At 31.4% G+C, this 126,150-nt stretch overlaps 13 protein-coding genes and 1 non-coding gene across 15 annotated transcripts; 4 read left to right on the plus strand and 10 right to left on the minus strand.

Moving 5' to 3' along the window:
* The first annotated feature begins 10,574 nt into the window (after positions 1–10,574).
* LOC115722815 (uncharacterized) lies at positions 10,575–12,869 on the plus strand. The gene has a single exon (XM_030652147.2). The coding sequence runs from the start codon at positions 10,961–10,963 to the stop codon at positions 12,440–12,442; it is 1,482 nt and encodes a 493-aa protein (XP_030508007.2). The 5' UTR covers positions 10,575–10,960; the 3' UTR covers positions 12,443–12,869.
* A 3,153-nt stretch (positions 12,870–16,022) lies between these two features.
* On the plus strand, positions 16,023–17,796 carry LOC133030752 (uncharacterized). Its single transcript, XM_061103590.1, has 2 exons — positions 16,023–16,432; positions 16,540–17,796. The coding sequence occupies exons 1-2, from the start codon at positions 16,196–16,198 to the stop codon at positions 16,621–16,623; spliced, it is 321 nt and encodes a 106-aa protein (XP_060959573.1). The 5' UTR covers positions 16,023–16,195; the 3' UTR covers positions 16,624–17,796.
* A 2,753-nt stretch (positions 17,797–20,549) lies between these two features.
* LOC133030780 (late embryogenesis abundant protein Lea5) lies at positions 20,550–21,276 on the minus strand. Its single transcript, XM_061103657.1, has 2 exons — positions 21,030–21,276; positions 20,550–20,945 (listed from the first exon to the last, which is right to left on the minus strand). Exons 1-2 carry the CDS (start codon positions 21,104–21,106, stop codon positions 20,702–20,704), a joined length of 321 nt encoding a protein of 106 aa, XP_060959640.1. The 5' UTR covers positions 21,107–21,276; the 3' UTR covers positions 20,550–20,701.
* A 13,976-nt stretch (positions 21,277–35,252) lies between these two features.
* LOC115723014 (uncharacterized) lies at positions 35,253–36,745 on the minus strand. Its single transcript, XM_030652411.2, has 2 exons — positions 36,424–36,745; positions 35,253–35,776 (listed from the first exon to the last, which is right to left on the minus strand). Exons 1-2 carry the CDS (start codon positions 36,605–36,607, stop codon positions 35,490–35,492), a joined length of 471 nt encoding a protein of 156 aa, XP_030508271.2. The 5' UTR covers positions 36,608–36,745; the 3' UTR covers positions 35,253–35,489.
* Positions 36,746–40,862: 4,117 nt separating this feature from the next.
* Positions 40,863–44,963, minus strand: LOC115722188 (eukaryotic translation initiation factor 2 subunit gamma). The gene is made up of 9 exons (XM_030651323.2): positions 44,804–44,963; positions 44,004–44,211; positions 43,805–43,866; positions 43,406–43,518; positions 43,220–43,322; positions 42,655–42,882; positions 42,346–42,564; positions 41,651–41,911; positions 40,863–41,505 (listed from the first exon to the last, which is right to left on the minus strand). The coding sequence occupies exons 2-9, from the start codon at positions 44,107–44,109 to the stop codon at positions 41,203–41,205; spliced, it is 1,395 nt and encodes a 464-aa protein (XP_030507183.2). The 5' UTR covers positions 44,110–44,211; positions 44,804–44,963; the 3' UTR covers positions 40,863–41,202.
* A 1,316-nt stretch (positions 44,964–46,279) lies between these two features.
* LOC115723485 (UDP-glucuronic acid decarboxylase 2) lies at positions 46,280–50,197 on the minus strand. The gene is made up of 7 exons (XM_061104523.1): positions 49,335–50,197; positions 49,082–49,228; positions 48,250–48,329; positions 48,014–48,097; positions 47,789–47,863; positions 46,754–46,846; positions 46,280–46,664 (listed from the first exon to the last, which is right to left on the minus strand). Exons 1-7 carry the CDS (start codon positions 49,954–49,956, stop codon positions 46,446–46,448), a joined length of 1,320 nt encoding a protein of 439 aa, XP_060960506.1. The 5' UTR covers positions 49,957–50,197; the 3' UTR covers positions 46,280–46,445.
* A 1,150-nt stretch (positions 50,198–51,347) lies between these two features.
* On the minus strand, positions 51,348–57,623 carry LOC115722706 (protein pleiotropic regulatory locus 1). Its single transcript, XM_030651985.2, has 17 exons — positions 57,244–57,623; positions 57,059–57,083; positions 56,833–56,935; positions 56,416–56,494; positions 55,566–55,628; positions 55,347–55,431; positions 54,835–54,927; positions 54,071–54,134; positions 53,452–53,537; positions 53,269–53,370; positions 53,050–53,133; positions 52,695–52,755; positions 52,544–52,610; positions 52,352–52,429; positions 52,125–52,189; positions 51,930–52,007; positions 51,348–51,828 (listed from the first exon to the last, which is right to left on the minus strand). The coding sequence occupies exons 1-17, from the start codon at positions 57,375–57,377 to the stop codon at positions 51,656–51,658; spliced, it is 1,440 nt and encodes a 479-aa protein (XP_030507845.1). The 5' UTR covers positions 57,378–57,623; the 3' UTR covers positions 51,348–51,655.
* Positions 57,624–64,433: 6,810 nt separating this feature from the next.
* LOC133031197 (uncharacterized) lies at positions 64,434–66,760 on the minus strand. The gene is made up of 5 exons (XM_061104637.1): positions 66,204–66,760; positions 65,611–66,156; positions 65,280–65,507; positions 64,627–65,119; positions 64,434–64,544 (listed from the first exon to the last, which is right to left on the minus strand). The coding sequence occupies exons 1-5, from the start codon at positions 66,758–66,760 to the stop codon at positions 64,434–64,436; spliced, it is 1,935 nt and encodes a 644-aa protein (XP_060960620.1).
* Positions 66,761–69,822: 3,062 nt separating this feature from the next.
* On the plus strand, positions 69,823–71,935 carry LOC115724078 (uncharacterized). The gene is made up of 2 exons (XM_030653533.2): positions 69,823–70,405; positions 71,796–71,935. The coding sequence occupies exon 1, from the start codon at positions 70,030–70,032 to the stop codon at positions 70,399–70,401; it is 372 nt and encodes a 123-aa protein (XP_030509393.1). The 5' UTR covers positions 69,823–70,029; the 3' UTR covers positions 70,402–70,405; positions 71,796–71,935.
* Positions 71,936–77,345: 5,410 nt separating this feature from the next.
* On the minus strand, positions 77,346–79,647 carry LOC115722633 (chaperone protein dnaJ 49). Of its 2 annotated transcripts, none has more exons than XM_030651892.2 (3): positions 79,514–79,647; positions 78,188–79,248; positions 77,346–77,761 (listed from the first exon to the last, which is right to left on the minus strand). In XM_030651892.2, exon 2 carries the CDS (start codon positions 79,233–79,235, stop codon positions 78,189–78,191), a length of 1,047 nt encoding a protein of 348 aa, XP_030507752.2. In that variant the 5' UTR covers positions 79,236–79,248; positions 79,514–79,647; the 3' UTR covers positions 77,346–77,761; position 78,188. The 2 variants fall into 2 exon arrangements, with proteins under 2 accessions (XP_030507752.2, XP_030507753.2); XM_030651893.2 differs by having other exon boundaries at positions 77,346–78,069.
* A 3,616-nt stretch (positions 79,648–83,263) lies between these two features.
* On the minus strand, positions 83,264–89,193 carry LOC115723187 (uncharacterized). Its single transcript, XM_030652622.2, has 9 exons — positions 87,611–89,193; positions 86,143–86,865; positions 85,538–86,029; positions 85,170–85,261; positions 84,961–85,048; positions 84,750–84,864; positions 84,507–84,633; positions 84,234–84,408; positions 83,264–84,123 (listed from the first exon to the last, which is right to left on the minus strand). Exons 1-9 carry the CDS (start codon positions 89,105–89,107, stop codon positions 83,434–83,436), a joined length of 3,999 nt encoding a protein of 1,332 aa, XP_030508482.2. The 5' UTR covers positions 89,108–89,193; the 3' UTR covers positions 83,264–83,433.
* An 8,740-nt stretch (positions 89,194–97,933) lies between these two features.
* Positions 97,934–99,960, plus strand: LOC115722265 (translationally-controlled tumor protein homolog). Its single transcript, XM_030651427.2, has 5 exons — positions 97,934–98,158; positions 98,865–98,938; positions 99,088–99,216; positions 99,320–99,477; positions 99,575–99,960. The coding sequence occupies exons 1-5, from the start codon at positions 98,131–98,133 to the stop codon at positions 99,690–99,692; spliced, it is 507 nt and encodes a 168-aa protein (XP_030507287.1). The 5' UTR covers positions 97,934–98,130; the 3' UTR covers positions 99,693–99,960.
* A 5,846-nt stretch (positions 99,961–105,806) lies between these two features.
* LOC115723149 (uncharacterized) lies at positions 105,807–108,575 on the minus strand. The gene is made up of 4 exons (XM_030652584.2): positions 107,744–108,575; positions 107,107–107,201; positions 106,642–106,763; positions 105,807–106,163 (listed from the first exon to the last, which is right to left on the minus strand). Exons 1-4 carry the CDS (start codon positions 107,922–107,924, stop codon positions 106,055–106,057), a joined length of 507 nt encoding a protein of 168 aa, XP_030508444.2. The 5' UTR covers positions 107,925–108,575; the 3' UTR covers positions 105,807–106,054.
* A 305-nt stretch (positions 108,576–108,880) lies between these two features.
* LOC115724236 (U2 spliceosomal RNA) lies at positions 108,881–109,075 on the minus strand. The gene has a single exon (XR_009684743.1). It is a non-coding gene; the product is annotated as a U2 spliceosomal RNA (small nuclear RNA).
* Positions 109,076–126,150: the final 17,075 nt, after the last annotated feature.

The following is a 126,150-nucleotide window of genomic DNA, read 5'->3' on the forward strand; positions in this document are numbered from 1 at the left end:
AATAAAAAATAAAAACTTAATTAAATTGCCATAAAAAATATTAAAATTTCCTTCATATTTATTTTTTAAAAAATAAAACAAATAAAACTATAGTGATCGTCGGAGTGTCACTCGTGCCGAAAAAGTCACCGAAAAAGTCGTCGGAGTAGCTTCCGGTGCCGGAAAAGTCGCCGGAGCCGAAAAAGTCGTCAGATTGTCGCTGGAAAAATCACAAAGAAACTGGTTTCTTGATCAAGAAACTAAAGAAACCAGTTTCTTGATGATTTTTCCGGTTATTTTACTGGTGACAATGTCAATTCTGACGACTATTCTGGAGTTTGATGTCGGTGCTGGAAAAGTCACTGGAGTCGTTGCCGATGTCGAAAAATTTGCCGGAGTTATTGTCGACGTCAGAATTGGCATTGTCGCCAGCAAAATCACTAGAAAAATCACCAAGAAAGTGGTTTTTTCATCAAGAAACCGGTTTCTTCACCAAGAAAGTGGTTTCTTCATCAAGAAACCAATTTTGTTACACAACAATAATAAAGATTATGAAAACAAAACAAAAATAATATACACTGAAAATAATTGAAACTAGTTTCATCAATCAGCCAAATAGAGAAAAAAAAACACAAAAAAAATTGCCAAGAAACTGGTTTCTTCATCAAGAAATTGGTTTCTTGATGAAGAAAAGAAACCAGTTTCTTGGTGATTTTTTCGGTAATTTTTCCGGCGACAATGCCAATTCCGACGAATTTCCCAGAGTTTACTGTCGGTACCGAAAAAGTCACCGAAGTAGCTACCGGTGTATTAGTCGTCAGAGTTGCTACCAACGCCAGAAAAATCATCAGAATTGCCATTGTCGTCAGAAAAACCACCGGAAAAATCACAAAGAAACTAGTTTTTTCATTAAGAAATTGGTTCCTTCATCAAGAAACTAGTTTATTGGTAATTTTTTCGGCGGCTATGCCAATTCTGATGACTTTTCCAAAGTTAGCTGTCGGTGTCGGAAAAGTCGCCGGAGTTGCTGCCAGCGTCTAAAAAGTCGTCAGAATTGGCATTGTAAACAGAAAAATAACCAAGAAAGTGGTTTCTTCATCAAGAAATCGGTTTCTTGAAGAAAACTTTTTCGACGAATTTTTCGACGCCGGTAGCAACTCCGACGAATTTTCCAGCACCGACTGCTACTCCAGCGACTTTTCCGACACCGGTAGCAAACTCCGATGACTTTTCCGGAAATAATGACAAATAAAACTTTCTAAACAAATAAATACATTAAATATGGGATTTGAAAACCTAATTATATATATGGCATATCAAATACCATAAAAAGACCTAAAAATAAAAAAAATACCATATAAATTGGTTAAACTTAAATGTGCCATATTGATCATAAAAATTTTTAAAATCTCATAGTAAGTGTAAATTCCTCTTTAAAAAATCCTTTAACAAAACAAAAAGACCTCAAATACATTTTTTTTTTTCAATGGGAATGGATGATATTATTAAATTAAATCCGCAATCACAATCGATTTGAGAGTACTAGGTAGAGTACTCTCCGAAAAACTACGATCAGACCAATAACAAGAGCCACGAGCCAAACAATGGGCAGCCTTGTTAGCAGATCGCTTAACATGAGAAATAGTTACATTAAATAAAGAAGACAATAAAACTTTGCAGTCTTTTACAACAATTCCAAACATTGAAGGCATATCAATTTGACTTTGCAAAGCTTGAACGGCAGTAAGGCAGTCCGTCTCGATCACCACATTCGACAGTTGTTAAAATATCATTTTTTAACTTTTACTATATATTATTTATTTAAGAAAATACTTAATTTAATTTTAAGATACTATATGTAATATTTTTATTGAGAAAAACGACTCAATTATATTTTTAAAATATTATATTCAAAACTTCTACCCCTATATATATATATATAAAAAAATATATATAAAACAAAACATATAGAAAACCTTAATTAAACTTGAGATAAGTTCATAAATACATTTTTTTTATCCATTAATCAAAAATATTATTATATTATATTTCATTAAAATGTACCCACTTTTGTCAGTGGGTTGTCCAATATATCATCACCATTCACTTAAGTCTAACAAATAATTTACATTAACCTAAGAGGTATAATGAGGACATCATCTATAAAAATTGATATATCTTAAAGAATATGAAAATAAAAGTAAAAAATTAAAACAAATAAAATAAAATAAGTATACAATATAATTTTCACATTAAACTTTTTGGCCCAAGGCCCCCAATTGGCTTGAGACAGGCCCGCTTCTATTAGTATAACAATTAATATTATCTTTTATATACTCATCATCATTAATCATAATTTCATGTATGTTTGTTTTGTTTTGTTTTTTTTTAAAAAGAAAAATAGAATTTTTATTAATTAATAAGTAAATCGGACATAATCCATTACATGCAGATATTGTCCATCAAGCAGGATCAACAAAAATAGACTAACCAAGCTGTTTACATCAAATAGGACAAATCCTACAACAACTTTAACTGAATGACACATAAGCCACCGATTGTGAAGCATTAAAATAATGTGAAGAATACTAGATTTTTATCCTGAATGAATATGTGACAAATCATACCTATCAATGACAGTCAGCCAAAGATCTTCTTACAAAAATTGGGTAAAAATAACCCAATTATTCAAACTAGAATAATGGAACATGACAAACTTGTTTAAAATTTTCCATTAAATATCGATGAACCATAAAACTATTATATATAATAATTAAGTATGCGTACATGATTAATCCATAGTAATTACTTTAATTCCATCTATAGCAATTACTTCAATTCCATCCATAGCAATTACTTCAATTTGATAGTGCAATACTATCAACTAAGTCTTTCTCTCTAGATCTCTAAATCAGAAGCAGTTTATTTATCTGATTATCAAAATGTATACAATTGTGATGAGACAATATGTATTTATAGAATTAGGCTACATAACCCTAGTTGGACTGGACTCATCAAAGGCTTCAGCTAACTAGAAAAGCCCACACTTCTATTTCACTTAAACTTTACACACAGATGTACTGAAGTTACGTGAGGTGGCTAACTAATAATTAGTAATATATATTGAATACCCTTTTATTTTATTTTATTTTATTTACACACTTTTTGGAAGCTAGATCAGAGCTATAAATAATAAATATATGCACAATTATGCTAACCATGTGCCTAACATAAAATTTTATAACAGCTAACAACTCTTTAATTTGTGGGGCTAGAGAGGGCTTTGTATTAAGAAAGTTGACAAAATTTATGTAAACAAAGCCTATATGAGACAAGGAAATGTCACTTTTTATTTATTAAAATAAATAATGATAATAAACAATTTTTCTAATGTCTATATATTATATTGATCCAGTCAAACTCGAGAAAGAGAGAGCTTTTGTATATACGTAGATCTAAACATATAAATATATATAATGTAATATATATATATATTTATATATAAATGCTTAATTAACTTGTTATGATATACTGATATACATTCATATATATATATAACACATACAGATAACTCTGGCACATAGTGTATGAAACATTCTTGCGACAATAAAAAAATCTAAAACCATTACTAGACGAAAAAACACGATGAAGCTAGAGGAACGAAAAAACAAAAAACCTAGAGTCAAATTAGTAGAAAAATATATACATATGTATTAAAGAAATTATATACAACTCATATATGTTATATTGAGAAGTACAAAGCCCTTGCTTAAGGTTAAAAAAAAGGCAAGGACTTGAACAAAATCTGCATCCAATAAGACTCTTGTACCAAATGAAGAGAACTCTCTATGTTGAAGCTATTCACAATACTCGATTTACTTTTATAATTTCCACACATCAATCTTTTTATACGACGTCGAATAGTTCAAAATTGTTCTTTGCGACTTCCCTTTCTTCTTCTTGACAATTCTTCACTAATTCAACCTTATAACAAGTAGGAATATCAATTGGAGCAAATACATTTAAACTCATTTTCTTACTCGCAAATGTTAATTCTCTTTTTTGTACATCTATTAACACTTTTTCCGTGGCCAAGAATAATCTTCCCAAAATGATGGGAATATTTTCATCTTTCTCTATGTTAAGAATTAAGAAACTAGCAAGAAAAATGAATTTACCAACCTTCACCAAAAATATCTTCAATCATATACTCCAAGGGTGAGCAATAGAGTGGTCTGCCATTTGTAGAGAAACTATTATAGGATGACCTGCTCCCAGTTTTAGCCTTTGAAAAATTGATAGAGGCATTAGATTAATACTCGCCCCTAAGTCACATAGGGCTTTTGTTTCCAACGAACCCCCAATTCAGCAAGAAATATTAAAACCACCAAGATCTTCAAGCTTGGATGGTAGTTTCTTCTACAAGATTGCACTGCACTACTCAGTAAGTGTCACTGTCTGATATTCCTCCAACTTTCTTTTCTTGGCTAAAATCTCCTTCATAAATTTAAAGTAAGTTGGAATATGCTCAAGTGTCCCTGCAAAGGAAACGTTAATGTGCAGTTTCTTGAATATTATTTCAAGGAATTTTGAAAATTACTTATCCAACTTGTTCTTTTGGAGTCTTTGTGGATAAGAAATTTTGATGTGGTGGTCTATGTTCACTGGTGGTGTCTTGTATTTTTTTGGCAGATCTTCAGTAAGCTGTTGCTCACCTTTAGCCTTCTTCTCCACTTGTGCCATTGCATGTGCCTATTGATCCTGATCCTCTTCAACCACTTTCTGTTCTACCCTTGGCCTACCGATATTGGAACACACTATTGTATTTCAAATCGTTTTTAATCTTTCTAAGTTATGCATAAAATAGTATTTATAAAGTAAGGCAAAATATTAGTGTATTACATCTTTTTTCGTGTGATCTTTTTCTCAAACGAGCAAATGGCAATTCAATATGGGATTTGCTGTAGTTTGCGATTGGATCTTAGTTATATTATAATTATTAAATCTAGTTCATTCATTTTTAATGTGTTCATAATTAATATTTGTAGCAAAGTACAGTTTCAAGGCGTGCATTTATATATAGATACATATGTATTGAAAAATTGTAATTAAAATAAAATTTTTGTTGTCTAAGGTTTTTATATGAGCCACATACCATGTCGACGTAGGAATGGAATCGATCAATGAGAAATTGAACATAAAATAGAATGATATGGAGATGAATTATTAAAGGTGTATGACAGAAATAGAATCATAATTAGGATGAAGATTTTTCTTCTTCTCTACTACTACTTTAAACAGAATTATATTATGTTGGAATTGAGCCATTTGGAGGAGTCAATCAATGCTTAAGATATTGGCCCCATTGCCTTCACTTCTGGTTTTTGTGGTCTTTGTGAAATTGACAAATCAACATATCAATGTCTAAATTGAATTGTAATTAGATAGATATTGAGTTGTACATATGGGTAGTCCGGCCCGACCCATATTTTAAAAAGTCTATTTCAAATATAGATTAAGGTCAGCCTGATCCGTATAATTATATGGTTCGTGTATATGTCGTGCTCATATTTTAAATGTAAGGTCTACTCGGCCATAAGCTCAAATTATCTGTGTTGTGCTTTGACATAGAGGTGCGTATTTGACTCAATCTAATATTTTTCTTCTAATAATCTAATCCAAATTAATTAGTAATTATTGTACACCCACTAAAAAAGGTGTTTCGGTACACTCATTATTATTTGTTTCGGTATGTAGGAGAACTTTTTTGTCCAAAATTTTATTTCATATTATATATATTGTAGTTACTTAGGATTATCTTTAAATTTTCAGAAAATTTTGAATACCTTATAGAATGCTGAAAAAATAAGGTTGAAATATTTATTGAATGACTATCTTTTATTTCATATGCGTGTAAATAACTGTTAAAATTTTATTTTCGGTATTATCAATTATTGAGAATTTTTTAAAATTATGTTTTAATGAATATATTAAAAAAAATATATAATAAGGTATTATTTTTATTTGGGTAAATGAGAATTTATTTTTGATATTTTGAGAAATTATATATACACTAAGATGATACCCACAATGATGTAATATTGTTTTTTTAAGCACTTGGTTTTATTATAATTATAGTAGCTATTTTATGAATGTTTTTTTTAAAAAAAATAAATAAGTAATTTACTATATTAAAAATATAGTTCAAACATTTAGCTATGCATATATATATATATTTTTATACTAAGTTTTTGTTATGTGCATTGTAAGTATATGTGGTGTAGTTTCTTTAAATAAAAATGTCTCCGAAAATTGTTCTTGGAAAGTTAGGGGTCTCTCGAATGTTGTTTCTGGACAGCTAACTTATCTATTTCAGAAGGAGTCTTGTGGAATGATTGTTGAGTTTGAAAGAGAGTTCTCGAATGACTATCATGTCCACTCTGAGTTCAGTCTTCAGAATAATTAGCCCTCCTCCAGAAAGGAGTTCCGGATAGCAAGTTATTCTTCCTGGAAAGTTGTTCTCCCTGGAAGGTAGTTCTGGATAGTAGATTCCAACTGGTTCTATCCTATATGAAAGCCTCTCCAGCAAGTGTCTTTGGTCCATAATCTCGGAAGCATGTATATGTTCTCGAATGCACTAAGACTGATGCTGATGTGGAGATCTCTCTCATAGGAGAGTTAGTTAAATTAGTTATTGTCTAACTAACTTAACAACTTCGATTCTTGCAGCCACCGACTTTATGATCTTGATCCTAAGTCTACAATTTGTTGTGACTAAATGTATATTTAGCCACAATACTTGTTGTGACTAAAACTAAATTAGTTAAAACTTGTAACTAAATAGTCACAACTTGTAACTAAATACTATGATTTAGTTACAAGTAACATTTTGTTGTGACTAAAAGTCACATTTAGTTACAAAAAATTATATTGTGATTAAAAAGTTATCACTAAAAGTATTAATTTTTTCGAGTGACCTTTATTTTATTTGTATTTAGTATAATAATAATAGTTTACTTGATTTGTTGTTCATACACTTAGAATGTTTGTTATACATTTTAAAAATTAAATATTAATATTGTTCATGGGAAGAAAATACCTATAGTAAAAAAAGTGTCAATACAATAGAGATAATTAAGGGAAAGAAATGAGAAAAGAGAAGAGAAGAGAGAAAATATTATTTAATTATTTTTTAAAAATAAATAAATATTTATTTATTTAATATTATTAAAAAAATATGATAAATAATCTATGCAACTCAAATATTAACTATTATATTACACTTGTTTATTTATTACCATTTGATCTATTATCTATGGCTATAAAAACATTCATACCATAGGAGTCATTATCATAGACATATCCTATAACTTTTATCCAAAGTAATTATACAAATTTTTATAGAGTTTTTTTTGGCTATTTAACCTTCTCAACTATATCATTTCACTTGTATTTGACCTTCTAAATTCAAATTTTGGTAATAAAACCCTCTAAATAATGTTAGTAAATTTTGGTATATAAGAATATACACATAAACAGTCTATGGTGGTTGTTAATCAGACGATACCTTAAATTTACTAACAGTTCAGTAATTTAAAAAGTCTTATCGCTAAAATTTAAACTTGGAAAATTAAACACAAATAAAATGATAATTTAGAGGATTTATCTACCAAAAACTCATATTTATAATAATTAAGTCCCTATAAAACTCATCTGAAAAAAAGTCCCTATAAAACAAAAATCTTCTCTCCCAAGCACCTATTTTTTTTTTCTTTTACCGTCGGAGAAGCCCTTGGAGTAAATGTCTCAATTCTTGATCAAATGGCTGAGGAATCTAATATATCACCGAAGCTTTTGTTCTTCCAATTCTTATAATATTGTAATATTTTTATTTTTTGCTTTCGTAATTTTTAAGTAATATAAAAAAATAAACAAATAAATATCAAAATCAATGAGCCAACAAGAGGCATTCCCGTACAATTTTAATATAGATTCTTTATAGTTTGCACAAACGGTCATGTCTTCGACTTCGAGTACACTTAGTTAGGCCTTGTTTGGCTGATTTAAATAATCAATTTTTTGGACTTTATTACATAAACACCCATGTGAATGAAGGTCAAATCGGTTTCACACTAAATATAAATATAGCTACAAGTTTAAATATAATTATTATTATTATTATTATTGTTGATTCACAATCACATGAATATATATCTCCAATTAAATGTCCTAATTAGTAGTGATGAATAATAATATATATTAGCAGTACTCTAAATAGTATCTTATTGTATATATAATAATTCATGTCAAGTTTGTTGGTGTTCAATTTAAGCGACATGAAACAATAATACCTGGTTATTGTGTCATAAAATAATATATATACTAACATGAAAAATAGATTGTTATGGACATTTTTCATAGGATGCCATTAATTGGAAAATGACTTAAGAAAAATGTTTTATATTCTTCACAACATTTTTCTTTTAGATTTTTGTTGAATGAAAAGGATTATATGAGGAGATAATTACAGCATGTTTTGAGACAGATTTTATTGGCCACTTGGCAACTTGTATATTATGTGTATATTTCTAAACTTACATACAGAATTAGATAAGCATAAAATTCCACCTCATCAAACTTAAACATTTTCATATCTTATAAGAAAAAAAAAATCATCCCAAATTATCATATCATTATTAATATAATTAAATATTAAATATTATACATTTTCATTTAATAAGTATTAGAAAAAATGTAACAATATTAAACATTACTCTACCTAATAACAAATAAAAAATCTATAAGAATATAATTTATGATCTATAATCTATTACATAGTCATATAAGCTATACATATATATATAGTGGGCAAAGCTAAGTTGTTTTAGCCCTTATTTAGAGGCTAAAGGCCACTGGCTCAACTCTTTCATGGAAATGAAATGACAGTTACATTTAAGTCTCATAAATATATTTGTACTATATATCATATTTCATTAACAAAAGCATTTATATATTTGCGAGTAAGTCTATAAGGATATTTTGACAACTACTTATCTGTTTGGCACATAAGAGACATTGAAATATTTTTCAATTTTTTTTTATAATTGAATAAATTGTAGTTATTTATTAAAATTATTTGTAAATTTTTAAAATTGTTTAAATAATTTATAGTACCAAAAATAAAGTTTAGACATTTATAAAATAAAATACATAGTACAACTTAAACATTATTTTTAACACTGTAAGTTGTAAAATATTTTACAAATTTTAAAAATTATAAATATTTTAAAATATTAATTAAAATTAAAAAAAAACCAAACAAAAAACAATGATTAAGAAATGGATTAGAATATACTGAAATACTATTTTTTTAGAAGTATATATATTATAGTTTTTCCTTATATTGATTTATAATTGCATCTTATATATATTGTAAGTGTTTGATTGGTGCAATGTTTTTATTAAAATAAAATAAAAGTATATACCCATTGATTAAAAAGTAATACAATATCAAATATCAAATATACATTTATATATAAAAAAATTATTTATATTAGCTTTAATTTTTTTGACTATTTGTATATTAAATTGAAATAAATAAAAGCTTTAATTTTATAAACATTTGAGGTTGTACTAATTATACAAACAGAATCAAAGATTTAAAATATATTTTTTTCTCATTTTATTTAGATATACATATATAAAAATGTGTTTTTTAATGAATCAATTTGCTGCACGACTTGCAATAAATTTTTTATCATAAATTAGAAAAAAAATTATTTTTTATTTGTTGTTCAATTTTTTTAACAAGTGAATAAATTTTGTTTAAAATAAGATCTAGATTTTATTAATGAAGGACTATTTAGTGAAATACAATTTTTGGTAAGCCAAATTAGTAAGGGAAATTTTATTTACACTTTAAATTTTTTTTAAAATACTTAATTTAAATAATTTTTATTTTATATAAAATTTATATCTTTAATTGTACTATTTTATCCAAATTTCTTATACTAAAATTAAATAAAAGTCCTTAATTCTAATAATTTTAATAGTTTAAAAAAATTTAACAAACTTAAAAGTTAAAAAAAAAACATAATTTTGTACATATTAAAATTTGAAGAACAAAAAAATCTTAATTAACCATATTAATTTGATTGTCCTTTAAAAAAAGATGAATGTTACCATCAACCTCCTGTTACAACTTCTAAGCCCGAAAATATATGTCGGAATATTTTTTTTCAATTTTTTTACGAGAGTGTTAGTTATACTTACAACATTATCCCTGTAAATTTTTAAAAATTTTCAAATAGTTTACAGTGTCGAAAATACGTTTAAAGTTTTTTAAACTCGCGAGATAAATTGAAATATAAAGAATTCTATTTTCCGGTATTGTAAATTATTCAAAATTTTTCAAAAATTTATAGTAATAATACTGTAACTATAACGAATATCGCTGTAAAAAAAAACTTAAAAAAAATATTTTGAAATATAATTTTTGATTGAAAAACCGTATTAAGAGATTATAATATGTTAATGCATAAGGGTTTGTCTTTATTGAAGTCACAGATTATAAAATATATAAGAAAAAGAAAGTCAGTATTCCACGTGCTCATGGGGACTCTCCACTCCAGGCCCCCTTTCTCTCTTCCCCCACGCCCTCCTCCTTCTTCTCCTTCCTTCCTTCAATTCCACCATTTTATTATTAATTAATTTATTTACTAATTTCTAATTTCATAAAATAAAAAATATTCATTTTCATTTTCTCTACTCAATTACACCCCCTCTGCATCTCTGACTCTCTCTGCTTCACCTCCTTTGTTCGCTTCTCATCAAACCACACAAACAAACCCATTTCCTTCTCTCTCTCATACCCAAAACCAGTACCATTACCATAAACCATTTTTAGCTCTAAAACATCATATGCACCCAAACTATATCTAACTAGCTTTTTACACTTGCTTTGCTCTGCTCTCCCACCCCCATGATGATGATGATGGAAGGAATCAAAGGTGTTAATAATGGCGGAAGAGTTGTGGGTGTTGGTCATATTGACGAAGACATGGCTGACGGTATGCAGTGTACTGACCATCCTTACCGGAACAACCCAGGTGGGATCTGTGCTTTCTGTCTACAAGAGAAGTTAGGCAAGCTCGTCTCATCTTCTTTCCCTGTACCCATTCGGGCTTCAACCTCTTCTTCTTCTTCACCTTCTTTCAGATCTGATATCGGAGTTATCGGTCCCTCTTCTTCTTCCACCTCCTCCACGGCTGCCGCTGTCGCTCTCTCGCTCTCCCTCCGACCTGGACCTTCGTCGTTGAACAACAAAGGTAACAATAGTAATAGTAGTAATGGAGGCAATGAGTGTCGTTTTGTTCATCGTGAGAACCAGGTCCAGGAGTACTATAGTAACCACCATAGACGGACCAGATTACCGTTTCTCTTGGCCAAGAAGAAGAAGAAGAAAGTGAATAACACTGTTGGGACAACTTTAATGGATAATAATCGCTCTGCTACTAATACTACTCCCGGAGATAATCATGTCGTTTTCAAGCGAAGCAAATCCACTACTACACCACGCAGAGGCCGCCATTGTAGTAACAGTAATAAGTTTTTGGACGACCATGATTTCATTCATAATAGCCCAAGAAAACACAGAGGGGGTTTTTGGTCTTTTCTCTACCTCTCTTCTTCTTCTTCTGCCCGTAAAATCGATAACGGTAACGGCGGTGGCTCTAAGACGGCGTCGTTTTCTTCCGTCACTTCAGCTGGTTTGGCTGGTAATAATAATAATAATATTAGTGTTAATAGTAATAAGCAGAAGGAGAGGTGTTTGGGGTCGTCAATTAATTCTGTCGTTGAGGAAGAAAACGACAGTAGCCCTAACAGCCAAACGACAGCTTCAGCTTCGTCGTTTGAGCGAAAGGTCTCGAGATCCAGATCTGTTGGCTGCGGAAGCCGGAGTTTCTCCGGCGATTTCTTCGAGAGAATCTCAACTGGGTTCGGTGACTGCACTCTACGACGAGTCGAATCCCAAAGAGAAGGCAAATCCAAAGTCTCAGCCGCCACTCAACGCGGCGGTTCCGGCACCGGAGACCACCAATGCATGAAGGAACGCGTTAGGTGCGGTGGCATTTTTGGTGGGTTCATATTGACTTCTTCGTCTTCTTCGTCGTCGTCTTCTTCGTATTGGGTTTCGTCTTCTGCTGAAGATATGAACGGAAAATCAGTAACTTCTGCCGGTGGTGGTGGTGGTGGGCCTGGCCCACTTGTGAATGGCCGCAGTAGGAGCTGGGGTTGGGCCTTTGCGAGCCCAATGAGAGCTTTCAGCAAGCCCACCAGCTCTAATGGCAAGAGGGATCATCATCATCATAATATAACGAGACAAGGTTCAGATAAGAACAGTACTACTGCAGCTACTCCCAACTTGGCAGCCATTCCTTCCTTGCTCACAGTGAGAAGCTAATAATAATAATATTAAATAATAATAATAATATTACTGTTATAATTACTATAATACACCATTTTAATTCATAGTTTTTATATTAATGTTCATCTGTGTATTACTACTACTACTATTATCTCTTGTTTATTTAAAATTTAGCTCTTTTTTTGTGTATTAATGGGTGTGAAATCTCTAGTCCATTACATATTAGTGGTGTAACAACATTTTCATGTTAAAAAAATTTGTCTCTAAATTATAGTTTTGTTTGGATCATAAAAGGAAGTTTAGCTGTAACTCTAGCTCTGTGAAGAAGCAAAAGATAATTTGTGACTTGGGTTTTGTTTTCTGAGTTGTTGTAGTTTGTATTATTAAATTAGTTAATATTATTGTAATTTTCTACACTGGGATCATATTATATTACAAGCAAAGTAATAAATTTATTTATTTATTTTTGTGGTGTTTCTGAACTGATCTGTTAACTTAATTTGGGGCACATGCACACACATGTTTGGCTGGTACTAGACAAAATTGGGTATCAATATCATCTATGTGTTACAACACTTGTGCAAAAATCACTGCTAGAAAAACCCCTACCTTTATTTTTTTTTTTTTAATTTATATAAATATGGGATAATCCAATTCATTTTAGTTATGGTGATCATGTGATTATATGAGCAAGTGAGGAGTCACTATGAGCCAGAGAGGCAGAGCCAGGCAGGACTTGGGTGAAATTTTCTTGATTTGTAATAATTTGTTGCTCTTGTTTGTAACGTTTTTCTTTCTATAATACTCTGCTATACTTGTTTGAAATATGGTATAGAGAAACCACTGCAAAATGCAGGAGAGATTATTAGAGAGAGAATTGGCTTGTAGTGTATAATTGTACTGTGGTTGGGAATGGTAGCTAAAAAAAGGAGATGATATGGGGTTGGGAGATGGAGAAGAAGTGAGTGAGTAATAGAAAGAAAAAAGAAAAAAAAAATTAATGTGTTATGATGGGGACACAACGCAGAAGGCAGAAGCTGGGTTTGGAGTGAAGTACAAATAGGTAAAAGACACAGAAAAAGCCTGTTGCATTGCATAGGAATAGGATGCCAGGATGGGATACTGTTACTACTACTATCTACTACTGTGCTTCACGATTCAGAATCAGAAGAAGATTAAATGTGTGCTTCCCCACCACACCAGTACCACCATTCATTCACTACTCTTATCTTAATTAATTTAATCAATTTTTCTCCTTTACATTATTTTACAGTGAATATTAATAATAATAATAAGTCAAGAGAAGGGTAGTTTTTTCTTTTGGTCTCCAATAGGATAGGATTAGTCACTCGTGTACATATGTTATAATATAGTACACTATGGAGTTTACATAAGCCACAAAATAGTTGTGAAGTTTTGATGAATTATTATTAATTTTGGGGAATGAGTTAAAGTTTGACTGAGAAGCTCAATGAATTGCCACTTGGTCCATGCAGCAATCAAATTGGCCCCATCATTTACGACCCCACCATATCCAATACAAGAGTTTCTTTCTTTTTTTTTTTTGAATTGGAAGACTTAATTCATACATATTTTGATGTATATTGTATAGAATGGAAAAGGGTTGCTTTAATTTCAAAAGTAGCTTTATGAAGATCTTTTCAAATCTCTCTCGTCTGCACTCTGCATGGGGTGACTGAGTGAGTGATAGCGATACTGATACCCATACCACCATACCCGTGAGAGAGTTTTTTTTTTTTTTTTTTTTTTTAAATTTTTTTTATTTTAATATTTATTAAAATTATTCTCTTTTGTGGGAATTTGTGATGAAGTCTAGGGTTTAAGCCTGAAATAATTAATTAGAAGAGTTAATTAGACTTAACAGCTTTTTATTTTGAGCACAGTCTCCCACTTTAAAGCCAGTTGTAGACTAGTAGTTGTACTACATTGCACGCTTTTAATAGATTCTGTTTTCAAGTCAAGAATTGATTAGTGTTGAGCTTTACGTTTTGTTTTTGGCTCTAAATTTGAGAAGAAAATACTTTATTTTTGTTTTAATAGAAGAAAATACCTTTAATTACAATTAATGAATATGGAACGGTGTACAAAAATGCTAAATAGAAGAAAATCCGGGAAGAACACCACCTTTGCAATATGATCTAAAGAAAGGGGTTCCGAAGAATAAATTTATTCATTAACGGGTTCTTTTGGTAGGCTGTATAAAAATTGTATTGTATTAAATAATAAATAACTCTATTTTGAATAAAGCAATGTATTGTATTAATTATTACGACCAAACTTTTTAATACAATGTATGTTGTATTATTTAATACATAACAAATGGTCCGTATTAGCTTGTATTATAATATTTATAAATGATTCGGGGTCAACACAAATCTACGACCCGAACTTGGACATGAGACTCGGACCGAGACCTAAGCATGGACCCAAACCCGGAACCCGGACCCAAACCTGGGACTCGAACCCGGACCCGGACCCAAACTCGAGACTTAGACCCCAAACTTGAATACCCGGACTCGAACTCGGACGCGGACCCAATACCCAAACTCGGGACTCAGACTTGGACCCGGACCCGTACTCGTAGTTAGTGTTGGGGTCGAGTGTACTAAAAATATATTATAACTTTACACAATCTATTAATATAAGTCAATACCAAATATAGTATTGTATTAAATAATACTAATACAATACAATACAACACAATCCAACACAATACAATACGACGTACCAAACAAGCCCTAATAGTCTTAGCCATAATCATGTGATTCATATTGTAATCAAGCCATCAAATAGAACTAAGAGACACTGGAATAGCATATTTAGCTAATGTATGAACTACTATATTAACACACCTATAATAATGAATAAAATGAGCTTCCTTAAAAAATACATAAATATTATATTTATTTAAAACTATTTTTATTATGATATAGTGTTTGGTTTACATGAATGGGTGTAGGAATATAATTGCTATTCCTAAAGAAAGATCTTTCAAGTGTTTGGTTTGTTTATTATTATTGGAAAACTCATTCCATAGGAATTGTAATTCATGTAAATTAAAGAATTACTTTTCCTAAATAAAATGACTTGAAAAGCCACTCCATACCAACCAAAAATTATTTTTTCTCATCTACCCTTCTCATAAATAAATGATTAAAATTATAATATTATTGGTAACATTTTTTATTTTAAAACATACATCTACAACATTTAATATTACAATAATATGTTTATTATATTTTTTTTTGTACAAAATTATAAGAAAGCAATATTATTATTATTATTATTATATGGATAAACGATGTGTGATGATTAAATTATATGAATAATATTTATGTTGATACTTAAATATTTAATATAAAATAGACTATATATTAAAGAGATTTTTACACTTGGTGTCCTTTTTTGTCCTTTTTTTACTTCTTTGTCAATGCTGGGTTATTTAAACTTTTATACAAGTTTTATTTTTCAATTTTACATTTTCAAAAGTTTCATAATTACAAATATACCTATCCCTATGCTTATGTCATGGTTTTCTCTCTTCTTACACTCCACCACTTCCATAACTCCTCCTTTCTTTTTTTTTATTCTTTTTTTTTTTATTTTCTGTTTCTCTTTCCTTGGTTCTTCATTACCACAACCCACGATCATCCCGTCCAAAGCCCTAACCCACGATTTTTCAACCTCTCATCTATGTCACTATCTCCATTATCTTCCATAAGCTCTGTAAGTTGTTCCTCCCACATATTGTCTTCTCTTCTTCTATAAATGGCCACCACTAAGTCGGGTTCGAAGTTACCTTCCCCAGCTAAAAAAATTTCTAAAATTTCTAAAAAACCTCCTACAAATTCATCTAAAGTTGATCCTAAGATGAGTTTGAAGCGCATTGCGAAGAAAGGAATGAGTGATGTTGCAGAGCCATCTGGTTCTAAGAAAAGACCTATTCCAAATAAAATTGAGTCTCGTAAGACAAAGAGAGCAAAATCTTCGAAATCTGCCAAGGATGTAAGTTGGGTTATGTTGTTTTTCAATTTTTGTTTAGTTTTTTTCTGGTTGTTGTGTTTTTTCATATGATGTTTTGTGTTTTAAATTTTTCCCCCTTCTTGTTTTAGGTTATATCTTATTTTGATTTTGAGGATGAAGTGCATGATGGGGAAGTGAAGCCTAAAGTTAAATCCAAGGTATTGTTACCTTGAATTTTCTCATTATCTTAAGTTTAAAATTTTTAATCACCCTTTGTTTTCTTTTTGTCAATGTTTTACCTGTTTATAATGACGATTTTATGTTTTGTCTCTTTTTTTTTTGTATTTCTTTTATGTCTTTTTTGTTGATGTTGTTTTTGTATTGTTCTTTAGTGTTTTTTGGTTTTTTTTTTTTTTTTGTGCTATTAAACTGTTTATAGCATTATTAGTTTTCCAGTAACTTATGGCCTTGTTATGAACATTTGTTTAACTGTTTGTTTTCAGTTATTTTTAGGTTGTTTAATTTAATTTCTTAGTTGACAATTACTATTTTAATTTTATTTTCTGCATATTGTTGTTAATATATTGCTTTGAAGTTGCTCATTTTTTAGGATGAGCATATTGGAGTTGTTTTTTAAATGTTATTTTTTAGTTTTTTCCTGGTTGCTTATTTTTTGTTTTGCATTTTAGTTGTTACTTGCAATGTATTTATTTAGTTGTTCAAATTTGTTGCTTATGTTTTTTTTTTTTTTCCCTCTTTCAGGTCCATGCTAAGAGCTGAGAAAAGTATGAAGACTTTGACTTACCCAAAAAAAAAATCCTTCTAAGGTGTCTTTTTTTGTGTTTTTTTATAGTACATTTATGTTTTTCCTTTTTCTATTGTTTCATGTCATTTGTCAGTGATGATAATCATTTTTGTGTTGTCGACTTCTTTTTCTTCATCCTGATTGTTTTCAAGCTGTTGTACCATTTCTGCAGCCACAAGCTTTGCGTAGTCAAAATATTCATTTACTCCTGTAGTTTTTTTTGTGTTATTTTTTGGTTGTTGGATGGTTGTCTCTGATGTCACAGTCCCTGTCTCTAGAAAAAATGTATCATCTTGAATTGTGTGTGCAAATAGTTGTTGCTTGGAAGTTGTTCCTGGGTTGTTTCCAGTAGGGGTGAAAATCGGTCGGTTATGGTCGGTTTTTAAAATTTTATAACCGACCGGACGGTTACGGTTTTTATTTTACGAAAACCGTAACCGACCGTTTAGAAATTATAACCGTATAAAACCGACCGTACGGTTTTTGGCGGTTTTCGGTTTGGCGGTTTTAGGCGGTTTTGGGCGGTTTTTGGCGGTTTTAGGCGGTTTTTGGCGGTTTTTGGCGGTTTTGACGGTTTTTTGGTTAAACTATTTTTTTATTTCAAGAAGCAAAGCCGTAGTGTCAGCAGAAACCGAAGCAGGCCGCCAAGTCGGTGATGACGTGGAACCGAAAATTCGGTTACGGTCTGGTCGGTTTGATGGTCGGTTTCGGTTTTTCGGTTTTTATGAACACCCCTAGTTTCCAGGTTGCAGCAAATCTTCCTGTGCTGAGTTGTTGTCATATGCTGCCATCATCATATTTTTATCTGTGAAATCAACTATTAAACAACTATTTTGAAGCATACGTTAGTTAATAAGGATAAATTCAACATTTCTTGTTTGGAGATCCCAAACTACAATTATTTTACTGGAAAACAACTTATAAACAACTGTTTACAGATTCAAATCCTGTAGCATCTAATTATATGCATTAATATTTTTTTTTGATGCAATTTGTTGTTGTTTTTTTGTTCAGGTTTATAAAATTTCCTGATTATTTCAATTTTTTCCTGTTTTCCTCAATTTATAACACATTCTCAATTATGTAGAATAAAAAAATAGGAAGAGGTTCATGAAGAAATTGTATTACCTTCAATTCTTTCTTTGATTTGATTATGGGTGAGTTTCAATGATTTCTCAATGTCCTTCTCTTCGATTCCTCTCCTTTGAACTCGTTGGGTTTTTGATTGTAGGTTGTTTTTTGCATTTTTTGTACAGCAATGGAGGTTGAATACTTTTTTTTTTTTCTCTTATATGGATTTTTCGGATTTTGATTGGTTTTTCGTTGAGATCTACATCTTGTTCAGATCTGATTTCCTTGGTTTTTGAAAAAAAAAATGGTGGAGATTTGGTTGTTTGGGGTTTCTTGGCTGGGTCACGAAGAAGGAGGTCTCTCCTCCGTTTTTTGTGGCTGGCTGGTATTTTTGTAAATAGAAAGTTTTGTTTTCTATTTATGTTTATTTTTCCTTTTTAGGTTATAAATGTAAATAGCTTCCCTTTTTTATTTATTATAGAAAAAATCTCTATATTAAATTAGATATTTATTTATATTTCATTACTTGATAATTAGATCTTAAAAAATATAATTTAAGAATAATACATAAATATATATTATATTTTTTATCTGTAGTATAATGTTAATTTTATAAAACAAAAATTATTTTAAAAAAGTAAAGGACATTTTGGTCAAAATAATAAAAATTTCATTTCATTCTATACTATACCAATCATCACAATTCTTATTCAGTTATTGATTCCATAGTCTTTACTAAACAAAAGAATAGAAATTCTATTCCATTCCTATTCATATTCTTATTACCATTCTCATTCCTATTACATTTTTATTTTGTAACCAAACGCCACCTAAAGATTGTTTATTGTTATTATTGTTGCATTTCATATTTTTTAATATTTTGATTTTATTATTTTACTAAAATTCTATTTAATTATAATTTCTGTATAATTTGCTTAAATCTATTTCCTAAAACTTTGAAATGCATCTTTAAAAAAAAAAAAAATACAGTATGCACTATTATATAAAAGAAAATTGGGATTACAATTAGAGTAGTCAATTTTAAGCATAAATTTTGAAAATAGAGAAATCACTAAGTGGAAGCAGTGGTAATGGGAAATGACATAAAGTCATAAAAATGATTTTGTTGTCGTTTCATGAAGCAAACGACAGTGCCTGCCTCTGCCTGCAGTGCCTTACATATCTGAAATTAAACAAATTTTGTCTGAAACATGTTGATCATAGTGTTGCAGGGTTTCGATGCTATATAGCCTATACTCATAAAAATAAACGACACGCAAAAGTATTGCCGTTTGTTTTAACATTATTACTTGTTTTTGTTGTCGTTTCTTATGAACAACACATGAAAGGCACCTTTGCTTAATTTTACCTTTCTATTTATATACTTGTACATTATAGGAGGGGTGAGCATCCGATCCAATCCAACATTTTCTTCCTCATCCGATCCAATTCAATTAGTAATTGGATTTGGAAAATCATCATCCAATCCAATCCAATTAGACCGCAAAATCCAATCCAATACAATTCAATTACTAATTGGATTGGATCGGTTTTTTAATTGGATATCCAATTACACAACTTAAGTTCAATATCAACTTAAAAATATGAAATTTTCAAAAAAAAAAAAAAAACTTAAAAATATGAAGAAAAGTACGTAAAAACTAAGTATTACCTTTTATTTAAGTTTAATACTTCATAAATATACTATTTTTGGAAGTGTAATGTAGCTAAAAGTTTAAATAATTAAAACAACAACATTTTTAAATAATAACATAAATCAGAACATCATAAAAATAAATAGACAAAACAATCAAGTGTTACAAATTCAATATACAAAAAAAAATCTAATAAAACATAATAAATATATATTATACTTTTCTATATTTTTTATTATATAAATAATTTTTTATATACATAAATGTAATTGGATTGGATCGGTTTTTAATTAGATTTTGAGATTGACATCCAATAACCGATCCAATCCAATTAGAGTCCAACTTTTAACATCCAATCCAATCCAATTGTAATTGGATATCCAACTTTTTGTAATTGGATTGAATTGGATCGGTTCGGTTCAATTAGATTAGATTGGATGATGCCCACCCTACATTATAGTATGCATTTCTGTTTTTTCCAACTATTGTAAAACTTTAAAAGTTCTTTTGTCTAGATGTAAAATTAAGTTAAAATTACCTTTAGGTTGTCGTAATATTAAGTTATTTAGACTGATTAGTAAATTACAGTAAATTTGTGATCAAGTCAATCATCAGAAACAAGATAATATAATGATAATTTGACCTTTATATATATTATTATTAGATTTTTGAAAATTAACAGCACAAAGATCATAAATCTTGAATCCTTTAGAGCTGTATTGTAGTAATAATATAGTATTAGGAAATATATATGTAAGTAAGAGTTAAATTATAATGTAATTAAAGGGGCCTGACTTTATTGTTTAAAAGCATTTGACGAAGCTCAACAGGATCGATCTCAACCGCACGATTAGCAGGCCTATAATAGCCAGTTAATGGATCTGGGGCCCATGCAGAGGCCGATTCCTCTTCTGTTGAGTACTTGTTAAGAGGTCTCTCTTCCACTTTCTTATTCTTTATCATACACCCTCCCTTACTTAATCCTAGCCCTACGGACCCTTCAGATGACGCCACGTACCCCATCCTGTGCGGTCCAGATCATTCGTTGCCAAAATCAAATTCTAATTAATTAAAAATAAATTTGAGCAAAGAAGAAAGAGAAACTAACCGAGAGATGATATTGGAGAGGGGAAGAGCCTGGTTGATTAGGAGCTTAGATTTTGAGAGAGAGCTAGCCATGGCCATTGGATCACAATTAGCTGTTTGATATGGTATGATCCAACGGCTGAGATCAACTCTATTATGTATTAATAGTGAAGGAGAAGAGAAAGAAAGAAGGGTTATTCTCTCTCCCTAGATATCTCCTTTAGGCGTGGAGGGACAGGTATTTTTTGGTGTTATAAATAGGGAGGTTAAAGTTGGAGATGAATACTGAATAGTAGTATTTAAAAAAAAGAATTAAGTGGTGAGTAATAATTATAATTAGTGCTTAATTACGCATGTGTAAACGTGTTTAAGTGGTCCTATGTTGTAAAGACACGTGGAACTCTATATTTTAGATTAGAGCCGTGTTGCTTTTGTACAATACAAGCATGCATGTGTCAAAAAATAAAAAATTAAAATGTTATAACCATAAATAAAGAGAAATTTGATACCTATAGAACTTTATAATTTTTTTCTTAAATGCATACTTATTAAAATTTGTAATGTATGACCATTTTACCAATTTTTCAAAACTACCTCTCCCATTTGTAAATGCTCAGCCGACTCTCACCCATGATCAACCCCAACCCGAACCACCCTCACCCACGATCAACCCCAACCCGAACCACCCTCACCCACGACGTCGACCACCCTCACCCACGATCAACCCCAACCCGAACCACCCTCACCCACGAAAACCCCAACCCGAACCACCCTCACCCATGTTCAACCCACGACACCCACGAATCTCAACCCCAACCCGAACGACGGTCGAAGCCCAGGTCACCGCCGGTCCCACGAATCCCAAGCCCCCTCATCACCGACGGTCGAAGCCCACGAATCCCAGGCCCCCTCTTCATCGCCGGTCCATCAAATCGAAAAAAAAAGAAAGAAAAAAAGCCCCAGGTCCGATGGGGTCCGACCAATCGGACCCATCAGACCCCCTCTCTCTTTGTGTCTCTCAAATCGAATGAACAAAAAAAAAAGCCCTAGGTCCGATGGTCGGACCATGGGGTCCGATTGGTCGACCCCATCGGACCCCATGGTCCGACCATCGGACCTGGGGTGTGGGATGCCGAGATAGAGAGAGAAAGAGAGATGCTGTGAGAGTTTGAGGGGTATTTTTGGGGTTTTGAGAAAAGTGTCATATTTTTGTTAGTTTAAAATGTATTGATTTAAGAATAAAATATTTTAGTTTTTTAAGTATAGAAAATCAAATTTTCCTAAATAAATATGTGGCTAAATATTATTTTGGATTTTGTATTTTGCAAAAGTTATCAATTAAACTTTTTATTTTGTTAAATGATAAAATAAACTTTGTATTTTACAAAATTGTAAAAATAGGATTCTGAACTGATTTTTTATCAAAATAAAATTTAATAATAATCCAATCTAAAGATGTTATGAGAAAACTACTTATATTTTCTTTATTCAGTATAAGAAATTATCTTAAAGTTGGTTATATTAAAATGTAAAATTGTTAAAAATTGAGTTCAGGATCATATTTTTATCATTTTGGAAAATATAAGATTTATTTTGTCATTTAATAAAAGTCCAACTAATAATTTTTGCAAAATATAAGATCCAAAATAATATATTTACCCTAAATATATTATACATTACTACATTTCATTAAATATATATTGTATCATTTTAGATCACAAATACCATACTATTTAATTCTTATACGAATAGGAAAATATATATATATATATATATATTTATATATATGGGTGACTATTCAATGGTTACATTTTTATTGTAACTATGATTACATTTTTCTTTGACCTGTAATAGCAGCTTACTAATAGGTAGACTTTCCTTTTTTAGAATTAATTAATTATAATTAACTATTTTCTTAAAATAATTAATTATAATTAACTATTTTCTTAAAATAATTAATTAAATAGTAGACATTCCTTTTTTAGAATTAACTAATTATAATTAACTATTTTCTTAAAATAATTAATTAAATATTCAACAAGACCTCTTTTAGCAATTAATATTTATATTTAAATCCTTACTTGAATTATTTTAATAATTAAGCCATAATTATAACATTTACAATAAAATTTATTTTTTTTACAAAAATTAAACTTCTTTTGACACAAATTAAAATTCTCTTCTTATAATAAATTTTTAAATAATTAATTATTTTTAAATGATATTTAATTATTTTGTTACAATTATATGAACTAAGTATGATGCTTCAAGCTAATCAATCGATAACAAGTGCAACCATTTTTTTTCTAAAAAATCCTTCAACTTATTTCGTTTTTTACTTTTTAAATATTTAAATAAAAAAATTAAATAATTAAGTGTAATAATTTAAAATTAAGATTACAAGTATAATAAAATTTAAATTATGAAATTATATGTGTATAATTTTAAATTATAAAAAGTTTTGCTATAAAATTTTAAATAATTTAAGTATAAAAAAATAAATTGCTAAAAGATCCTTATATAGTAATAAATTGCAAAAAAATAATTAATAATTATAATTAATTTAATTTTAAAATATAATTAATTTTAATTAAAGTTTTATAAGGAAATAAATGATTAGGTTACTTTCAGGTTACAAGTTATTTTTTATTTATTTTTATTTAATTTCCAAATTAATTCACAACCATTTAATAGTAATCCAATGGTTTAAAAAAATTAATGTAACCATGATGGTTACAATAAAAATGTAACCATTGAAACCTCTTCCTTATATATATATATTTATATATATACTAGTAAAAAGTTACGTGCAAGGCACGTATACTAAATTTTATTCTAGTTTTTTTACTATGTTATTTTAAAGTCATACAATTAAAAATTAAAGAAAAAATATTATTAGTTATTAGGTGAGATTATTATTATGTGTATAGGAAGAAATTATAAATTAATTAATCTTATAATTTTAACTTTAATCAAATAGGGTTCTAGATATATGAACAATAAATAATCACGTAAAAATCAAAAATAATTATTTGAATAAAGAATTCAATATACACAGTTATATATATGAATCCCATTAATCAAAAATAATTATTCAATATATGAACGATAATTTGTCAGGCTATATGTTTCCCAATAAAGAAATCCACATCCTCATAGTCAAAAATAAATAATACATGTAATACAGATCTTTGTAATAGAGTACCTAAAAGAAACAAAACTTCAGTTACCATAATCGGAAAAGGTTTAAGTAAACTAAATAATGACTAAGAAGATCTAAATTACAAAATGAAAATAACATGTCTATATGAGTATGATTTTTTTGCTATATGAGCATGATTGATCTAAGAGAAAATAGATAAACCTATAAACATATGAATATACTTAATATTAATTTTGACAAAGAAACAATTCTAAATATCAGCTTGACAATTTCAACACACTAATTACTCATTAAATAACCATAATGTATACATCATGACAGTTTTATTTTATTTGATATCAAATGATAGAGATTATTGAGGTTTTCAGCCATGGAAAACACACTACGATCAAAAAGTAATGCTCATTAATTGTATATTTCAAAGAAATCTAAATTTCCATGAATGTCCCTAATAAGATATAAACATTAAAGTTGTAAATTAAAAAAAAAAAAAGTAGCAAAATTTCAGTTAATATAAGAAATAGAACAAATTGAAAATTTATACAATACTGGAATTTGAATTCTTAGAGGCCATTAGCGAAGAGGCGAAACTCGTTAGATTCCCTAGTAGAACACTACCTTAATATGAATAAATTAGCATCATCAACAAAAAGAAAATTAAAGGGAAAAGACTTAATAATTATGTGACAAATAATTATTAATTGAATTAAAAAGTTAAGATTATAAGATTATAAGATTAATTCAAATTATTGTTCATATATTGATTAATCCCATTATTAAAAAATAATTCAATATATATGAACCCTATTTGATTAAAGTGATTTAATCATATAGGGTTCATATATTAAATTATTTCACTTTAATCAAATAAGGTTCGTATATTGAATTATTTTTTATTAATGGGATTAATCAATATATGAACAATAATTTAAATTAATCTTATAATGGGATTTATTTATTTTTTATTTTATTATATATAAATAAAAAGTGACCCATGAATTTCTCATAAATCATTTTATTTTTAATAATAAACCATTTTATTTTTAATATAAATAAAAAGTCACCCATATATTTCTCATAAACCAAGAATTCGCTTATATAGGCACACTTTATATAGAATAGATATATAAACTCTTCATGTAATTCTATACGTACGTATTGCATGCATTCGTAATTAAAAAATAATTTCCAAATGAGAAGTATATATACTGTGTATACATTGAAACCCCTCCACGTATGTATAATTTCCAATTAACACATTATCGTTATTATGGATTCGAAGAACAACTTAATTGTGAGAACTATTGTAATGGTATATCCTTGGCATATACCTGTTTTTTTTTTAAAAATAATTATATATATATATGTAATGGCATATTATGGGATATTACACGATTTATCATGTAAAACATTATTGAATTAATACGTTTTCGTAATCGTGATGCTTCAATGCTTGTGTATATATAGATAAGGATTTTTTTTCTTTTTCTTTCTTTTTTGGAGTGGTTATTCGTGACCGAAATGATTCATGATGTTTTGTTTTGATATAAAGTGTTGCCTGCCTTGGTGTGTGTTCAATATAAATTATAAGGTGTTTTTATAATGTATCCCACTAGTAATTTTACCCTTAATTCTTTCATCATACAAAATAAATTTTTAGTTTAATTTTTTTTTTTAGTCGTATATGTTATAATTATTTAAAACATCCTGTAAAATTTTAAGAAATTTAAAATAATTTATAATATAGAATTTAGTGTTCAAACCGTCTATTTCGTACACATATAAAATAAAAAAGTGACTCGTGCAACAGATTCTTTAAAACTTATTTTAAGCGTGTTAATTAAATTTTTTTAAATTTCTTAAAATTTGGTAGGATAACTTAATAAATAACAACAACGTACGTACATGGCCGTCTCAAATATTTTGGAGGTCCTGTTCTAATTTTAAAAATTAGGCCCTTTATAAAATAAATGGATTTCTACAAAAATATTGGATTTTGGGTAAAAGTTTATAATTTTATTGTCATACAATTTATTTTTTTCAAAAATATTGTCTTTTTATAAAACAACCGTAAAACAACACAACAGAACAATTAAAACAACAGTGAAACAACTAAAAAATAACCGTGAAAACTTAACACATTACACATTATAAAACTTACATATTATTTTGAAAAAAAATACAGTACATATTATAAAATAACAAGGTCGGCCCAAACAATATTTGAGAGCCTTGAGCGAAATAATAATTTCTTTCTAAAAAAAAGTTGATCACATTCTCACTACTAACTATCTAATTTGGCAATTAACGAATATTAGCTATACATATTTGTCATATACATATTTGTTTTTTTTATGATCAACTAATTGTTAGAACTTAATTAATTTATATTACTTAACTACATTTTTAATAGCTTTGTTTATTTTATATTCGGTGTTATTTAATTTAATATCTTAATGTAAGACGTACGAAACTGAAATAATTATAACCTAAATTGATGAATCTGATTTTTTTAAAAAAAAAAAAAAAATTAGGCCCTTTTTATCTTTGGGCCATGTGCAATTGAACAGCCTGCACACCATAAAAGCCGGTTGTGCGTACGTATACGATCATAAAAAAAATTAAACTATTTTTTTTTAAATACCAAAATAAATAAAGGTGTATTAAGTACACTCTTATTAAGGGTGCATTCTAGAATTTTCTTATATTATATATAAGTATTATTAGTACGGTAAAATTCACTTGTATGATTGTTATTTATATATACATATATACTTGCCACGAAATATATAGAATTTAGTATTTTTTAATAATAATAATAAAAACATATCTATATAATATTTACATATATTGTTTTCTTTTGGACAGTCCAACATTGTCAACCCCATGTTAGCTTGGCACCCTCTTTTTGGGCAATGCTTTCATTTTGCACACATTAATTAGTCGATCCATCTCTATCATATACAAATATATATAAATATATATATTTATATATCTTTTTATATAAATACATACATATATATATATAATTATTAATAAAGTGGGAAATCCATGGATTATGATGTATCAAAGGTGGGTTCTGTTCAGCGTTCATTTTCTTCATGTAATGATTTAATGGCTTGCCCCCCTCACACACCAAGAAGGTCCCAACAATATGCACACTTCATTTTTTTATATAGATGTGTATATATATTTATATATGCATGTACATTCAGTGGATCTATCACGATCTTATCTACAAAATTAAATAAAAATACAATACAAAACCTAAAAAAGCGATTCATGCATGTCTCAACATCTTCTATAGATCATGTCTATACGTACGATATAATGATCTTTATTCATAAATTTTGATTATCATATTAAAAACATAATATATAAGAAAGATACAAAATACCAACATATAACTTCACGCACATGTAGTTTTTCTTCTTCCAATGATTGAATCTTACGTACCAGCTGATATTACACCAAATTTATAAGGTTAGATCTAAAAAGAAATAATGAAATCATACATGGTTGTGATTACACGTACATAGGCATTTTGGAATTCAAAGCTTGCGTTATTTTCCAAGCCGTTGGGATTGTAATCATTGTAATTGTATAATTCTTCTCTTTTATTGTTAGAATATAATTCTTTCCTTTCCCATTCGGCAGTAATGAGCCACAAGGCTCCCATATTCTTTCTCCATAATTTGAGAATATTCAAAACAATTAATTTAATTTTTCTCTTGGTATCAGAGCCAATCATATCACTGGCAAGTAAAACCCTAGTACAGAAGAATCAAACTCTGTAGCCCCTCCTGTTGCTCCAGCAACTGTCTTAAATGTCACTGCTACAAGATCTAACAACTCTTAGCTCCAAAAACCTACCTCTCATCATTTCAACACCCTCAATCAGTCTTTCTCCTTAAAATTAGACAGAAATAATTAGAGTATGTGAAAGGCTATGGTCTCTACTATTGTAAGAGGTCATAGGCTAGATGATTTCCTAAATGGAACTAATGTTTGTCCACCTGAATTTTTCTTTGCAGGTATTAGCACTGGTGAATTCTCTCTTGGCTCGATTGGACTTGTCAATCTAGACTTTGAAAATTGGATCATCAATGACCAATTACTAATGGGGTGATTATATAGCTCAATGACAAAATCAATAGCTATAGAGGTGATGGGTTCGTCAATGGTTGTTGGTTTATGGAGTGCTTTGGAGCATTTTTATGGTGCTCATTTAAGAGCTAAAATAGTACTTGATGCCATAACTCGAAAAGGTAGTACTCCCTTAATTAAGTATTTAAAATAAAAGAAAAATAGGACTGATTCTTCAACTCTTACTCTTGCTAGAGAGCCATATTCAGAATATTAAGTTGTTTCTAATGTCCTTTCTAGAATCGATGTTAGCTATTTTCCTATTGAGTTTAAGATTGAGGCAACATGGCAAGACCTTATTGAACTGCTACTAAGCTTTGACAAAAAAACTTGAAAGACTTTAGGGTTTTGGACCATCAAGAAAAATATCTAGTGGAGTGTCAGATCCACAGGCTAATCTTGCTCACAGACCAAATTGAGGTAGTCGAGGCAGAGGATCGTACACATCTCAACACAGCAATGGTTGCAGACATGTAAATCAAGAAAGAGGCAGATTTCATGGTAGATGAAGTAACAATAGAAACATAAGGTCCACTTGTCAAGTTTGTAGGAAGTTTGGTGTAACGTCCTAAATAATTAGGCACGCTACCCAAAAAACTTATGAAACCCTAATCCCCTAATCGGGATTACTAATAAAATAAGCGCGGAAATTAAACTTTATTAATAAACGGAATCAAAATAACTTGTAATAATTTAAACCTTATAATTTAAAAGTTACAAAAGTTGGGATCCTTAAAATAATTACAAAACACTATTACAAGTTCCTTTCCTCTAGCCGACCTAAGCGGCAAAACAGAGTCTCAAAATACATCACTGGTAGACCCCAAACCCGCTTGGTCTAGTGTGGCCCGAACATGTACATTCCTCATCCAGCTCCTACACTCATGGCTGATCAAACACAGCTTTACCCTTTCCTGCACAGTAGAGCACCCGTGAGCCAAGCCCAGCAAGACAGTATAAAACATAACAATAATATGCCCATCATATAATATAAACAGTAATGCCATTTAAATCTGTATGTGTGTCACAGACCTACATGTTAGGCTCACATGCCTGTTTATGTTTGCGTGACATTAACCTACGTGTTACTCTCACACGTCTATTAATGTCTACGTGGCATAGACCTACGTGTTGCTCTCACACGTCTAAATACAATAAGGCCTTAGAATGGTTCATCTCGGTTATGGTTACTGAGTCCAACCCGATTATGCCTTGAATGCATAACCCTTAAATCTCAATATAATCATATACTTAGCATGGCATAGCATTTACTCAACTTATATCACTAGGGTTATAACCCTAGGCTATTAACCACTCATATTAGAGTAATAACCATAATCCGGGCTACAATTACTTACATATATCATATTCAACATAAGCGCCACCGCGCATACTCTACGTGCAAACTAATGTCTTACCTGATGTCCCGCAATAACAAAGATTCCAAACCCCTGGGTGCTCCTGATCAAGTGTCGGTAATCCTAGTCACACAACCCGGGATTTCACAAATAGGGTTAATCTCTAATTTCACTTTCACATAGTATAAACATGGCATTCAAAACACAGATAATCAAATAGAGCTCGGAACGAGCTTTCCAACGATATAAAGAACGTCCCAAGCAGAGTCCCGAGTCAAAAGTTATGGCCAAAACAAAATCAGGAAAAACATATTTTCTCACTGCCAAACCCAGTCGCGACGGCCAAAAATCCTGTCGCGGCGAGTAGGTTCAGAACACCCAAAAACTCCATTTTTAAGGCCTAAACATGCCAATTTTTCCATAAATTCGAACCTCAATCATACCATACCCAAAATTAACTTCTTACAGATAAAAATCATCACAATAGAGAGCTAACAACATCAATAACAACTCTCAAAATTGAAATTGCATAAATAACCCAAAATCATGCTTAACACACAACTCTTCAAGCTCAAAGACTTGAGCTTTAAATCCTTCAACCTCATAATTTTTCCAGCAGCATAACAGTACTTAAAACATCATTTCCAACCTAGAAAATACTCAAAACATCTCATCCAAACCCAACAATCTAACCCACAACAATAACTATCAATTTCACACCTAAATTCATCAAAACAACACCAATTCATTGAACATGCAAACTCAAGAACAATAAAACTAAAAACATACTTTTACCACAATTAAAATTCAACAAGAACTTCAATCAAACTCAGTAAAGGAAACTACCTCAATTCCAATCAAAGCAAAGCTCAAAAATCTTCGAATTCCAAGCTCCAAATCAAGCAACTTCCACCAAATCAAAAATTTAATATCAAAGAGAGAGAGAGAGAGAGAGAGAGAGAGAGAGAGAGAGAGAGAGAGAGAGAGAGAGAGAGAGAGAGAGAGAGAGAGAGAGAGAGAGTGGGGGTGTTCAAGTTGAAGGGGAACACACCAGAAAATCAATTTTCTTTCCTCAAAAATTCCTTCTTTTATCAAATATAAATCAATAGGTCAAAAGCTATTTTGCCCCTAAGGCTAAAAATCAAGCTCACATATACACAAGGGCAATTTAGTCATTCCATGCACAATTAAATCCAATTAAATTTTAGATTATCGCCATTAAATAAAAATGCCAATTATTTCAATCCAAATTACATTTCGGGCCCGAACCCGGTTCGACCCGAAATACCCGGTTGTGACTATACCGCGCCAACCTGTCAGAACACACCTGAAAAGACAACACATGCATACTATATAATAATATAGTTCTATTAAGCACGTAATTAAATTAATTTCATCATTTTACCCTTCTCGGATCATAATTACGAAAATGCCCCTGGCTCACCAACGGGGTCTTAATATATAATTAATCAAATAAATTCTCATATATTAAACTATATAATAATATAATTTCTCAATTATACATAATTATCTAATTAGGATTTTGCTAATCCATTTCTTAATTCTAGGGTATTACATTTGGTCACAGTGCTACTGTATGATACAATCGCTATGATGATAGCTATAAAGGATCTGATCCCAATGCAACAAGAAAAAACAAGCAAGCTCACACACCACTTGCAGCTACACCTAAGATCCTAAACAATGAAGCTTGGTATGCTGACAATGGTGCCAGCAACCACATCACCTCAAATCTTTCATTTATGAACCAACAAAAAGAATATGGTGGTAAGGAGAAAGTCACAATTGGTGATGTTAACAAGCTCTCTTTCTCTCATCTTGGTAATGTCATTTCAAAAACTGAAACTGAGAAAACTTTACTACTAAATAAAATGATGCTTGTATCAGATATCACTAAAAATTTATTGAGTATCTCTAAGCTCACCTCTAACAACAATGTATTAATAAAATTTCATTCTAACTATCGTTTGGTGAAAGGGATTAATTCTTAAAGATGGTCTTTATCAGCTCAAAACCTCACAACCAAAGTCAGCCTCTTGTTCTCTTGATTCATCCAAGTCTAAGAATGCTCTGTTGGAATTATTTTACCAGGATCTTAGATCTACTCACAAGTATGTTTATTAACATCCTAAATAAGAACTTTCTAAAACGATGAAATAAACACATATAAAGTTTAGGAAACCTTACATTGGGTGCAGCGGAATAATATGACTCCTTCCGTTCAGATATCTAGCCCTTGATTCCTTTCTGTAGCAGAGCATTATCAATATCTGAACCTGGATCTCTTTCTATGAATCTTTGATGCTGAATCTCCTTTGCTGATGATCTTTCTTCACGATCTTCCTCACTATGATTGAGGTATCACTTGATGTGTGTGGGCACTACTCTAATCACTAAGAGAGGTTCGAAATATTGAGGAAGAAAAGAGAGAGAGAGTGGCGGCTAGAGAAGAGAGTGGAGGCTCAGGTTTTTCTGATTCAGAAAGTGTAATTTTCCTGAAGCCTTCACTATCTATTTATAGCATTCCTCTAGGGCTTGATTTGAATTATATGGCATTAAAATAATGAAAAAATCATTTAAAAAAGATAACACAAGTGGCCGGCCCTATGCTAGGTGGACTGGGCCTTGATTTTTTTGCAATTTTGCAATTTTACCACTTTTGTATCTGATTTTCTCAAAAATGCCAATTTCCTAATTCAATCATTTAAATGCCAATTCTAACTATTTAATAACTATAAATAATTATTAAATAATATTGTCATTTATCATATTTATTAATTGAACCATACAAAGTATCATAATTAACAAATATGCCCCTATAAACTCTTTCTTTACAATTTCGCCCTTACTTAGTGAAAATTTCACAAATAGACATAGTCTAATTTGTGAATTATAATTGATTAATCAAAACCAATTACATGAGTCTTACAAGCAACATTATCTCAACTAGTGGGGGGACCATGGGTCTATATAACCGAGCTTCCAATAAGTAGATCAAGAATTTAACACTAAAATTCACTAACTTATTAATTCTTCGTTGAATCCACGCATAGAACTTAGAATTGCACTCTCGCATATAGAATGCTCTATATGTTCCACCATATAGACACATCATTAGTTATCCATTGTTATAATCCTAATGTGATCAATGATCCTCTATATGAATGATCTACACTGTAAAGGGATTAAATTACCGTTACACCCTACAATGTATTTATTCCTTAAAACACTTGACCCCGTATAAATGATATTTCAGCTTATGTGAAATGAGTACTCCACCATTTATGTTCGTTTGGTCAAGCTCGAAGGAGATCATCCTTTGCTTACTATTCGCCAGATAGAAGCTATAGATTCCATGTTTATGCTAGCGCTCCCACTCAATTGCACTACCGTGTTCCCAAAATGTACGTATCACCCTGACCTAAAAGTAGGCTTAACTAACAAATCAAAGAACACGAATAGCCTTTCAAGATTGAGCCTAATCATAACAGGATTAAGAACATTTGATCTAGGATCAACTAGGCGATATTGACTTGAATAGATATTACGGTAAGTTTAATAAATCTAAGTCAAAGTTCAATATCGGTCCCTTCCGATGCATACTCCATGCATCCAACCTGAGCTTTACTTTAACCAATGTTCTGGAAAGAACATAGTATTTCTCCAAATACAAGTAAACTCTTGTTGTAGATTATCATATCAGTAAAACCCTGTGTCTGATAAATCTAGGAAACTTTATTCACATAGTCATGTTTACTTTCCAATGTGTTGACGGCACAATAAACAGGATCAAGTATGTGAAAAGGGTTTCAGATGAATTTATACATTATGTACATATAATCAAGAAATAAATCATGTGAACCATGCAACATTAAATGTTATTTCTGATCTATATTAATAAGTAAATCTGATTATATTGAAATGAGTTTTATTTAGGGCATAAAACCCAACATGCTCACCCCACTGTATTTTTTGGTTTAGTTGTTGTGTCTAAATTCAATGTAAATCAGTTCAAAACTGATAAGTTTTTACATTCCACAATTGATGTTTGGCATAAGAGGTTAGGCCACCCATCATCAAGAGTCTTAAATCAAATTTTAAATTCATGTCATGCTAAAGTTTCAAAGAATGAAATGCATAATTTTTGTGATGCATGTCAATATGGCAAATCTCACTCTTTTCCTTTTAAATTTTCCAAAAACAAATCTAAAAAACCTCTTGGGTATATAGGTGTTTCGTGATGACAACAAAATGAAAAGTTTCATAGCAGAACTGAATTTAAAATTTTCTTTAAAAGATCTTAGTCCCTTACATTACTTCTTGGGCATATAGGTGTTTCGTGATGACACGGGCCTCTATCTTACACAAACAAAGTACTTTGAGGACCTTTTAAAGATAATAAAGTTCCAACACCTCAAACCTTGCCCCACATCAATCACTGTAGGAAAACCAATGTCCACAAGTGATGGAGAGCCTCTCAAAAATCCTACAAAGTACAGAAGTATTATATGAGGATTACAATATCTTTGCCATACGAGACCCGATATATCATATGTTGTTAATAAGCTCGGCTAGTTCTTAAACGCGCCAACCACAACACACTGGAGCGGTGCAAAACGTGTAATGAGATACTTGAAAGGCACCATGGACCAAGTTTTAGATATCAGTTGTGATGAAAGATTGAACATCACTGGATATTCAGATGCAGAATGGGCTTGTTGTCCAGACAATTGCAAATCTATAGCAGGGTATTATGTGTATCTTGGTAATACTCTAATGTCTTGATCGTTGAAAAAACAGGTTGTAGTATTGAGATCTATAGCGTAGAATCTGAATATCGAGCACTTACTCATGTGGTAGCTAAGATTTCATGGATAGAATCTCTTCTGAAAGAGTTTAATTTTCCTATTTTCACTGTAGTGACGTGGTGTGATAATCTTGATGCTAGTGCACTTGCATCAAACCCTATTTTTCATGCGCGTACAAAGCATGTAGAGGTTGATGTACATTTTATTAGGGACAAGATTTAAAGCAAGCAGCTTGAAGTAAGATATATAGCTTCTCATAACCAAATCGATGACTGTTTAACAAAAGGATTATCACATTCAAGATCTCAGTTCTTAATCAACAAACTTGGAGTGATGCCATCTCCCTTGCGTTTGAGAGGGAATGAAAAAAAATGAAATTATATAGCTAGGATTGTTATTACACACCAGCATTTTGGAATTCAAAGAAGTGGTCCTGCATCTTACTTTGTTGTCATCAGCTCATGCCTTATTCTCTAAACTCTTGGGATTGTAATATATTGTTGTATAATTCTTCCCTTTTATTGCTCAAATATTCCTTTCTTTTCCCATTCTGTTATGACTGTAATGAGCCAAAAGGCTCCCATCTTTTTCTATATAATTTTCTTATATAAAGCAATGCATTTACTCATGCCAAACTATAAGCTGAGAAAATTCAAAACAATTAGTCCCAAATTTTTTCTTCTCTAATGGCTAAAGAATCATTTTGGACATATATACTTAAAAGAAAAAAAAAATTCAAATCAATCATGTAATAAAAGGATTTTATTTCATTTATTTTTGCAGCTAGTTCAAATTCATGCTAGCTTAGCAAAAATAGTACAATCACAACATTAAAACAAACGAAGAAAACACAACACAAAATGAAACGACACACACATATATATATTGTCGTTTGACCACCTTATTTAAGTCTAAACGTAGTAGTAGCGTGATCAAATGATGTGACAATAATAATAAGACACACAGAATTACATATATAGTTTTATTTAATTGAGAGTCTGTATGAAATTGAAGCCAGTGGGAACAAAGTTGTTGATGTGGAGCAAGCCACTGACAATGGATCCAATGCTCTGAAGTGAGGATATGAGAGCCCCAACCGAAGGAAGAGTGGCGTTGCAGCTTGACAATGGTGTGTTCACCACTAATTTACACTCAGATTGTAGAGAAGACAATAAAAACTGAACTGGATCCAACACCATTGAAAACATTCCTCCATTGTTTGTTGTTGTGCTTGAAACCACATTTCCATTGCACTGAAGTTGTACAACAGCATCTACAAACCAACACAATCACCACCATTACACATTACTACGTAGTATTAGGGTTCTATCTCAAAATTAATTGGTATTACGAGTGAAGTTCTTGTGTTTGTTTTTGATTGAGACTGATGAAATGACCTATACTAATTCTATGTGACATTGTTTGTTTTACAAAAGTTACTAACTCGATCTTCTATTTTGTTAAATGATAAAATGGATCTTGTATTTTCTAAAATTGTACAAATAGGACCCTGAACTGATTCTTTGTCAAAACAAAACTTAATAATAATTTAATCTAAAGATGTTATAACAAAACTAGTTACATTTTCAATATCTGTTCGTGCTAGAAATTGTCTTAAAGTTAGTTATATTAAAAAATAAAATTGTTGAAAAATGAGTTCATAGTCTTATTTTCACTATTTTGAAAAATATAAAATCTATTTTGTCATATTTAACAAAACAGAAAGTTTAATTAATAACTTTCGCAAAAACATGGAATACAAAATAATATTTACCCGACTTTATATATATGGAAATATAGTCAATGTTATATTATTAGATTCAATCTATTTATTTGAGTAAATAATGAAAAGTGTTATATAAAAATTAACTAAACAAAGCTTGCATATACATATAAATGTTAAGAAATTTTGAAGCTTACTAGAGAAAACAGGGGTTGAAGTGCCATTGACTCTGCCATTAGCAGTGCAAAAGATAGTGCCTTGTACACGTATTAAACCCAAGAGTGGGCCCACGATCCCATTAAGAAGTTGGGCTTCTGCCACCATTGAAGCACCCAACATTAACACACACATCACAAACACAACTGACATTTTCAACCCCATTTTTTCTCTTTCTTTTGTTCTAATCACCAAATTAAACAAAACCCTTTTCTTGATGAAGTTCAATGTTTATAACACTTCTTGGCTTGGTGAAAATACTCTTCGTATAAACCCTTATTTATAGCAAGGCCAAACCCAAGTTGCATGCAGTTTTGTTTGACAAAAAATTATTTATTTATTCAACTTAAGTTGAGATAGAATAATAAGAACAAAACAAAAACAAGTAGGAAATTCAAGTTTTAAAATCTTTTCCATGCATGCGTGCTTAGTTTGTGGGCTTCACCCTAAAGAAATGGTAGTGATCTTCCCTTATTAGAATATTGAATGCCCTTTTTGTGAAGTTTAATTTGTTTCTTATTAGATTGGGGGCAAGTCAAATTGCCACTCCCACACACCTAGCTATAGCAAAATTTTGGTCTTTTTCCAAAAAAGTTTCTAGACCCAGGTCCAAACATATAAGTAGCTGTAGAATTATATATAGTATTAGGGAGTTTTCTTAGTTTAATTTGGTTGCAACTCTTGCAACTCGTGTTGCCGTGTCATTTTCGTATTCGTGTTTGTATTATACATGTTGAGATGTCTAAATTTTGATTTGTTGTATTTTTCGTGTTGAATTATTGTGTTCTCGACCATATACTTATCTTGCATTATATATTAATTACCATGATTAATATTGCATTATATATTTTTAATTATATCAATTTGTTTGAAACCATCAAAATAATACACTCAATTAAAAATATATAAAGTTATAAATAAATAAATTTAATTAATTAAATATTTTATAATAACTTATCAATACAGTGAACAAATTTTTTAATATCTAGTATAAATAAGATATCTTATATTCTTGTTAATAATTTATTTTCTACTATAGATTAATTTTTTATGAAATAAATAATAATTATAAATTAATAATTTTGAGGATTATTTTAAAAATATACGAAAACAATCAAAAAGTTACAAAAATATAGCTGTAAGAAATTTTATATATTTTTACAATTTTTAAAATTTTATTTACATAAAATACGGTTTTTGACGTTTTCTTATTGTTGTTGTATGTTTTGTTGTTGATTTTTTATTATGTTTACATTTTTTTTTTTTATATTGTTTGGAAGTTGTTTCCATGTTACTTTCACTTTCATGTGGTTTTTTTATGGGAAATTATAGTAAATGGCCTCAAATCATAGGAGTATGTTAGTTTATGTCCTCTTTTCAAAAAAATATAGCAAATGGCCTTAAATCATAAGACTATGTTAGTAAATGTCCTTATTTCAATTTTTTTTATTTTTTTAGAATTAGAAGCAAATTATTTAAACATTATGGTATATCTATATTAGTTTTGTTAAATCTTTTTTATTTTAAAGTTATGTCAATTTTTTTAATTTTTTATGAGTTGTTTTGGGTTGTTGGTATATAGATTTTTTTGTACGGTATGTTTCTATTTTGTTGTATGGTATATTATTATTCTTAGATGATATTTATTTTTTATTATGATATGTATAATAGTGGTATATAATTTTATTAGCATAATAAAAATATTTTAATGTATGTATATAATTTTATTGTCATGCTACATATATTTAATTATTATTTTTATATTTTTTGATTGTATGATTATTTATTTTAAATAATATTTAATTAGTTTTTATTTTATTATATACAATGGCCATGGTATATATATTTTAATTGTGGTATATAATTTGGTTAGTATAGTATACATACATATATATATATATGTATTAGTAATCTATATTTTTATTATTATTATTTTTTGTATATATATTTTGGTGTATGGTATATGTATTTTTTGTTATACGGTATATAATTTTTTTAAATAATATTTAAGTTTTACTTTCTAATGTACTTTTGTTGACATGATATATAATTTTATTAGCATCCTATATATTTTTATTTTTATTTGTTGTTATTATTATATATATTTTTATTGTAAGGTATATATTTTATGTTATATGGTATATAAGTTTTATTGTATAGTATATCATTTTATTTTAGATAATGCATGTTTAGTTTTTATTTTAGTATACATAAAGGTGATATATAATTTTTTTTAATATGATATATAATTTTTTTTAATAATATTATATTATTTTGTTTTATTTTTTATTGTAGGTATATACGTTTTATTGTATGGTATATAATTTTTGTTGTCTATAATATATTATTTATATTTAATATGATATTTAGTTTCTATTTTATTGTATATAAATTTTTTTGTATGTATTCATACTTTAATGGTGATATATATAATTTGTTAGCATGATATATATATTTTTTGAGTATTAATTTAGTATTGTTATAATTTCTTTGTGGTATATAATTTTATTACTACAGTACATTAATTTTCTGTACTACGATATATCTAATACTGCTGTATATATTTAAATGATCTAATATATTTATTTATTTTTGTTACAATATAATAATATGCAATACTAAAAAAAATATGTAACTTAATTTTGTCATTATATATATTTTTTTAAAAAAATATGTGATAAATTTATTTTTATAATTTTTATTAGCTAATTTATTAGATTTGGCCATTTTCTTAATTTTTTTAAAAAGTGAACATTTACTAACTTAGTTACCAAATTTAGGGTCATTTTGTATCTCAACCCTTTTTTTATTGTTTTTATAGAATATCATAAAAATATAAAAAAAAGAAATAAATAAATAAAAATGTAATCTAAAAAGTATAAAAAATTTACGAAAAATAATATTTTGTGTAAATCTTTTTAATTTTAATGATATAATAAAACGAGTCAATTTATGTCAATTTTGTATCATACGAGTTAACCAACACAAAACTTACAAAAATATTAGATTTGGGTTAACTTTTACAAAAATACTGTCACACAGAAATCTTTTCAAAAATATTGTGTTTTGTAAAACACCAGTAAAACACAAAACAGAACAACTCAAAACAACAGTAGAACAACTAAAAAACACCAGAGAACAACAGTGAAACATAGTATACTGCAGTATGAAACTTATAAAAGAAATACAGTAAAAATATAAAAAATACCGTCGGATAGTATTTTTGTAAAAAAATAACAAAAATTAGTATACCATGTAAATTTCCCAATTTAAGTTAGAACTAATTTTGATATACCTCTATTTTTTATTCATGATTATAATTCACAATAATTCGTTCATGTCTGTAACTTTTGATTTAAAGCACTGAAAAAATACTAAAGGAGATTGGCTCGATTGGATTGTGATATAGATTGAGTTATTTGTGATATTGATTTGGACACTTGCATGTACAATTGGCCACTAATAAATATTGAGTTGGGATTTCATATTTATATAATTTTATTCACTTGTGTATCCTAGGCCTAGTAGTCGTCAATCATATATTAACCATTATTAATAATGCTTAGAATCATACTTGAGCTTCAATAGTGAATACTCAAAGATAGTCTCGGAACAAACATTACAATGTGAGCACATCTTTCTTTCCCTAACTAACATTTCTGTTTCATACAATAATAAGAGTATCTAGCTATCACTTTCAGAGTATATACTAGAAATATACTATATTAGCTTGTCTTTATAATCTCACTTTTATTTAGAAGGAATTTATAATCTTATTGGGCATTAGCAATTTTCATTAATAATGAGCAAATGGCATCGCTACGAAGATGATAAGCACATAATTGCTTAAAGAGAAATGTTAAAGGGCACCAGTGGTGTCTAGCACCTTCCTACGTGTCAATATCGCTATTGGTCCAACTAAGTATCGGGTTCCATATAATTTAATATAATAATTTTTAAAGAATATCACTAGCCAATCGCAAAACACAATATGTCGAGAAGATGCTAGGCACCACTCGCTTAAATTATCACTAAACAAACACTCAATTGTCATCAATAACTAAAATGATATTGGGGAGCAATAAGAAATCAAATAAATGAGATTAGATTATTTTCTAAATCGCCTTCTAACAAGTTAATATGACAAGTCATTCTCTAGAGTACTGAAAAAGACTCATAAACAGATAACCCAGAAAAGGTAAGCTGTGTGATTTTCACTTTCAAATTGCACAACAAATGAGATGTATTTACACTTATAATTACAATTTGAGTGTCTCAATCATTACTTTTTTCTAAAATCAATTAGTGAAAAAGGGCATTTGGAAAGTAGACACTAAAAAGAGGGTGACTTTAACCATCCTATTTCCTTTTAACTTTCCACCAAAAGATGATGAGTGATAGAAAAAGCTAAAAATACCAATTGCTAATGAATCTTCTTCACTCACAAAAATGCAATATTATACTCTGGCATGGTTTTTAAGCAAACCACGCCCATAGTCATCGAGAAGAATGAAATCCAAAACTCTAAATTTCGAATCGGCACAAAGTATCCAATTAACCAACTCAAAATACACTAAACAGTAAACCAGAAAAATAAATTTGATAACGAGGTAAACAAAAACAACAGAGTATTGATCAAAATCAGGTTTTCTTCTCCATCTCGAAAAAATTGTTCCCAACAGTTCACGACCTTCCCACATCTTTCTTCCTTTTGCTCTTTAACCTTTCTTGTCTTTTCTGTCTATCTATGCAGATTCGGCTCAAATGGGGCACGGTGGAACATCAAGAGTGGTTCCAGCTTGAATCTGGCCCCAACCGATCAGCCGCCAGTGCTTTTCTACCCTTCGACTAAGTGCAATCTTCTCCCCTTTGCTGGTGCAAACTGGGGAGGTGAGTTGCAGTTTCGCCAAATCGTTCTTTACAGCAAGAACCCTGGCACCTGTTGACATGGATCCAATGTTCAACATCAGCATCTCTCCCTTGGTCAGCTTTGTGACCCTCCCCTGCTTCTCCGAGCCCTTTGTCTTCACACCCAATAGCCTACGCAGAAGAAAGAAGTTCACCTGCAAATTCACAAGAGTATGATTTCAACTCTCCACACAACAGGAGGAAAAAAAAATAGGCTTGTAGCAACCTAAGCCCCTACACGAGGAAAATCAATAATAATAATAATTAAATACAATTTAAAAACATTTGTGGATTCTTCACCTCAAGCTCGACAAAAACCTCGGGGAGCGATCCAACTTCACCAAGAACTTGTCCCACCAACCTATCAGCACGAGTCAAAGTAGGATCCATGGTTGTACCAACACCAATGAGACCCCCCGGCACTGCATATTGCAGCTCATTTTGCTCGGCATACAATGAAACAATTCTGGAATAAATTGGTGTGCATTTGGTGTTTCCGTTTTCATCTTTAACAACAATCCCAGGACGAACCTCAATAAATTGATTCACTTTCAGAACACCCTATTACAAAACATAATATATTAAAAAAAGTGTTAGCAGAGAATATACTTGAGCAAACATAAACTATTTCTTTACATATATATATACACACATATATATACTAACATGAGGATAACTCAGACGTCTCCCAAACACCCTAGCAAACATGAGTCAAAAAACCCATAATCTTTGGGAACCAGCTCATATGATTATATATAGGTGATTCATGAAGGTCAAATCAAGCAGCAGCAGGGGCAAACACACCCCTTCAGCCTGACCAAGAGGAATCGAACAAAACATGCGTGCCAATGATTTAACATATAGATGAAAGCATACCCATGGGTAAAACCAGTTCAGTAAACTATGAGTATACAAAATGTGTCAATTGCAGAAACATGCATGTGTAGTATATAAGGTTGTTCAATTGTGTGTAAATTTAGAAAGAAACGGCATACCCTAAGGATACTTCCACCAGCAACACCACCTTTTATATCATCGACCTCAAATCCAGGCTTGTTGACATCAAATGACCGAATTACAATCATATTAGGAGGCGAGATAAAATTCCTTTCTGGAATAGGGATCTTTTTGACGATGTACTCACATACAACATCAATATTATACTTCAACTGAGCAGAAATTGGTACTACTGGTGCCCCATCAGCAACAGTTCCCTGATAAATAAGCATTTTAGAAATATATTCAACAACAATCAAACTGTCACTTTAATTCAGTACCAATATTTTGAACTCCAATAAAATTACCTCAATGAATTTCTTAATTGCTTCATTCTGGTTGATGGCTACATTTTCTTGAATGAGATCAACCTTATTTTGAAGAATAATAATGTGTTGAAGACGCATAATTTCAACAGCAGCCAAGTGCTCAGATGTCTGTGGTTGGGGACAGCTCTCATTGGCAGCTATGAGAAGCAACGCTCCATCCATAATTGCGGCACCATTAAGCATGGTAGCCATAAGAATATCGTGACCCTAAAAAGCGGGGAATACAATAAGCAACTTCAAAAACACTACACTACTTCCATTATGCAGCCAGTGCCACCATATAATCAGCAATTGTAAAAACTGCCCGGCATAAACACAAACCACCAATAACAAATCTTGTATAATAAATATTTTAACCAAATGAATATTCATATGCCTAAGACGAATGACTTCCAACCGCTTGGGACTATACAGTAGAATTAAGCATTTAGAACTGACATTGTTCACATGAGCTTAAGTAAATTAATGTATATTAACAGAACAAACAGACTATCTATACAAGGAACACAAATAAAAATTTATATAATACACTTCAAAACCTTACCGGGCAGTCGACAAATGAAACGTGTCTCAGCAATTTCATCCTAGCATTCTCAAATCCTGGAACATCACAAAGAGGACTGTCTTCCTTTCCACTTCCATACGCCCTATGTACACAGTTTAAACGTGTCAATAAAATGAGAGAAAATTTAATCACCTATTTAGTTGTAATGTTTTCATGTGTACCCACTTGTAACACATAGGTCGAGGGCACCGCTCATCGTCACATTTGTATATCTTTGCATTTGCATATCCAAGCTTAATGGTAATGTTCCGCTCCAATTCATTCTTGAAACGAACAGTCTGCAACAGATAGGTGTTAAAATGAGTATGCCTTTCAAATTTAAGCAAATTATGTTCGTATTATAAAATATCACTGATTAAAATGTGAAGTAAAATTATATCCTAAAACTAATTTCAGAATTATTTTGTTTTGAACAAGATAGCTAGAAACATTAGTTAAAAGAAACTTCACCACAATGAAACATATCAACCTTGAAATACTAGGAAAAACATGAATACCGTAGTATTCTCACACAGACAACCAAGAGAGAAAGCACATTTAAAAGCAAAATAAAACAAGTATTACCTGAACACCAGATATGGCTTTTACAACTGTTGACTTGCCATGGGCCACATGGCCTATGGTGCCTGAGAACAAACATCAACAATCAAATCGTTAATTAAGAAAAAACGTATTTGCTACAATTGCCAACTGAGGCAGTTTAATCATTACATGCACAAACAATGTATGGTCAAGAAAATTCAAGCATATAAGATAAAATTACCAATATTGATGGTTGCCTGACGAGATATTACTTCAGGTGAAAGTGGATGCAACTTAGTTACATCCAATTTACCCAGGTCTTGCTCCATCAAACCTTTTCGTGACATTGTGCCTGTTCTAAAGTGATTCTCTTCTGCTTCAAGAAGTTGTTGGTGGCTTATATGACCACTCACGAAATTTGAAAAACGATTATTCGCAGTACTTAATCCCTGACGAATAAGGAAACGAAACCAAATTGAGAGGGGACAAAAACTTCAACATTTTCAGAATAACAGGAGAAATGACAATATCAGAATAAATGGATGCTAATAAGCAAAACTCAAAATCAATTATGAACTCTAACTCAAACAGTAGAACCCTTTAGTCCATTCTCAGAACAGAATTCTTCCCTTAAGAACTCATAAAAGATTAATTTTTCCTCAAGTTCTTTAGTTAATTCTCGACACAAAACCTTCTCCAAATGTATAAATAAAGCAACAGAAACACCTGAATAACAATTAATTCAACCAAATAAAACACAAATGAATGAGAACCCTAAAACACCAAGTGCACAAAAACATCATACACTCCTCATCATTTCCAGGACAGAGATCCAACAATGGCAGAATATATATACGAAAATCTAATAAACCCTGAAGTAAAATACACGTACTCCAAATCCTAAACGCTTAGGAATTAATTCCAGTAAACTTCTCAACCACCGAAAGAATTCATCCCCAAAAGCAGGGCAAGAGAGATAGAGAGACAGTAAAGTGAAAGGACATCCATGAATGAGTAGGTAGAGTAACTAAATTGACATACCTGGATGAAGTTCTTGGGCGAGGCGTCTGGAGCAGGAGCAGCAGAGGAAGAAGAAGAAAGATGATATGCAGAGAGGGGTTTCTCTGTTGTTTTCGGAATTAGGGTCGAGAAGAGAAAGATTCCACAAATGGCCTCTACCAATATATTTAGTGGGTTTGGGTTTCGTTGGCCCCGTTTCCTAATTAATCATTGGGCCTTAGCGGCCCAAATTTACATTTCTATGTGCAAACAAAAACATTGGATGATTTCATAAATACACAAAAAATTATAACAAAATTACAAAAATACAATTGTATGGAATTTTAAATATTTTTACAATTTTTATGATTTTATTTACAGAAAATATGGTCTTTTGATATATTTTTATGTTGTACTCTTGTTAATTTGTTGTTGATTTTTTGTTATTTTTTATTGTTGTTTTGATGTTATTTTTAGATTAATTTTATATAATTTTCTTTTTGTTTTTATAAAAAATCGTAAAAATATTAAAAAAAAAATTAGACGTAAAAATATAAAAAATAATGTATTATGTGATTATCCTCAAAAATATTGTATTTTCTCTTTTTGTTTTTATGCTTCATGTGACTTTTAAGTCACTTCATTATCTCAAATTATGTTATTTTCAAACATGTACCTAAAATGTTTCACAGTTTTTTTATTTTTTTTTCAGCATTGTTTTTCTCAGTTTTGTGGGAATTACAAGTACCACAAATTCTATGCTAATTCTCACATAAGTACCGACTCTAAACACATCAAGAAGGATCTCACCAAGTAACTATCCAGCTTCAATACTCATAAGTTTCAAGCAATGCGTAAACTTATTTTGAGTAAGTACTTTGGTGGCTGCATTAGCAAGATTTTCTTCTGTATGAACCTTCTCTAGCTCTAGCTCTAGCTCCTTTGTTCTTGTCTCTAATCCAAGATAGTTTTATGTCAATGTGATTGACCGTTCATGGTACACATAGATGAGGGATTATTTTTGTCAAAGATTGGCTCGCAAATTCTTTTGCGCTCCTTAATTTGGATTAGCATATTCTTTAGTTATTAATCTTTCATTTACCATTCAAAAAATAAAAAAAAAAAATGTATCATGAATTCTTTAAGATAGCGTTTAGTTGGAAAGAATGAAAATATATGAATAAAAATAAGAATGAAAATTAGAATAGGAATCAAATTTAAAATGTATAAAAAAATTATTGAATTTTTTCAAATTTTGTATTGAAATGGTTTTTCCTTCCATTTCAAAATAGTGGAATATCGAAATAGTATACTGGCCAATGATTTTAAATGCAACCAAACAAAGGAATAGAATGGATAATAAATTTATTATATTTCATTACCTCCAACCAAACCCAATTAGAATGTTATTACAATTAGTCAAACGGAAAAGAAATATGTAATGTGTAAGTTTGTATGTTAGAGCTGTGGCAAAGTAAAAAAATAAGAAGTCAAATGTAATACCAAAAAAACAAGGCATGTGTAAAATCAACTTTATTCCCATAGAAGGTGAAACATAAGAAGAATAGCAAAAAAATAGCTAGTTTATCAAAAATGGGCGCATATATATTTTTTCATTTTCTTATTATCATACCATTTTCTTAACATAACATAGTAATAATAGTATACGATATATGTATATAAACTATGCTGAAGAAGTAGGTTGAGAGTCCCTTTGGTCACCAAAAATACGTTGTCTGAAATCAGAAACCATTAGAGGAAGTCCTTTGCGGAGGGACACAACAGGCTCCCACCCAAGTAACTCCTTGGCTTTTGAAATGTCTGGCCTCCTCTTATGTGGGTCATCCTCTGTGTTTGCCTTAAACTCTATCTTTGCATTTGGGTCTATAACTTCTTGCACAACCTACAAATTATAATTTATATATTAATTATTAACCAATTAATTAATTATTTACAGTCCAAATTAATCTTATTTTATGTATGGGAAGTTACCTGAGCCAGCTCAAGCATGGTAAATTCACCAGGGTTGCCAAGATTGAAGGGGCCAACATGTTCACCCTCCATCAGCCGCATTAGACCTTCTACCTGTATTAAAACACTGTCACTTTCACCCTTGTATATTGTAAATCATTTGTTTCATATAGATATGTAGACGAGCTATGCTGCACCATTACCAGCCACAACATAATTTTCTTTGGTCAGCACCACATACAAATTTTTGTAGACTGTCCACCAATTAATGTAAATGAAAAATAATATTTCTTCAGAAAGTTATTGCAGGATTTGAAAGCACAAGTTCCTCTATTAAGTGAGATTAAGAAGATCTAGACAATTCTTTGTTGACAAAATTTACAGAATCATTCGTCAAAAGACAGGCAAATGACAAAGACAACAAGCATACACATATAAATAGTTACTATATTTCAAAACTGGCAATAATCTTCACTGTACATGTACAATTAGAAAAGGTTTTATTACTTTTCAATAAATATTTATTCTATCTAATTATAATATACTACCAACTACCATTTCTTATCCTCACAAAGAAGAAAAAATAAAATGAAGATTTAGAGACCCTATGAAGTTAAAGCACGAATCACTTTTAATAGTCAACCATATCGCTCAAGTATCAATTCATGAAACTTGAAAGCACTCATAATATTTCTTATCATCACATGTGTTAAAAACTCAAGCACCTAACATTTTGGAAGCTTGTAATTTGGGCTATGAAAGTACAATTTCCACGTGTCAACAAATTATACATTTCTACAAACAATAAAGCTCATTAATATATATATTATATATGAACATTCTTTAGTTACGATCATGCCTTACTGGTCCAACTTCTCATCGTCTAAAAAGACATGTCAAAGTGAATTAGGCAGGTTTAACTAATCAAAGTTGACATATTCATATCACATAACCAATCAATCTTGATCCTACATGTGTTTAGTTTCCATTAGATCAACTTATATAATTAAAAAGAGAGCAAATTAGGAAAATATATATATGTTTATAATACATTACCAGGTCAGAAACGTATTGGAAACTCCTTGTTTGCTTCCCATCACCATAAACAGTCAATGGTTCCTTTCTTAATGCCTGCAAAACGTGTAAAAATTTACGCTTGTTAAAATTTAACTAACCATGAACGTTATCATATATATATTATGAATATATATATACATAATATTTATATTTATATATATGAAAACAAAGCATAGAACAAATAGAGATTAAATATGTAATAACCTGAGCTACAAAATTGCTGACAACACGACCATCGTCGATGCACATGCGTGGCCCATAAGTGTTGAAAATTCTAGCAATTCTCACCTGTGGCGTTATTTAATAACACAAACACACAGTCAAGTTAATTAATCAATTGATTACTTCAAACTTCAAAGGCACGCATATGTTGTTGCATATATATATACATTGATTATATGTATATCACAGTAAAAAGTAAAGTGTATGTTTCTTACTACCTCAATGCCAAGGCCCCTATGATAGTCCATGCTCAAGGTTTCTGCCGTTCGTTTTCCCTCATCGTAACAGCTCCTCACACCTAAGGCAGCCACACCCACACACATATATATCAACATACTAACAAAATACATATCAACCAATATTGAAATGCGTGTTAGTTTTGATTAATGCTAAAGGGCACTTCTACGCTCAAAGACCCTCTTACGTGTCAATATCGCTATTAGTGCAATTCGATTAAGATTGGCCCCATATAGTTTAATATAATAATTTTTATAGAGTGGTTAAACAGATATATGTTATATTGATTAGCCATTGAGACACTCACAAATTGCACATATTAATTAATTAAGCTTTTTAAATCTATCATAAAGAAAAAAGTAAGCTTATAATAATGTGTAATCAGCCTCAACTATACAACTACATAAATAATATAATAAAAAAAATGATACGATCCATACTCAAAAATATTTGTACATAAAAGAAAATACTAAAGTGCATGATGTGCCCACTATTATAATAATACGTGCATATATAATTAAATTACACACAAAATACATATAGATTATTTAAAATTACTTGTCAGTGTTAATAGTTTATTATGTATGTAATTTGTGTGTGAACATATCATTACTTACTATGTACCTAATGTTAGTCTTTAATATTTGCACTACTATAAAAGGTAAGAACATGTACGTGTAACAGTAAAAAATAGGGCATACAGTGAGTATATAATACAATATATGAATAGGTTTATAAATAAAAACAGTTTTCATGCAAGGGTTTTAATTAAGTTATAATAAGGAGAAAAAGAGTGAGTATATATATACTGACCAATGGGGTTAACATTGCCCCAATAGGTTTCGACCTGAGGATGCTGCAAAGGGTCACCATACACCTCACTGGTGCTGGTTAACAAGAACCGAGCCCCAACCCTCTTAGCCAGTCCAAGCATGTTAAGTGTCCCCACCACATTCGTCTTGTGAACCCCACAGTAGTTAAGGTCCCAAACAAAAATTAATAATATATTATAAAGAAAGAAAAATGAGTCCCTTTTCTAAATTAATAATAATCATGAAAAAGGATATGATGGTTTTGACTGGATTGAACTTGTAATGAACAGGCGAAGCAGGACAAGCCAAATGGTAGATCTGATCCACTTCCAGCAATATTGGCTCAACCACGTCGTGTCGAATCAGCTCAAATCTCGGGTTACCAAATTGGTGAACCAAATTCTCTTTACGACCCGTGAAGAAATTATCAACCACGATTACGCTATCACCTCTAGCGATCAGACGGTCCACGAGGTGGCTCCCAACGAACCCGGCCCCACCCGTAACCACGATTCTCAACCTCTTCGCTTTCAACCCCAAAGGAACTTTCCCGCCTAATTTCATTGCCGTTTCAAACCCATCTCCTTTTGTACTCGTCTGGTAGAGAACCCGTCGGGTCGGGATGTCCGCGTTAACCGACCCGGAATCGATGATCGGGTCGGGCCAGCGTTGTTGTTGTGAGAGAGGGAAAGTGTTGAAGAATAAAGTGGCGATGGCGACGCCAATGAGGAGGAAGATGAGTCGTTGATCTCGAAATGAGAAGCGAGTGATCGTAGCCGTTGATCTTGATGAGTCATGTTGATCTTGGTTTTGTTGTTGTTGTTGAGCATTATTAGAGTTGTTGTTATTGCTACGGTGAATAAGCTCTGAATTCATTATTAATTGTTTGGTGTTTTCCAGTTTTTGGGAAATGATCAAAGAAATTTGTGGGGAAAATTGGAAATGGTAAGTAAGGATTTAATTTTGTATGATTGATTGAGTTAATAGAATGAAATAGTAAAGAGAGAGAGAGATTGAGTGTTGTGTTGTGTGTAGAAATAAGAAAAGTAAGGAGTTTGATGCATGAAATATGGCTATATAATCGCTTTAATTTGTTGTCACATCTTCTCTTTCAAATATTTATTTAAGGAATATTTTTATAAATTATTGACAAATATTAGTTAATATTTACTAGTTATATTTATATTATCTTTTTTGTGAGATTTGATTATATATTTTTAATTTTTTTTTTTTATTTTGGTAAACAATAAGTAATAATAAATAAGTTAAGATTTGGTTTTTAAAATTTATATAAAATGGAATAAACAAAAATGTTACAAAGTATTATATGGAGTTAAGTATATAATAAAATTAAAATTTGTCTAAACAACATAACAAATAAATTAAAGCAATGAGAATTGATAAGTTGGGTGAAATTTATTTTAATATTTGATTGCATCAGAAGAAACTCTTGCAGCAATGGCAAGGACTCTTGTAGTACTTGTCTATCTGGGCAACTAAAACCAGGGGAAGGTGTATCTTTCTTCACAATTATTCTTCTCAATAAAATTATAATGACAAGATTGTCCCAAGCAAAAAACACATATTTTAAAAAATACCCCTTTTATTAATCAATTAATCAAATTTACCTCTAAGTTTATATTTATTTGAAACATACCTCTTTTTATATGTATTGTACCCAAGATACCCTAATATAAGAAAGTCACATGGAGAGTATCTTGAAGTGACAGGAGCAAAATTGGTACAATGTTTAAAAAAATAGGTAAAAATAATAAACTTTAAAAAAGAGAGTAAAAATAAAAAAAGACAATATAAAAAGGGTATAGAGTGTAATTTCCTCAAAACATATTGTCATCGGCCCATAATAGTAACAATATTTGAAAATTGCCCCATCATGGGATATAATTAGGATTCGGGTTAGGTAAATGTAATTATCTCACTCAATAGAACCACAAAATTAATACTGGTTAAAAATATAGAAAATTTGACATGTATGAAATCAAAAAAAAAAAAAAATCTAGGACATGACTCGTAACATTACTCAATTGAAAATAAAAGTGAAAAGGGAAGAATTTTTTTTACACTACATGATCTACATCTCATTCAATTAAATTTTATTAGTGCATTTTTACACGAAAGAATTCTTCAACACTACTCTTAACAAAAATAACTATAGATTTTTATATTGAGTTTGAGAATACTCTTTTACACTTTACTTTGTATTCTACTTTTTTAAGAGTGTAAAAGAAACCGGGAAAAAGTGTTACTAACACAAAACTCTCATATAATTATATCAAGTTAAAAAGGTAAAGGCTACACCATTTTTTGGGGGGGAGTAGACTTCACTACACCATGTAGCATTGGAAGTAGAAAACCATGCATATTGCTCGACCAAGTCTCTTTAACCCATGTGTGACCATTATGTTCCCCCACCTTTTTTTTCCCTTTAATGATAATTAATCTTACATTAGCAGAAATCAACAAAACTATCTTCTTTTTGGGACTAACAACAGGGAGCTATTGTTATAAGTACAAAACATTCCAAAAATAAAACCAAAGAGCTAAAGGGAAAACCCTAGAATCGTCGGAGATCTTTTGGGGGCTTGAAGTTGAGAGGATGAGTCTCTGGGGTGGCATTTTCATCTTCTTTCCACATTTTGATTGTCTTGTCGGCTTCACAAGTAACAAGCCTTGTACCGGTAAGATCGTATTGAGCAGCATATATACCAGCTTCACTATCCAATGACCCTGTAGTAACATATTTTTCAAGGGTAAGCATTTTCACTAAATATTTATTCAAAATTTCAAACCCCCAAAACGAAGTTAAAGACAACAGTTTAAGCATTTACCGGGCTGTACAATTGTTTGGGCTTGCTGAAAATTGTGACCACTCTTCCAATCCCAGAACCATAAACTTCCATTGTCACCTTCGTAAAAAGAATTCGGTGTCAAGAAGTGAAAACAATTTAACATTTTGTATACCAAACAACTCCTCTGACCATATTATGAAATAAACAAAATACACAGTTGAGATAAATCCTTACCTCCTGTAGCCATGACACCATCATCATTGACTGCCATTGCGTTAATTATGGTCTTTTGCTGGGAGCTGCTCAACAAATTACAGCCCAGTTGTCACATTAGAAGGGAAAGGTGAAAAGAATTGCTTGAAAACCCAAATAAATTACAATATTATATATGCACAAATATCAGACCAACATAGGGTAAGTAAATAAGTATTTAATAAATAAATGGTTGTCAAGTTACTCACAGCATATTGTGTAAAAATTCCCCTCTAGGAAGGCTAAATTTCTTAATGTTGTCGGCCGATGCAGAAGCAAAACAATTCCTGAAAGAATACAACAAAAGAAAAGTGAAACCAAAACCTTTCATATTGAAACTACACTTTCTTTACTCTAAGCTCTATTTTAAAAAGACAGGTATGACAAAGTTAGGCGCCTACTCTTTAGGATGCTGTGCCATTGCTCGGACCGACTTCTTGTGGTGTGTGAGTGTTGAAATGGTTTTCCCTGCAACAAAGGAAATAAAATATTATGGAAGGGAATGTATGTGTACTGAAAACTACAATGTTCTAGTCTCATAGCACAAATTACCATTTCTAAGGTCCCAGAACTTAATCGTTGAGTCATGAGACCCCGTAACAACTTGAGGATCCTGGAGAATGAGACAAATTTAAGATTAACATATAAAGCAATGTGAACAAAGATTTACTGGAACTCCCAAAGAAGAGCAACCTTATAGTTTTCATTTCATAAACAACAAAGACAGATCTAGCTAACAAATCCATCTCAAAACCTAAAAATGTATTTACAAACATAAAAGCAATACAAAACAGACTTGATATGAATCACCCAATTTTCTCGATATTGCCCCAAAAAAAAGGAAAATGGTAAAATAGAATGTAAAGAAACAGCAAATAAACAGAATAAAAGATGAATATATACTTACCGTAGGCCTAGTGAAAACTGAGCACACTGTGTTGTCATGTCCAGTGAGTGCATAAATCTGCATCTTGCTACGAATATCCCAGACCTGAAAATGTCACTGAATTATTATATGTGCAATCAAATCCAACATGCAGAAATAGCTATAGCAGTAATAGGTATGGTAAAAATCTGATATAAGCTCTGTAACTTTAGTTATGGGAAAAGGAAAAAATTCACTTACTCGACAGACAGAATCACGTCCCCCAGTAAGGAGAATGTCAATGGTGGGATGAAGAGCCAAGCAGTACACACCACTTAGATGCCCATGATACGATCGAATAACCTAAGCAGCAAAATTGTGGTACATAGCACACTTAGAGACAAAACATACACAAACTACATCTCTCGAAGAGTTGGTTCTCACCTTGTTCTGTTCAAGGTCCCAGCATTTTACTTGTTTGTCATCACCAGCAGAAAACATATATGTATGTTTGCTGCTGACAGCAAGGCCTGAAGGAAAGAGGAGTGGGGGATCATTAAATAACTCAGATACAAGTATTAAGTGCAATCATAAGTCATTTTCTCAGAGCATCTACAACCATGCTCTCTAAACACACTCCTTAGCTAAAATAGGGAGTGTGACTTGAAAAAATGAGCTCCAACCATACCAAAAATAGCTCTCTATAATAGAGAATGGATGGGGAGCTCCCTACTCTTTTGCTAAACATTTTTAATAATATTTTAATCAAAAGCACTATTATTTTTTCATTATTTTATAAAATTAATTTATATTTGACAAATTCAAATTAGTAAAAACTATTAAAATAATCAAATACTAATTAAAGTAGGGAGTATGATTGGAGCAACAACACTAAAAATGGTTCTCTATTTTAGCTTTTTAGCTATTTTAGCTAAAAAAAATAGAGTACCATAAGTACTCCTTCTCCATCTGTACAAGCAGCTGTTAGTATCTGATATCGTTCTCTCGGGCATAATAAACAACAGTAGTCCATACCACCAGCGATAAAGTATAAAGAACTAACCTCGTACTTGTTCAATATGTCCTGTCAGTGTAAGCTTTAGCTTTCCACTTCCTACATCCCATATCTGATAAACCAAGAATCAGAAAAACAAATTAGCACTTAGATGATTGCAATTTTTTTTGCACTTAGATGATTGCAATAAGTAGTAGGGAATTCAAATTGTAAATGCTTGTGCAAATTCGCATACATGTGTCTGCCCTTGCCTCCTTGTGTGAGTGTGTATACATGCGTGTGTGTGTGCGTGCGCGTGTGTGCATGTGTGTGTGTGTGAGAGAGAGAGAGAAAAGACATATACAAAAGTATTTCACAGAATCCAACTCGTTAACATACTCAATAGATAAAGGTTTTACTAATAACTTAGCATATTTATCTTTCAAGTATTTATTAACTCTCATCTAAAATGTATCCAAAAGCATGGAAATGATGACATAAGACTACTGAAAGGACCTGTCATCCCCATCTGAAATAAACATCATCAACCAAGAAAAACATTAAATGACAAAAAATAGCAAGTTACAACAGTTAGCAAATTCAAAAATTCTAGTAACCAAACAAAAAATCTAGTAAGTCACAATAGCTAGCAAATTCAAAAAAATCTAGTAACCATACAAACAATATAGATAGTCAAATGTCCAAACTTTTCGAATCAGTAGACAAAAAATGGTAAACCCTCAGAGCCCAAAATTCATCACATGATCAATTCAACATAATGTCACCAAAAACCAAATCAAAGTATTGAACAGTTTAACCTTAAGTTTTAATACCTTGATTGTTCTATCAGCAGAGCCAGTACAAAACCATGTATTACTAGGATCAAATGCGACAGATCTCACCCACCCTAAGTGGCCACTAATCACCTGCACAATTTAGTTGATAAATAATAAATAGTCTGCTTAAGTAGCAAATTTTACTAGGCCAACAAAAAAAACGTATAAATGATACCAAATGCAAAAACCTTCAAACTAGGACTAGAAAATCATCAATTTGGAAGTCAGTCCAGTACATAAAAAGTGATAATAATATTAATAATATCAATATCAATGCACCGCTATATTATCAGAGAAAAAGAAACAAAAGAAAAAACACTCATCATGCGATGAGCCGATGACACGTGATCTCTTAATCTATTACTAAATGTTCTAGAAGTAAAAGATCCAAAAGGGAACCTAAAATTTATGTAACTTGTTACTGTACACTGATAATAGAAACAAACAAATTATAGCAAAACAAAGCTTAGGTACCACATTTATGTAATATAGTGATTCTCAATTCTCACCCTGTAGTTCTTCCAAGGAGCACGCCATACAGGGCGGGGCCATCTGCTAGGAATTCTCTCCATTAAAGCAGAAGTTGAAAAATTCCTGTAACAAATAACAATTATAACAGCTTCAATTAGAGATAGGGAGAGGGAAAGAGCACCTAACAAATAACATTCAAATTTCTACTTTAGCACTGAATAAGACATGGTATGATCAGACAAGAATAAAACAAAAACCTTTCAGGCAAGCCTGAAGTTGATATGATATCAGTGCTCCTGCCCGAAACTCCTGTATCATTCCTGAAACGAAGTAAAAAAAAAATAGATGTAAGAAGGTTTCACAGCCAGCAAAAGACCTCCTCTTGAAATGAAAACTCAACAACTCTAAGCATTCTATATAAGTATATGACGGATCTTTTTACACACTATAAGTTTGTACTAAACTAACATTTCATCAACAGTCTGTTCCTTACAACATTTCAAAAGGAAAGGGTCTTGGATGTAATATGAGTAGGATGTACTTTTTTTTCTTAATTATATTTAGTAATAGTACTACATTAAGAAAATATATGTAAAATCAATACCCAGATTAGCCTGAGTTCAGAAAAACTACACACTAGATATTAGAATCCTAAATATCTTATCCAGTACAACAATAAAAGCCACTAAATCTTGGAGCAAATATGAGGTAGAAGAAGATAGGAGAAAAAGGGTGAAGTTTAGTGTAAACACAGCAGAATAACCCTTGGGATATGTCGTAATATCTCAATTTATGTCACGTTATTGCGTGCAAACTTTGGGTGTAAGTTTCAAGTGTCCCTAGTATCACTCTTTTCAATGCATATATGATAAGAAACTGATCTGTTTATGACAGAAACAAAAAATTAGAATTCTCGACATAGCAGGATTGTTATCTAACTATAATCCTAGGTAGATTAGATTCCCTTACTTATCCTAAAATCATGCATCAATATGCTTGTTTTCTGTAATGTGTACGGCCAATACATGCCCAAATAATGAAAATAATAAAACACCTACTGCTGTCTAGATTTTCCTGAATAAACAAAACAGTAGAGAATGTACTTACGGTGTTCTAGGCACAGACGGACCAACAACCAAAGCATTTTGAGAGCCTCCTCTTTGTGAATCACTAGAACCCTCAGGACCTATACAATCTCAAAAACTTCATCCAATTAGAAACTAGAGCACGCCAAATTAACTAATATACAAATAGCTTCATACTGAGCTTGAAGTCTTAACAACATTTATTGTACAGCCTTGCAGCGAATTGTGTTTTTGAAGAGCACTAAAAACTTCTTACAACTAACAAGAATATGAAGCCTAATTGGTAATCTTAAGCTAGAACAGGAAACAAGTAAAATCCTAATGAAATTAAGATATTAAATAATAAATTTCATATATAACTGACAACTAGAGCTAATACTGCTTGCATTGCACCACAATTGGACTGTATGCAATCTAACTGGAACAGAATAAACTGTACCTGGAAGTGCAAGCACATTGGAAGGAACTGTAGGTTGAGGACGACCCTCCTGACGATTGGGTTGGCTACTGGTATTTTTGGTTCCTCCATACTCTATATTTATCTAAAGAGTAAATTAAAGTGTTTTAGTGAAATCAGTACAGACATAGCCAATCACTCTGATTTAAATTAAAGAAGAAAAAGAAAACATTTGAGATATCATAGCAAAACAATTGAACTGACTAACCTTGTGATTAATACGTATCTTTTTACTGCAAAAAAACCAATTTTAAAGAAAACCCACATTAGTCTCACTCACAATGCTAGTTTCTTAACCAACTGAAGTAAACCCTAAGTTTAAACTTCCATGGAATTAAATTAAAGGGAAAAAAGAAAAAATCAAAGAATTAAGGAAAAATCCGGAATTTATACCTTTCGAGATCTGGGGGAGCTATACGACCTTGGACTGGGGAGAAAAGATCAAGGGCTCGCTTGAGCGACTTGAAACTGAGTTTCTTAAGGGATTGCGGCTCCACCGGCTCCATGTCCAGCGTGGGCCCTGGCATTCTCCTCTTCCGCTTTTCCTCTTCTTCCTCTTCGTACAAACCCAGTTCGAATCTATGTTACAGTGTTGAAGAAGGCTAGGGTTTTAGGGCAGTGGGTCACTTCTTCTTGCAGACCTTGAAGCCCCAGATTGTCTGAGAGGGAAAAAGGGAAAGAGGAAGAAGAAGAAGAAACAAACCTGAATAAAACCTCGTCTTGGGTGGGGCGGCTACGTCTGTTCGAAACCCGAATTAGATCCGATTCTATGGAAACTCTTGTTGGGCTTGGCCTGTACTGAGTAAAAAGCCCATTACTGTAGTTGGCTCTATTTAGTATTTACTTGGGGATTATTTTACAAATACAACAAAACAACACAAAAATATTGTATGGAATTTTAAATATTTACAATTTTAATGACTTTATTTACAAAAAAAAATAGTATTTTGATATATTTTTATATTGTAATCTTATTAATTTGTTGTTGATTTTTTATTATTTGTATGTTATTTATTTTTATTTTTTTTAATGTTGTTTGAATGTTATTTTTATATAATTTTCTTTTTTATTTTCGTGTTGTTTTTATAAAATATCGTAAAAACATAACAAAAGACTAAAATCTTTGAACGTAAAAATTTTACAAAAAAAATAGTGATTTATATAATTATCGGGCAAGACTATGGTAGGACCTAACAAAAGTTCCCTACCGGTAGGGAACTTTTTTTAACCATTGATTTTAGATCGTGTGGTTATTAAGATATTAGGTGTATATTCTTACAATAGGACTGCTTGTATACAATTAAAACTTTATACATATTATAATAATATTTAATTATATATATTATTTTAAAAAAATAAAATAATATTAATAATTAAAAAAATTTATTAATTTTTAATTTGAATTGTTTTTTTTTTTAAAGTTAACTCTCATGTAAATCTTGACAGTTTCCGCACCAATATTATTGTTATTGTAATTTTTCTTCACACTCGATATATTAAACTAGTGTGTTCTTTTTTTTTTTCCTTTTATTTATTTTTCCGTTTTTTTGTTGGGAAATTTCTTTTTCTTTTATTCATCAATAAATTTTAGGAGTTTTTTTATCGAGTCATTTTTTTTTATCAATTTTGACTATAATATTACGTTGTATTATTATTATTATTATTATTATTATTATTATTATTATTATTATGACAAAGTGATTTGGATCACTTAAGAATTTACAATAAAAATATCAACAGTTGAAGTGGGAACCTTTATTTATTTATTTTTTTTTTCATTTTATTGATTAATAAATTTTATGGGTTTCTAGATTAGCATCTTTTTTTTCATCGTCGGAGTAATTTCCGATGTCAGAAAAGTCGTTAGAGCTGCTGCATGTAGGGGTGTTCATCAAACCGTTCAAATCGCCCACACCGCACCATACTGCAAAAAATTTGTGGTTTGAAATTCTTTGCAGTGCAGTCGCGATTTGAATTTTTCCTAAACTGCGCAGTGCAGTTCGATTTGCAGTTTTGAATTGTTAATATGCGGTTCAAACCGCACCGCATCGCATATTATAAAAATTTCAATTTTTATATTTATTTAGGTTCAATATGTGAAGGCCCAACCTAAGCTCACTAATTATTATTTTTTTTGCTGAAAAAATAATTATTGTATCGTTGAAACTTAATTTTTTTTTTTTCATATTTTTTTCAAGTCTTATGATATTTTTGATAAGTGTTGCTCAAACTTTGTTGTATTTGTGATAATTTAATTATTTAGTGATAGTCCAAACTGTAAAAACTGCATAAATCGCACCACACCACACCATTTTTTGCGGTGCAATTTTTGCGGTTTTTTAGTTTCGCAATGCGGGTGCGGTTTGGGAAATTAGAAAATACATGTGCGGGTTGGTTTGAAAAAATAGTCAAAAACTGCACCACCCGCATTGCGAACACCCCTAGCTGCCGACACTGGAAAAGTCGTCGAAATTGGTATTGTCCCCAAAAGAATCACTGAAAAAATTACCAAGAAGCCGGTTTCTTGATGAAGGAACCAGTTTCTTGATAATTTTTCCAGCGACAATACCAATTGCGATGACTTTTTCGGAGTTTGCTGTCGGTGTCAGAAAATTCGACAGAGTAGCTGTCTGTGTCGGAAAAATTGCCGGAGTTGCTGACGGCATCGAAAAAGTCATTTGAATTGGCATTGTCGCTGAAAAAATTACCGAAAAAATAATCAAGAAACTGAATTGGCATCTGAATTGGTAATTTTTCTAAGAAACCAGTTTCTTAGTAATTTTTCCGGTGTGCCAATTCCGATGACTTTTCTAGCCAGCAGCAACTCCGGTGACTTTTCTGACACCTGCCGCTACTCTGACGATTTTTTCAGCGCCGGTAACAAACTTCGGTAATTTTTTCGGTACCAAGAACAAATAAAATTGCCTAAATAAATAAAAATATTAAATATGGACTTTGAAAACCTAATTTTTATATATTTGGCATATCAAATACTATAAAATATCTAAAAATAAAAAAAAAAATGCCATATAAATTAGTCAAATTTAAAAGTACCATATTTAAGTAAATAACTTTTAAAATTCTGAATATAATTTTCTCTATTATAGTGTATATTATTATTATTGGAATATTATATGAATTTTTTAAAATTTATAAATAATTTATAGTATTAAAAATTTTAATGGATTACTTTTATTAAAATATTAAAAAAAATTAAAAGACCCGTAAAACTAGAGTCAGCCCACTGTAGTTTCTTTGATAAAGTAACTTTTATTATTTTTTTTTCTCAAAGAAAAAATTGGCTGTAAATGAATACTTTAATATTAGGTGTACAATTTTTTTTCTTAATTCTTATTGGCCCATTTAACTTCCCTATGCCATGAGGTAAAATAAAAGGGGCGTACATTAGATTTTCCCTATAATTATCATATTCACTTATCCTTTTTTTTTCATTCTTCTATTTGAAATTTTGAAGGGGCCTCAGTTTATAAGAATGGGAGTTTTATTTCCACTTCAAAAACTTATAAATGTGCCCCATTTTAATAAGAGAAATTTTCACATAAGGGCAAAAAAAAAATTAAAAAAAAAAATAATAGAAATACAGCTTAATGGGATTTTACACATTTATACGGTTTTTTTATTTTAATTACAAAAAATACAGTATACACACATCATCCCCTCCCTTTCATTATTTTCTAAAATGTCAGTGTGTCATTGTTGTTGGACCAAGCTTTTTGAAACTAAAAATCAATAACAACACGATGCATAATCCTAACAATACTTCCCAATTCAATTAGGCAAATTGAATAAAACAAAAAATTCATAAGAAAAGATCAATGGATCAATAACAAATTCTCTGGAGAAAAATCTGCATAAAAACAGGTATGAAACACCAAAAACACAACACTCGAAATGAACAGAGTAAGATCTATATTGCATATATAGTCAAGGTACTAACTGGCCAACCACTTAGGCAAGCTCTGATGAAGCCAAAAGCATCAAGGCGCCTACTCAAGTAGGCAGTGGAACTAGGTCACTTTGAGATCACCTACCAGTCTTGAATAACAATCAAAAGGTAGGCATTAAGCAGACTTCATTGTTAAATGTACTTGCCTTGAAGAAGACGATTCCATGATTTGTGAAGACCAAGTCCACACGCCTGATAATGCAGCTCAGAATGACCTTGGACCTTCCTGAAAACTATATGTAGATGGATCCTACAACGAGTATGGTTATAGTACTGGACTCATCTTAGTTACTCCAAAGGGATTTTAAACTCGCAGTGCATTGTAGTTTGAGTTCACCGCAACAAACAACAAAGCGGAATATGGGGCACTCCTAGAAGGATTGTCATTAGCACTAGAAATAAAAGTCGAGTCACTCGAGATCTACAATGATACACAGCTAGTTGTTAATCAGATTCTTGGTGAGTATCAAGCCTGAAGGTCATTCATGATCCCATACTTCAGCAAAGCTAAAGATCTATTAGCCCAACTCAAGCACTACTCCATCTAACAAGTGCGACATGAACAAAACGCAAACGCAGACTCACTGACTAAACTAGCTAATACAACAGATTCTAATACTCTCAGTGTAGCTCCCGTCAAATACCTTGCCAAATAGAGCATTAATGAAGACTCAGACCCTATCTTGATGATCGACAATAGTCCATCATGGATGACCCCGATTGCACAATACTTAAAACAAGGTATTCCTCTAACTCACTGGAACGAAGCTAAGAGATTGATGAGAAAAGTAGCTCGCTTCATCACCATGGATGGAGTAATGTACATAATAAGATTTTCAATGCCACTTATGAGGTGTGTCACTATTTAACGTCCAAATGTGACTTCCACTAGCAGTGGTTGTAATATAGATTAGGCGGTCGATCCCACAAGGAGGTGATTATGAACAAAAGCATTAGTAGAAAAATAAACATAAAAGGTTAATAAAAAGTAACAAATAAGTAACCAAATGAGTTTGAGTGTTTTTATTTTGGTAATAAATATTAAAAGAACGCAAATAAAAAGTGTAATCAATAGTAAAAGAGAGAAAGACTTCAATAATCATTCATATGCTTGTTTAGTTAGTTTGTACATTTGATTCACAAAGTTGACACTGTAACATTCAAACATATAAATGACATTATACATCAAACAATATGTAATAAAAGATTAAACATAAAACTAAATCATATTCTTTTTACTAATTAGAAACACATAAAAAGAGCATGACTAATCTTATGTAGGAATAGGTTTCAATGGTTACATTTTGATTGTAACCATTATGGTTACATTTTTTTAAGCCATTGGATTACCATTAAATAGTTGTGATTAATTTGGAAATTAAATAAAAATAAATAATAAATAACTTGTAATCTGAAAGTAACCTAATCATTTATTTCCTTATAAAACTTTAATTAAGATTAATTATATTTTAAAATTAAATTAATTATAATTATTAATTAATTTTTTGCAATTTATTACTATATAAGGATCTTTTAGCAATTTATTTTTTTTATACCTAAATTATTTAAAATTTTATAGCAAAACTTTTTATAATTTAAAATTACACATATAATTTAATAATTTAAAATTTATTATAATTAATCTTAATTTTAAATTATTACACATAATTATTTAATTTTTTTATTTAAATATTTAAAAAGTAAAAAATGAAATAAGTTGAAGGATTTTTTAGAAAAAAAAAATGACTGCACTTGTTATCGATTGATTAGCTTGAGGCCTCATACTTAGTTCATATAATTGTAACAAAATAAGTAAATATCATTTAAAAATAATTAATTATTTAAAAATTTATTATAAGTAGAGAATTTTAATTTGTGTCAAAAGAAGTTTAATTTTTGTAAAAAAAAATAAATTTTATTGTAAATATTATAATTAAATGGCTTAATTATTAAAATAATTCAAGTAAGGATTTAAATATAAATATTAATTGCTGAAAGAGGTCTTGTTAAATATTTAATTAATTATTTTAAGAAAATAGTTAATTATAATTAAATTATTCTAAAAAAAAGAATGTCTATTTAATTAATTATTTTAAGAAACTAGTTAATTATAATTAATTAAATCTAAAAAAGGAAAGTCTACCTATTAGTAACCTACTATAACAGGTTAAAGAAAAATGTAACCATATAGTTACAATAAAAATGTAACCATTAAATAGTCACCCATCTTATGTATTACAAGTAAAAATATAGTCAAGATAGAGATGGTGGTGGCAGTGAAGGAAGTAAATATTAATATTACTTTTATTAATTTTAGACACATAGGGAGAGCATGACTAAATATATATATATATATCATTTAACAAAAAATAAATAAACATAAACATAAAAGATAGAAATGAGCAATATTAATATTATTATAATCACTAAATAAAAATATATAGGTAGAGCATGACTAAATCTATATATATTTTGTATATAATAACATATATAGTAGTACAGATGGATGAATAACATAAAGATAAAAGTGGAAAAAAAAATTGGATTACTCAAATAAATATTACAACAAGTGAATCAAACATACAAAATACTATTTCTTTACATATGGAATCATCTCTGACTTTCTAAGGCAGATTATTAAACCATTATGCTCATTATTCTCATAAAAAAATCTAAAAACAAATATGAGAAAAAAAAGTTAAGGGAGATTTTGCTGTAGTATCTTTATTATCAAAATTACACAATTTACTATTAAAATGGGTTTATATTTATAGAGACATAAAATGACTAAAAATAAATTAAAAAAAGTTTAGAATTATAAAAATAAATATTAATGTTAAATTTGACATTTGAAATCAAAAATTAAATTAATATTATTTTTGTTATTATTGTTATTTTGTCTTCTAATATTTGGATGAAGATTGAGTGTAAAAGAGAGAAATGGAGTTGATGATGACCTAGACTTATCATCATTTTATCATATGTTTTGGAAGAGAAAAAATTGATGATGGGCTAAGTTTGACCTTTTTTGGTTAGGTTGCTTTGGACTTCAACAAAAATGTAATTTTTTTCTTTTCTTTTTAATTTTGCTTCTTTCTCTTTATTTCAACAAAAATATACGTTAATGTCTACAAGAAAAACATAAATTGAATTAAAATCAAATATTTTCATTTATAAAATATATTATAATAATTTCACAAAAATATTAATTGAAACTCAATTTAATTTATCATTTAAAATAAATAAAAGTGTATTTTTAACTACTAATCATAATCTGCAACTAGCTTATTGGTAGTCCCTAGTAATTCAAGCAGATAAAATAATTATCAAGTTGAATAAACAAGTCAAATCAAGTAAAATCATCCAATCATTTTAAAAATATTAGTAGAAAGTAAAAAATTATTATTAATGTTACTTTAATTGTGACTAAGAGTCATGTATGTGCATTAAACTTTATTAATTTTTTTCACAAATCATAACACAAATAGTATCGAAAAATTTCAAAAGTATAAAGGTCTTAACTTTAACTTTCTTACAAGTATTGAAAGTGTGATACTTTTTTGGAGTTAAAAAAGTAACAATTTTTTTAAAAAATGAAATATCAACTTCATTAAAACTAGCATTCTGAATACAAGATGGCATGAAGGTCAACCATAATATTATCCTCAAGAATGCCGATCAGAGTAGAATCGAGAGCGTCTAGCCACAAAATGGGCCACTCAATTTTCTGATCGTTGAATAAAGCGTAAACTAGTATTAGGTGAAGAAGACAATAAAATTTTACAATCATTAGTAATCAAGCCAAAGACAAAAGACATTTGTTGTTTACTAAAGATTGCTTGAACAGTGAGTAAGCTGTCAGTTTCCACCTCGATCGTGCTCCACCCTTTGCCTTTTAGCCAACTAAGGGCCTCATTTACCCCTAAAGCCTCAACAACCTCAGCCGTGTAAGTCCCATGGTAATATCTGGCAATAAAATTAATAATTTGGCCATTCGAATCACGTGCAACCACACCAAACCCATAGGCATTTTCCTTCTCAAATATTGCACCGTCGACATTGATCTTAACCGTATTAGAAGCAGGTGTCGTCCATTGCTCAATGTTACTACCATCATGCAAAAGAGAGGATGATAATAAACATGTTTTATCTTGAGCTTTTCGCCAATGATCAAGAGTAACCCAAGCCGAAGTGAGTATTTGAGTAGAAGAGGAAGCTTTTTTATCCCAAACTAAGGTGTTTCTTGCTTTCCAAAGAGCCCAACAAATTATAACCACACGACAAATAACATCATCATCATATCTATTAAACACATTGTCAAGCCAGTGTCGAATAGTGCCATTCGAATCAGCGTGAGGCTTTGTGCCAACAACTTAAAGCAAGAGGGCAGCTGAGAAGAATATGAGAAGCTGTCTCGACATGTTGAAGGCAAACAGGACAAGTTGGGGAAATACTTACACACTTAGTAACCAGTTGGAGGCAAGTTGGAGGAGTATCAGATACTGCTCTCCACATGAAGTTCTTCACTTTAGGTGGTATTTTAAGGTGCCAAAGTTTGTGCCAGAATCCCGAATTGTTCACACCAGGCTGAGTATTTTTTTGAAGTTGCATCATGGAATAAGCAGATTTTACGGTGTAGTCGCCTGTTCTATCACCAGTCCATGACCAACAATCTTCGACAACAACATAACTAAGGGGGATTCCAAGAATTAAATCTTCATCCTGAGTGTGAAACATATCTTTGCAAGAGAGACATCCCAGCTTCGAGTAGAAACATCAAGGAGAGAACTAACCATGTACTCATCAAGACCCGGTCCTGTAGTAGAGACATAGGGGTTGATAGGATTAGGAAGCCAAGGTTGTTTGAGAATGTGTGTTGAAAGCCCAGTTCGATAGTTATTCTAGCCCCAAGATGAACCAAATGTTGTGCACTCCAAATACTACGCCAGACGAAACTAAGATTATTGCTCAATTCAGCATTTAGGAAAACAGTGCGAGGATAGTATTTTGCTTTATAGACCTGACTAGCAAGAGAAGATGGTGAACATAAAAGTCTCCAACCTTGTTTGGCCATCATGGCAATGTTGAAATCATGGAGATGGCGAAAGCCCATACCCCCAGAGTCTTTAGGTGCAGCCATACGATCCCAAGACATCCATATGATGCCTTGACCATTGGAACTTTTTGTTTTCCACCAAAAGTTTTCCATAATTTTCTCAATGTCTTGGCAAATGCCCAACGGAATGAGGAATACACTCATAGCATAAGTTGGCAAGGATTGGATGACAGTTTTAAGCAAGATTTCTTTCCCAGCACGAGAAAAGAATTTACCATCCCAACTGTTAATTCGGTTAATAATCTTGTTCTTAAGAAAGCCAAGAATCACCGTTTTTTTCCTTCCAATGATATTAGGTAACCCCAGATAGAAAGAGCCATCAGTAGCTTCGGGCATTCTAAGAGTAGAACAGATTTGCTCCTTGACCAAATCTCAGTATTGAGACTGAAAAAAATGGAAAATTTGGTAGCATTGACACGTTGTCCAGAAGCAAGCTCAAAAGTATGGAGAAGTATATTCATGCTCCCAGCAGTATCAGATGTGGCTTGACAGAAAAGATAACTGTCGTCAGCAAAAAGCATATGCGTAATAGAAGGTGCCCCATTGGCCACACGGCAGCCTTGTATGATTTTGTCAGCCTCGTAACTTTTGATTAAAGCTGAAAAGCCTTCTACGCAGATGATAAACAAGTATGTTGACAGTGGATCACCCTGACGAATCCCATGAAAAGGAGTAATGGGACCCAAAATATGACCGCTATGAACCACAGAGTATATGACAGAGGTGACACACTTCATAATGAGATTGATCCATTTGCTAGCAAAACCCATTTTAGCCATGACAGCTTTCAAGTAGTCCCACTCAACTTGATCATATGCCTTACTCATGTCGAGTTTCAAGACCATAAAATCTTTTTTACCTCTTCTTTTCCGTTTTAAATAATGCATGACTTCAAAAGCAACCATAATATTGTCAGATATGAGTCTATTAGGGATAAAGGCACTTTGGGTGGAAGAGATAATAAGATCAATCATGTTTCTCATCCTATTTGCAAGAACTTTGGCCACAATTTTGTAAGAGACATTCAGAAAGTAATAGGACGCATATCACCTATAGTAGTGAAACTTTTCTAAAAAAAAATAAAAAGTAATAGTAATAGTAAAAGTAATGCACAAATGAGAGAGGATTAATTTTTAAAATAAATAATTTGAATAGACATGCCAAACCAATAAAATTCAAATATACCTATATTTAGTGTGATTTTTTCCCACTTGGGGCTATATTTCCCTTGGGGGACAAGTTCATAGTACAATATATTTTTTTCTGCAGCAAAGTTAATAGTACAGGTTGATATAATCAGAACAAAACGAAAACACAATTATTAAATTTTAGTACGAACTAACCAATAAACCACAGTAAATATTCCATACTCACAACTCACAACAAAGCGACAACAACATAAACATAAACAATGTTCATTGTTCAAACAAAAATAAATAAAAAACATAAAAATAAAATTATTTGCTCCCAATCACAATCAACTCACAAAAGTCCATAAACGACGTCGTATTCCTGTTTCTCATTACATGTAATAGGTCACCTATAATATAGTTCCCGTTCCTACCACTTTAGAATTTTTTTATTTTTTTGAAAAGGAAAATTTTTTAAATTTTAAAACTATAAATTTAACGATTATAAAAAAATTATTAATTATTTAAAATAACGAGTAAGTGTATATTATAATTATATAAGGGAAATTTGAATTTATATCCATATTTTGTACTTAAATTAATTTTTTAAACTAATACTTATATCTATTGAAAAAGTAGGATCACTTTTCCCTATACCCTAAAATACCCCTATTATTATTTTCAACCTTCTCTTTCTTCCTCTTTTCTCTGTCAAAGAAAGCCTCCCAACTGTATGCACACCAAAAACCCAACCCGTGAGGCTAGATCACACCACCCAAAACTCGACACCACCCACGGTGAACCACCGCACCCAGCCACCGCACCCACCCCGACCCAGCCCACCCTCTCGGACCGCCCAAAAATCGCACCCCGAAAGCCTTCCTCTCTCTGAAATCGCAGAAAAAAAAAAAAAAAAAAAATTGCTCCGTCCGATGGTCGGACCATGGGTCCGATGGGTCCAATTGGTCGGACCCATCGGACCCATGGTCGAACCATCGGACTGGGTCTCTCTTCCTCCCTCTCGAAAACGCAAAAAAAAAAAAAAAAAAAAAATTGCTCCGTCCGAGAGATTAATAACTACAAATTAATGCAGTTCTTCATTTGGACCAATTTCCCAACTTGCTTTCTCATTAAATGACCTGAAAGAAAATTAATCAATTTAATTATATTATATGTATATGGGAAAACTCTACCACTGTGCTTAATTAATTTAGTGGCCATTTGTATGCCTATATATTAATATTATATATATATGTTTTGCTTTGGAGGTTATAGATGAGTCAGTATAATAGAAATAATATAAATTTATGAATTGTCAGTATATATATGTCAATCGGACGGAGCATTTTTTTTTTTTCCGATGGTCGGACCCCATGGTCCGACCATCGGACGGAGCAATTTTTTTTTTTTTTTTTTTTTTTTTTTTTTTTTTTGCGTTTTCAGAGAGAGGAAGAGAGACCCAGGTCCGGTGGTCGGACCATGGGTCCGATGGGTCCGATTGGTCGGACCCCATGGTCCGACCATCGGACGGAGCAATTTTTTTTTTTTTTTCTGCGATTTCAGAGAGAGGAAGACTTTCGGGGTGCGATTTTTGGGCGGTCCGAGAGGGTGGGGCTGGGTCGGGGTGGGTGCGGTGGCTGGGTGCGGTGGCTCACCGTGGGTGGTGTCGAGTTTTGGGTGGTGCGATCTAGCCTCACGGGTTGGTTTTCGGTGTGCATACGGTTGGGAGGCTTTCTTTGACAGAGAAAAGAGGAAGAAAGAGAAGGTTGAAAATAATAAGAGGGGTATTTTAGGGTATAGGGAAAAGTGATCCTACTTTTTCAATAGATATAAGTATTAGTTTAAAAAATTAATTTAGTTATAAAACATGCATATAAATTCAAATTTCCCTTATATAAAGAGTTTTTGGTAGAGTCCTATTTATTTTAGTATTGAGGAGAATATTTTAATTATTTTAAATAGTAATTTTTTTTAGAGAAATGTTAAAGAACATTACTAATCTAGCTAAGAATTGAGTTCTATATAATTTAGTGGTTAATTAGGATTTTTTTCCCTAAACTTTCATATGCACAAAATCATGCCCCTAGAACTTTTTTGACCGTTAAAAATTTACCCTGAACTATTGTCATTGTTAGATTTAAGGACTTTTGTCTAATTTTAGTAAAAAAATTCTAACATGGATGAAAGCTCAAGGGTATGATTTAATACATATCAAAGTTTGAGGGACATGATTTGATAGATATTAAAGTCTGGGGACCATGGTATAGTACATAAACAATCACTTAAACAGTAAAATTGAATGAAATTAGACAAACGTCCTTAAATCAAACAATCTCAATAGTTTAGGGGGAAATTTTTAACGGCCAAAAAATTTCAAAAAACATGATTTGGTACATGTCAAAGTTCGAAGAAAAAAAAAATCCTAATTAGCTTAATTTAATAATCCCAAGGCCACAAAATGCTCTTTTTATAAATACTAATAGTAAATAAATGTTTAAATTTACGCATCATCTGTCATATTAGCATTGTTATTGGATAACAGTGTGTCCAACACTTCTTAATATATTGCTTTGTGATTGGCTAACAATATTAAATTATACGAGATCTTATATTTAATTGGACTAATAACAATATTAATACATATACAAGCGGTAGAAACCACTCTTTTGCATTTCTCTCTATCATACCATACCACTAACCACTCATAAAATAAAATTTCTCATTAATTATTGACCAAACAATTTCTTTTGTATCTTTCCAAGAAATTAATTTTATTTTTTAAAAAGAACGCGTCTCATTTCCAAAATTTAATAAGAGCGACCAAAATCTTGATGATTCACTTTCAATTTCAAACCTTCTTTACTTCTTCATCTTCATCGAAACTCTAGCCACCTCTTTCAACTCTAACAAAACTAAAAAGCTAAAAACGACACCAAACATAGCCTAAACGACACTCAAAAACAAGAATGATGAACCAAGAACGACACCAAGGCGGCGGAGGAGCACCGCACGGTATACTACTGGCGGTTGTGGTGGTGCTGGTCATCGTTGTGCCATTCCTACTGGGCGACCAAGGCGAAGCACTGACCGAGGCCTTCTCCGAGCTCCTAAGCCCTATCGGCCTCCTCCTCCTCCCTATAATTCTCCTTCTCACCATTCAGTTCCTCTCCTCCGACCGCGGATCCTTCGTAAACTCCATTTTCTCAACCGGAGAACCCGATTCGATCCACCGTGTTAGCGGTTCACCAGTCGGCGTCGCCTTGTTTCTCGTCATTATTCTTTTCCTTCTTTACAATCGCATCTCCATATTCGGCGGCGACGATGATTCCGGCGATTAAAACGGTGCGTTTTACTGGATCTGACCTTTACTGTGGTCATTCTTTTTCTTTTTTTATATAATATAAAATGGTGATTTTCACTCCGGTTAGTGAAGTGAAGGGGTTAATATTGTAATTAAAGAGTGAAACCCAAGGTTAGAAATGGAATTTACTATTGTACTTAACTTAATCGACTTTGTTTAAGCCCAAGGTTAGAAATAGTTTTAAAGTTTAAATTCCATAAATAGCCTTGGAAGAGGGGGAGCATTGTAGGCGGCGGCGCATGTTAGCCGGAGTAGCCCATGGTGGCGCGCCGTGTCGTTGGAATGGTGGCTCTTTCTACCTACTTTAATTTTTGTCGTTTTATTTATTTATTTAATTTATTTAAATTTTCACATTTTCTGCTTTTTAATCACGCTTCCACGTGCTATTCCATGCATTTGACCTTTTCTAATTTTACTTTTAATTTTATTTTAATGCATTACCATTACGTATTATAATGTTACTACTGTGTTAGATTAATTGAATGTTTAAGTAAAATATAATAATAATTGTAAGAGCTCAAATACCAATAATATGATGAGTTTTAATTAGTATTTAAAAGGGTTTGTAAATCTGGAGATTAGGAATTGATACTTGTGTTTCATGGTCGTACAATGTACATGCAGACACTCCCACTGAGTCTGACATAACATGTGTGTAGTGGGAATAAAAAGTTAGTTAATATATCACTATGATTAATTAGAGTTTTTTTTATGTTTTTTAAACTAGTAATATTACACATTACAATTTTACAATATAACATTGCTATTAGGTACTAACAGTGGCCAACCAGCTCTTAACCTTATGGGGCAAAAAAAATTTTCTACTTTAAAATAGGATATAAATAAAAAAAATATTAATTTTGTTTGATAAAAGAAAATTATAAATTTTATTAAAATAAAAATAAATATACGTGAAGATATAAAAATAAATATATGTGAAAATATAAATGAAAAATATACACTTTATAAGAATAAATATGAAAAATATGTGAGAATAAAAATAAAAAATATTAATTTATAAGGACAAAAATATAAAAAATTGATTGTATAGGAGCAAAATTAAAATTTTTAAAAAAATTTAAACAAAATTGTAATATAATAAAACTTGAGTGGGGTCATTTGCCCTCACATGACTCTATGTGGCTCCGTCACTTGGTACCAGTGGTATTTAATACTTTTAGATATGTTTTCTTGTGATTGGTTAGCGATACTTTTTAAGAATTATTATATTAAATTATACAAGATCCAATTTTTATTTAGATCAATAATAATATTAACACATAAAAAAATGCTAGGTAATAATACTACTACTTTTAACATTTCTCTTTACAATAACACTAGACATGAATAGATCCTTTTGCATTTCTGTAGAATATACCAACACAACTGGGCACCATGGTCAAATTTTACCCGGCGGATTGAAGAGGGTGTTAAAAGTTGAGTAATGATTTTTGTACTCAAATGTGAGATGTTTCAACTAATTTTTTTAAATGGGTGTTAATATTATTGTATTAATGATACAAGAAAATTTCTACAATAAATAGGCTATTTCTCCTATGTATAGATGTATCTATTTCTTTTATTTATTATTATTTTTAAATACCTCAATATATTAATTAAAGAACCAAATTATAATTCATCATTACATCAACAGAATGGTTCTCATAATCATCTTTAATACTAACTTTTGCTAATGTGTTGGTCATTTCATTGCCCTCGAGAAATAAATTAACAAGTACCAACTTTAAGAATACTCTTAACATTTTTTCACTTTGTTCTTTAAAATATATCACTAAAATATCACGATTTGTTTTACATCATTTTAAAGTATAGCATATATGATACAAATTCTCAAAGTTATAGAAGGTAGTAAAATATCTTTATTTCACTTACTAAGAATAAATTAGAAATAGATATTTTCTTATATCTAAATTGTAACTATTAGATTTAACATTTTCACTACTAAATCTAACTTTATAAATTGTTATTGTTTTCTATATTTTCTTCGTATCATTTAAATAATATATTTTTTAATATATATAATATATATTAATAAAATGAAATATAATATAGTTGAAATATTATCAAAATATGTTTAAATGAAATATAATAATAGTGATTCTCTACATGTAGAAAAGTATTTAATAAAATAGAGATGCTTTAAAAGAGAGGAGTTTACATCATTTGTTGGAAGATATTTTTGTCCCATTGTTCTTTAAAAATTTTAAAAATCTTTATTTTAAATGAGCCATTGAGAGTGCTCTAAGATTAATTATATGTAAAAGTATGAAGCATATATGATTGATTTGAAGTGCGGAATAAAATGCTAAATTGACATATACTTTGTATGAAAAGTTAGATCAAAATATCTTCAGGCATTAATCCTTGAGCATCTACTCCACACAAGTTTTTGAATCTTGTTTATCGAGATTTTCGAAATCGAATCAAAAGAAGATTGAGCTAAAGATTTTTACGTGGTTGGGGCATTAACGAACCTTAATCCACAAATCAATATTATTAAGCTCTTTGCTTGTGGAGTATTAACTGATTTTTTACACATAAAATTGTTAATCCTTTGCATGAAGGGACATAGTAATAGGCTTTTTTGGCTAATTGGTCGGGCGAATCTGGACCTAAAAAAGTTTTTGTTGGTGCTTTAAGCCCACTGATAGAGTAAATACAATTTAATATTAGTCACTTGGTCGAGTAGGTGAGGCCCAGTTCATGAGTAAGCGTGTAAGTGACACACTATTGATAGTGATATTTGTATGTGTGCCATTAATTTTGAGAAGGAGAATGTCAATATAATGCCTTAACCTGTAAATGCACGTCGTGTGTGCTTTTATAAATTAGTTCATTATGATAAACTAACAATTTAGGAAAGAAATTGTGATTTAATTAAACTTTTATTAAATAATTTTGAAATTATAATTTACTAACTTTTAAAATTTATAAAGCTCGGGGATCCCCTTTAATAAACTTTTACAAAAGTACCATTGTATTATTTTATTACAAAATATTTATACTTAGCCAAAATATTGCAAAACCGTGGTCATGTTAATTAATCACAGTATGTCGGGGGAACTAATATGTACATTCGTTAGAAAATCTCTAATTCATGGCTGATTTACTTTCTTTTTTTTCTTATGTGCACCGCAAAGCACCCTTGAGTTACAAAAACTCAGCAAGAAAAGCAAGAAATACAAATTCACATACAATGTAAAGCAACAATCAACAACAACCATATAATCTTCCTTTTATTTATTGAGGGGGTTGTAATTAGTGAGATTATGAGATTATCTTCCCTTTTTATGTCCTATTTCACTTGTTCAGAATCATGGATAACAAATTCTTATAAGATTCTTTACTCTATTCTTTAAAATATACTACTAAAACTTTATTATTATTATTTTTTTCTTAATTTAACCTTACACATTTATATTACATGCACTATTTTTTTTTCTACACCATATTTTTTTATTGAATTATATTATTTAGTATAGGAAGATAGAGATAGAATTATAAAATAATAAAATAATGTTTTACAAGATGAATAGTTGTAGTTATTTAGGGGGTGTTTATAAAATACTTAATTCAATACAATCTGCACGATTTAATCTAATCTAATCTGTAAAGTACCGCATTAGTGCAAATTGGAAAATCTAAAATTCGTATTTATGCGTATTGAATGTTGATTGAAATGTAAAAGTATTCAATCAAATCCAATCTACTCATTTATATATACTAGTATAATGCTATGTACGAGGCACGTATACTAAGTTTTATGCTAAATGTGTTTTATTTTATTTTAAAATGATACAATAAAAGAAAAACCACACCAAAATAAATTAATTTTTATGGATCATTTTCTTGATTGATTAAGAATAAAATAGAACTAAGGTGGCGTTTGGTTGGGAGGAATGAAAATATAGGAATAGAAATGAGAATGGGAATGGGAATATAGGAATTGAATAAAATTTAAAATGCATAAAAAAATTGATAAAAAAATTATTAAATTTTTTCTCATCATGTATTGGAATGGTCTTTCCTTCCATTTCAAAAATGAATAGTCATTCCACCAAAATGGTGGAAAGGTCATTCCATTGGAATAACATTCCAATACTTTAATATGCAACCAAACAAAGGAATGGAATAAAAATTGTTTCCTTTTCATTCTATTTCATTACCTCCAACTAAACGCCACCTAATATCATAACCATCATAGCCAAAAAAAAAGTAGAATAATAATCCAAAGCACATAAACAATAAACACTGATAAGTTTTCTCCACATTTCTAACTTCTTTCTCAATCTCACTTTCCAAATTATAATACCCAATTCCAATTCAAAAATATGAAACTAATATGTTTGCTTGAACTGTACTCGTTTGAAGCACTTAGTGCTTTACTAAGATGGTGAGTTATAATCATTCTGAAATAATATCAACTTAAGTAAAAAGAGCAACCAAAATAAGTTATCTTGTTATTACACTAAAGATGTAATATTTTGCTGGTTCTCCAAGCCAATTTAATGTTAATATTTTCACTAAGATACTAATATCTTTCATACAGAGACATTCATCAATAGAAAAAAGGTAAGATCATTAAGAAAACTTAGCATTGATCACTATGTTTTGAGGCAACTATTACCAAGTTGCTTTTCATGATTATGAGTTTAAAAAATCAATTTAAGATTATTAATTTTCTCTACATGTAACTGGGACCAATATACTATCAGTGCAACTCTATTAAACAAAAAATAATTACTTACCATGATCGAAGCATAACTAAAAAAGAAAATATTGGCAGTAATTATTATGAAATATTGAAAAAACTAAGCAACTTGATGCAGATTTGTATCCATGAGTTCATAAACCAGGTAGACATACTTTGTATCAAGTTCGAACAAAGTTTGCCACATGGTACAAGGTTTAGTAATGCTTTCCTAGGGTTCTAAACCCATTTAAAGGCTCTACAAAAGTTACCATTCTAACAAAAATAGAAGACATTATTTATAAATAAATACAGAATCAATACAATGCATTCCAGTTATGTGCCCGCAAAAAAAAAGTTAAAACTCCATACAACAAAAAAAAAAATCAAAACATTGGCTCATCGTCTACCTAGAAAGGATATAGGACTAAAAGTAAATATGCTAATGGATATATGAAAATCAATTCCAATGACTATTTATAATCAATTCTAAAAGAAAATATGCAAATAGATATATACAAAGTTTTGTGAAAAATAGGAAAGGCAAATTCCTTGAAAAAGCTGTCATCAACGGAGACCACACCTCTCTTCCTCTCTGTTCTCTTTTTCTATATGTTTCTTTCAATTGTTTTGTTCTTTAAAGCCCTCAATCCAAATTATCAAAGCTTTTTTCAGTTTCCCTCTTCTCACCTTTTCTATATGTTTCCTTCAAATTTGAATTGTTTTTTTTTTGCATAAGATTTTTTTTTTTTTTGAGATGGTTAATGAAACACCTTTCACAGAGCTATCTATCTAGAAAACATTATAGGAGGTTCTTAGCTACCAATCAGGATTTCGAGATTGATACCTTTGTCTCCCTCTCCACTCGTGGTTTTAGCAAAAATTAATGATATTTGTAGCATTCCACGCTGTAGTGCATTCGTGTTTTTGTTACTCTCCGTATCAAATCGGTTGTTTAACTTTATTTTTGCCCTCGTGTTCTATAAAAAGAAAATATTAATTCAAATATTAATAGGATTTGTTTTATTATTATTATTTTATTATATATAAATAATATTTTATTATTTTATTAAATGTAAATAAAAAGTCACCATGAATTTCTTATAAACCAAGAATTTAATTATATAGGCACACTTTATATAGAATACATATTTTTAAATATATATATACAATTAATATTTTAATGTAAAAAATAATTTAAAAATCTGATACATATAATACAAATATATTTTAAAACTTACTATATCAAATGTATATTCCCATTTTATTTATAAGAAATTTTTAATTTAAAACAAAATTAAACAATTCTTTATACATACATTTTTTTTCTTCTTTTGAATTTGTTATTTTTTGTTGTATTTATTTTAATTTGTTGTTGTAGACATAAGGCAACAATAATTTATTTTATTTTGTGATTAGTCACGTGAAAAAAAAAATTAATGAATATTAAATAATTCAATATTAAAAAATAATCAATTCAATTCACTCTTTTGCAAATTTGATTGGATTAGATTTGAATTATTATACAGATTAAATTTGATCCAAAATACGAAATTCGCACTATGAACAAAGTAGTGCATACTGAATTGAATTAGCACCCTAGTAGCAAAATGTAGTTAAGGAATTGGATAATTGGTGACAAAACTCTTTTAGATTTTTATACATTTCACCCCAATATTTTTACTTTATTTTTATTTATTTATTTTTATAGCAATATCTCCTTAACTTCACTATTGATAACAAATTTGAAGCGTCAATTAAATTTCACCATTAAATGTCAATAGAAAATGCCGCTATGTATACCTGCACATACGTGACACTAAAATCTCAAAACTAATAAAAACATGCCATGCATACACGGGTATGCACAATGACAATCCAATCAGCATTTAACAGTGAGAATTAACTAACGCCTCAAATTTATAAACAAAAGTGAAGTTAAAAAGTATTGCCACAAAAAAAAATAAATTAAACGTATAAAATTAAAACATAAAAAGATTTAACTGCGAATTACCCATTACCCAAATGAATAATGTTTGAGCTAAAATAGCTAATCATCTTATTCATCTAATGGAGAGTAAATTTTGACATCTTAACCTATATTTTTAGGTATTAGCTATTTTACTAGTGCACAGTAGAAATGACAAAATAATCGTCATAAAAATCGTAATCTTTATAGTACAGCCAAATGAACATCCCTCTTCAACTCATTGACAAAAAAGACTTAGTATTAAATATAAATCAATATAATAAAGGACCATGGAATGAAAGCCAGGATCAACTTTAGTTAAAATCTTATAAACAATGACACAGAAAAGAAAAAAAATAATAAACATAAAAATCTGTATCAAATATCAGATTGTTCAACTTGTGTTATATGTGGTGCCTATAATGGGTTTATGGGTATTCTCAAGGAGCAAGTATACAAATTTCACCACATCCACTAAGCAAGTGATAAGGTGCTCATCAAAACCCTCTTTTACCACGATTCTGTATTAGCTGCATGGAGTGGAAAAAAGGTCCAAAAACTGAAACTCAACTTTGAATCCATAGCTATTACTTCAAGCTCCAGCTTCATCATCATCATCATCACTAAAAACTATACCAAATCTAGTCATAATAGTCCCTGTTTTATTTTTATTTGAGGGATAAAATTGTGTCAATTCAACTGCTTAATCTTGTAATATCAGCATACTATACAATAATCTTCCTCACAGCAGTGTAAGCAAATAATAATAAACACATACATACAAATCCTTGAAAGAGAAAAAAAGAAGTGTCTGAAATGTCCTAAATCTAAAACCGGCATTGAGTAAATAAGCATAAGGACATTCATTATGTTCTCTGGCCCAGCCTTGCAATTTAAAGATACTAATTCAATATTAAACATACAGGGTGGGTGACTTCACTTGAAAGACATTATCAGATATAAACCTGGATCCAAAATCAAAGATGAGCACCAAATAATGAACCATTTTGCAGATAAAGCATTACCAAAGCTTCCCAAACATAATTAATAAGTTTTACATACTGAAAAACATATCATGCTTACCTCACGCTAATCCAAGGTTATGTAGCTTGTTACAGTGGGGTGTAGGATGATTCTTATTCCAGTGCCGTCTTTGAAGCTCTACCTGGCAGTAGCGCAGAAGAATACTTTTATAATCTTTGATCACACTATCTTCAATATCACTCCGAGCAGAACTTCCAATAGGATAATTATTGTCGAATGCTGTGGACTTAACATAAAATTCCACACCATATTTCTCAGTTGTCTTGGGAACTTGATAGGAGTAATTCTTGTGCAGTGAATATTCAGGCTCTGAAAATGGCAGATATGCAAGCAATATAATGAGCAAAAAGGGCAATATTTGAAGAAGGAGCATGAAATTAAGTCCTCCCCCATGAAACTCTTCCCTCGGTTGTTGACCGCCCATTCCTCGGGCCCTATAAACATGACTAGCTCGAAACATTTCACTCTGACCAAAGAATGCCCTGAATATTTCATTAGGGTCAAACTCATCCTCAAAAATGTCCTGCTCAGTTCGCCTCCGCCGTCGCCTTACATTGTTGTGTTGTTGGTTATACTCAAATTCATCAACCAATCCAGTCTGATCATACTGTCTCCTTGATTCACCATCACTCAAACACCTAAAGGCTTTGCTCACTGTCTTAAACGCCTCTTCCGATCCAGGAGCCTTGTTTTTGTCAGGATGAACTTTCAGAGACAATTTCCTATAAGCCTTTCTAATTTCCTCAACTGAACAAGTCTTCTCCACACCAAGAACAGCATAATAGTCTTTATTTTTCCTTATCTGCCTAATCAACTGAACATGTTCCTCAGAATAATTTCTCTCCCTAGTATTAAGCGGGTCAAACTCATTCTTAATCTCACCTACACTTCTCCCATTTCTAGACTCTGAAGGAGACTCAGAAGAACCAAGCTTCTCACAAGCAGCCAAAAGCTCGGCAACTGGCAAATCACCATTGAGACGCTGAGCAATTTTAATGAATTTCAAAGCACGTCTTTTGTCACCTGAGCTAATTGCTTCTTCAGCAATGCGAACACATCTCAGTGCTTCATCCTTGTTACCATCCATAACAGACCACTCACTGAAAAAAAAACCCCAATTCACAAAATGCGATCTTTTCAAAACATGATTCACAAAGCATAGAAACCCTATAAATTAATTCCATAAATCTGATTCTAATTCAAAATTCAGAAACAAAGAGGACTGTGAGAGTCCATATATATCAAAATCAAATTTATTAGGGTTTGATTGATCAGAGTAAGAATTGTAATAATTACCATATGATTTCAAATACGAAATAGGTAAATCAAATAAAAATAGTCTAAACAGAGAAGAAGAAGGGTTACCAGCTAATAAGATTGGGAGGAGAGCTCAGAGCCTGAAAGTAGAGAGAGAAAGCATAGAGAGAGAAAGAGATGAGAATAAGAAAATGGGTTTAGTTTATTTAGTTCCGTATTCACTATACGGTGGTACGTCACTCAAGAAATGATAGTCCACGACCGAATAAGATCGTGCCACGTGTTGAGAATAACAATTTCAATGGGCTAATATGGGTTAAGAGCAGAGAGAACTCCAGCCCGGTTAATGATGGTCCACATAACATTTGTACCGACAACTTCCTTTTGGGGGATAGTTTCATTAATACCCCGAAAAGTCAAAACAATTACAAAAATATGAATTTTAAATATTGTTAGAGCAATGCTAAAAGACACCAATAGTGCCTATCACCCTCTTATGTATCAATATCGTTATTGGTCTAACTAAGTATCGGGTCCTATATAGTTTAATGTAATAACTTTAAGATAATATCGCTAGCCAATTGTAAGGTGACACATCTAGAAGGTGATAGGCACTAATGATGCCTAATAGCAATACTTATATTGTTACTGCTTACAAATTTCTATTTACGAAAAATACAGACTACTGAGGGGTTATTTGACTTCATAACTTAAAAACTATTTTCAGTTTTCAAAAACAGTATAGATTTTAAAGACTAATAAGGGATCGTTTGGCCAAAATTTTTAAAAACAGTTTTTATAAAACTAGAAACATAAAACATCAAAATGTTATTTTCTATTTTCAAAAACAATTTTTAACATATAATATTTTACATTTTTGCTCAGATACCCAAATCCGAACTACGACTCAGACCCCGACTCGAACCTGACCCCCGACCTCGACCCGTACCCGGACTCGAAACCAGACACTGAACTTGGACCTCGACCCTAACCCAAACCCCGACACCAGACTTCAATCTGGACTCGGACCCTCGACCATGGACCCAAACCCGGACTTAGCCTCGGACCCAGCCCCGGACTTGCCCTCGGACCTAGTCCCGGACTTGGCCCCAAACCTCGAACCCCAACCCAGACCCCGACCCTGACCCTAACCCGGACCCCGACCCTAACCCTGACCCCGACCCGAAAACCGAACACCAACCCCGACCTCGATCCCGACCTGAACCTCGATTCCAAACTCTAACCTCGGACTCAGACTCGATTCCGGACCCCAAACCTGGGGCTAGGTCCGAGGTGCTAGGTTGGGTCAGGTCCAAGGTCGGTGTCCGGGTTAGGGTCCGGGGTACGGAGTTCGGGTTTGGGTCTGGGTCCGGGTCTGAATCCGATGTCTGGGCCTCAGTCTTGTCCAATTTTGGGTACGAGTCCAAGTCCGAGGTTTGGTCCGGGGTCAAGGTTTGGGTGCGGGGTCCGACGTCCAGGATTAGGGCCAGTAAAGCATATGACAGCTTGGATCATTGCATAAGGCCCCTTATATTAAAAGACCTCATTTTTTTTATCATCTCTTTATATATATAATATAATAAATATTTTTTTTATATGTATAGTATACAAAATAAATGTTCATAAGAACAAAGCACTTACAAAAAAAAAAAAAAGATATTGGCGGCTAAACCACCTTAACTTTACGGTTTGTAACAGTTAACCACAAAAATTAAAATTTTGGCGGCATAACTACCTAAACTCTGGTTCCGTTTTATTTTGTACCCCTCCGTCCAAAAATCACTGTTAAGTGTCATGGTGGACTGTCCACGTGTACACACTTGTACGCATAACAAATTTTTAGTGGTCCACGTAATATTAGTTTTAAAATATTATAAAAATAATCTAAAAATTATAAAAATAAATAAATTATAAAAAATATTTTATTTTGTTTTTTTGTTTTGTTTTTTTTTTCTTTTCTTCTTCTTCTTTTGTTGCGTGCAAGACCAAACCCCACAACCGAAACCCTAGCCCTCCTCTTTGTGTGGCAGCCTTCCCCAACTCTGGAGGAGCTATCATCGGCAATCCTCAATCCAAACGGGCCATTATTATCCCCAACTCCGAGAAACCCAAACCCCCAATAACATTCCCTCTCATGTGATCCCCCAAACGGGCCCTCCTCTTTGTCGTCTCTCTCTTTCTCATTGACGGAAAGAGAAAACACAGGTCAACGCAGGTCGACAGAGGTTGGAGCTTCAGACGGGCTTCGATCGACGGTGATGAGGGCTTCGCCTGGTGCTCTCCGTCCATCGTAGAGAGAGAATGGAGAGTTTAGTTTTTGAGGGCACCGAAGCTCACCACGAGCTTCATCTCCATTTGGACAGCGTCGGTGTGCAATAGAAAGGTGTGTGTGTGTGTGTGTGTGTGTGTGTGTGTGTGTGAGAGAGAGAGAGAGAGAGAGAGAGAGAGAGAGAGAGAGAGAGAGAGAGAGAGAGAGAGAGAGAGAAGACATGGTAGGGTTGGGGGCTTTGGTCTTGCACGCAACAAAAGAAGAAGAGGAAAAGAAAAAAAAAGAAAATAATTTTTTTATAATTTATTTATTTTATAATTTTTAAATTATTTTTTTTTTAAAAAAAAAAAAGAAAAGGAAAAAGTAAAAAAAAATATTTTTAATTTTTGATTTTTTTTAAATATTTATAATTATTTTTTTAAGATTAATATTACGTGGACCACTAAAAACTTGCCGCGTGTACAAGTGTGTACACATGGACAGTCCACCATGGTACTTAACTGTGATTTTTGGACGGAGAGGTGTAGGGCAAAAAGGAACCAGGGTTTAGGTAGTTATGCCGCTAAAATTTTAGTTTTTGTAGTTAACTGTTACAAACTGTAAAATTTAGGTGGTTTAGCCGCCAATATCCAAAAATAAAAAAATATGATAAAACTTTGTAGTCTCAATACACAGGATTTTAAAAATTTTCCTTATTTTAGAATTTATGAAGTTTTGATTGATATTTTTTTTTTTTTAATAAAAGACTTAATTTTATTTTTTCGCCCAAGGCCCCCAAACCGCTTGGGCTAGCCTTATCCAGGGTCTGTGGTCCATGTCCAGGTCTAGGTTTGGGTCGGGGTCTGGGGTTCGGGGTCCGAGGTCAAGCTCTGGGATCCAGTCCGGGGTAAAATAAGTTCATGTCATGGTATGGTGTAGTAATATTTATTTATTTATTTTTATTTTTTTAGTATAAAAAACTCAAAAAAATAGTTTTAAATAATCTGGGTCAAACACAATTAATTTTTTAAAATAACAAAAAACTGTAATCTATTCTCAGTTTTGAAAACATAATTCTGAAAACTGAAAACACAGCCAAACAGATATTTTCATGTTATTCTTGTGTTGTAATATTTTTATGTTAGTGTTTATTGTTTTCCCTTGTTATTTGTTTGTTGTTTTGATATTGTTTTTCTTTTATTTTTATGTTGTTTTTATAGGATACTGTAAAATTGTAATTAAAGAAAATAAAAAATTATAAAATTAAATTATTAAAAAAAATTATTTAACCATAAAATATTAAAATTTTGCCAAAAATAATACTGTGTAAACTTTCCATTTTCTTTTCGTGCCTGTAGTTTTATTTTATTTTAGTTTTTTTGACACTTGTGGAGGCATTTTATTTTATTATTAGACTATGTCTATGATCTTTTTTCCTTTTATTTGACCATATCATTTTAACAAAAAATGCCCTTAAATTTTTATGTACAACAATTTCTTAAGTTCCCTTTAACTTAAATTTATTTTTGAACTTTGTGACATTTTTCTCAACTTTTGTCAATTAGTTGACAATTGAAGACAAAATGAAATCCATGAAAAAAGAGGTGAAATGAAAGGAAATGTGGGATTTTATATACTTTCACTTTTCAAGAAGAAAAGATTATACAACAGCCTTGATTATCAATTTTTCAATCATTATGTAATCTACAGTTAAATTGATATCTAACTGTGAGAGCTTGTGATCAAACCTTCAATGGCTACTAGACTTATATAGCAGACCTCAGTTCAATTCATCATCAGAATCAAAGTTGTGTCTTTTCCTCAATGATTCCAATACTTGTTGAGGATTATCAACTCTGGAAGTGTTTTCTTTCTCACAAGATTTGAGTTTAGGTACACTTTTAGCAGTTAAAGGAGGTGACACTATTCCTTTGTTTAGTTCCTTGAGCACAGACCGAGCTGTGGCGGCAGCTGTTGCATCTGCCATTGCTGATGCAAGCTTTCCATTATCTTGAACTTGTTTACCATCTCCAACTTGAACAGGATCAGGTGAACGAAAGCTACAACTCGCGTTTTTATTGTTGGCAACAGCCTCAGCAGCTGTTAACTTGGTCTTCCCCGCTTCATACTTTTGCATATCATACATGATCTCTTTCTGAAGTTGTTTATCAGCAACTAATATTTCATCAATCTCGTTTTTGTAATCCTTGAGAAGAACACGGAGGCATTCCATGAGCGAACCTATAAGTGGACTGTTTCTGCTTTCCAATAGCCTCTTCAACTCTATGAAGATGGGAATCATGTTCTGGATAAGACCCTTTTTGACTGCTTGTGTTATGGCCCTTCCTCTAGCTGCTGCAGCAGCAGATGCTGAACCATCTCCATCTTCTTCGACCTCTGCAGAATCCAATGATGGTCCACGGTTCGCCTGTATTCTGATTTCTTTGCAAGCTAGAATGTGGAAAGTATCCTAATTTCTCAAAAGAGATTAGTATATAACAAACTTAATTTAAACCCCTTCAGAGAGAAAAATGAACCTCAAATTTACAGGTATTGTTTGAGTAGGCAAAGAACCTTTACCTGAAGAACTGAGTGTCCAGTGACATCATCTATATTTAGAGCACCATCAGATGCTGCAGCAAGAATCTCTGCACATAGCTTTGCGAAAGTCGCCAAAAGGTGCTCTGGCGCCATTTGTTTGAGCAAAGAAACATAAACGTGCATTCTTTTAGACCTTGATCTCTCATCATTTCCTCTGAAAAGTAGTAAAATGCGGAGACGAGATGTAGTTATGTGTTGCATTTTGAAAAGTTGATTTCTATTCTAGTTCAATATAGACAGTTAGACACCAACCTGATGGAAAAAAGTCGACTTTCAGTTCGGGAGCCATGTGAATCAGTATGTCCACTGTGAGCGTGGCAGTCATTCAGAACAAAGATGGCTTCTATGAAACTATTGTAAGCAATGAGGGGTGCCTTGACTGCAGAAACATGCACATAAGGATCAAAGCCCTGTCAAATAGATGTGAAAGCACATTCCCAATTTCCATAAACTTAAAATATGGCAGTCAAAGAAAGCAATGTACAAATTTGCAACCTTTCAAAATATTCCCAAATAGGAAATCAGCAAGCTGCCTTATCTTTTCTGACTCATCAACAAGCGAGAGAAGAAATCTTAAGAACAGAACTCCTCTCCACTTCACGTAGTCCCTCTAAATAAAGGATAAGTAAAAACATGAATCGGCTTCTGCCTTGTCGTTAATCATCAACTTGCTAAGTAGGAAGAACATGAGAGAACAATAACATACCTGCAATAGTCTTGAAAGCAGTGTGAATGTCTGCCTTCTCACAAGTTCACATGGATCGCGGAGACATTTTGTGATCTTCGTTATATAACTGTTGATTTCAGTGCAAACTAGTTAGTGGAAAATAAGAAAGAAATATAATCAAAAGACAGTTCTTGTTGGCTAGCTTAGTGTCAAAGAGACCATTTGAAATTACTTTTAAAGTTTCTTACCAATCAACTAAAGCAGTATGGTGAATGCAAAAATCTGCCATGATTACTACCAAGTTATTACGGAGGGCTGCACAGTCACTCTTCTCAAGCTCCTACAAGAACAAATACCTTGAAATTTTAGTTAAAGAAGATACTAGGTACTGATGCTTAGTCAATAAGTGTAGGTGCCAATCAATTAGAGCAAGCATTTTTTTTTACAATGAATATACATATTAACAGCTGCTTGTCTCCATAAGTTTTGTTATTTTAATAGTTTTGATAGTATTTGTGAGCTATGGCTTGGAAATTAAATTTATTTTCTTTTTTTTACAGAAATACCACATGAGCTGTTTATAGAAGGAAAATGAGGCTGAAAATGATGAGCAAACCTGCATAAACAGAGGAATATATCTTTTTGCAAGTTTCCCATCTGCAAGACAAATCTTTCCCAAAGCCAACCATGACTGAATATATAAAGAAGGGGCTGCTTGCTTGAACAAGACCCTAGGGCCTAGTATTTTGTTCAATTTAGGATCAGGATTTTCTGATGTGATTATTGTATGTAAAAGTGGAATGATTGAGCTCATATCAGCAGCTGGACAATGAATAACCAAAGACCCAATTGTATAGACTGCCGTAACTGCTTTTGACAATGACCTAGCCATGGACTTCGCTTTTCTGCTCTTTCTAGTTGAACTTTTAGGTGTCATATAGCTGCCATTTTTGTTTGCTTCTGAATTTTCTGAGATGCATTTTTCTAAAATTTTAGAAGCTTTAGAGAGAAGCTGGTTCACCCATTTCATAACAAGTGAATCAGACTCGTTTGCACTTGAAGCCTTCCGCTTGCATAGTGTCTTAAGTGCCTTAACATGAGCTTTAACCTGAAAACAAAGGCGCCAGTTAGTTGCAGGTAATATTTTTAAAAAATGGCAACATTCTAAACAAAATAGAACCATCAATTCATACTGATGGTACAATTTGATGAACAAGGTACCTCTGTCAAATGCATATTGAACTTGTCAAGTTTTTTGAACAAATTATGGGCTAAATCTGCAGCTGGTTCAGGGGGCAGCACAATAGAAACATTGGAAATTGTTTGCAATAAAAAAACACGATCCCCAGCCCAAGCAACAGAATTCGCTTCTACATCCTCTTCATCATCATAGATTTCTCCTAGTGTATCAGGACTCGTAATATTTACTCCCATGTCATCCTTGTCAAGAAGCTCCCAATGATGGTGGAGGAACTCCCAGTCTACAGCTTTAGCAACGTACGCTGACACCTCCGACAAAACAAACCAAGCACCAGGGGGAGCCGTCCACTTTTCTATTGGCAGACAATATCTTGACCAAAGAGACTCAGACATTTGTATGATTGTCTGAAGAGCTTTAGCAATTTTGGGCTTTAACTTATTCTTTTTGCCAAGGTTTGTGCATATTTTCTTTACCCAAGGTGCCACCTCTCCATGGCAAATCTCTCTTAGAAGACCTAGAACACCTTCAGGGAATAACAACTCAAAATCCTCTTCAAAACTGCAGATACTGCCTTTACTAGGGGGCAACTCAATTGATCCAGATCTACATATCCGTTCCAGTACCAGTTCCAGAAACAAGTTTTCACATTCTTCTTGTATGCTGGACTCATTATCAGTTATCAAGCGAGGAACAGAATGTAGCCACTCTCGAATCACACTTTCTTCTGGAGATGTTCTATAGGCCTACAATTTTTTTGAAAAAAATATTTCAAACATGAGATAAGAAACGAACACCATCTCTCAAAATGAGCAAGCGTACTAACTGAGAGATAGGAAGCAAAATGGAAATACAAAACTGTACACAGTACCAGACAATCAGCTAAGAAACACAAGAAAACAATAAAATGACGCCTTAAAATGGATTTACAAAACATTAACACGAAAAATAGAAATATTAACACTACAGTGACATAAGGTTTTGAAATTGTAACATGTGGTGCATATTAAGAAGTACCACCTCCTTAGTCTACCATGATGCATTTAGATTATCCAATGAAAATGACAAGAAGATACACCATTGTTCCAATCCAATCTTGAAAGAATTAAAACATAGACATTTCATTGATATCAAAGATATAATTACAAAGTTACAAACTTTTCGAGACAGTTTGGAGGTATCACCCTGAGTAATCTCTTACTCACTTTGTTACAAAAACTTCCTCTCCCTTCTTACAATTGATCGGCCCTCTATTATACTATGTCTCCCTTAAACTAGTTTAACACCTTAGGACTATATGATAGCTCACCTAAAGCCACTAAGAATTTGAAAACTCAGCCTCTAAAATCCTAATCAATTATACTAATGAGACTAATATTAACATAGAACAAACAGAAACATGATTATACTACACTTAAGAACGGAAATGCAAATCATAAGTGCATTAAGAAAAATTATGATATATGAAGTTATAACAAAAAATGTAAAAACCTCTGATAGAGCTGAAAGTGCAGCTTTCCGTATGCTAACAAGTGGATCTGAACAAGCCATTCCCATAGTCTTTAGCAAGGCTCCATGAAAGCCGCAGCCAAATAGACCTGTTAATTTCGCGACCAGAAGAAGTGCAGCCTTTCTTACCACTGCCTTCTCATCCGCACACCTTCTTCTCAGAAGTTCATTCACTCGACCCTCTCCTCCATTTCCAATCCCCAGAACTTCTTTCAACACACTCTGACTCCTACTATCACCTGACAAAACTCCCACGAGCTGAGACAAATTTGACAAAGCCCGAGATCGAATTCCAGCAACCACATCCGAACATCGCTGAATCAATGCCTCTAAACATTTCATACCCCATGAATCCTTTACTTCAGTTTTTGAATTCAGGCACAGTGGATCTTTCAATGATGTCACAAGCACCAGAATGAGGTCAGTTGCCAAGAGCCTCAAATTAGACTTTCCTTGACCCATTTTCATGACATACTCCACAAACCCAATTTGATTTTCGAATTCCAGGATTCGAACTATCTCCATTATCGAATCCACAGCCAAAGCCCGAGGCTCAGACTTCTCTGGCGCCTTTACAACCAAGTATTTGGGAAGATTCACCAATGCTTTCTTAACACCATCGGAAAGGTTCACTGCATCCGCCATTTGAATCGTTATAAATTCAAGAGCAAACGTCCTCGCCTGAGATTTAAACTGAAGAATCATAGGCGACAATGATTTCAACACCTCAGACGCCGAGTGCGCTTGGTCACCGTGCTCAGGCCTGAGGACTTCAAGCAAAATCTGTGAGCAGAATTTGCTCAATCTACCGTAGTTATCCAAATTACCACATACCTCAATCCCAAGCACTGGAATTTCAGCAACTGTTTGAATCAAAGACTTCAAAGTATCGGGAAATCGATCCAAATGTATCAAATTCATAACTTTTTCCAACTTTTTAAGCACAGTAAACAAAACCCTAAAATCAAACTCACTCTCTCCACTCTCATGATCTTCGTTGCAAGTACTCCGACCACGCTTCTTCGCTCCACGACCTCGGGGGCCCATTTTCCTCTTCCGGCTAGTCCCAATTTGAGAGCTCTGAGCCGATCCATTTGGGTCGGCCTGACCCGAGGGCCGATGCTTGAGACAGCGGCGAATAGAACGGAGAAGTGACAAGAATGCCATTGGAGTGAATAGAGTGAAAACAGGTGAATTGGGGAAAAGAAGCATTGAGAGATAGACCTGCGAAGCCGAGAGGGAAAAAGAAGATGAACCAGAATCCATGGCGGAAGCAAGAGCAGAAACGAGATTCGAGGGAGAAAGAGACTTGGAGGAGAGCTCGTCGTAGAAGCGGTCCATGGATTCAGAGTCATTGTGCAGAAGGGTTTGCAGGTCAGAGAGAGAGGAATCGGAGATAGATGGTGGTGGTTGTGAATTGCGAATATCTTCGAGCTCTTGTACTATTCGGGATATGACTTCCTCCATCGCCATTGCCATGGCTATTTCGGTCTGTGACTGAAAGCCCACTCCTTTACTTCATCGTTCAATGCCTTTTTGAAACTTTTATTTTCCCGCTTACCGCTCTTGAATTTTTTATATTATCCTTTTTCACCTCTTTGAAAAATAATTATTTACAATTAGATCCTTATTTATTATTAAGATTTAGCTACGTATTGTTTAATGTTTTAGTGTGAATGAGGGAGAGGATAGTTGTTTCTTTAGTGTTAGGAGTAAAGTGGACGATATCTGTTAATATTTTTTGTAATGACTATGAGGTCTAACTTTAATTTTATTTATAAACGCGTTTTTCAAAAAAAAAAGATATTAAAATTATTGTTTTATTATTTTTGATACAATTATATATTATTTTTAAAAGCTAATTAGGATTTTTGCTTAATGTGTTGTTGTGTTTTAGTCCTAATGTGAAGATTTAGCAGCGCCAGCGAGAGCAGATGGCTATCATGAGCTTTCTAGAAAGACTTTCATCTAAATTTGACTCTACAAAGTCACAAGTTCTTTCTGGGTTTGATGTCTCCTCTTTAAATAATGTCTTTAGTCACGTTCTTCATACATAAACTACTCAATTTGTTTCTATTAATAGCGCTTTGGCTAGTCATAATATTAATAATCATGCACCATTACAAAAGGAGGTAATTTACAAGGGCCAGACAATTGAACACCAAAATTCGAAAGTATTATGAAATTAGGCCACACCAAGTTTGAGTGCTAGAAGCTACAATTTAAAAATCAGCAAAAACACTATGTTAATATTGCAATCACTAGTGATAGATCTAACAAATTGGTCGTTATTTCTGCGGATGAATTTGCCAGTTCTCAAGGTACCAGGAATCACTCAAGTCTTCATCTCCTTTTGTCACTACAATTGTTGATTCATGTAAATCTAATGCGTGCCTTCTTTTCACCTCATCGAAATGGGTCATTGATTCTGGGGCTACATATCATATGACAGGTAATCCTAATCTGTTTTTACTCTTCAATCTTATAGTCCCAATTCTTCTGTTACATTAGGTTATGGTTCACCATCTTCTATTCTTGGATATGGCATTGTTACTCCTACACATTTACTTACTTTTTCATTACTCTTACATTTATCTAATTTATCCTTTAATTTAGTTTATGTTAGTCAACTCACTTATAATTTGAATTGTTGAATCTCTTTCTTTCCTGATCTTTGTTTATTTCAAGTTCTTATGACGAAGAAGATTATTAGTAAAGGACATGAATCTGGCAGCCTGTATGTTTTTTATCCACTACCCTCAACCCCTATTGCTTGTTTGAATTTTGCTTCTGATTTTGAGGTTCATTGTTGTTTGGGTTATCTATCCCTTTTGTTGCTCAAGAAACTTTGTCCCCAATATAGGAAAGTGTCCTCATTAGATTGTGAGTCATGTCAGTTTGTCAAATATCATCATGTTAGTTTGAGTCCTTAAGTCAATAAATGTGCTAGTGTTATGAGTTAGTTCATTCTGATATTTTGGGTCCTTCTCCTATGTTGTCTAAACTTGGGTTCAAGTATTTTGTTACTTTGTGGATGATTATTCTCATGTAACTTGGTTATTTAATAAAAAAATGTAATGAGTAATTTTTTATATTTTGTGCTTTTTGTGCTAAAATTCAAAATTAATTTAATGTGTCTATTCGTACTTTGGGAAGTGATATGTCAAAGAATATAAATCTGTTCAATTTCAATCTTATATGATCTCTATTGACATGCTTCATGAAACTTCTTGCGTTGATACTGCACCCCAAAATGGTGTAGCAGAATGTAAAAATAGACATCTTCTTGAAACTCCATGTGCCCTCTTGTTTCAAATGCAAGTTCCAGAATCTTTTTAGGTTGAAGCAGTTTCCACAACATGCTTTCTTATCAATCGCATGCCATCCTCTGTACTTAATGATGGGATCCCATTTAAAATTCTTTTTCTTGGTAAGTCATTATTTCCAGATGCTCCTCAGATATTTGGCAGTGTTTGTTTTGGTCGAGATGTTTGTCCACATGTTACCATTTTAGATCCTAAGTCATTAAAGTTTGTCTTTCTTGATTATTCTCGTCTTCGAAAAGGGTATAGGTGCTATTGTCCTGATCTTAACAAATGTCTTGTTTCTACTGATGTTACTTTTGTAAAAAATACACTTATTTTTCGTCTACATCTACTCCTACTCTCCAGGGGGAGGATGATGATTTGTCAATATATTCTATCACATCCTTTGTGTCTGACGTACATGTTCTGACGAGTCTCTTGTTTTTTCACCTGCCTCAATTATAGCTCCTGCAATGCTTACACCTCTTCCACCTCCTCCGCCTACTCTGCCTCCTATTATAGTGTACTCTAGGCATCCACCTCCTCCACCTCCTGTTTCATATCTTGCACTTGCTTCTTAGTCATTAAATCTAGAACCCAATGATGATCTTCCCATGGAACTACATAAAGGTAAACACAAATGTACCTATCTTATTAATCATTTGTCATTTTCTTCTTGCTCCTTTATTGCTTCTCTTGATTCTATCACTATTTTTAAAATTGCTCATGAAGCTATGTCTCATCCTTGTGGGCTTGCTACAATGAAAGAAGAGATGTATACTTTAATTGCGAATGGTACTTAGGACTTGATTAAATTACCTTCAAGAAAACGCGCCATAGGATACAAATGTGTAATATTTCGAAAAATATAATTATATTTAATTTGAGATATTTTGTTAAATATGTAATTATATGAATATTTGAGTAAGATTATAGTCTTACTGGAGTCAATTATGAGATAATTAGTGACTTCTGAGTAAATAAATAATTGAGCGTAATTTATTAATTACAGAGATTTTATAAAAATATATGAGTATTATATATACTATTTTTTAAATAAATATTTTTGTTTCCGGCGACCGTAGAAACTCGATAAAATAGCTAAGGATGTCACGACGGTAATTGAATGAGATATATTGAGATTGTATCGAATTGCTTTAGTATTCTTGAGTTGTCAGATTATTCAGGGTAGATAGCATTGACCAAAATACCCCTAGAGTATAAACTAACAAGTGTTTAATTGAGGGTAAAATAGTCAATGCTGTTAAGATTTATTCTTTTATTTTACTTGGTATTCTAGTAAACCTTAAGCTGAAATAGAATTTAATTTATTAAAGTTTTATTAGATTACTATTATTAGTATAGTAATAAGTGATAAGGTGATTAGCATCACACACAAAAATTACTGAAACTTGATTTTTTTTTTTTTTTTGACGCGGTGATCCGGATCACACATGATTAACAAAGAATCCACACCCATCGGCGGCGGCACCTCCTCGAACCAGGATAGCTCATTGTCTAACCGAAGAGCATGTTTTGCCAAACCATGTGCTGCAGAATTCATATTCCGAGCCACATGGGACAAAACTGCTCCCGGGAGTTTAGACAATAAAGCTATGACATCCTCAAAAAGCACACCCAGCTCGTTGAAAAAAACCTTTCCTTTGTTTATAGCTGTGACTAGAGACAGAGAATCGGAAAAAACCTCTTTAATTTGGATTCCGCATGAAAGAGCCCAATTAAGTCCAAATAAAAGTGCCAAGGTCTCCGCTTGTAAAACAGAGATACTTCCTGAAGACATAACAAACCAGAAAACACCACAATGAAAATTATGAGTCAAAGTTAAAGGCAAACTACCACAAGAGACGTAACCCCAAAACGATAAAATCAACAATGCTAAGAAAGAATAAAAGGAAAAAACTAGCCAAAGGGATAACCCTTTGGCTAGTAAAAGAACACCATAAAACATAAAATAAACATTTTCCCCGAAAAAGGGCAAAAACATATTAGTCTTGGTACATTCAAGCCTGATACAAGTGCACTCCAAAACTAGCCTACCAATGATTAACTAATCAGTCTAAAAATACCTATCCACATTATATAAGCACCACCAGGTACTGCTCAATCACTTAGCTAGAAGCATATTTTAAAACTGTTACATCAGACCTAGCCCTTTTAGCAATTAAGATATAAAAGACCATGCATCATCTGAAATATATAGAACCAGACCTAATACTATTCAAACATAAAACCGCCCCTTGTATAACGTTTGGAAAACCTGTTCAAAACACTATGCTATAAAATTTAAGGTTAATACAAATCGAGAAATTTCCTTAAAGATAAAGATCTGTCTACCTTTGAGAGGCTTGCAAACTGCTGCCCTTACCCTTCTATCTTCTGAAAGGATAATAGCCCCTAAACCAACTGAGCTTGTATTATTCGATCTGCTTGCATCAACCATAAGTATTGTATGTCTGTTCTTCTTGAGGATCCCTATGTAGAACTTCTGAATTATTTCTATTTCTTTGAATAGGAAGGCTACTAACCTTGGCTCCTTCACGAGCAGATACAACAGTTCCATAATAACTGTCAATCCAATTAACAATCTGTTGTGGTTGTCCTAAATGTTGACCATGAGTAATTTTGTTTCTCTCCGTCCATATGGCCCAAGCACTAATAATAATTTTCTCAAACAAATCCTTTTCTACCACCTCAGCAGCATATAATATCACATTTTTAAAATCAATTACCTCTCTCACCTCATGTAGAAATGTAAACTCCAGAAGTTTCCAAATTTCTTGTGCAAAGGGACACCAGAAAATAGCATGAGCATTAGACTCTCCTCCAAATCCACATAACTCACATGAATTATTAGAAACTATTTTTCTTTTTTCCAATCCAATACGCGTTGGCAAGATTTCATGGAAACCCCTCCACGCAAAATGTAAAATTTTCCTGGGTATTTTTAATCCCCAGAATTGCTTCCACCATGTTGAGAACACATCACTACCGATGAGGGTAATGACTTATCCAAAGTCATCGCAGTGTTATATCCACTGCCTACAGAATAATTACCATGATTAGTATAATGCCAAAACCACGCATCTTCATGATTGAATGGACTCAACGGGATGGAAGAAATACATTCTGCATCTGGAGGATTAAAGTGTTGTTGTATTATGGTAAAATTCCAACATCCAGGTGACTCAATAAGATCTGACACTCTTGCCACCTCATACGCTGGAGCTGAGCTAGGAAGGAAAGAAGGTGGTCTTGGTAACCATGGGTCTCTGAATGTCCTTGTGTCTTTACCATTTCCTATACTCCGTCTAAGACCCTTTAATAACAAATCTCTACCCCATAGAATTCCTTGCCAAGTTGGTGACGGATATGATCCCTTTTTTGCCTGTAGAATATTCGTGAGCCTGAAATATCGTGCTTTCAAAACTTGAGCCAATATTGATTTGGGGTTCATTAAGATCCTCCATGCCTGTTTTGCCAAAAGAGCTTGATTATATTGGCTGAACCGTCTAAAACCTAAACCTCCATCACTCTTTGGTTTACAAATCTTATGCCAAGCTCTCCAATGAATTTTATGTTTGTTGTCAACTGATCCCCACCAGTATCTTGCTATCAATTTTTCTATCTCTTCCCCGATACCCTCTGGAATTTTAAAACAGGACATTTGGTAGGTGGGCATTGCTTGGATAACAGCTTTGACCAGTACTTCCTTACCCCCTTGTGAAAAAAGCTTTGCCTGATACTCATGAAGTTTTGCCCATATTTTATCCTTTATTGGTCTGAAAATCTCAGTTTTGTTCTTTCCACCTATCATAGGTAAACCCAAATATTTTTCAATGGCCTCCGTTGTCTGCATATTTAAGGCTTCTGAATACAGTTTCCTCATTTCTTCCTTTGTATTTGACGAAAAACAGAGAATAGATTTATTGAAATTTATTACCTATAAATTCGAAAGAAAGAATTAAAACATAAAGTTACTTATCCAACTTTTAATTACTGAAACCTGATTTATATGTGAAGAAAACATAATATTAATTCCAAAATAAAATTAAAGAAAAATACGGTCTAAAATCAAAAGAGAGATTACATAATAATAATTCGAAAAGAAAATTAGAGCCTGATTGGTTACTATGATTTCAAAAACTGCAATTCTAAATGAAAATAAAAAAATTTATATTTGAAAACATATTTTTGAAATTGTGATTAGTTCAATATCTTTAATTTTTTTTTTTATTTTGAGAAATTAAATCTGTGATTGGTATAGAATTTGAAAATATAAGAATATGTGATTAATTTAACATAATTTGAAAAAGAAAATAAACAATTTCTTCTTTTAAATTTATAAATAAATTCAGTTAAGTAATTTAAAATTAGTAAATTAATTAAAAATTAACATAATTTTAAATAAAATTAAAATCCAAATTATTATAAAAAATAATTAGGAAAAATCATGTTTTTGCCTTTTAGAAAAAACAAAGTAATTTTTTTTTTTTTTTAAAAAAATGCATCGAGTATTCATTTTTTTCCTTTTTATATGTAAGAAGCAAGTATATTAATAAAGTATAAAATATAAATTATTTCGTCTTCTTTTTCTGAATAATTTTTTCTCATTCCCACATTAACGTCTTCTTATGTGAGGAGTTCAAGAGCAGTCTTATGAGAGTGGTTCGGTTCGGCTCAACGACGTTTTTTGTTTTAATTTATTAATTTACTATTATTAATTTAATTCCAATTTATGTTTTTATAGGGTTAGAATTATAAAGAGTTGATTCCTTAATTAATTTTAATATTGTGATCGTATTTATGTTGAAAGTAATTTAGTTTTTCTATTAGTCTTATCTTTTGACATGGTTCTTTAGTCTTGTCTTTTGACATGATTTTAGTCTTTTCCTTTTATTTTTTTCTGGTTCGAGTCTTGTCTTTTGGCATGAGTTGTGTAGCTCAGAATCATCATGGTGCTATGGTAAAAGCATTCAAGAAGGAGAAGATTGGATGTGTTCAACCTGAAATTGCTAAGATAATAGGCATTAAAGAAGCATTGAGTTGGATTGCAACTCATTCGTGGGATAGAATTGTGTTGGAAACATATAGCTTGGTGTGTGTCCAAGCGATTCAGAGCGGTATTTTATGCCTTCAAAATTTGTGTTTTGTAAAACGATCTGCAAATAAGTTGGCTTATTGTTTAGCAAGAGACTCTTGTTTCTCTACAGGTCATGTACTTCAGTTGGAGGATGGTTCCTCAAAAGTGCGTTATATTATTTTGAACGAATTTATTAATTAATAGATCTTATGATTTTTATTCAAATAAAATAAAATAAAATATAAAGACAAAACATTATCTGGTGGGTAAACGCCCACTTTACCACATTATGGACATCAAAACTACAGTTTCTACTAATATTAGCGAAAACACAACTAACAAAATAAGGAGAGGATCTAATACAAAAGGAGACATAGTTCTCAAGCTCCCAACGAGACTCCTTCCCATTAAGAGCGCTAATAACTACCCTTGAATCACTCTCAACAATAATAAACTTAGAGCCTCGATCCTTCGCCACATCCAGAGCCTTGCAGCAAGCTTCCGCTTCCCCACAAAGCGCATCAAAAAACTCCAATTTAGATGTATGAACGTAGATCACCCTGCCAAGATGATCCTTTGTAATAATAACAACACACATGATGTCCAACCCCACTTTAACATTATAATTCAGCTTCACCCAATCCTGAGGGGAGGACACCAAACATCCGCCAGACTCGGAGACGAGCAAGGAAACAAAGAAGTATGGTGATCTGCAAAAGATAAACGAATATAGTCAATACACTTTTTTACATCAATCGGATAATTATTGTGTACCTTATCATTACGGATCCGCTAGATGGTGTCCCACATTCGTATACCAGTACCACAGATAGGAAAAATACCCCAAGGAGATGAACTCCACAAGTAATAAGCTACATTAAAAGATAAAAATAGGTGTTCAAGAGATTCTCTCTGCCCCACAAAGGGAACAGCTAACATCCTCAATAGAAAATCTTTTACTAATCTCAGAACGAATAGAGATTACTTTAAATGGGATACACCACCATAGAATCCTCTGTCTCTTCGAGATTTTACTATTCCACAACTTTTAAAATTGCAAGTGCTCAATCAAAATCAAATATAGAGAAAAGTCAAAATTGTATTGGAAGTGAAATTGCAAGTGCTCAATTCAAATGCATAAAAAGGGTATAGTAACTTTCTCGTTAATGTCACGAAATTTCTCACAAACAAAAAATTACAAAAACATATCAAAATCAAGCATAAAAAATAATAAAGAAGAAACACAAAAAAAAACACCTAAAAGAAAGAAAGAAAAAAGTAAATAATTATAAATTAAAATATAGAATCAAGTTCTAAACTGGAAAGAACCAAATATCATGTATATAAGCATACATACATAAATATTCCTCTGTAAGCCAAAGCCAGAGACAATATTGACAAACTAACTTCACAAAAATGAGCATCTTCTAGTAACGGGTCAAAATTTAATCTTCAGGATGAAATTCAATCGACGATGATTTAAAAAAAAAGTTTTAATTGGCAATGGTGGTGGTTCGATTGAAACAAAGATTTTTTTTCTTTTTTTTTAATAAAGATTGAAACAAAAATGAGAAGAAGTAGAGAAAGAAAAACTTAAGGGATTTTTCAGTTAGAGAAAGAGGATAATTTGATTTTTGGGTTTTAGGCTTTACGATTATATTGTTTTCTTCATTTTTATTTTTTTGAGCTAACGAGAGAGTAAAAATGTATCGTTAAGTTTAGCAGAAGAAAAAAAAAACCAATAATTATCGTTAAATAATTATTTTTAATATATAAAGATAAAAAATATTAGTATAGAAAGTAAAAGATAATTAAACGAGTTTCTAATTTTTTAAAATAAAAACATAAGTTCTAATCGTAGTGTGATAAGGACTCCAAAGCAATTAAAGATAAAGTGGAGGCCTATAAATGCAATTCGAAACAATTTGTCTTCAACACATACCCAAACCCTCGTCCATAAATACAGCTTTCGACTCCTTTCGCAAACCCTCTCTCGCTCTCTCACCGCAGCGTCTCTCTCGTTCGTAGTCTCTCTCTCTCTCCTCTCTATCGCAAAAACCCTTTGTTGGAGAGATCCGAGAGATTTTTCTGCAAACATGTTGGTGTACCAGGACCTTCTCAGTGGTAAGTTTCTTTTACAATCTTTCACTTTGGTGTTTCAATCACGAATCGATTCTCTATCCTTTTTTTTTGTTTTGTTTTTGGGTGAATTATGCTCTCTGGTTGTGATTCTATACCGTTTAAATCATTATAATAGGTTTTTGATTTGATATGGGTGTTAAATCTTTAGCTATGGATCTAGTGTTTGATGGGTTGTTTTCAGATCTGTAGTATCACATAGTTTTGTTTGAATAACTTATTAATTTATAGATTTTGATAGTAAAGGTGATTGCTTTAACCTGGGTTGAATCTCTAATTTGTTTTTTTATGACGTTTTTGCTGTGTACAATTGTATTCTTAACTGAGATAAATATATTATTATATAATCTATGCACGTTTTTGCTGGTTGAACGATGACAAATTTTAATTTTTGGACTATATTGCTGGTGTTGAAAGATTTTTAGCTAGGTTAGTGGAAAGTTTATTGCTTTATCTAGGATTAGAATCTGAAATATAGTTCCATCGGTGTTATTATGCATGTTTTTGATGGTGTAGATGGTGTTCTTATTTGGGTTAGTATGGTTTTTCAATTTGGTTTGTTTTATGCATCTTTATATGCTATTTTGCTATCTTATGAATCTTACTAAGATATTGTTATCATACTAGATTTTATGCTCTTATTTAGTTTTGTGTGGATAAGTGCTGACCGATCTGAATAATTTATCATTAGGTGACGAGCTTCTCTCTGACTCCTTTCCCTACAAGGAGATTGAGAATGGTGTTCTTTGGGAGGTTGAAGGAAAGGTATGTCACTACAAGTCCTTTTTGGGAGTCAGTTTTGAGCTGTTATTTCTATATGAATCTCAAATTAATCATTCATTCTATGGTTGAAAAAAAATATACTATATGACAATTATAGCTAACTTTCTGTTGGATATGGTTGTTTTATGCAGTGGGTTGTTCAAGGTGCCGTTGATGTAGATATTGGTGCAAACCCATCTGCTGAGGGTGCTGATGCCGATGAGGGTGTTGATGACCAGACTGTTAAGGTTGTGGACATCGTTGACACATTCAGGCTTCAGGTATGGGGTGATCTTTCTTTGTGGTCCATTAAGGATATGTTATAGTTATTTATATGTATATATATATATTATGAGTGGTATCTAATCAGGATGATTCATACAGGAACAACCTCCTTTTGACAAGAAGCAGTTTGTGACATGGATCAAGAGGTACATTAAACTTTTGACCCCCAAGTTGGAAGGAGAGAAACAAGAGGAATTTAAGAAGGGCATTGAGGGTGCAACCAAGTACCTGCTCCCCAAAATTAAAGACCTCCAGTTGTAAGTGTTCATTCACTTTTGATAGTTATTATCATGTGTAATTGTATATTGTTTACCACACCATACACATGCTAATACTTTTTGCTCATATTCACAGCTTTGTCGGTGAGAGCATGCACGATGATGGATGCTTGGTATTCGCTTACTACAAGGATGGATGTGCCGACCCAACTTTCCTCTACTTTGCCCATGGATTGAAGGAGGTCAAGTGCTAAGAAACTGAGTTTTAGTGGCTTCAAAGTAGAAGCGGTTTGCCACCCGCCCTATTAGTTTCAACTATTTGCTCGTTCGTCTATCTTACAAAGCTTTTTTGTTCTTTTAGTCCTTCGTCTGGTTTAGTTCCAAGTGTTGTGTCAGTTACTATTTTTTATTTAAACTCGGGTTTATTGAATATGTATTGGTGTTTTTGGTTAAAAGAGATGAAGATTTATTAGCAGAACATCTAATTGTCTCATAATTAATGGAAATTTATCTTTGAAGGCATCATTTTGTGTCTCTTTTAAATAGTAGCTTTGAAAGAAAGCTATACCATAAAAAAAAATGATTAGTTGACTAAGAAAATATATTGAATAGTATAGATAATATTCCTTTATGGGGCATATAATGGGCAATTTTCTGTCTTTATAGTAAAACCCCTTTTGGTGTTCACTTTATTCTGTCTACAGTCTAATAGCTTATCCTGTCCTTATGCCAAGGCCAGAGCCAGATTCTTCCTCTCATTAACTCATAAGATAAATAAAAGAGCAGAGTCGAGTTAATGGGCGTTTTGAGATTGATTAGCGATATTTTATAAGTGTTAGGCAGCTGTGGTCATTTTTATAATGATAAGAGTTTAATTTGTAAATGAAGCAGTCTTTCAGTCTCTAAGCAAAATAAAGATCATTAATTTAAAAAAAATTCTTGATCTATGAATAAATAATATGGAAGAAGAAGGGCATTTTACAAAAATACTGGATTTGGGGTAATAGTTTTCAATTTTACTGCCACACGGCAGAATTAACATTTATACTGTCCTCCCCTTTTTTTTTTTCTTTTATACTGTCAACAACAAAACAAAAGTATGAGGCCTCCATCTTTGACAATCACAGACATAACCACCACAACAACACCAGGACACCGGAAAATAACCATTAATTCCGACAAGAATAAACAAAAGCAGTAAAATCGACGTCAATAAATAATCATGGCAAAACAACGGTAAAACAACACTAAAACAATCAAACAAAACAAAAGAAAAAAATGATTAAAAAAAACAAACAATCTGCTGCACAACCTCAACACCAGATGCAAAATCAACTATATTTGCAAGTCTATTCCTAGAAAATTATAAAAAAAAAAAAACTACTAAAACAACACTGAAACAACACAAAAACAAATGAAGCAAATATAACTACTTAGAAAAATATAAAAGAAACACACACCTCAAAACTCTCTTGTGAGTGAGCTCGTCAAATATATTTATAGGAGAACCAAAAGAAAAAAACCACAAAAATAGCCAAAGAGAACGAAGAAGAAATGTATTTATAGCCTCCATCTTCCACACTCACAGACATAACCATCACAACAACACGAGAACACCCAGAAAATACCTATTAATTCCAGCGAGATGGAGCAAGGGCAGTGAAATCGGCATCAAATAAATAAATCATGAAAAACAACAGTAAAACAATACTAAAACAATACTAAAACAAAAAAAACAATAAAAGAAAAAAATGATCAAAAATTAACTATGTTGTGCACATCCTCAATACTAAATGCACTATATTTGCAAGAAAAGTTCTAGAAAATTAGAACAAAAAAAAACCACACTAACTCTTATATTTTCAAAAAAAAACATAACTAAGAACTTCAAAAAATTAAAAAAAAAAAAAAAAAAAAGAAGAAAAGAATAGAAGATGAAGAAGAAGAACTGAACATGAAAAAAAAATAAAAATCATGAAAAACAACAGTAGAACAATACTAAAACAACGGTAAAGATGAAGAAAAAAAAACTTGAAGAAGAAGATGAATATTAGAACATGGGGGTGAGATTTATTTGAAAAGCTAGAAGATAAAGATGATGAAGAAGATGAATAGTGAGAAATGGGAGTGGGATTTTTAAATCTATTTAAATAAAAAAAAAGAGTGAGACATGGGGTGTGATTTTTTAAATTTATTTAAATAAAAGAAAAAGTAAAACATGTCACTTTTATGACACATCCCATCAACCTTTTCATCAAAATAATAATTATTAAATTATCTCAAAAAATAATAATTATTAAATATTAAAAATAATAAATAATAACTTTTATATCCATTAAAATAAAAAATTAAATAAATAATTGAGCCCATGTCCCAATCAATCTAAAAAAAAACAAAACAATAACATAAAATTGTTGGCAGCCGACAAAAAAAAAAAAAAAAAACAGTATAAAAGTTAATTTCGAGAAAAAAAAAACAGTACAAAAGTTATTTTGGGAGTGTAACAGTATAAAAGAAAGAAAATGGGAAAACACAGTAAACTGTGTAAATTTCCCAAGAAGAAAGTGCTTCAAACTTGAAAGCTTATCATATATTTAATGGACCCCACCTTCCCACAATTTGTTTATTGGCATATTTTCTAAGAATATTCTTAGGTACTTTAGTAACTATATGTATGCCACAACTTGACATGTTTAATAGTTATTTTATTTATTTTTAACCAGCTGATGAGGAGGAAAACTACTAAATATAGATCGATGATTTCTTTTCATTTACCACGTACATATCACATGTGTTAATATTTTTGTCCTCAAAATCTTTGTTATTGCTATTATTAAATTTTTCTTTAAAAATTAAATAAAATTCTCTCCATTCAACTTGATAGAAAATTTCCTTTGAATTACTAAAATCATGAATTATTTCACAAAAACATGAAAAAAAAAATACAACAATACAATTTCACGAAATTTTAAATATTTTTACAATTTTTTTAATTTTATTTACTATAAGTTGTAATCTTATTAATTTGTTATTGATTTTTTATTATCTGTATGTTATTTTTTGTTGTTATTTTGATGTTACTTTTATGTAGTTTTCTTCTTGAATTTATATTGTTTTCGTGTTATTTTTTAGAAAACCGTAAAAATAGAAAAAAAACATTCTTTGAAGGCAAAAATATAATTATTATACAAAAAATAGTACCGTAATTATTCCTAAAATTATTGCATTTTTTTTTTTTGTTGCATTCTGTTAATTTCCTAAAATAATTTAATCATGTGACTACACATATTGTTACAGTATAAGGGTTTATTTAACAAATTTAAGTTATTCCAAATCAAATTTATATATTGGTATTAAATATATAAATATTGACTTTAAAAATGGTGATATATAAATTTCCAATATTTATTATTATTTTGTTTTGAGAAATTTCCACTGCTATTATGAATTATAATCGTTTACAACAAGTGAGAAAATAGAACTGGAGATATCACTCAGTCAACAAAAAATTTTATCCAACTGTAGAGCATATTTAGCTAAACCATGCGCAGTTTAATTAGCATTTCTCCTAACATGAGAAACAATAACTCCAGTGTAAAATGATTAATGACAACAAACATCTTTATTTAAATCATTAAAACTAGATAAATTCATAGAGGTAGAGTTTAGAGTTGTAAAAATTCTCAGAGCATATGTATCGATATGAGTAGGCAGCTGTAATTGCATTGTCCAATCAAGGCTATGAAAAATTGCTTTGGCCTCTATTTTGTCTGATCGAAAACGTCCTTGCATTTACTTAGATAAAGCAGCTACCACATGGCCTTGATGATTCCTTATAATCGCGCCTACTCCTAAAACTTTGGACTCTGACAGCAGTATCTATGTTCATTTTAAGCCCAAAAGAGTCTAGTGGCCTCCATGGAATACCCTCTAATGGCTGCCTAGTATGAGGCTAAACCAATGTTTTTGCATTTCTAATTGGGGATGTGTTATTTCGAACAAGATATGGTTGGTTGCGACATGTAGCTCGATAATATTTGTCAAGAAATGTGTTTGCAAATGTTGATGTCCATCGTTTCAAACTCCCCCATGAAAAAACCATTTCTTTCATTCTAAATAGCTCATATATGAGCATGTCGATACTCAATGGTGAACTTAGTTTGCTTTAAAATCGACTTTGCTTTATGACAACTGAATAAGGCATGTCCAATCGATTTCCAAGCATTTGTACATATGAAACATAATGCTGAATTAATGACTTTCCTTCACTTAAGAGTTGCTGCAACTGGAAGAGCACTTTGCATCACCTGCAAATATTTTGATCTTCAAAGGCAAGTTTAGATTCCTAATTTTTCCACCAACCCCTATGAGAATTGGAGGCAGAAGACTCATTGCTTTCATCTATATTTTTGGCCAAGTGAAAATCAGAATAGGTGTATGGGGGCTTATATTACAAGTCAATGCAAATATTGCCCAACTTACTCTTGGTTATGCATAATCAAGAAAGTTCACGACTCATACTTGTTTGACATGGGTCAGGTTCGTGAATAGGTATATGGGGGCTTATATTACAAGTCAAGTTATATTTTTATGTTTTATACTTGTTTTTACTGAGTTTGTCGACTCACAGATTTGTGTTTCATGTGTAGGTAAAAGTATGGTAAAAGCTGAATAACAGTGAGTCTGGAGCTCAATGAAGATTGTACATATCTAGACGATTAGACCTAAAGTGTTCAAATCTTCGGGACAACATGTGCTCGATTTTATTAATCATCGGGCGACACTTTTGATACATTATATTTTGTTTGTATTTGAAAAATAGAATGGGATCCCAAAGTGTGTAAACTTTATATTTTGTATATATAGTAAAAGTTATGTTTATTGTAAAAAATTTTGTTAATCACGTTTTTAACTAAATCCTTTGATTAGTAAAAATTAGTATATTAATTTAGAAATTATTGTAGCGCGCCTAAGCTAGTAGGGTCTTACAAGTTACCATAAGAATACATAATTACTCTTACTTGATTTTTCCAATTATTTAACTATTTCTTCAATTTTTTCATAAAATAATTTTTTAAAAAAAAAAAATCAAAAAATATATTTTTACACGAAAATTATAAAAATTCATAAAATTTATATAAGCTCACAACAAAAGTTTGTACATGAGAAACATTAATTGTCAATTAAGTTATGACATGTTCTTGCTCAACTATTATAAATATTTATTTATAAATATAAGTAATGCAGAAATGGCTATTTAAGATTGAGCTACATGACATTAATAAATTGTGTGGTGCTAGGAAATTGCAATACATATATTTTCTCTTAAAAAACATTCCTATTCGCTATGATAATGCCTAATACCACTATGAGAGAGATGACATCTAGAAAATAATTAGCAGTTTTTCATAATAATTATTAAAATAAAATATATAAGATTCAATAATTATACTCATAACAATATAATACTTTGTAATAAATTTTAAACATTAGTATCATTTAGCAATAGCATTTCTCAAGGTTTTGGATTCTCGTAGTAATGATGTCTACCATTTTTTTATTGAAGTATTTATATATATAAATATTACAATACATATTTTAAACTTTGATTCTAAGACTCTCAACACACACACTTCCGTACTCTCTCTTGACTACTTGAGTTAGCCTCTAGTAGTTAAAATTAGTGACAGACTTAAAATTTTTATTATATGGGAATTAATTGTTATTAAAAAAAAAAATTAAGTCTACTTTATTTTAATTTATTTATTTTTGTGGAGTTTTTTTTTTTAAAATTTTTTGTGCTATAATTATCAAATGAAAAGAAAAATATTTAATTTTTTCTTAATGTAATTTTTTTTATTGGGGGCTATAGCCCCCACTCCATTGTGAGTGTGTATGTCACTAGTTAAGATGTCCACAACTTAGCAGCTTGATGGTTTAAGTTTTAAATTTTTGGTACCTATTTTCTGAAGTTTGTTAATTTTTTATTAACTAGCTTCACATATGGATCAACATTTTTTCAAAACACTGCTTCTCCCACTCTTAGGGTAAATAGTAGTAAAAGTACTTGTTTTAAGCTTGTAATTGTCATAAATCTAATAATTTTTTTAGTGACATAAGTACTCAATGTTAATAAAAACTGAAATTTTCATTAGTTTCTCAAACAGAACACATGCAAGGCCCAGATTCTAAATCATTGAATCTAAATAGAAACATGTAGTATCAGTTACTTATAAATTTTATTTTAATAAATTCAAAACGGAGTTTGTACTGACAAAATTAAACAAAATTTACATTTTACTAACATTAAATACTATGGTTGTGCCACTAAAAAAATTATTGAGTTTACATCGATTACAAACTCAAAATTTTAAGTATTTATCATGCAATTATTTCGACACTTTTACAAGGATTAAAAGTTTATTACAAGGATGGTAAAAAAATTTGAACAACAAATCATTTTATCTAATTATGATGGTACAAAATATTCTATCAAAATTATAAATACAGATATTATTAAAAAATTAAAATAACACTAACAATATTGAATAAAATGTCTAGGTGTATGAATATCTGAAAATAAAAAAGTAAAGTGATGGTTTTGATTAAAGATGAGCTAGCGAAAATGAGTGATGTCAATTCTTGTCTTGGATGGCCTTTTCACAATCATTACAGAGCAACGAGCATGATTGGCGCAATAGTCGCTTACGCTTCCCAGAACAGTCCTGCATTCATGCATACATTTAAAAATTAATTACTTGCATTTTTTAAAGAGAAATGCTAAAAGGTACCAGTAGTGCCAAGTACTCTCTTACGTGTCAATATTGTTATTGGTTTAACTAAGTATCGGGTCCCATATAGTTTAATATAATAGTTTTTAGGAAGTATCACTAGCCAATCACAAGGCGACACGTCTTAAGGGTGCTAAACACTACTGGTGCACAATAGCAATGCTCTTTCTAAAAAACTAATGTATAGGCTAATAATTAAGAGCATTGCTATTAGGCACCAGTGGTGCCTAGCACCTTTGCGACATGTCGCGTTGCGATTGGCTAGCGATACTCCCTAAAAACTATTATATTAAATTATATGGGACCCGATACTTGGATTGTATGCAAATAGCAATGTGACTTGTAGGAAGGTCTTTAAGCCATGCTGGTCAGTGCTTTAGCATTTCTCAATAATTAAGTGTTTGAGTAGTACCTCTTTACTACACCATAATTAGGACTTCCCACAACTAAAATGGATGCGTGGTGTCTCTCTACAGCTTCACACATTACTTTTTTTGGATTACCTTCAACTACCTCTATCTTCACATCTTCTATCTGCAAAAAAAAAAAATATTGTAAATTATAATTTTCATGATATAATCATAAATTATTTTTATGAAAAAAAAAATCCCAAAAGGAGTTTGAAGGGTGAGATATTTGAAGAATAAATGGTAATCTCTAAATGTATTATAATAAAATGTAAAAGAAGAAGCTAAATAGAGCCTTTTTGGAGTTTTATTTTGAAGATATATATACTACTCATTTAATTATCAGAAATAAAAATATGTATAGAGTTTATTGAAGCATTTACTAGTGATCATTAAGCCATTAAAATGTAAAACTAAAACTACATGTCAAAAATGTAATAAAGAAGTAAAGAAATGAAACAATTACATACTGATTTATTCAGACACATTTGCTTAATTTGATCAATACTTCTTGAAGCTTTTCTCTTAAACTCTGACTCCATTATTGTTATAAAATTTCCAGCACCTGCAATAAGATTTAAACATTAATTGATAAGAAACTACACCACAAAATTGAAAAATAAACCTTCTATATGAATTTTATTCTACAATTTTTCCTTGGATATCCAACCCAACTTTTTTTTTTTAGAAAAAAAAAAAAAAAACTCTGAGTAAATAATAACATTGGGTTTATTTTGGGAATTGATTAAAATGATATTTTTTTCAAAATAAATAAATAAAAGCAAAGCAAATTATCTTGCAGTTCAGTTACTTGAGTAATGTAATGCGAGATTTAACAATAGATTACCCAAATAAAACTTACTAAATTCCTATTTAAAAGTCATATAACTAAAAAAAATTTCAAAAAGAAAAAAAAACACATAACTAGAAACATAACTTTCTGGAGAAAAAAATATATGAAGGGATAAAAATAATGAAAACCGAAACTATAATAAAAACGAAAACGAGACTAATAATCCTAAAAAATTCCTTAAAAAATAATAATAAAAAAAAACTCAAAAATAAAATAAAAAGAAGAAAAGCAAAAGGAAATATGGATTGGTTTACCGGGCCCACCAACACCGACGACGGAAGCAGGAGTGGGCCTGGCGTGGACAACGACGAGCTTGAAAGGATGATTTGGGCCGAAACCAACAAAATAACGGTCCAAAGTCCACTCTAAGGCATAAAAGCTAAGCTTGCTATCGTATAGGCCCATAACCATAACTGGTTTTTCCTTACTCACCATAACTACTGGTTTTTCTTTCTCAACTCTCAACAGTTTTTAACCAACAGAAATATTCTGTTATTACCGAACATTTCAGTTGGTATTTATAGTTTTGAATTAGGACATTAATATGTACGGTGGATATGGCCACTTACTTAATGGTATGTTAATGGACGGTGATGATGATTTTTGGTGGGGTTGATTGAATGCACTGCGATTATGGTGGTGTGGTGGTCCACTCAATTGGTCCTAATGGCTTCTCTGACTCGGTCTAATCTCTAACAATGGTGGGGAATTGTACGGCTCCACTTATGATGTGATTAGAAAATAGTGATACATATTTTGTTGAGGCATATATAGTGGTTGGAGACTATAAAGCTGATCCTTAAAATTGTTGTATCCATATATCATTAATTAAAACTTTTTTTTTTAGATAATTGATCATAATTTTTTGGCATCCAAGCATTTAGAGTAAACCCATTAAAGAACTAGTGGATGAAGTGTTTTGTTTATTTATCCCAAAGTAGAGTCAATGAAAATCATTAAGGGATTGGACGTTAAATTTATTGTACTAAGTGAAATATTAAAATTTGTAAAATACTTAAATAAAACAATTATAATAGTGGTTTATGGTTGCAAAATATAGTCGACGATCATTTTACTAAGAAAAATAAAAGATTATTTTGCCAAAAGCTCAACTTGGACTACTTACTATATTTAATTTGATTTGTAATCTGTATTCAAAAACTACAAATTAAATCAAGGATTATAAAAGTATTATGAGTCATTAATATTTAAAATTAGAGAAATGCTACCTATTCTATTATAAAATAAAGATTATTTTGCCAAAAACTACTTATTATCGAAAAATTCAGCCAAATACAAATTTCATTTTTTATTGTAAAAAATTAAGCCAAAAATCATGCTAAACCATTGGGAAATGGGTTTAAAAAGTACAAGACTTCAAACTTGGGTTGGAGGGTTGCGCCAGGCCAATGCAGTAGTGCAACGCATAGGCGACGCTTGAGGACCCAAATAGCAAGCTATTGAACGGGCCCTCACCCTTAAAAAATTAATTTAATATCGTGTGGACCATTGGCCCACATATCAGATATTAAACTGATAAGAACAGATACTACACTTGATCTTAGCCAAAAGGCCGAGAAAGGTATGCTTCTAACTTTCAACAAGGTTGTCTCTTATAGCTTGCTAGCCTACCTTACTTTAACTCCTTAACCGATGTGGGATAAATGGGCTTATATTCTTATCTTCTCAATTTCTTCTTAAAGAAGAGAAAGTTCGCTACTTTCAGTTAATCAACCTTGCTTTTCTGTGTAAAAACAATTTATGTGTTTTATCTTTTGTCAAATAGCAAAGCTGGTAAAATTTTCAAATGTTGTAGCTTATAAATCCAAAGCTGCAAAAATGTGGAAGAAAAAAAAAAGCAAGCTTGATTTATATGAACTTTCATATAAATGTGTGACACTGGTATTCGAGTTTGGGATTGGGTGAAGTTCATTTGGAGCCTTAATAATAGGGGTATCCGTGCAGAAGATGTGTTTCTTTATGCCTCCATTGTTGTGGATAATATTTGGCGAATGCGTAACGACGTGGTACACAATAACTGCTCCCCCAATATTCTTAAATGTCTTGACCATATTTGTTCTTTTTTTGCAGAGGCACATACCTCTCTCTTGCCTAGCCCTTCGCCACCTGTGAAGGATCGATGGACGCCTCCACCTCTGGATTGGATAAAGTTCAACTGTGATGTTCGTGTGGGTTTGGAGAGTATGTGCATAACTGTTGTTGCTAGGAATCACCTAGGGAGTGTGGTTTCTATTCACACATCCCGATTGGAATTCTCAGAAGCTCTGTGTGGAGAAGCGGCGGCTTGTTGCTTGGCGGTGTTGGTTGCCTTGGATAAGAAGTATAATTATGTTATTGTGGAGAGTGATTCGAGACTAGTAATTGATGCTCTCAATGGGAAGGTGTCCCATTGGACTCTAGATAACTATGTCTCCTTTTGTATTAAGTCCTCTCCTTCTATCATGTGTTGTAATTTCTCTAATATTAGTAGGAACTGTAACTTTGCGGCACACAACGTCGCTAAGTGGGCTTTTACCCACCAGGTTTATGGATCAATCCCGATCAATGCTGTACCGGAAAACATATTATGTAACGACCATGAGGTCTAGCTCTTTATTTAATTAAATCTACGCTTATTTTCAAAAAAAAAAACTTTCATGTTATATCTTATTGAGTGTGTTATGCAAGCTTTCCCGTAGTGTTTGTTTTGATGTAATGTAATGTGAATAGTAATGTAATAGAATAAAAATTGTAATAAAAATAGTATTATGATGTTTGGTTTAACTCTGTAATGAACATTGTAATCAAATAAATAAGTTGTATATTGACAAAAATACCCTTAATTTTATTATTTTTAATATTTAAAATTTAAAAAAAAAAGTAATAAAAAATGGCAAAAGAGATATTTTCTAACAATGTAATCATCATTACATTGGTTTTATAATGTAATAGGAATTACAATACATAGTGTAATGGTCATTACAAAAGTTTAAAAATGAAAGCAAACAGTGTAATGGTAATAATGATTCTATTACAATTCTCATTACACTAAACCAAACATACTTATTATTTTCATTCAACTTTGATCTGTTATGGGATGTTTTTTTTGAATAAAAGTTGTACATTTATTGAATCATTACATCAAGAATGCCACTCGGGATAGAAGTAGCCGAGTAGCTACAATCAACATGTAACCATGAGTCTCTAATTAAGCCATGAGCAACACTATTTGTTCAAACCAGAGAAAAGAAACTTGCAATCTTCAATACAACTGCCAAAAGGGGAGATCATAGTCACCGAGCTTCTAACAGCTTGGATAGTGATGGCACTAATTGTTTCAACAATTACATTGGAGACATTTGACATCTTGATCCAACTAAGAACCTCCTTCACACCTAGAGCCTCGACAAGACTTGGATCAACACAACCAACCTAAGAGTCAGACTTAGCCTGTAGGACATGACCCCTTGCATCTCGAAGCACCCACCCATACCCAAATTTGTTGGTATCTGCAAATGTTGCTGCATCTACATTAATCTAGTAATTATCATTTAATGGAGTACACCATTGCTCAACCCTTTTAGCAATCTCAATCGAGAAAAGAGAAGGATTAAAGGAGTTGTTATGAGTAAATAACCATTGTTCAAGATCACATTTTGCAAAAGCAACAACATTCTTGACTGAATTACTTTTTCCATTCCACACTTTGTTATTTTGATCATGCCATATTACCCAACACAATATAGCACCCACTTGCTTATCCTCCTTACTCCACCACTGAAACTGGTGTTGAAACCAGTCACCAAAAGAAGAAAAAACAGCACTCCCGCCAAGCAGTCTTGCTGCACGCCAACAAGCAGTAGCAAAGCTGTAAAAACTCGGACAGTGGCCTATTGTCTCAGCCTCTTGGTTACATCTAGGGCAATAGGAAGAGATCTTAACATGCATTTGAATGAACTGAGAACAAGTAGGTAAACAATTGGACACTGCTCTCCAAAGCATTTCTTTTACCTTCAAAGGAACCTTCAACTTTCGTCGTAGCATAAATTATTTTGATGATAAATTATTTTCATCAAAATAATTTATAATCTAACTAAAATTATAAATAATTATAAGAATGTGTGTTATAAGATAATATTATTTTATAAAAGAAAACTCTAACTTGTATTTTACAAAATGCATAGATCAAAATAATACTTGAATTTGATTTTCATCAAAATAATTTTTAATCTGACTAAAATTATAAATAATTATTTGTACATGTAATAAAATTTAAAACATAAGCTAAATAAAAAGTAAAAGATTAACTAATTTAATATTTGAATAAAATAATTTATTTCTCCTTTCTCTTTTTCTCTCCTTGATTATAACATCAGTTTTGAAATTTCACCATCATCTTCATTTCAATCATTTTGATCTCCTAGTTTTGAGCTCCTTGTAGTTGAGGTACCGAGCGAGCTCACCGAAAAACATTAGCGTTGAGAAAATGTATATAGAAAGATAACTTTAATTTCTAAGATTTGAGAAAGAGTTTGAAGAAATTCAATACAAATTGGGGTTGTAGTAGAGATGTGTGATTTTTTCTTTTTAATTAAACAAGGTGCTACCAATAGTTGTGGAAAAATGCTCAAATGCACATAGTGTTTAACATTACCCAAAGTATTCTATACTTTTGTATTGGGAAGCAACCTGAGAACAATGAATAGGGTTATAAGGCAAAAAGGTAGTTTGAGAATGTAAGCTATGAAGATTGAAAAGAGTATTATTAACTTTTTAGAAAACTAAACCAAATAATAATTAGTTTTAAGCTAAACAAACATAAACTCACTCCATATATTCTTCATATTTAAAATTTAAAAATAATAGCTAACTAATCAATATTTTTAAAAACAGATTTTCACAAGTTAAATTTTAATTTTTAAAAACAGATTTTCACAAATTAAAGTCTAAGTTTTATTACAAACCAATCAACTCCTATGGTTTCAATCTTTATCTCATGTACCTTTTCTCCCAAAAAAAAAAAAACTTTATCTCCTGTAAATGAAGGGTTTTTTATAGTTATTTGTTAAATAAATGATAATATTTTACTATGTGTTAAATGGAAAGGTGTAACTTAATAATAAAGTTAATGTAATTTTGTTTATTATATTATTCACTACTATCTCATTTCTTTATTATTCTGTCTTCTCAGGAGTTAATAGTAGGAAAAAAAATTGGTGAAAATTTTCATTAAACAAATATCTTCTCATAAAAGAAATTAATTTGACAACTAAGAGAAACTGACATCATTAATAAATAAAGAAAACAACACCTATCATCAAAGGACTTGTAGGTACAATATAGGTATCCACATCATGTAATAATTTTGAGAATTACTAAAGCCTATTACAATTATAAATGCTAAAAGATACACTTGTGGCACATGTAAGAGATATAATATTTAGAGAAAAACATAATCCATCTAGATAAATTTATTATTACAGAAAAATTTAAAAATTATAGATAAATATATGTTCAAACACAATTCCTTAAATTAGTAATAGAGGTTGTCAGTGTGTGAACAACTCTATTTGCCGATAGCGAAATGGCGTTACAAGAACCACCACCAGTGACAGACCCAGAATTTTTATTATGTGGGGGCTTAATTGTTATTAAAAAAAAATTAGGTCTACTTTATTTAATTTATTTATTTTTGTGGGGTTTTTTTTAATTTTTTTGTGCTATAATTATCAAATAAAAAGAAAAATATTAAATTTTTTAAATGTATTTTTTTTTCACGGGGGCTGGAGCCCCCACACCAATGTGAGTGTGTCTGTCCCTCACCACCACCAACAGTAGCTAATAAAGAATAAATATTTAATAAAACAGACTAAAAAATAAAATTTATCGTGAAACTTATTAATATTGTTATTACTTATTATTGTAATAATGGATTGGATCTTATATAATTTAATTTAATAATTGTTATAGAATATTATTACTTATTTATAAGGTGTAATATTTAGATGGTACTAAGCACCATTACACCAATGTCTAAAAGTGATGTGTTTCAACATTAGATACTATCAATTTAATTTAACTAGGAGCGTTTGGTAATACTTTTGTTTTTTTTTTAATTTTTAATCACAAAAAAAAAATTGTGTTTTTAAAATTTTATTTTTAAAAAATAAAAATATTTTCTGTGTTCTATAACTTCCACTTTCATTTTTATTATTTGATTTGATTTAAGTCAGGTTTAGGTTCGGATCTAGGACCGGGGTCGTGATCCGAGTTTGGGACTGGGATTGAGGCTGGAGTTCGAGTCTCAAAGTTCAAGTTTCGATCGGAATCAAGAATATTGATTAAAAAAAATTGAAAGTAATTTTTTTTAAAAAAAAAAAATTTTAAATTTCAATTCTCAATTAAAAAATTGAAAAGTGAAACAAATTTATAGAACATATTTTTGAAAAATATTTTTACTTTTCTAATTAAAAAATAGAAAAGTGATTAAAAAGTATTACCAAACGTACTTTTAATAAATAATATATTAAAAAGCAGTTTATCAATTTTAATTTAATTAATAAATAATATATAAAAAAAAAATATTTATCACTTATAATGTCTCCAATATTCAACAATGTTTTTGGTATTGACAAAAAAAAAAAGATAATTTTTTTCTAAGATATATAAAAGAGACATTTATGTATGTCAAAATAGAAAACAAAAACAAAAACAAAAAGAAAAGAAGAGAGAGAGAAAGAGACATTAAGTCTAGTATATAGTTTACATAACTTAAGGGGTCTAATGGGAACATCGTCCATAAAAGTTGGTATATCTAAAAAAATATGAAAATAGAGGTAAAAATTAAAACAAATTAAGTAAAGTAGGTATACAATGTAATTTCCTCAAAATAAAATTTAGAAATCAATTCAAAACCTATATAATTTAAGTCCTACGGTACAAATAAATCTTTTTCTTATCTTAATTTCAATATATTATGAATAAAAAAAATTGTATTAATGTTATATTTATATATTTACTCTAAATTTGTAAAATTAAAAGTAATTTTTGATAGCCAAAATTAATTAGTGTTACAAAATCTTTAATTGAGCTGATAAAGTAAATTCAAAGGATAAAAATGTAACACAAGTACAAACAACTGCACAAGTTTATCAACCCTATAATTCAAAACAAAATAAGTTTAATTAATAAATAATATGAGATATCATTATCATATAGTTTATCAATGGATAACTTTCTATAACTCATGACTTCACGTGAAGCACTTAATTATAATAATAAATAAACTGATTTTATTTACTAAATTCCCACTTATTTATTAATTTTTAATGCTGGCTTCTATTAATATAAAATTGATTAAAATTATATTATATGATTTAATTAAGTACAATAGAGGGTCTAGAAGAGCCAAAATAAGAATTTTAATTTTTAATTATTATAAAGAAAAAAAAACCCAAAAGTTGTGGTGGTGGATGTACAACTAGAAAATGATTTTCTATTTAAGGAAATAAATAAATAATTGATTTTCTGATAAATGAATATTTTATATTCATTAAATCTGGACAAAATCAATTATGTAATATTCTATATATGGTCAGATTTCTATATTCATTACCTGATTTGATTTCCTGAATTAATTGTCAAAATATTCTGACAATTAATGTGGCACAGATACTGATGGAGTATCTCACCTATAAATATAGGGTCTCGGTCCCCGAGCTCCTCACTTATTCTGAATCCATTCAGCAAATTCCATCTAAAGAGAGTTGAGAGAGCGAGGAAGCCCGAACTCCAATACTGAAGCTATCGCAGGGATTGAAGCTCAAAGATCAATGGCTGGAGGTACATCGATCCTTTCATTGCATATATTATAGATATGATTACAGTTTATTTTCCGCATTTCATATCTTTTGTATATGCTATATTACATACACTATATATATAGTCTAACAGTTGGTATCAGAGCGGATTTATCTCTGCCTTGATTTTATTTGAGTTTCATATATATATATATATATATACATACATATACCGTTCATATATATACATATTTGTTTTCGGTTCTGTATATATATATATTTATATTCATACCATTTATATTATATATACTTTTTAATCGGTATATACATATATATATATATATTTTATTGTTCATATATACATATATATTATATACTCATACATTCGTACGTGTATATATATATATTTTATATGTATATATGTTTATATATATATTGTATATTATATATATGTTTTGTCACATAATAATAATCATAATATTCATTTTTTTATTATGTGATATATACATGCATATATATATATATACATGCGTATATATAATCACGATCGGTCCATGGTTTTGTTTTTTCCTTTTTTCATTTTTGGTGTTTATTTCGAATTCTATATACATTACTATATTCGTATAGTATTATAGATTGATCTAAGCATTGAAAATTCATTGAAAAACTTAAAGATGGAAAAAATTTTCAGTTAAAACTTTTTCGGACCCGATTAGTTTCGTGATATTAAAGTATATATTTTTTCGTGTTTTCGTGCATAAAATCTATGTGGATCTCTTTATTATTTGATTTAGAACATTTTAGATTTGAAAACACGCAATTTGGTCGTCGGAAACGCAATTTCCGATCGGGTTTGGGTCGGGTTCGACGGACCGCGTGCGAAAAACGGGTCAAAATCGACCCGGTTCGCTGAAGAAGACGACGCAAAACGACATGTCGTTTGGAGAAAACGACGTGTCGTTTGGCGTAAAACGACGTGTCGTTTGAAGGCATATATTTCAGCTGTCGTTTGTAGTAAACGACATGTCGTTTCTCATACTGTGAAAAACGACATGTCGTTTTTCGTTTTTTTGGCAGCTCTTCATTGTACAAAACGACGTGTCGTTTTTCCCTTTGGGGAAAACGACGTGTCGTTTATTCATTCTTTTTCAGCGCCCGTCAGAGTAAAAACGACGTGTCGTTTTTGCCTTTTGCAAAAACGACATGTCGTTTACAGGCAGTGGTTTTTTTTTCAAAAAAAAAAAAAAAAAAAAAAAAAAAGGAAAAATTCCGAATTTTTGATAAATTTTTTATTTATTTGGAATATTAATTATTTTCCTATTTTGTGTGTTAATTTAGTCAATAAATTGCATTTAGTTAATTTTCCATTTTTGTTTAATACATATATATAGTATAAATTGAAAATGGAAATTTGTTTAAATTTGGTAATTTATTACATGATTTATTTAGGCATGTAAAAATTGTGCTAATTTGTGCATTTAATTATATATTACCAAATTTATGCAATTTATTGTCTAAATTAATTTTGAAAAATCTGCCATTAATTTCATATTAAGGAATTAGCATTTAATTAATAATCATACATTAATTGTATTATTTTGTATTTATTTGACAAATTTATGTTTAATGCAATTAATTTGGATTTGTATGATTTAAATGCTATACATAAATTCCTTTTATAGTGCTAGATATATTTAGAAATATTCAAACATTAAGATAGGTTGAATATTTTATTTAGCAATTAAGTTTCATAAAACTTCATAAAATTATTCATAAAATTATTCATAAAACTTTATAAAATGAATAAAATATGAATAAAACGTAAGTAGTTTTGTGGTTTGACATAAGAAAACATGAACCTGGGACAAATGCTCATATCTAGAACGGTTTTTAATGATCTTCGGACGACCACACTAGGAGCACTAATCTCAGTGATTGTCTATTATGTTAATAACGAAATTACTTTTAGGTAGAGCCCAATACCTAATGTCTAAAGTGAAAATATAATTTTTTATAATTAGGGAGTAGCCACAGCATCTTTAATTATATAAAATTATATATTAATTAAAATTCACCTTAATGGACAAAACTTGTAATTAATTATTTGGATATAATAATTTTACCCCACAGGGATTTTATTATATTTTTATAATTAATTAGGATAATATATTAAGTTAAATTCTCTTAATTTACCCCACAGGGAGTTATGAGGATTTGAATTAATAGTGTTATCACAAATTTTAATTAAAGATAGATTTCATTCCTCCATTATTTCTAAATTAAATACTTCATTAAATCTATCATAAAGTTCATCCAATTTTATTAGATTTAAAATTTAGCCCACAGGCAATTTTAGATTTAATAAAATTTTCATCTTCATCATGTTTCTACATTGGTAAAACATGAATTCATTAAAGCCTCAATTCTTTTCACATCTAAATTTTTGTAATCCTATTCTTGCAGCTATTTCATCCACCTCTAAATATCCGAAATCACTAGTGAAATCCACCGAGCTTAGGAGTGACAACTTCAAAATCCGGAAGGAACGAGTTCTTCTCCACCTAGCTTGCCTTGACATGGATTATGCAATAAGGAAAGATGAACCACCTGCTTATCACCGATACTAGCACCGCTGCCGAGATTGCACTTTGCGTGAAAAGTGGGAGCAATCTAATCGTCTACTGCATCATGTTCATTATGTCCAGAATTCCTATGGGAATGCGTGGATCGGTGGAGCCACCTGAGAAGGTGAAAGACTTTATCAAAGTTATGGATGAGCAGTTTGACACTTCAGATAAATCCTTGTTCATCAACCTCATCCAAGAGTTCTCGTCCACAAAACTCACTGGTGTTAAAGGAGTTCGAGAACACATTTCTAAAATGAGGGACATCACTGCTCATTTGAAGAAACTCGACGTTATCATTCCCGATACCTTCTGGTTCATTACATCCTTCACAATCTTCCTCCACAGTATGGGCCTTTCAAAATTTCCTACAACACACATAAAGAAAAATGGACTATCAATGAATTGATGACCATGTGTGTTCAAGAGGAAGCCAGGCTCCTACAAGAGCAAGGAGAAAGTGTTCACCTGACCACTCAACCTAAGAAACGCAAGCCATTCAAGAAGAACAAAGGGAAAAAGCCCATGGCTCCCAAGGCTGCCATAAAGAAAGATTCCATCAAATGTTTCTTTTGTAAACAAAAGGGACATGCTAAAAGGGAGTGCAGCCAGTTCAAGAAATGGATGGATGACAAAGGTAATCCAATTTCCTTAGTATGTTATGAATCTAATATGGCTAATGTTAATCTTAACACATGGTGGATTGATTCGGTTCAACAATTCACATAACAAATTCCTTGCGGGATATTCAAAATCTAAGGAAGCCAGTGGCAAGTGAGCAAAGCATCTTATCTGGAAACAAGATGGGCTCACATGTGGAAGCTATTGGAACATGCAATTTAGTTTTAAGTAATGGTTTTATTTTAAAGTTAGAAAAGACCTTTTATGTACCAAGTTTCTCTAGAAACTTGATTTCAGTTTCAAGACTTATACCCTTTGGTTTTTCCTTTACATTTTCAGACAAATATTTTAATTTATATTATAAATTTGAATGTGTTGGAAATGGTATTTTGTCTGATGGTCTTTACTGCCTTAATTTACAAAATAATACCACTAATAATGTTATGCATGTTCACGCTGGCACTAAAAGATGTGTTATGAAAGAGGATTCCTGTACATTGTGGCACCGGAGATTGGGACATATCTCCGTTGATAGAATTAAAAGGTTGGTAAAAGATGGGGTACTCAATACCTTAGATTTTACTGACTTTGATACTTGTGTGGATTGCATTAAGGGAAAGCAAACCTCCAAGTCTGTCAAAACTGGTGTCCATAGGAGTTCTGAAATATTAGAAATCATACATACTGATATATGTAGTCCAGATATGGAGTCACATGGTCAGAAATACTTCATCTCATTCATAGATGATTACTCACGCTACATGTATATCTACTTACTTCATAATAAAAGTGAAGCATTAGATGTCTTTAAGATATTTAAAGCTGAAGTAGAGAAACAATGCAACAAGCAAATTAAGATAGTGAGATCAGATAGAGGAGGTGAGTATTATGGTAGATACACAGAAGATGGACAAGCACCTGGTGCATTTGCGAAGTTTCTTGAAGAAAATGGGATTGTTGCCCATTACACCTTGCCGTACACCCGAGCAAAATGGTGTTGCGAAAGAAGAAACCGAACATTAATGGACATGAAAGTGCGGAGTATGCTTAGTAGCAACTCTAATCTTCCTAAATCCTTGTGGTGAAGCATTAAAGACATCCGTGTACATATTAAACCAAGTTCCAACAAAGGCAGTCTCAAAAACTCCTTTTGAATTATGGAAAGGTTGGAAACCAAGTTTGAATCATGTACGCATTTGGGGATGTCCATCTGAAGTCAGAATATATAATCCACAAGAGAAGAAATTGGACCCAAGGACCATAAGCGGATTCTTTATAGGGTACGCTGAAAAGTCTAAAGGTTACAAGTTTTATTGTCCATCTCATAGCACAAGAATTGTGGAATCAAGGAATGCAAAATTTCTTGAGAATGCCTTGATCAGTGGGAGTGATCAATCAAAGGACTTAGGTCCTGAGAAAGATCCTTCAGAACCTTCCACTTCAAAAGCAAGATTGATAATGGTTAACACTCCTGTCGTTCAAACGAATGTTGAACAACCATTACCAATCACTGAAGATCCACAAGTTGGTAATGATAATCCAGTAGATCAAAATGTTCAAGAGTTGCCTCGTAACCTGTTGAACAACTCCGCCGAACTCGCCGCTGCTCCCCAAGAGCCTGTTGGTGAAGTCTTAAGAAGATCTACTAGACCTATCAAACCAAGGATTTATAAAGACTATGTTGTGTATTTATTAGAATCTGATATTGGAATTGGAAATGATCCAGAAACGTTTTTACAAGCTATGAACAGTAGAGAATCAAAATTGTGGTACAATGCTATGGATGATGAAATGAATTCTATGAGGTGCAACGGAGTCTGGGAACTTGTAAAGTTGCCTAATGGGGCGAGAGCCATTGGCTGTAAATGGGTCTATAAAACTAAGAAAGACTCATTAGGCAACACTGAGAGGTACAAAGCGAGACTTGTTGCTAAAGGATTCACTCAAGAGGAAGGAATTGACTATACGGAGACTTTTTCTCCTGTATCAAAGAAAGATTCCCTCAGAGTCATCTTGGCATTAGTTGCTCATTTTGATTTAGAGCTGGAGCAGATGGATGTAAAAACTGCTTTTCTGAACGGTGATCTAGAGGAGGAGGTATACATGAAACAACCAGAAGGATTCTCCTCTAGTGAAGGTCAGGATTTGGTATGCAAGCTCAAGAAGTCCATCTATGGATTAAAACAAGCATCCCGTCAATGGTATTTAAAATTTCATGATGTCATCTCTTCCTTTGGATTTGAAGAGAATGTCATGGATCAATGCATATACCTGAAGGAAAGTGGGAGTAAGATCTGTTTTCTTGTTTTATATGTGGACGATATTCTTCTTGCATCCAATGATAAAGGGTTGCTACGTGAAGTAAAACAATTTCTTTCAAAGAACTTTGAGATGAAAGACATGGGTGAAGCATCCTATGTCATAGGCATTAAGATTCATAGAGATAGATACCGAGGTATCTTAGGTTTATCTCAAGAAGCCTACATCAACGAGTTTTAGAAAGATTTCATATGAAAGATTGTTCACCGAGCGTTGCTCCAATTATGAAGGGTGATAAATTAAATTTGAGCCAGTGCCCAAAGAATGATTTTGAAAGAGAACAAATGAAGAACATTCCTTATGCTTCTGCTGTCGGAAGCCTAATGTATGCTCAGGTGTGCACAAGACCCGACATTGCTTATTCTGTCGGAATGTTAGGAAGATTTCAGAGTAACCCGGGGATAGACCACTGGAAAGCTGCAAAGAAAGTAATGAGGTATCTTCAGGGTACTAAGGATTACAAACTGATGTTCAAACGAACTGACAATCTAGAAGTAGTTGGCTACTCAGACTCAGATTTCGCTGGTTGCACTGATTCACGTAAATCTACATCTGGTTACGTGTTTATGTTTGCTGGTGGAGCTGTGTCCTGGAGGAGTAACAAACAAACCTTGATCGCTACTTCTACTATGGAGGCCGAGTTCGTTTCTTGTTTTGAGGCTACATCACATGGTGTATGGCTAAAGAGTTTCATTTCGGGCCTTAGAGTGGTTGATTCCATTGCAAGGCCGCTAAAGATGTTCTGTGACAATTAAATTTCTTTGTTTTCATGGCTAAGAACAACAAAAGTGGAAGTCGAAGCAAGCACATCGACATTAAGTACTTAGCTATTAGAGAACGTGTTAAGGAAAATAAAGTGGTCATTCAACACATTAGCACTGAATTGATGATTGCCGATCCTATGACAAAAGGCTTGCCACCTCATAAATTCAAGGATCATGTAGAGAACATGGGACTTGGTTCCCTTATGTAATTTGTACAAATAAAGTTATTATTAATGAAACTCTTATTTTTGATTTTCTCATATTTATGCGCATCTTAATTTTACATTTGAGAAAAATTTCAGAGGACCTGAATAAACATAAGGTTTAGGGTTTATTCACTTAAGTTCATTGCCACATAAAGTACATTGTTATATAATAAATGTATTGTAATACATGGAAGATAATACTCGATTCATAATGAGGACATGTCGCTATGATTCGTATGTTTATTATATAATGAGGAACGTTGGGTTTGAATATTTTAGTTTAAATGCTGACCAAGTGGGAGAATATTAGAATATTTTTATTATGGAAATTATTTTCTAATTAAGAAAATGATTTTCTATTTAAGGAAATAAATAAATAATTGATTTTCTGATAAATGAATATTTTATATTCATTAAATCTGGACAAAATCAATTATGTAATATTCTATATATGGTCAGATTTCTATATTCATTACCTGATTTGATTTCCTGAATTAATTGTCAAAATATTCTGACAATTAATGTGGCACAGATACTGATGGAGTATCTCACCTATAAATATAGGGTCTCGGTCCCCGAGCTCCTCACTTATTCTGAATCCATTCAGCAAATTCCATCTAAAGAGAGTTGAGAGAGCGAGGAAGCCCGAACTCCAATACTGAAGCTATCGCAGGGATTGAAGCTCAAAGATCAATGGCTGGAGGTACATCGATCCTTTCATTGCATATATTATAGATATGATTACAGTTTATTTTCCGCATTTCATATCTTTTGTATATGCTATATTACATACACTATATATATAGTCTAACATTTTAATTTTTAATTATTATAAAGAAAAAAAAACCCAAAAGTTGTGGTGGTGGATGTACAACTAGAAAGGATGTTAGAGCTAATTTTGGTCTAAAGAATGATGGAACTTTAATTCAAATTACTACTTCTCTAATGAGGATCTCCACCTCACTTATAGCCTTTAAGTTAAAGCAATGCCTTATTCAAAAGAAGTGTACCACAAGGTATGATTTGTATTTTAATCTATATATAATTATTATTAATATTTTTCTGATATGATGACCCCACTTGTAGATCCACCAGCATCATCATCATGGTCCACAATGATAAAATAATATATTGTAAAAAGATAAATATATCATAAAACTAATAAGTTAAAGCCAAACATGCCCTTAAATTTGGGTTTTTTTTTTCTTTCATTAAGTAATATCTTAATTAATATATTGCATTTGTAAGTAGAAGTGAGCAAAGAGAATAGATAAATGAATAAAGTTAGAAAAGATAGTTCTTTTGATCACAATTTCATGTCTTCTAAAAGATCATATAGAAAAATACAAACATTTTTTTATTATTTATTATTGAACATTGTGGTCATAATTATTCTATATCACTTTTTTTCTTTTTGAATCATGATAATTATCATCCTTAACTATTCACATATATATAAATTTAGAGTTGCATATATTTATTATATACATACACTAAAATCTCTATTCAAGAATACATTTGAGACTAAGAAAATTATATTCTTAATTGAGAGATTATAATTATATAGAGGTACACTAGAAAAAAAAAATTAAAACACTAATAAATATCAATGTAACAATAATAACATTAAACAATCCTTAATACTATATAATAATAGAATTATTTTTGAGTAAATATAATATTTATACATGTATTACAATTTAAAATAAAATTATTAATTCTACGTAAATAATTTTAAAAAATATATGTATATTTTTTTTATTAATATGTAATTATTCTTATATAGAGGTATACTTTGTTAATACAAGACTTAAAAAATATATAATTAATTACAATTTAGAAGTTATTCTTATTTATAATTAGCCCAAATTGAGACTTGATTTTTTTTATAACAAATTAGAGATTATTCTTGAATAAAGTATTCTTAGATAGAAATTCTGCTGTATTAATATTAATATGTACACACTACATACATTTAGGCCAAGTATATTCCTAGCATAATCATTCAGACTGAAACTATAATGGTAGTATTATATTGGTCCTTTATGTTTGAATTTTCACTTAATTTCATTGAATTTGATTGTTTAGCTTTAATTTATGCATTGTTCATCCTGTAATGATTTAAACACTGTTAGAAGATATGTTTAATTTACTTCCTAATTTTCGTAAGATATTACTAATTTATGTTTGTGGTACAACCAGATAATAAATTAGTTTAAAAATTCTTTTATCCATCGTAATTGAAAAAATATATATCTATAAATATAAATCCTATTGACACAATGTTAAATGAGCTAGAGTCAACACTTTACACTACAACGTGGGTTCATTAATGTATAATTGCACAAAAGGCTTGTGATATTAATACTATTATTATAGTGTTTTTGATAAGAGACAATAGCTATATTATAAGATAGAAAATAATTATTAAAAAATTATACAAAATTCGATATTTAATAAAATACTCTCAATACTTTCTTTAAACTGCACAATATTTATACCTTTCAGCTTCTAAATTAATTCCACTACCACCACTGTGCTCACTGTCCCATCTTAATTTGCACAATTCCAACTATTTTCTTTAACTATATTCCTATTGACAGTAAGAACTCATCGATAAAATAATAAGAACTTAAAATTATATTTAAAGATATTGATTGAAAAATATTTAAAATAAAAATTTCACAACCTTTGATCTTTAGAAGAATTATTGTTTTTTCATCCCAAAAAAAAGTCTCTTTATAATGAGTTCAAGGATCCTATTTATAGTGAGTCATTGACACTTTACAACTTGACCGGATCTCAAAACCATAAAGTGTTAAGTCATTTTCACATCTAATAACATTGTATATCTCAGGTGGTGGCCTGATGTGTCTAACATCTTAAGTTATACTAAAATTACCTATTTTATTTATATCTTATATGAAATAAAATTTATCTCCATTACCCATACTCATTGTGCTATCGCTATCTTGCACTACAATTCCTTGCTTAGATGACCCTAATCTTGATCTCTTCTACTCACTTCTATATTTGTGAGGTTATGTGCCCGTTGAAGGTGGTAATATCGAGTTTAAGCGCTCAGACCATGTGTGAGAGGAGGGAAAAGGAGGTCGAAGGGAGTGTAGGAGGTCGGGCGCGCGGGCGCAAGTGCGTGCGGGCACACGAGCGCAGGCGGGTGCGTGGGGCTCCCCTTAGTGTATGGAGCTCCCCTTGTCGAACTTTCGAGCATAACACTAATGACTTCGAATATTACACTTAGTAATTTTTGGGGGTCAAGATTTGCCTCCTAGTCTATAAGAATTCTTTCCAGTGTTCTTGTAGACTAAGTTTGGTGAGCTTCCTCTCTACGACTTAATTTTTCTTCTCTACTCCTTTTTGTTACCCTTCGCGAGGAGCGTAGGTTTTATGATTTATCTCTGCCCCTTTTGAGATTTGTGTTCACCACAATGAGGGAGTGTTAGCTTGTTGAGCATCCTCAACCTCTTATGGGTTACTCGTTCGGTATAAGGGAGCTCATGGCTCCTTAGGTCGCGCTCGACCTTTTTATAAATTTAAGACCATACTAGGGGAACTTGTGGCCTTTTAGGCAACGCTCAACCTCTTACATTGTATCTGTGGTACTTTGAGCATATTTTGGGTGCTAGAAAATCGGTACTCCTTTTAAAGAGGTGTCCATCTCAGAGTCGTATTCGATTCCTCTTTTCATTTTAATACTTTAATGGAGATGATAGTTCTGTGAACCGACTCGACCTTTTGCTTTCGATATTTTTAGGGGAGATGATGGTTTCGTGAACCGACTCGATCTTTTGTTTTTGATATTTTAAGAGAGATGATGGTTCCGTGAACTGACTTGACCTTTTGTTTTTGATATTTTATTCATTTCCTTGTACATGCTTTAGGGCTAACTTTGAAGAGCATCCTCCTGACATTGTGAGTGCTCTATTTTGTGGAACTACCTTCAGGCTTTCACTCTCTTCTTGGGCCATTAGGGGTAGTCGATCCTTGTAGTCATAAGAGTTTTTTTTTTTTTGCTTTGGCAATTTCAATTGACAAGTACAACGAGCAAGTTAGGCAAACATGTGGAGAGTGATGAATGTCATATGTAAAGTGAAAACATTTCATTAATAAGACAAATATGCAATCGTCTAAATACACGTGTTATGTTCAGAGATCAACTTAAGTGCCTCCTTTAATTTAATGAAATGTAGTATAGGTAAACTTGCTATTGCTAGGAGCGCTTTCTCACTTAGTGGAACTTCACTTTGAGAAGTATCTTAGATGTTTGATTTTCATGGATAGTAGATGGAAGGCTTCACATGAATGTG

Source organism: Cannabis sativa, chromosome 9, assembly GCF_029168945.1.
Source record: "Cannabis sativa cultivar Pink pepper isolate KNU-18-1 chromosome 9, ASM2916894v1, whole genome shotgun sequence".
Classification (NCBI taxonomy): domain Eukaryota; kingdom Viridiplantae; phylum Streptophyta; class Magnoliopsida; order Rosales; family Cannabaceae; genus Cannabis; species Cannabis sativa.

Excerpts from the sequence above, each read along its gene's own strand:
- LOC115722815 (XM_030652147.2), top strand. The coding sequence starts at position 10,961 with ATGATGATGATGATGGAAGGAATCAAAGGTGTTAATAATGGCGGAAGA.
- LOC115723485 (XM_061104523.1), bottom strand. The coding sequence starts at position 49,956 with ATGAATTCAGAGCTTATTCACCGTAGCAATAACAACAACTCTAATAAT. Across the intron at positions 48,330-49,081 it reads GGGCAATGTTAACCCCATTG|GTGTGAGGAGCTGTTACGAT; the intron begins GTCAGTATATAT and ends TGGCTGCCTTAG. Across the intron at positions 47,864-48,013 it reads TCAGCAATTTTGTAGCTCAG|GCATTAAGAAAGGAACCATT; the intron begins GTTATTACATAT and ends CACGTTTTGCAG.
- LOC115724078 (XM_030653533.2), top strand. The coding sequence starts at position 70,030 with ATGATGAACCAAGAACGACACCAAGGCGGCGGAGGAGCACCGCACGGT.
- LOC115722265 (XM_030651427.2), top strand. The coding sequence starts at position 98,131 with ATGTTGGTGTACCAGGACCTTCTCAGTG. Across the intron at positions 98,159-98,864 it reads GTACCAGGACCTTCTCAGTG|GTGACGAGCTTCTCTCTGAC; the intron begins GTAAGTTTCTTT and ends ATTTATCATTAG. Across the intron at positions 99,478-99,574 it reads AAAATTAAAGACCTCCAGTT|CTTTGTCGGTGAGAGCATGC; the intron begins GTAAGTGTTCAT and ends TCATATTCACAG.
- LOC115722188 (XM_030651323.2), bottom strand. The coding sequence starts at position 44,109 with ATGTCACGAAAAGGTTTGATGGAGCAAGACCTGGGTAAATTGGATGTA. Across the intron at positions 43,323-43,405 it reads CCTCGACCTATGTGTTACAA|GGCGTATGGAAGTGGAAAGG; the intron begins GTGGGTACACAT and ends CTGTGTACATAG. Across the intron at positions 42,883-43,219 it reads TTTCATTTGTCGACTGCCCG|GGTCACGATATTCTTATGGC; the intron begins GTAAGGTTTTGA and ends CCCGCTTTTTAG.
- LOC115723187 (XM_030652622.2), bottom strand. The coding sequence starts at position 89,107 with ATGGCAATGGCGATGGAGGAAGTCATATCCCGAATAGTACAAGAGCTC. Across the intron at positions 85,049-85,169 it reads CATACTGCTTTAGTTGATTG|TTATATAACGAAGATCACAA; the intron begins GTAAGAAACTTT and ends TGAAATCAACAG. Across the intron at positions 84,409-84,506 it reads AGTCGACTTTTTTCCATCAG|AGGAAATGATGAGAGATCAA; the intron begins GTTGGTGTCTAA and ends ACTACTTTTCAG.
- LOC133030780 (XM_061103657.1), bottom strand. The coding sequence starts at position 21,106 with ATGGCCATGGCTAGCTCTCTCTCAAAATCTAAGCTCCTAATCAACCAG. Across the intron at positions 20,946-21,029 it reads CTCTCCAATATCATCTCTCG|GATGGGGTACGTGGCGTCAT; the intron begins GTTAGTTTCTCT and ends TGGACCGCACAG.
- LOC115723149 (XM_030652584.2), bottom strand. The coding sequence starts at position 107,924 with ATGGTGAGTAAGGAAAAACCAGTTATGGTTATGGGCCTATACGATAGC. Across the intron at positions 107,202-107,743 it reads CGTCGGTGTTGGTGGGCCCG|GTGCTGGAAATTTTATAACA; the intron begins GTAAACCAATCC and ends ATCTTATTGCAG. Across the intron at positions 106,764-107,106 it reads AAATGTGTCTGAATAAATCA|ATAGAAGATGTGAAGATAGA; the intron begins GTATGTAATTGT and ends TTTTTTTTGCAG.
- LOC133030752 (XM_061103590.1), top strand. The coding sequence starts at position 16,196 with ATGGCCACCACTAAGTCGGGTTCGAAGTTACCTTCCCCAGCTAAAAAA. Across the intron at positions 16,433-16,539 it reads CTTCGAAATCTGCCAAGGAT|GTTATATCTTATTTTGATTT; the intron begins GTAAGTTGGGTT and ends TTCTTGTTTTAG.
- LOC133031197 (XM_061104637.1), bottom strand. The coding sequence starts at position 66,760 with ATGAGTAAGGCATATGATCAAGTTGAGTGGGACTACTTGAAAGCTGTC. Across the intron at positions 65,120-65,279 it reads TGCCTCCAACTGGTTACTAA|ATATGATGATGATGTTATTT; the intron begins GTGTGTAAGTAT and ends TGTGTTTAATAG. Across the intron at positions 64,545-64,626 it reads GTAAACAACAAATGTCTTTT|AAAATTGAGTGGCCCATTTT; the intron begins GTCTTTGGCTTG and ends TTCAACGATCAG.
- LOC115722706 (XM_030651985.2), bottom strand. The coding sequence starts at position 57,377 with ATGCCAGGGCCCACGCTGGACATGGAGCCGGTGGAGCCGCAATCCCTT. Across the intron at positions 57,084-57,243 it reads GCTCCCCCAGATCTCGAAAG|TAAAAAGATACGTATTAATC; the intron begins GTATAAATTCCG and ends GTTTTTTTGCAG. Across the intron at positions 56,495-56,832 it reads CAATGTGCTTGCACTTCCAG|GTCCTGAGGGTTCTAGTGAT; the intron begins GTACAGTTTATT and ends GAGATTGTATAG.
- LOC115722633 (XM_030651892.2), bottom strand. The coding sequence starts at position 79,235 with ATGGATGGTAACAAGGATGAAGCACTGAGATGTGTTCGCATTGCTGAA.
- LOC115723014 (XM_030652411.2), bottom strand. The coding sequence starts at position 36,607 with ATGGGGTTGAAAATGTCAGTTGTGTTTGTGATGTGTGTGTTAATGTTG. Across the intron at positions 35,777-36,423 it reads TTCAACCCCTGTTTTCTCTA|ATGCTGTTGTACAACTTCAG; the intron begins GTAAGCTTCAAA and ends GTTGGTTTGTAG.